The sequence below is a fragment of the Acanthochromis polyacanthus genome, chromosome 2 (assembly GCF_021347895.1).
Source record: "Acanthochromis polyacanthus isolate Apoly-LR-REF ecotype Palm Island chromosome 2, KAUST_Apoly_ChrSc, whole genome shotgun sequence".
Classification (NCBI taxonomy): domain Eukaryota; kingdom Metazoa; phylum Chordata; class Actinopteri; family Pomacentridae; genus Acanthochromis; species Acanthochromis polyacanthus.
The window spans coordinates 30,878,668-31,021,139 of NC_067114.1; the positions used below are offsets into that span (position 1 = coordinate 30,878,668).

The following is a 142,472-nucleotide window of genomic DNA, read 5'->3' on the forward strand; positions in this document are numbered from 1 at the left end:
TTCGACATCGCCTAAACTAGTGGTTCTAGTTGTTGGGTGAATAGTTTTGACCCAGCTGCACCAGAAACTCTAGGCTGCTATGACATTCATGATCTTTACAAGTGTATGGAAACTTTAATTCATGACTGTTTGAATACAGGGCTGCACAGTAGGCTAGTGGTTAGTACTTCCGTCTTGCAGCAAGAAGATCCCCGGTTCAAATCCCGGCCTGGGATCTTTCTGCATGGAGTTTGCATGTTCTCCCTGTGCATGCGTGGGTTTTCTCCGGGTACTCCGGCTTTCTCCCACAGTCCAAAAACATGCTGAGGTTAATTGGTTACTCTAAATTGTCCGTAGGTGTGAATGTGAGTGTGATTGTGTGTCTGTATATGTAGCCCTGTGACAGACTGGTGACCTGTCCAGGGTGTCCCCTGCCTTCACCCGAGTCAGCTGGGAAAGACTCCAGCACCCCCCATGACCCTAGTGAGGATAAAGCGGTGTATAGAGAATGGATGGATGTTTGAATACATCCACAGAGTCACCGAGCCATGACTATGACCAGTACGGTTTTATCAGGCCTGTCTAAAAGTTCTGGTGTTTTTCCTCATGTGTTCCCTCTTACACATGTCTATAGTTTACATGTAATGCAATGAGCATTAAATGTTTCATGAAGTGCTGACTGTACTCCTTTTCCTCCCTTTATTCCTCAGCATGGTGAGACGGAACCTGGGTCCGTCCACTCGCTCCATCTATCTGGGTCTGGCATGTCTGTCCCTCACTCTACATCTCCTCCTGGCAGTCTTCTGCCTCTCAGTCCTCCAGACCACCTGTGTCCTTCCCACCTCCTCCTCTTCCTCCATTCCAAGAACAGATAGTCGTCACAGTGAGTCCGTCTCCCACTCCACCTCTTCATCTACTGCCTCTTTTTCCGATAAGCTGCCAGAGAGAACCCAGAATAAAGAGCACCGCGGTCTGACTGCCAACACGTTACATCACGAAGCTGAAGACTCGCTCAGGGAGGTCACTGAGAAGGCCAAGGAACCGACTGGAGCTAGAAAAGCGATTCAAAAAGTCAAGGGTGAGTCTAAACTGGAGGCGTTGTTTGAGCATCCGCTGTACAACCTGCCGGGCCCAGAGCTGCAGACGGATGATTGGCTGCTGAGGCTAAAGAACGATGAAGATATAAAGAATGCAGAGAGCGAGGAAGAGGAGGGTGAAGACGCCATCACCAGTGACAGTCAGTGGTACGTGAAACTAAGTAGTTAATAAACTACTAACAAAGAAAACTAGTTCAGTTTCTGTTGAAGAAAATGAAGGCTTCTATCACATCAGCATGTCCATATAGTGTCTTTGGAGGACAAATCAGTAGATAAATGAGGAAATTAGCACCATGGATGAACATTTCTACCTGGAAACCACAGTTCACCAGTGACAGAAAGCCCTGCTGCTTATTATTTAGTTTCTGATTCAGACATGTTTTTTTAATTATTCCAGCACCATGTCTTTCCATTATGTAGCGTAGAGTAGTTTTATAGTGTAGCGAGAACTTTAAATAGACTCAAGGTTGATTCGAATTGGTTCCTGAAAGATTAGCTCTTTGAGAGTCTGAGGAGTTTTTAGAGGTTTTCAGCTCCATACTGTACTGGTGTCTAACCACAGCCTTACAGAACCACCAGTGTGGCTGCAGGGTGGTCTCAGAATAGACCCTGGTACTCCATAGCCACACATTTTAATGCCTGTAAATAACTCTGGTATTTCCAGTATTTCTATTATCGCCTAGCCTTGGTGTTGGTGGTGATTAGTTCTACCATATAAATGTAATGAAACAAAGTTAATTTAATGCTGTTCTGATGCTTATGTTGTGTTTTACTGAAAGCTGCCCTATTTCAGTTTTGATTATAACTGGACATATCTTACTATCACTGTATAACTGCCACATCCTCTTCTGAAGGAAGAGTGCCAGCGAGGAGGAAGGCTACGATGAAATGCATTGGACCGGCGACGTGGAGACACACCCTTCCTGGCTGCGCTTCCACCTGGGCATCTCTCGCTGGGAACTGTACAACAGGAAAGACCCCAACCTGGCTCAGCTGACACACGATCTGGCAACGCAGCGCATCCTGGGGGCTGGTGAGCAGATCAGGAGCTAACAGGGAGGAGCTAACAGGGCTAACAGGTGGAGCTAACAGGAAGGAGCTAACATAGCTAACAGGTGGAGCTAACAGGGCTAACAGGTGGAGCTAACAGGAAGGAGCTAACACAGCTAACAGGTGGAGCTAACAGGGCTAACAGGTGGAGCTAACAGGGAAAAGCTAATAGGGCTAACAGGTGGAGCTAACAGGGCTAACAGGTGAAGCTACCAGGGAAAAGCTAATAGGGCTAACAGAGCAGAGCTAACAAGGAGGAGCTAACAGGGCTAACAGGTGGAGCTAACAGGAAGGAGCTAACAGAGCTAACAGGTGGAGCTAACAGGGCTAACAGGTGGAGCTAACAGAAAGGAGCTAACAGAGCTAACAGGTGGAGCTAACAGGGCTAACAGGTGGAGCTAACAGGGAGGAGCTAATAGGGCTAACAGGTGGAGCTAGCAGGGAAAAGCTAATAGGGCTAACAGAACAGAGCTAACAAGGAGGAGCTAACAGAGCTAACAAAGTGGAGCTAACAGGGAGGAGCTAACAGGGCTAACAGGGTGGAGCTAACAAGGAGGAGCTAACAGAGCTAACAGGGTGGAGCTAACAAGGAGAAGCTAACAGGGCTAACAGAGAGGAGCTAACAGGGCTAACAGGGAGGAGCTAACAGGCAGGAGCTAACAGGACTAACAGGACTAACAGGGTGGAGCTAACAAGGAGGAGCTAACATTTAGGAGCTAACAGTGAGGAGCTAACAGTTATGAGCTAACAGGACAGAGGGGAGGGAGAGGGAAAGATACCAGAAACACAGCAGAGATTAGAGGAAAGTGAACAAGATTTAACAGTAATTTCTCTGTTCTCATTTTACTAGTTTTTATCTGGAAACATTCTGTATTGTCTTTCGCTGTAACAAAAGGTCTCCAGCAGTAGGATTCTTTTTACTGCTAAAATCTACATCATTCTGTATTCTGTGTCTCATCCAGGATTACTGAAAAGGTCCTTTAGAGAGCTGCACTGCTGAGACTGAGCTCTGAAACTGACCTGATTGTGACCCCAATCATCCTTGTTGTGCTCAGATTTTAATTACAGACATTCAGATTCCCCCTGGGACGTCCCAACCACATTGTGTTCTCATTTTAACTCCAAAACATTCATACAAACATGTTGGTCTGTGTAGGAGCCAGAGGCAGGACAGGATATTCACTGAAGTTTTCACTCAGTGAAAATAACAAACTGTGCCAGAGCTCATATTTAGAGGAGGGAACTCATCCACACATACAGAACTGAATGATATTAGATTTTTATAGACTCAGACTGATCTATGCAGATCACATTTACCCAGAATGAAAGATCAAATCCAGGAGGATCCAGCAGACTGTTCACAACCACTAACCCTTTTGGTCACAAAGTGCAAAGAAGGTGGAAAGCAAACAATAAGAATTATAAAGTGATTTCTGGGAGCTGACAGACACCAAGGCCTCCAGGTAGCAGTGAGATGTCATTATTATTCTGAACAGCAGGAAAACACGGAGACGCTCAGAAAATAACTTCACATTCAGACACTGGAACATCTCAAAGTTACAGTCTTCTGTAGTAAGGTCATGAATATAATCCTCCCACAAACGGGTAATATCTCACCCTCAGCGCGCACACACACACACACACACACACACACACACACACACACACACACACACACACACACACACACACACACACACACTGGTGTCCACAGCCACCATATGCCAGAAAACAAACTGCTCATCTTGTGTCTGCTTCACGCTGCAGGATGAATAATGGATGAATGATGTGTTGAGGTTTGTGTTCTACGGAGCAGATTAAGCTCTAATCTCAGCTACAGGCTCATTATTTCATGCTTTTTTACATCTTTAACATGCACCACCCATCATTCTGTACATTTTTAAAGGTGTAGATTTGGGTAAAATGTCCTTTTAATTGGAGTTATGAGCAGGAACTATGAATAAATATGAAAGGATTTAGTTCAGACCTCAGAACAGATGCGCTTTGATAAATTTTCGTGAAAGCAGCAAATCAAAGCTGTTTCTTTCAGTCTGGTTTTGAACTTGAAAGTGAACGAGCTTTGATTCTCTTCATTCACATCCCAGCTGTCTGATGACAGGAAAACACAAAACTGCCCATTATACTAACATGACAGGAGGTAAAATTAGTTATAATGATTTATAAAACTCTAATGATATGATCTGTTAATCAGCAGCAGGTGTAAAATCCTTCAGGTAGAATTCATAGATTTACATCAGTTCTGGATAAAAGAAATTATGCAGACAAACATTTAAAACGCTCTCCTTTAAACCCACACAGTGTTTTTCATAAAGTCTTCCATGCAGCTCTTTCTGCAGTCTTGGGGAAAATGGAGGTTTCTGTAGTGATTTAACTACTTACGCCACCATGTGGAGGAACAGGTGTACTGCAGTATGATGAATACATAACTAATGCAGTACTCACAGTCAGAGTACACATCTCTACTGCATTTAAAGGTTATACTAAAGTACAGGACAGAAATATATATAAATAAATATACTCATTTTAAGGTACTTGTGTTTCACTATTTTTAGTGTATGCTACTTTATACTTCTGCTGCATGTCAGAGGGAAATATTGTGTTTTTTTAAATTCAACTTTAGTTACATTTAAGATGAATATTTCACAAATAAAAATGAGAATCTGTTAAAATTAACCACTTACAGATTAAACCTGTGGTGTTACAGCCTTTCTGGCTTCATACAAAAAACAATGTATAGTCAGTTTGATAGTTCCATTAAATATTGATTTTTCTGATTATCCAACGTCTCATTAACAAAAATCAAAGATTAGGGAAAAAATCCTAAAACTGAAGACATATTTGTGTATCAGAACTTTGTTTTTTTCTCCCGTTAATAATGTGATTCTCCCTCAGATTGATGTGTTTTCTCTGAAGATAAAACTGGATGTAAAATAGTTCAAAGCAGCTCCATTTGCTCCACCTACAACCATGACAAGCTGCTGACACACTCATTATTTATTAGTAGTATTAATGATCTATGAGGGCAAATACATGTCAGAGGACCAAACCAGGACTTTCATTTCAAATACTTTCTGCTGCTAATACTTTTATCATTTTACTGAAGCAGGACCTTTACAGTGACGTACTGATATTTTTATTTCAGTAAAGGATCTGAATACTTCTTCCACTAAACGTGTTGTAATGTGTCATATTTCAGTTTATGAAAATCATAAAGAGTGAGTGTGTAACCAGTAAATTTGTCTGCAGTCTCTATATTGACTCTGTTTCTAGTCCAGAAGACGGGGGGAACCCAGCTGAAGCTGCTCATGTCGTTCCCAGACCATGGACAGGCTCTGCTCAAACCCATGAGGTAACTCTGCTCTCCTAACCCTGAAAACATTCAGTCACTGTGCTGACGGTAAACTATAAAAAGCGCTCTCATATTTCATTAACAAGCCAGTTTGTGTGCATGTTTGTGTTGCACAGACAATCCAGAGACACAGAGACGGACGTGAACCTCTTCTACTTCTCAGACTTTGAGAGACACAATGCAGAGATCGCTGCCTTCCACCTGGACAGGTATGGACGGACGGACTGCTTACCAACAGGGGGACTCATATGGGACTAAATAATCTGTAGAAACTGGAGGTGTTCAGGCACACTGACAGAACAGAGGTCAGACTGTGGCTGCAGCTTCCAGTCTAATGGTGCAGATGTCTTCAGCATGAATAAACTTGTTCTTGGTGTTTGTAGCTTTATTTTTGTGTATTTTTGTTTATTTGTTTGCCTGTTTCCGTGGCAGGTTGCTGGGGTTTAACCGGATCCCTCCGGTGGTCGGTCGACTCATCAACGTTAGCGCAGACGTCAGGGAGAAAACCACCGACCACAAGGTGTCCCGGACCTTCTTCACTTCTCCTGGTACGTGTGAGGACTTGTACACTCATCAAGACTAAATCTACCTCTGTTAAAATCTGTCTCTGACCTCCTCCAGCTGGGAATGTGTGTTTCTACGGCCAGTGTGAATACTACTGCTCCACTGAGCATCCAGTCTGCGGTCGGCCTCACCTGCTGGAGGTCTCTCTGGCTGCGATGCTCCCTGACCTCAGCCTGGCTCCTCGCAGGTCCTGGAGGTCTCCGTGGAGGAGGTCCTACAGCCGCACCAAGCTGGCTCAGTGGGTACACCATTTAGATGTAGAACAGCTCAATATGTTCAGTAGAAACTCCCAGTTTTTAAGAGGAATTAATACTAACTTTATGCTATATTATCATCAGTTGAACAGCATTAAGCTTTACAGTCAGATTGGAGGAGATCTAGGAGGGAGTCTGAACCCAGTTTGAACCACTGCTCCATAAAATATTAAAAACAGGGAATAATACAACCTCATTTCCTCCATAAATACTGCCTGGTACAATCAATACTCCAGCAGCCATGGGCAGAATATCAGAAACAAGTCTTTCTTGTTTTATTTTGAAGTATTTGAGCTCTATTGGCTCCGACTGCCTCTGGTGGAGCTTTTAATGGGATGTTTGCAGAATCCTGAGTGTTTACTGACCTCCAGTGGTGTGAAGGAGGAACTGCAGCACAGCATTAAGTGGAGAGAGAAATGATGGAGGTGGAGGAGGGCAGAGGTGGAGCAGGTGTATGAGATAAATCACAGAATAAAGTAAGATAAAATAAAAGACTAAACTCTGGACACAAACTGCAGCCTGTTGGAAGACAATGTGTCTGTTTTTAAGATGATGAGGAGATTTATTTTTGCAGTCAGATTTAGATATGATTATATGAAGCTACAATGAACATTAGCTCAGCCTTCAGGTTTCTCCTGCTTTCCTGTTCTTTTTAAAGATGATTAATTACATTCTGCACAGTTTGTCTAAATCACTGTCCAGTGTGTTGGTCCAGAGATCTACAGAATTACAACTGACAGGATTTCGTGTTTCAAAAATCTCACATTGTGCAGATGTTTTGTGACTTTTTCTGTTTTATTCTGATTCTTATGTATGTGCATGTGGCTCCAGTTTGAGCTCATTTGAACTTCCAGACTGAATCTTTGATTGCACTAAAACAAAAGATGCAGAATTCTCACTCTACTTAATTATAAACTTCAGTCAAACTCCTCCATCTACATAAATTACAGTCAAGTGACAACAAAAGCACAAAAAACTTCAAAAATCTGTGACTAAGAGCAGCACTGTCCACCACAGAGCACGGTAAACGACGTAAAACACAAACGTATGAATAAACGTGGTGCCATTGTTCCAGGTATCAGATCAGACACCCGTAAACAGATAAGGTTCCTGTAAAAACAGGATAAAAAGATGAGACGTGCAACAGTGCTTCTGTCCTGTTCAGCCTCGCTCAGCAGAGTGTTTAATACTCATTATGACAAATAAAATCATTCTTTTCCATTACATTCTACATTCGTTTCGTTGATGTTCAATATTACTTCACTCACAATCACAAATCAAAGATACTGACACACTGACCAGCCTAAACTGCATCAACAGAGATATCAGTACTTCAAATACTGCATTTTTCAGCCATTCAGTTCTCAAACTGAGTCAAAAGTTAGCTTTAGTTTCAATACTAATTAAAATAAAACATTTTTACAAATGTACACAGTTCAGGATCTTAAATTAATCCCTTTTTAACCTCACTGATAAGTGAAACATACACAAAGAAATCATTACGAGTGAGCTAAAATAAAGCATGAGCTGAAGAGCGACAGCCATTATTAATAATTAATGTGTCTTAACTGTAAAGATGCACTTGAACACAAACAAATTACTTTTTCCAATTGTGGTACAAAGTTCAACCATAAATGAGTGCTGGAGCCAAACACTTAACTAACTAGCTTTCTACCTCGAAGTAAAAGACAGGCGCCATTCGGCGATAAAACGAAAGTAAACAAAAGAAATTAAGAATCAATACTCAACCCGTTCATAAGTTCAGGTGATCAAACTACCTTCCCACCATTTTGTACAACATTTTCGGAGTTCAGTGGCATTTCTGTACATATTCAAACCATACTAACCTGTAAAAACAGGATAAAAAGATGAGACGTGCAACAGTTCTGTCCTGGTCAGCCTCGCTCAGCAGAGTGAGGAAGTCCGCAGCAAGAGAGTCTGTAGCGAGAAGCACGTCACACTGCGTCCTGCTGGCCAAACTGAGGTATCCAGCAAAAACTCCACTGAATTAAAACAGTTGTCACATTTATACATTCACAGTCCCAAGAACTAAGATTATTGTTTCTTTTTCCTCACGGGAAATATTTCCACAGTTTCAAAACAACCAAACAAACACAAAACGTGACGACATATTTTGTGTCCGTCACACCATCGTTGCATCAACAGTAAAAACAGCGTTAACAGTGAGGTTCACATCTGTTTCCTACTATTTTATTTGACTGTGAGTCACTGTTCTGTTGTTCCAGGTGGGAAAAGAATCCGGACTACTGTGACTCTGTGAAACAAACGCCTCCTTACAGCCGAGGAACCCGACTGGTGGACCTCATAGACATGGCTGTGCTGGACTTCCTCATGAGTCAGTAATGGTTTAACGTTCAGTCACTGGTTTAACGTTCAGTCACTGGTTTAACGCTCAGTCACTGGTTTAATGCTCAGTCACTGGTTTAACGCTCAGTCACTGGTTTAATGCTCAGTCACTGGTTTAATGCTCAGTCACTGGTTTAATGCTCGGTAACTGGTTTAATGCTCAGTCACTGGTTTAATGCTCGGTAACTGGTTTAATGCTCAGTCACTGGTTTAATGCTCAGTCACTGGTTTAATGCTCGGTCACTGGTTTAATGCTCGGTAACTGGTTTAATGCTCGGTAACTGGTTTAATGCTCAGTCACTGGTTTAATGCTCGGTAACTGGTTTAATGCTCAGTCACTGGTTTAATGCTCGGTAACTGGTTTAATGCTCGGTAACTGGTTTAATGCTCGGTCACTGGTTTAATGCTCGGTAACTGGTTTAATGCTCAGTCACTGGTTTAATGCTCGGTAACTGGTTTAATGCTCAGTCACTGGTTTAATGCTCAGTCACTGGTTTAATGCTCGGTAACTGGTTTAATGCTCGGTAACTGGTTTAATGCTCAGTCACTGGTTTAATGCTCAGTCACTGGTTTAATGTTCGGTAACTGGTTTAATGCTCGGTAACTGGTTTAATGCTCAGTCACTGGTTTAATGCTCAGTCACTGGTTTAATGCTCGGTAACTGGTTTAATGCTCAGTCACTGGTTTAATGCTCAGTCACTGGTTTAATGCTCGGTAACTGGTTTAATGCTCGGTAACTGGTTTAATGCTCAGTCACTGGTTTAATGCTCAGTCACTGGTTTAATGCTCGGTAACTGGTTTAATGCTCAGTCACTGGTTTAATGCTCGGTAACTGGTTTAATGCTCAGTCACTGGTTTAATGCTCGGTAACTGGTTTAATGCTCGGTAACTGGTTTAATGCTCGGTAACTGGTTTAATGCTCAGTCACTGGTTTAATGCTCGGTAACTGGTTTAATGCTCGGTAACTGGTTTAATGCTCAGTCACTGGTTTAATGCTCAGTCACTGGTTTAATGCTCAGTCACTGGTTTAATGCTCGGTAACTGGTTTAATGCTCAGTCACTGGTTTAATGCTCAGTCACTGGTTTAATGCTCGGTAACTGGTTTAATGCTCGGTAACTGGTTTAATGCTCAGTCACTGGTTTAATGCTCAGTCACTGGTTTAATGCTCGGTAACTGGTTTAATGCTCGGTAACTGGTTTAATGCTCAGTCACTGGTTTAATGCTCGGTAACTGGTTTAATGCTCGGTAACTGGTTTAATGCTCAGTCACTGGTTTAATGCTCAGTCACTGGTTTAATGCTCGGTAACTGGTTTAATGCTCAGTCACTGGTTTAATGCTCGGTAACTGGTTTAATGCTCGGTAACTGGTTTAATGCTCAGTCACTGGTTTAATGCTCAGTCACTGGTTTAATGCTCGGTAACTGGTTTAATGCTCAGTCACTGTGTGTCTTCTTTAAGAACAGAGCAGCACCACTTACACATGGTTGTTGTCGTCTTCACTGTTGCACACATTTTATCTCATTTTAAAGCCTTCCCACATGATGATGCTGCCACCGCCATGCTTTATGATGAGGATGTTCAGTCTGACTGGATTAAAACAAAGATACGCAGACACACAACAACATTTCAACAACTTATAATAAAATAATCATCTCCCATTTAGATCAGCTCGTTAGCTAAAATCCATGATTTCCTGTTATAGTTTAATATTTCTGAGTTTGTTTTATTATTCAAAGGCAACATGGACAGACATCACTATGAGACATTTGAGAAGTTTGGTAATGAGACATTTCTGCTGCACCTGGACAACGGACGGGCGTGAGTACCGGACATCTTTCATTTCAGAACTCTGTTGTTACTGTCAGTCATTTGGAGAAGACCTTACTGTTGGGGTTTTGTTGAAAACTAAAGTATTGCTGGTGATATTTTGCAGGTTTGGGCGTCACTCTCAGGATGAGCCGTCTATTCTTGCTCCTTTGCAGCAGTGTTGCAGGTAAAATAAGGAAAACTCAGACTGACTCCTTCATTAGAGTCATTCCAGAGTGAATCAAACAGCACAGTGGAGTAGAAATGATTCATCTACAAATTTAAGTGGATAACAGGAAAGAATCCAGAGAAGATTCTGATATTTAGACACTTTAATCAATGTTGGTGGAATGTTTCTGCTTGTTCCTTATTCTGTTAAACGTCTGCTTCTGTCCTGCTTTGATATTAAAGTTGTTTTTTTTTTTTTTTGCAAATTCTTGTCAAAAAAGCAAAATTATACTGACCATGACTTAATGTATGGAAACAACAAAACGGTGAAACATCCACGGGAGTGAACACTTTTATAGTCACTGTATACCTAAAGAACCCAGACAGAAATGTGGTGTCTCATGTCTTTCTGTTATTATTTTTTTAATTAAACCCGTTGCCTTCCCTCCTGTCCACCGACCTCTACAGGATCCGGCGCTCCACCCTCCTCCGGCTGCGTCTCCTGGCCCTCCCTGACTTCCGTCTGAGCGACGTCATGCGGGAATCGTTGGCTCGGGATCCTCTGGCAGATGCTGCTCCTCTCCTGTCAGAAGCTCACCTGTCTGCTCTGGACCGCCGCCTGGCAGCCGTCCTGCAGGTGGTGCACACCTGTGAGGAAAAACACTCAGATGTCATCTATGACGACTTGCAGAGATACGATCAGGACAGTTTGACTGACTGAAACACAAAACAATAACTTATACACTGTGTAGATATGAAGTACAGGTGTTTTATTTTGCTTTGAGTATTTTTGTAACTTAATCGTAAGTCTGAACATGAAATCCATCCATGACGGTAAACTGGTTCATGTCAAAGTGGAAATGAAGTGAGTTAAGTAAAAGTATAAAATGTAAAGTAAGGATTCAGCCTGTTCTGTAAATTCAGTGTTGAAAATAATAAAAAAGAGAAAGCTTCCAAGTTTAATGGGTACTGGTTAATTTAGGGCATGGATCAGGTTAAATACTGCAAAGGCATGAGCATGATTATAAAAGAAATAATTTCTTTATGACAATAAGACCAAGATAAAAGCAGCTGTAGAGGTTACATAGAGTTTATATATAAACAGCTTTAACAGCAGAAGATCACTTCATGGACTGCTCTGTCATCATTTAAAAGGAAACACGCTGCTTAAAGGGTTGATTAAAGCATCCAATTTTATTTTAGTCCACAGAAGCGATTATCCTCACGTCTCTCCATAATTCTACCTCCTCTGTGTTCTACATGAACCACGTCAGTCCTTTTAACCATCTGAAGTCATTTTAAAGAAGCAGATCAGCTCATTTATGTGAAAAATGCTGTTTTCCACATTAAAAAAGTGACTGGAATGTTGTTAACGCATCAAAATGACTTGATTTCGTTCCTTATTTTCATTGTTGATGACTCTAATGATTACTTTCTGGATCAATTAATTAGCTCCTCGGTTTGTAAAATCTCAGAAAATGGTGAAAAGCTTTGATCAGAACTTCTCAGAGCTCACAACCTAAAGAGATTCAGTTTAATGTCATAAAGAAATAATACAATTTTCTAAATTAAAAAGTTGGAAATAGAGATGTTTTTTTGTCCTAAAATTATTCAAACCAATCAATGGATGATCAAAAAGCTGCTGATTAATTGAACAGCTGATGAACTGATTGATTACTGACTGCATTTCTAGTATAATAATAAAACTGAGCTCTGAGTCTAAGTGCAAACATTTGTTTGGTCTCAGTCCTTCAGCTACAGAAACCTTAAAGCTCCACACACACTCCCTTCAGTTGTGACCACACACTTAAAGTTGTGTGTTCCTGCAGGTTTTCATAGAAGTGTTTCCCTCCATCCAGCAGAGCGAGCTCACCTTCTATCAGAGGATCACTTTCTGCTGCAACAGTCTGTGCGCGCTCCCGTGCCGCTCGTGCATGTGAGAGCCAAAGATGAGTTTCACTTTCCAAACATCACCGGAAGGAGGAACCGAGAGGTTAGTGGGAGTAGAAGAGGAAAAGCTGTGATCAGAGGAGGAAGAACATCCGCATGTTTATGTGACACCCGCTGTGCGCGGATTTTCTCTGCAGAACAGTGCGCTGAGACGCCGCTCTGAGCATCATAGGTCCGATGGAGTTTCCGGGAAACAAAGAGCTTCTGCAGTTTTTCCACCGTCATAAAACCGACTTATCCTGCATGGAGAACCCGCACACCTTCCTGACCAAGATCAGAGACTACGACCTGATCCCGGAGGACAGATACGAGGTAACGACCCGTCTGGTTGCATTTGTTGTCCTCCTTTCCTCATCCGGGGGTCCTGGTGGTCAGAAAGGAGCGCTGGGCTCAGAGCAGGAACTAAAACCTGGCATCACTGATGTCAAGTTTTATGAGGAGTGACTCTGGGCTGGTTTTCTGTAAAGTTGGTTGCTAATCTCATCAGTCAGGTTGCAGGTTGTTGGGCTTGTTTTCTGAAGTGTAGTCACTGATTGGGCTGTTCTGCTGCCTGGATGGAGGAGGATGAACAGGAGAGCTGAACATTCAGTCTCTTGTCACCAAACTGAGACCATACCCCACATTCTGATTGGCTGTCACCTGCTTTCCTTTGTAACAGAGGACTTCTACTCTGTGGCTTTGATGCTTTTACTTAAATATAAGATCAGAGTGCTTTCTCCTCCACCGGTGACCCTCTTACCAACCCTCGGGTTTTTAGAGTCCGAGCACTAATTCCTGTTTGTGAATTACTTCACCATTTTTTGAAACTCAACTTTGAAGGCCTAAAAATACTTGAAAACATTTGAAAATTTGCACACACATTGGCACTGGTGAAAAATCTGACATTTTTAGGTTTGCATAGGTGTGAGTAGGAATAAAGCAACAGCGATGTCTATTTACAGCACAGCACAACATTAGCATCATCTGGAGGTTTATTTCCAGCATCCAAGATGAGTTTTTTTGTCACTATTAATTCCTCATGAGAATATTTGTCCAGATGCAGAACTTTTCACTGTGTTCACCACTAACCCTTCCCAGTGATGTTTGGTTCTGTACAGCTACAACACTCTGATCTCCAGAACAGACCAGAGAACAAAACAATGAGCTGAAAGATGATTAAAGGATCCGGATCACCGTCTGGATCCTGGATTTTTTTGAAGATCTTCAAAAAAATCGTGGATCCAGACGGTGATCCGGATCACCAACAAAATCTAATCGATTGTTTCTTTTGCTCTTCCGGACATCCTGTAAAAATTTGGTGAAAATTCGTCCATGACTTTTTGAGTTATGCTGTTAACAGACAAACGGACACACACACACACACACACACACACACACACAGACAGATGGCATGGCGGAGGTCTGCGCTCTCCGAGTGCTTCTCTAGTTTTTATTGCTTTGGTCTTAAATCTGCAGATTTGCTGTTTTTCATTGTCATGTAAGGTTGTTCATGTAAAGTTAGCTCACAGAAGCACTGTCTGCTTTAAGCCTTATAGTTAGGGTTTTTTTTTTAACAAAATGTCCAATGTTTGTTGGTTTCACAGGTATGGATTTGTTTTTGTTTATTTAAGTATGTAAATATAAATATGTTGTTGACAGAAGAAGCACTTGGCCTCTTTGAAGCTGGAAAAGTGAATTGTTTCTTTTTTTACTTTTGAAGTAAAACATAGATTTGCATATTTATGCATTCTTAATTTGTTTAATTATAGAAAAGGAGATTTTAAGGATGTGTGTACCAATTACACCTTATCTGGAGCAAATCATATCAAACACGGGAGATGAATTCAGATTCACCAGCTGCTAACATTTACGTGCATTTAATTGTCTGTTAGACTCAGCAGTAGTGCTTAGTACCCTCGTAGCTCATCAAATGGCTGTGAACATAATTTACATCAATTCTTGTATTCCGGTGTTGCCGACTCTGCTGTTTGGTTTGGTAAATTAAGTGCGCCCCCCCAAGAGAAGAATTCACCAGCCGCCACTGTTCTCAGCAGAGCGGATGCAAACAGCGGATGCATTGAAAGCAGAGTCAGAGGAAACCTGTGCTAACGTGCTACAAAACCACAAAACCATAAAAGTGCAAAACTCCAAATCTCCAGGCCCACTGTGTCAAAGATCACTCCTAAATCAATAATTAACTCCATAACTGCTCTCCATTAGCACTGAAAATCTGAACTGTATGCATCAGTGTGTCTCCTGTAGAGCAGCATGGAACAGTTTTCAAAGAGAAAAGGGAATTCTGAAGTTCTTTTCTGTTCCTTCTCTTCACTCTAAACTGACTGATGGATAAAATGAGCTAAAGCTGACATTTTGTGTTTGTCACAGCTCCAAGTTTACTGAAAGTGAAACCTTTAATAAATATACTGCCAGATAAAACCACATGTTCAGCTCATTTAACCCTCAGTCCAGTGCAGAAATCCTGAATTTCTCAGTGATAATACTTTTAATGTAGATAAAGGAATGAGAGGTGAGTCAGGTGTAAACATGTACAGCTTCATGTGTCGTCATTAAGCTCATGTTAGCCTTCATCACATCATCCAACACTCATTCTCTCCTCTACTTTTCTTCTTGTGAGCAGAAGTTGCGGCGCATGAAGAGTAAAGAGAGCCTGAGGAGAGGCCTTTATGACACCCTGGACTGGTTGGAGAAGGAGCTGTCAGAGGACATCTCTGTCTTCTGGAGGTGTGTCTTCATGGAGCCCATCCTGCACTTTTATCCAACCCTGCAGCGGCTGCACAAGAGCCTCCTGGACGGTGAGGTGCTTTCTGGTCATCATGGTGTTCAGGATGGGGTTCTGTTTTCCTGTGAAAAGCACTCAGACATAGGGACATGTCGGCGAACGGGGAAGAGGTCGTCTTGGCTTTGGGGCCACGATCCCAGCCTGGAATAAGGCCAGTCCGCCCCAAAGATGCAAGCTGGTGCTTAAAAGAAGCAGACAGGTGACCAAAAACCATCACACAGGCGAAGCAAGGGCAGCAGAGTGTAAAAGTGTCTAAAAGTCATCCACCAATAAATGTGTGCTGATGTTTGCTGTGTCTTTGTTTAACTCCAGGGTCTTTCCATTTTGAATCACGGCTTCCTCAGAGAGTGGAAATGAAAGAGAGAGACGACGGGAAAAGGAAGAAACTTCCAGAAGATGAGCTGAAGCAGACAAACTCTGTGAAGAAGAAGAAGAAGAAACAGAGACGGAGGAGAAGGAGTGATGATGATGATGAAGATGGTGATGATGATGAGGAGCAGCCTGGTCCTTCATCCCAGATGAGTCTGAGGAAAAAAACTAAAAAAATAAGTTTCTGTAAGCCACCTCAAACTTATGTTTAATATGGATCTGTCCATCCTCTAGCTAAGTGGTATTAAATGACAGCATGGACGCAGCAGGTTGTAAATAATGTGGTATTCCCCAGTTTAAGCTAATGAACACAGATCATTTGTGTTTCAGTGTTTCTATTTCCTTAGTTTGAAGTTCAAAACATCCAGTGTCAGGAAAAGTTTGAGGAACAGGTCATGGTCACCTGCAGACTAGAATTAGAAAACGTAGCAGCTGTCCAAAGTTTAACAGGCTGGCTTTGTAATGTTTCTTTGTAAATGCATCACAAATGAAGAAGCAATCTAAAGAGTTTATGTTTTTTCTTATTTTAACTTTCCAGCTTCTCCGCTGAAGAAAGGAGAGAAGGGTGACATCTGGACGTGGCCTCTCTATCAGAGCCAGCTGCCTGTGACCTGTGGAAGCATGGAGGGAACGCTGCAGAGAGACAGACTGGCTCAAGGTGGAACACCCACTGAATGCGTCTGTGCAGTTAGTTTGCTCTGCAATCTGTCTAAATGTGATTGAGTCACTCATTCTCTGGATGTTTCAGGTGAGAAATGTATTTGGATCAAACAGTGGTTTACTCCGACTGAATTTGAGAAGTTTTCAGGGAAGGAGAGCTGTAAGAACTGGAAAGTGAGCATTCGATGTCGTGGCACCACCCTGGGGAAACTGATAGAGGTTTGTTGATCTTGGAAGCATGTCTTCCCATGCCTCAACACTTGCCGTGTTTTTATATCGCTTCACTGACAGTTTGCTGTAAAGATCTCCTCTCCTCACAGGAAGGTCACCTGAAAGCACCAAACTACCAAAGAAGAAGTAAAAAGGTACAAATAAAAACTTTCTCACTCAGCAGTGTTTCTTTTTTCTTCTTATTTATTCTGATCTGAACTATTTCCTTTTTTCCTCCTCCTAGGCCAAGAAATCCCTTTTTCCTTCCAGTTGTTCAAATGATAAAGAAATGGACACAGGTTCTGTGATATTCAGTATTAAATCCATTTATTTCTAATGCAGCAGTGACTGGGTTCTATTTCCTTTTCACAACATGTTCCTGCTGCAGATGAAGATGAAGAGATGGAGGATCAGACTGAGCAGCAGCCAGGAAGCAGCCAGGACAGCAGAAAGGTGTTAAAGGTTACCTGTGGATCTGCAGCTGGGACTTTACACATCAGACGATTTGCATCAGGTAACCATATCTCACAACTTAACAACAATGTGCATCTGTTATAACATTCAGCTTTATTTCTTCTGTTAGAGATGTGAGCTAAATTCAGAGCCTCCTGCTTCCTCCTCCAGGGACTTGTGGGAAGAGCATTCGCACCGAGACGAGCTGGTTGACTCCGATGGAATTCACCAAGGAAGCGTCCTGTCAGACAGACGCCAGCTGGAGGAAAGACATCAAGTGTGAAGGAGAAGCACTCAGTGCTCTCATAGAGGTGACTGCAGACCACTGACTGATCTACAGTCCTCAGCTCTGCATCTTTTCTCTGTTTGTGTGATGCTGTTATCACTACTGGTGATAGTTTTAGTGTTTTTTGTCAGCTGTGGTTACTGAGCTCCTCCAGCAGAAATTCAACACCATCGTTTGCAGTGCAGTCAGACAAAGCCACATTTAATACAGAAGTGGATTGAAGACGATAGATTTTATGCTGAGAGCAGCAGAGGACTGTAAAGCTGGTTAGTTTGTGGAGAGGATGGAGGTGAGCTGCTGGTCTCCTGCAGCTCTTCATCTAACAGCTCACTGTGGCTGCTCCTGTTTTTCAAACTATTTAAAGAATTTAAAATGATCCAAATGCTGAAAGTGTTTGTTGGGACGGTTTTCATGACTCCAGGGCTGCACAATTCGTTCTGTATTATTCTTGGTTTTGGCTTCCTCCAATGAAGTGAACATGAAGGACTGCTGTGCTTATGTTTAAAATGTGTGTTCTGCTCACAGAAAACTCTGCTGCTGCATTTCAAATCACACTAAAACTCACATTCAGACACCAGGGAGCAGTCAGCATGTCTGGGCTTCACTTCTGGAGACACTTTGTGCCACTGCACGTGTACGCCACCAGTCAGGAGTTTGGACACACCTCCTCATTCAATGCTTCTTATTTGTTAGTATTATTTATATAATACTAAGGATTAACACTCTGATCCCACATGTATTCTTTCATAGTTTTGATACCTTCAGTATTATTCTGCAATGTAGAAAATAATTTTAAAACTCAATGAATAAGAATGTGTGTCCAAACGGACTGGTAGTGTACCTCTGGACAGGTAACCTGTGGAAACCTTTCTGGTTCTTCAGGTCCAGAGTTTAAGAGTAAATATATCAGATGAGCAGAAGGAAAAATGAAAATAAACATTTGGAGCAGAAGGTGGAAAGCTGGTCTCTTAAACCGTCAGTTGCTTGATTCAGGTCAAGACATGTTCAGCAAGAGCGTGTCACATCCAACGGGAGACTTGTTTACGCTCCAAAGCAACACGATTAACTTGTTCATCCACCTGAATAAATGCATGAGAGGGAAGAAGAAAGACATGGCTCATGATATCCATAACAGCAGCAGTGTCTGTGGGAGCAGCTCTGTTGATTCATATTTTTGTGAAAACTTTATTTTTGTTTTGCTTCCAGAAGCTGCAGGGTCAATAAGAACTTCTCGTAGTTTGATGCACACACTCCCACATTAGCAGGAATTCAGCTTAGCATGAAGTGAAGGCAGTGCTGTATTTAAACTGTCCATATTATTGCTCATCTGCAGTTCTGTACTTTCATCTTTTGGAGTCTATCAAAATATATTTACATTCTTTAATGTTCCAAAAACACATTATTTTTCTGATTCTGTTCATTGCTACAGCATCTCCTGTCACGCTGTGATTGAAACGCTCTGTTTTAGCCACAGTATGACATCACTAGGTGACAGTATGACATCACTAGGTAACAGAAGAACAGCCTGGACTTTAAACAGGCTGTTTCAGCAGGTAATGAGCAGAGTTTTCTGTGGGAGAGAACACTTCAGGACTTTATAAACTACTCATAGTTATTAACTTTTTGGCAATAGCTGTGCAGCCCTGGAGTTGTCATGGTTACGCCTAACCTCACATTAAATGCATTAGCAGCAACGTAATACAGCAGACCGGTAAACTCTGGCACTAGCAGAATGAATGATTATAAAAAGAGCTAAAGAATGTAATTACATTAAGTGTCTGTTGGAGGCAAAATGTTGGCCGTCATTAGTACTAAAATTCAGATTTGGTTTCCTGAAACTGTCTTAGCTCTAAAATTTATTACAGCTGTACTTCAGTTCCATTCAGGCAAAATTCATTAATTTGAAAAGAGAAAGACGTTGTTAATTTGTTGTTTTTAGGCAGAAATCTTAAGGATCCACTCAGTGCGGTGTAGTTGCAGGCTGTGCAAACCAGACGCTAAGGAGCAGGTAAGTGCTGAAGAAACTTCACTCTTCGTCCTTGTTAGTTTGCTGTACTTTGTTGGTATTCAGCATACGATGGGCTACCAACACAGATGATGAGTCTGTGGAGGTGAACTGACCCAGAACATCTGGAGAGGACACATTTTATAGGGATGGTCAGAGAGTAGGGAGGGGGCCGTATGTAAATAGAAGGGTGAGTAGTGGTTAATGTCTATATGGTTTCCAATCAGTAACAGGTTACTACAACAGCTACTGTGAGCTCTGGTCTGAGTCTAGATCATCCAGCTCTGGTGTAGAAAGATGCAACGTAGAACTGCACGGCATCTAAACAGGAGTATTGTGGTAAATTGTACGTCTTGGCAGGAGAATCAGAGAAATGATGATGAGTGTTGCATCTGTAAGAGTGGAGGAGAAGAAGAAGATGAAGAAGAAGATGACCTGGTGGTGTGTGATCACTGCCCTCGATCCTTCCACCCCAGATGTCACCTTCCTCAGATAGACGACAGCATTTTACGGTGAGCTCTGGCAGAATAGAAGCACACTAACACATGAAAATGGATTATCTTGTTCCTGTTTTTACTCGTTTATCATCAATGAGCCTTTCAGCACCATTAGCTAACACAATGTAGCATTAGAACACAGGAGTGATGGTTGCTGGAAATGTTCCTCTGTACCTCTATGGAGATATTCCATTAAAAATCAGCTGTTTACAGCTACAATAGTCATTTACCACATTAACTGTTTTGAATCCACAAATAAAGCTCAACAGCAGGGTAAGAGACACGACAAACAAGCGTAAGGAAAGACAAAACAATATTTGTTGTACAACAAGAGTAGTACAGAAAATGGACTACAACTAGAAATGTAAGACTACAACAGGAAGTGACACGAAGGTCCCCAACAGAATGAATGGGAAAATGCACTCAGAATACTAAAGCCCCCTAGAGGGCAGGCTGAATAACCATAACTAGGGCAATACAACCAGTCTGTGGAGGTGGACTGGGGACTGGAGAAGATTGGACCTATCAGGAGCAGGGGTGGCCACTGCTGACAGAAGCTGTCAGGCAGGAAAGTCTTTAGGCTAGGGGGTTGATCAACAGACTTCTGCTGAACAGTCACTTGGCCAGAGAGTATGTTCACTGGTTCTAGACAGTCTCTAGGCTGAGGATTTTGTGATCAGACCGTGGTTGAACAGTCTCTAGGCCGGGGAATTGGACAGCTGACTTGGACATGACGGTCTCAGGGCCTGAGGATTTGCCAGCTGACCCAGGCAGAGCAGTCTCTTGGCCAGGCTCCGACAGGTACCAACAGGAGGCAGCATCGACATGGTCGACCCACTCAGGACAGGACACTGATGGGCAGCTACGGAGCAGAAACTACACCTCAGGAAAGGAACTAACCCAAACCTAGAATTACCAGAGCAGGACACTAAACACAAAACACAATACTGGGTTATGCGACTGGGCAGAGAACTTAACTGTTGGGGAAATAGTGTCAGTAGGGAGAGGAGGTGGAGGTGGGTGGAGGTGGTGTGATGAGAGACGAGGCGTCATGCTGTGGATGGAGGGAGTGAGGCGAGTGTGAGGGCTGATATTAGCAATGTCCAGACTATTTCTGATTAGTGTTAGCTATCTTCATTGAAAATAAATGCTTTCCCCCAAACTTTAAAAAAATGTATATATGTATTATTACTACTATTTTTATTTTATTTCTATTACTATGTTTATTGCTACGTAAGCTGCAGTAACAATGTGAATTTCCCCTGGTGTGGGGAGAAATAAAGGACTTGGTTAGAGTTTTTAGTTGAACTTTATGTTTTTAAAGCTCGTCATACATGATGTGTTTCACAAAATGCATGTTATACAGTACTAACGTGTGTTCCTGTAAACAGGGATGACAGTCCATGGATGTGCACGTTCTGTGCTTTTAGAACTAACCAAGAGGTCCTATCCTCTGATCAGCTGGAAACAGAATCAGTCATGTCCCGCCCCATCTCTCCAAACATCCTGGTGAGTTTTCTTCCTCAGTGTCTCCATCTGCAGGTCTGACCATCCAGCTGTCTGTCTCACTGCTGTCTGTCTTTACTTCATCTACAGGAATGCCAGTATCTCCTCCTGTGTCTGTGCAACGCTGATGAGGAGCAAATATTTGCTACAAACCCGACCGTCTATGTAAGTCTGCACCAGTCACTGAAAATAGGATTTAATTTGTAGAAAACAAAGTGTACATAAGAGTCTGGCTGCAGGAGGAATCCCGATGTCAACGGGCCTTTTCTGAGGATGATCTGAAGTGGATGTAAATAAAGCATTTCTGCTTGGTGCCCACAGCTGGAAAACTACTCGGCTTTTATCAGGACTCCCATGTGGCTGGGTTATATAGCAGACAAACTCCAGAGGACACAGTACCACACTGTTGGCCAGTTTGTGTCTGATGTCAGGCTTATTTTCCAAAACTGTGCCGCGTACAACCAGGTAAGAAGCAGTCCATAAAACCATGTTCATAGAGTTCATTCCAGTGTTTTCATCTGCAGCTAAATATTAAGAATACAGATTATTTGTTCAGTAAATTACAGTAAGAAGGACTGCTTTGTTGTTTTCAGAGTAATGCTGAATTCCTCGCCATGGGTGAAGAACTGAATCAGTTATTTGATGAAGAATTCAAAAAGGCCTTCAACATCCAGGACTGATCAACACGTTTTCAGCCTCTTTAGATTTGGGAAAAGTTTCTAAAAACGTCTGTAGATCCTCAGTCATCCAGGTGATGGGAGTCCTGCAAGCTTCAGTAGAAATCAACTGGACTTCTCTTTAGGGTTCTTACTCCCTTGACGCCTAATGTCATTAATTCTCATCATACCACTTTCATTCAGACTGCAGATAACATATCGATGCCCCCAATGCCGGTTTGCTCGTTTCAATACGTACCTCAGAACCTCTTAAAGCACCTATTTATGCGCTATTTATCTGTTATTATTATTATACTTCTATATATTTGTTCTATGTGTAATAAATAACAATCTGCACTTATCAGCTGGAAAGCAAAAACACACAAAAAATGTTTTTTGCTTAATTGCAAATAGATTCAGAGAACACCTAGGCACCTAATCCGACTCCACCTTAGGGGCAGAATAAGTTAGATGGTCCAAAACCCGGCACTTATTTAGCGCTGACAAAATTAAAAAAAAACAACTTGCAAGTTGATGGCAACACCTTTGACCAATCGCACTCGAAGCACTTTTTGCACTTACTACAGGTTTTTCCTTATCTCTGAATTCTTGCTTGTGTTGTACGTCGCTTTGGACAAAAGCGTCTGCTAAATGAAACTGTAGAATTGTAAATTGTAGAATTGTAGATTCAGGCATCAAGGGGTTAAAGACGTTTCACCTCTCAGCCAAGCGGCCTCTTCAGTTCTAACTGACTAATGGGGAGTTTTATTCAGAAACAAGCAAATATAAAAGTTGCAGTAATGTCATTTTAAGAGATTTGTTTATGACTTAACTCTGTCTTTAAAGTGGAGGAAGTTCATTTGTATTCAGTCAGACTAAAGGTGTGACACAAAAACTGTCCAACTTAACTAGCCAGCTCCATCAGAATACCGTTTAACCACCAATCAGGATAACATTCCGACCAGTAGCAGGTGAAGTGAAGAACACTGGTACCTGTTAGTCTGTTGGATGCATCAGGCAGCATGCAGGATCTTTCTGCATGGAGTTTGCATGTTCTCCCTGTGCATGCGTGGGTTTTCTCCGGGTACTCCGGCTTCCTCCCACAGTCCAAAAACATGCTGAGGTTAATTGGTTACTCTAAACTGTCCGTAGGTGTGAATGTGAGTGTGATTGTGTGTCTGTATATGTAGCCCTGTGACAGACTGGTGACCTGTCCAGGGTGTCCCCTGCCTTCAGTCAGCTGGGATAGACTCCAGCACCCCCCATGACCCTGGTGAGGATAAAGAGGTTTATAGAGGATGGATGGATTTCAACATTTTAGATTGTACACTTTTATTTTTTATTTGTTTACAAACCCCACAGTATGATTAATTCCAGTGCAGTATTCTGAAGGGAATCTTCCAGCAGGTGTTCCTTTACCATCCACTGAACATCATTCCAGACCTCCACGGTTCTCTGGCAGCAGACAGGACCTCCTGCTACGTCGTAGAAACTGCTCAGGAATACAACAAACTGTCCAAAGAATATTCCAGAGGCCTTCAACCTTCTGGTCAGCAGCCTAGAGCCTTAACCTCTTTAATATCTGCACAAACACAGCAGGGTTCCATGACTGCTCAGTTCAAATCCTCTTCAGAACTTCAGATTTTCACTGCAGTCAGCAGAAAGATTCAACAATACCGCCTTAAACTAGCGACCAATGGCAGGGTGGCATCCCAACAGAAAGAACCAACAGTCTGATCTCATTTTTCTTTATTTCTGTACAGTAAATGTAGAACTTTTGTGTGAAGAACAACATTATTATTTAAAAGTTGCTGCAGGAATCGAGTCTTCCTGTTTTTTCTGGCGTTAGACAGCATGTTGGAGGACTGGAACTGAACTGTTATTAACTTTGTTTTTCAATAAAATATTAGCTCATGTTTGATGTTTATTAGCATTGCATCCACTTAGACTCTAACCATGATGTGAATGAAATGATGGGATGGAGCACAACTAAACCTGATGTTTGCAAACTCAGATACAGATCAGTTGTATTAAAGACACAGAATGAGATGAATGTTTGCAGTAAATGTTTAGTCCATAAATCTGGATCATCATCTCACTGTTTCCGAATGCAGTAGTCTGTGTCTGCAGATCTGGAGGCTGCACTTCCTGTAAGGTTGCACGTTGAATGTGGATCAGTTTAAATAATGCAAAGACATGAGCATAACTCAAAAGAGATAAATGACATATGACTGTTTGACCAAGACAAAAGCAGCTGCAGAGGTTATAAATACAGCTTTAACAAGCAGCAACCAGCTGCTTAAAGGTTCGATTAAAGCATCCAAATCAAATTTTAACCTTAGTGTTGGTCAGGAAACTGCTACACAACAGGAAACTTATGCTCTTTCATCAAAACAACTCAGGATGTGATGAAGGCAATCTTCTTTTAGTTGGTATGATTGGTACATGTGTGCATTATTTGGCAGTAAGCTCCAATGTCAGCTCTGATAAACAATACACCTCATTTTTAATTACTTACAGACATCACACTGTCTTCTGTTTACCTTAAAAATGTCACTTTCAGATCTAACAGTCAGCAGGTGAGCTCTGCCAAATAATGTGCAGAAGATAAAAGTTCACATGTTTGGCCAAAAAGTGAGCCAAAGACTGGCAAAGGCTGAAATGTTGGTAATGCTTCAAAATGACTCAACTTCATTATTTTTATGGTCAGTAATACTGTCTGTATCTCCTAAACGTGAGCTCTGAGTCTAAGTGCAAACATTTGTTTGGTCTCAGTCCTTCAGCTACAGAAACCTTAAAGCTCCACACACACTCCCTTCAGTTGTGACCACACACTTAAAGTTGTGTGTTCCTGCAGGTTTTCATAGAAGTGTTTCCCTCCATCCAGCAGAGTGAGCTCACCTTCTATCAGAGGATCACTTTCTGCTACAACAGTCTGTGCGCGCTCCCGTGCCGCTCGTGCATGTGAGAGCCAAAGATGAGTTTCACTTTCCAAACATCACCGGGAGGAGGAACCGAGAGGTTAGTGGGAGTAGAAGAGGAAAAGCTGTGATCAGAGGAGGAAGAACATCCGCATGTTTGAGAATCTGTGGATTCCTGCATCTAACTGCATTTTACTGTTTTGAAACTGATCAGCTGATAGAGGAGGAGGAGGGGCTGATGAGGAACCTGGAATAGCTGCAGAATCAAGCAGCAGGAGGGACTTTTCTCTGCAGAGCAGTGCGCTGAGACGCCGCTCTGAGCCTTATGGATCCGATGGACTTTCTGGAAAACGAGGAGCTTCTGCAGTTTTTCCACCGTCATAAAACCGACTTATCCTGCATGGAGAACCCGCACACCTTCCTGACCCAGATCAGAGACTACGACCTGATCCCGGAGGACAGATACGAGGTAACGACCCGTCTGGTTGCATTTGTTGTCCTCCTTTCCTCATCCGGGCACTGGTGGTCAGAGAGCGGGAACTAAAAGTTTGATAAAAAGAAAACAGGCAGCAGAGCTCAGAACAGATCAGAGATGTAGAGAGATCACCAAGGAGGCTGTCACCCCGAGAAAAAACTATTAAAGTGTTTATATAGACTCATCTGGACTGATGGAGACGTGTGGGGGATTTCTTGTCATTTTAAAACATATTTTTATTCACATGTTAATATCCACATGTTAAATAAGCAGACTACAGTCTATGATCAACCCCCAACCTTCTCTGGGACAAAAGGGACCTCATTTATCTCCTCCATGCTCAGTTTGTCTGCAGAGTTAGAGATTAGCAGGAGACGTGGGCAGATAACAGCTGATATTTTAAACTTCCTGTGTGGTTTCTGCTCGTCCTGCTTCATTATTATTAAATAACTGTCAGTTTATTTAGTAAAAATCACTACTATGCTGCACTAATAATGTCTCTGAAATGAATAAATTCCCTCAGACAGGGCTCAATAAAGTTAATGTCATCTTAAACCTGATTGTAAATAAGAACATTTACTCCAGTGGAGTACTCGAGTACAGCTTAGGGATGTTTGTACTTTGAGTATTCTCATTTTCTGTTACGTTATTATTTGACTCCACAGATTTTCTCCTTTTTACTTTAATAATACCAATAAAAACAACAACAATAATATCAATCACAGTTGCAATGAAAAGCATAAAAACGAGTAAAAAGACAACAGCCAGCAAGAAGATTTGAAATGTCTGCTGAAAATTCAGATGAATAACTCTGACTATAATAAAGAAATGGAACATAATGTGTTGTTTTCCTGTGATGCTGCATCCTACAGTCCATGATCACCTTCATCAGCTCCAACAATCAGTTATTATAGTCCAGTAGTGTGATAAACATTATTCTACATAATAAAGGATTTTATTTTGGGTATTTCCAGTATAATTTCTTTTGTTAAAAAAAGTGCGTGCTGGACTTTCCTTTCTTGCAGAGGATTTCTACACTTTGGTGCTTTTACTGAAAGAATGCTTCCTCCTCCACTGGTGATATTTAAACAGATAAAGCACAGATGTCCACCTACAACACAACACAGCATTAGCATCATCTGGAGGTTTACTTCCCGATTCCAAGATCAACTGATTTAACTTCTATCTGAATACAGCGGATGCATTGAAAGCAGAGTCAGAGGAAACCTGTGCTAACCTGCTGCAAAACCATAAAAGTGCAAAACTACAAATCTCCAGGCCCACTGTGTCAAAGATCACTCCTAAATCAATAATTAACTCCATAACTGCTCTCCATTAGCACTGAAAATCTGAACTGTGTGCATCAGTGTGTCTCCTGTAGAGCAGCATGGAACAGTTTTCAAAGAGAAAAGGGAATTCTGAAGTTCTTTTCTGTTCCTTCTCTTCACTCTAAACTGACTGATGGATAAAATGAGCTAAAGCTGACATTTTGTGTTTGTCACAGCTCCAAGTTTACTGAAAGTGAAACCTTTAATAAATATACTGCCAGATAAAACCACATGTTCAGCTCATTTAACCCTCAGTCCAGTGCAGAAATCCTGAATTTCTCAGTGATAATACTTTTAATGTAGATAAAGGAATGAGAGGTGAGTCAGGTGTAAACATGTACAGCTTCATGTGTCGTCATTAAGCTCATGTTAGCCTTCATCACATCATCCAACACTCATTCTCTCCTCTACTTTTCTTCTTGTGAGCAGAAGTTGCGGCGCATGAAGAGTAAAGAGAGCCTGAGGAGAGGCCTTTATGACACCCTGGACTGGTTGGAGAAGGAGCTGTCAGAGGACATCTCTGTCTTCTGGAGGTGTGTCTTCATGGAGCCCATCCTGCACTTTTATCCAACCCTGCAGCGGCTGCACAAGAGCCTCCTGGACGGTGAGGTGCTTTCTGGTCATCATGGTGTTCAGGATGGTTCTGCTTCTCCGTTTATGTGGTCGATAGCAGATTAATGAGATAAAATGATCATGAAAAGTCTCTGAACTGGCTGATGCATCACAGACAGCAGCCTCAGGATGATTACAAGAACAATGAAGTTTCAGTTTATCATGCAGCTTCCCTCAAACAGCAGGAAATAGAATCTAAATTATAATATTATTATTTATGGTGTGTATTTTTATTGTCCAATTGTTTTTAACTGATTCATTTATTCTCTTTTACCCTTTATTTATTGACTTACGTATGTATTTATTTTGCTTCTTTACCACTGTTATTATCATATTTATTTTATTCTTTATGAAGGCCTCAGCTGCTTCCATGTCTCCATAAATCACAAAACATTTCTCTGCTGGTGCTTCTACTGGAGCCCAAGCATCGATTTTATTTCTGAAAGACCTCATGATTCTGATGGTAACTGGAGGAACTGAGAGTTTAAATCTCCTCCTTGTTCTGGACTTTCCTGCTTTAGGCTTCGGTTGCATCTCTTCTTCATTTAATGTCCAGCAGAAGTCATCGTGGTGAGCTCAGGCTTCTGTTGCAGAACTGCTTCTTCTTCTTGTAATGAAGAGAGTTCTGGATGATTTGTGACAAATCTGATGCCTGTCTGATATGTGATGAATAATAATTTAAATCCATGCATGGAGTTTTAATGCCAACGCTGTGACTGTGTGCTGTGATGCCGTCTCATGAACTAAGAGTTAATGGAACAAAATGCATCAATTTAATGTCCACACTTTGCTGAAATAAAGGCAAAACACCATGAAAGCATAAAAAAATAAGCATTTGGCAAGTCAAACAGTTAAACAGATAACTGGTAAACAAAGCAGGACAAAAGATAATAATTAATAACCAAAGCTGTTCAACAAATAATGGAGGATGAACATAATCAATACACATAATTATTTGGTTTTATTGGTGAAAATATCCAACTCTGCTGCATTCCAGAGGCAGCAGAGTGTAAAAGTGTCTAAAAGTCATCCACCAATAAATGTGTGCTGATGTTTGCTGTGTCTTTGTTTAACTCCAGGGTCTTTCCATTTTGAATCACGGCTTCCTCAGAGAGTGGAAATGAAAGAGAGAGACGACGGGAAAAGGAAGAAACTTCCAGAAGATGAGCTGAAGCAGACAAACTCTGTGAAGAAGAAGAAGAAGAAGAAACAGAGACGGAGGAGAAGGAGTGATGATGATGATGAAGATGGTGATGATGATGAGGAGCAGCCTGGTCCTTCATCCCAGATGAGTCTGAGGAAAAAAACTAAAAAAATAAGTTTCTGTAAGCCACCTCAACCTTATGTTTAATATGGATCTGTCCATGATGTTTAATGGAATATCTCCATAGGGGTACAGAGGAACATTTCCAGCAACCATCACTCCTGTGTTCTAATGCTACATTGTGTTAGCTAATGGTGCTGAAAGGCTCATTGATGATTAGAAAACCCTTGTTCAGTTATGGATAAAAGTGGAGAACATGGAATTGTCTTAATGACCCCAAACCTTTGAACGTAGTGTAGATCAACTGACAAATATTCCTGCTCATAAAGAAGACCCTGGAGATAAGTAAACACCTAAACGTTGGGGCAGCAGCTCGCTTCAACGTTCTGGCTATCATCTCAGTTATTTCACACAGATCCCACCCCAGAAGCCCAGCAGAGACCAGCAGCAACAGGGAACACTCACTCAGGTCTCAGTCCAGTTTTATAAAGGCCAGATCTTTGAGTATTTCTGAAAGATTTGAACCAAGCCTTCTCCTAATCCCCAAAACACTCTAGACTGGACTGAGTAGTGCACCATGACTCTGTAAATGAAGCATCTCCTCTGCCGTTTGTTAAGACCAAATGTTTAGCCAGTTTCTATGCAACAGATTTACTGATGTTGCACAAAACAGGAAGGTAGATGTTTGAATCAGACTGTTTTTTTTTTCTATTTTAACTTTCCAGCTTCTCCGCTGAAGAAAGGAGAGAAGGGTGACATCTGGACGTGGCCTCTCTATCAGAGCCAGCTGCCTGTGACCTGTGGAAGCATGGAGGGAACGCTGCAGAGAGACAGACTGGCTAAAGGTGGAACACCCACTGAATGCGTCTGCCTCCATGTTCTTTATCCAGCAGCAGCAGCAGTGTTCTCCACAGGATGACAGATAAATGAGACAGGAAGTTACACAGGAGTATGATACTGATGTGTATTTGAAGAGCTCATTTGCAAAAACTCAGTTTTCAGAAAACTCATTTTTTTATTGTTTACTTGAGATAATAATAACAGTAATAATGTATTTTTTCTCTATTTTGTCATGTATTTTCTACTGAGTCAAATAGATAGATTAAACCTTTATTAATCCCACGGCGGGGAAATTTACAGTGTACAGCAGCAGATAGGACACTTGAAACAAAGAAAGAGTGTAGCACACAATGCACACTGTGTATATATATATATATATATATATATAGAGAGAGAGAGAGATAGATAGATAGATATAAATAGAAATATTCAGAAGAAGAAAAGAAACCAGGATTTACAGTATTTTTTTAAAAAATGTAATTGCACAGCATCATTATTTACATTTTTATTGCAGTTTGTAAATGTGTGAACAGAAACTACTGGGAGCTTGATTGTAAAGTGTGACTGCAGCAGGAAGGAAGGAGCTGCAGTATCTCTCCTTTAGACACCGTGGGTGAAGCAGTCTGTCACTGAAGGAGCTGCCCACTGATCTTACTGTTTCCTGCAGGGGGGGGGAGGTGTCCTCCATGATAGACAACAGCTTTGTCATCATCCTCCTGTCTCCACCACCTCCACAGGATCAAGGGTTCAGCCCAGGACAGAACTGGCTTTCTTTACCAGTTTGTTTAGTCTCCTCCTGTCTGCAGCCGTGATGCTGCTGCTCCAGCAGACCGCTCCATACATGATGGCTGATGCCACCACAGAGTCATAAAAGGTCTTCAGAAGTGCTCCCTGCACCCCGAAGGACCTCAGTTTTCTGAGCAGTGGAGTCTGCTCTGACCTTTCTTGTAAAGTGCGCTGGTGTTAGTAGTCCAGTCCTGTTCCTTGTTTAAGTGAACACCCAGGTACCTGTAGGAGTCCACAATCTCAATGTTCGTTCCCTGGATGTTCACTGGTGTAGGACAAGTGTGTCTGTTCCTGCTAAAGTCCACCACCAGCTCCTTGGTTTTCACCGCATTGATCTGTGATCAACTTCAGTTTGATTGATATTATCTCAAGTAAACAATAAAAAAAAAGTTTTCTGAAAATGTATCAAAACGGAGTTACCTGTTTTTGGAAATGAACTCTTCATTTGCATAACACCACAGGATTAATGGCTGATGTTTCCCATTTTTAGATCTTTCTATCGTATCTTCTGTATTTTGCTGTGTGTAAAAATGGTACTGAGTCACTCATTCTCTGGATGTTTCAGGAGAGAAATGCATTCTGGTGAAGAAACAGTGGTTTACTCCGACTGAATTTGAGAAGTTTTCAGGGAAGGAGCACTGTAAGAACTGGAAAGTGAGCATTCGATGTCATGGCACCGTCCTCGGGAAACTGATAGAGGTTTGTTGATCTTCCTATGTTTTGACAGTTTTATCATTTTACCAACAGTTTGCTGTGAAGATCTTTTCTTCTCCTCACAGGAAGGTCACCTGAAAGCAGCAAATTACAAAAAAAGAAGTAAAAAGGTAAAAATTATAACATTCTGACTCAGCAGTGTTTCTGTTTTCTTATTCTGATCTGAACTATTTCTTCCTTTTTCCTCCTCTTAGGCCAAGAAATCCCTTTTTCCATCCAGTTCTTCTGCTACAGGTTTGTTGTGTTTGTGTAGAACGGTGATTTTAGTGTTTCGTAGGACTTTTACAGCATCACATAAAATATTAAAAGAATATAATCTAATGGCAGTACAAGCTGCCACTGCAGACCATCTCCCTGAGCAGGAATACTGTCTATGGAGCCTCTTTTTATCTCTCTTTCCAATTTATTTCTATAGCTGTATCTATGATATTATATATTTGAGAAGAAACAGGGAGAGTGAGCTTCCTGCTGGTTTTAACTGATAGAATCTGTCTTTTTAGAGACTGAGAGAGAGGAAACTGAAGAGGAAGTGAACCAGGAAGACCAGGCTCCCTCAAATGATAAAGAAATGGACACAGGTTCTGTGATATTCAGTATTAAATCCATTTATTTCTAATGCAGCAGTGACTGGGTTCTATTTCCTTTTCACAACATGTTCCTGCTGCAGATGAAGATGAAGAGATGGAGGATCAGACTGAGCAGCAGCCAGGAAGCAGCCAGGACAGCAGAAAGGTGTTAAAGGTTACCTGTGGATCTGCAGCTGGGACTTTACACATCAGACGATTTGCATCAGGTAACCATATCTCACAACTTAACAACAATGTGCATCTGTTATAACATTCAGCTTTATTTCTTCTGTTAGAGATGTGAGCTAAATTCAGAGCCTCCTGCTTCCTCCTCCAGGGACTTGTGGGAAGAGCATTCGCACCGAGACGAGCTGGTTGACTCCGATGGAATTCACCAAGGAAGCGTCCTGTCAGACAGACGCCAGCTGGAGGAAAGACATCAAGTGTGAAGGAGAAGCACTCAGTGCTCTCATAGAGGTGACTGCAGACCACTGACTGATCTACAGTCCTCAGCTCTGCATCTTTTCTCTGTTTGTGTGATGCTGTTATCACTACTGGTGATAGTTTTAGTGTTTTTTTGTCAGCTGTGGTTACTGAGCTCCTCCAGCAGAAATCAACACCATCGTTTGCAGTGCAGTCAGACAAAGCCACATTTAATACAGAAGTGGATTGAAGACGATAGATTTTATGCTGAGAGCAGCAGAGGACTGTAAAGCTGGTTAGTTTGTGGAGAGGATGGAGGTGAGCTGCTGGTCTCCTGCAGCTCTTCATCTAACAGCTCACTGTGGCTGCTCCTGTTTTTCAAACTAAAAGTCCATTTAAAGAATTTAAAATGATCCAAATGCTGAAAGTGTTTGTTGGGACAGTTTTCATGACTCCAGGGCTGCACAATTCGTTGTCTATTAATCTTTGGCTGATGTTTCTGTGATGCTCCAGAGGCCTTTTGTGTATCGGTCAGACCTTGCCGATCTGAGCGTCTGGCCAAGTACAAGCAGCTTCTCAGGATTGAGGAGGAGCTCGGCGCCAAGGCCCGTTTTGCCGGCCAGAACTTCAGGCACCCCATCTGAGCGGATTCTTCCTCTTTGGGTCTCGGTGTGTTCATTGCTCATAAATGATGGCTCAGTGGGTAGAGTGGCCGTCTTGTAACTGGAAGGTTGCCGGTTCGATCCTCGGCCCGTCGTGCTCATGTCGAGGTGTCTCTGAACAAGACACCGAACCCCTAACTGCTCCTGGTGGGTCGTGGTTAGCGCCTTGCATGGCAGCTTCTTCCATCAGTGTGTGAATGTGGTGTATCATGTAAAGCGTTTTGGATAAAAGCGCTTTATAAATACAACCATTTACTGCTGCATTTGCATCTAAAATGCTGTCAGTAATTTCAGCTGCAGCTTCCAGAATTCTACCGGGAAAGAAGTAGAAAATAATTTTGAAAAGCTGAACTAAAACACCCCCAATCACTGAGATGCAGATTCACACAGGCCTAGCATTATCGCAGGACGTCTGTGTTTAGTGAAATATGGGAGGTAATTTACGGTGAAGTTTTGGTTTTACAAACTACAGACATGGAGCATTCACACAGGATTAGATCACAGACCTCCACTTATTACAGATCACCACTGGTCCTGAGGTAATACTAATCCTGTATGAACAGGGCTTTAAAATAACATTTATTAGAGCTGTACTTCGGTCAGTAATGTGAGAGCCACAGGATTTGTTAAGAGAAAGACATTTTTAATTTGTCGTTTTTAGGCAAAAATCTTGAGGATCCACTCCCTGCTGTGTACCTGCAGACTGTGCCAACCAGACACTAACGACCTGGTAAGTGTTGATCAGTATTAGACGAGCAGCATACCCTCATCACACATTAAATCTGTGTGTTTACGTCATCAGACATTTAAAACGCTGCTTATGAACTCCACTAATCCTGTGTCTCTACAATGAGCTGCAGTGAGCTCTGGTCTGAGTCTAGATCATCCAGCTCCGGTGTAGAAAGATGCAACGTAGAACTGCACCGCATCTAAACGGTATTATTGTTGTAAATTGTACAGGAGAATCAGAGAAATGATGATGAGTGTTGCATCTGTAAAAGTGGAGGAGAAGAAGAAGAAGACCTGGTAGTGTGTGATCACTGCCCTCGATCCTTCCACCCCAGATGTCACCTTCCTCAGATAGACGACAGCGTTTTACGGTGAGCTCTGGCAGAATAGAAGCCCACTAACACATGAAAATGGATTATCTTGTTCCTGTTTTCAATCGTTTATGCTCTGTTTGCCATTTGTGTGTTCTGCTTGAGGCTAACAAAGAATTTTTTTCAAATATGAATCAGTCTTCAGAATGTGTCATTTTTATATTAAACATTGTGATGCCACCGAATAAGCTTTAGCTTAGTGAAAGCAAGCAGCAACATCTGGGGCTGAAAATACAATAAACTGTCAAAAACTGCAGTTCCTTGAATGGCCATTTGAGGCAGGCTTCAAAAGCAAATCAGTCTCTACAGACCACCATGTTAAAACTCAGGAGTCCCCGGCTGATGGCCAATCTGTTGGAGTTCTCCTGGAGAACCAGAGGGTTGCCTCTCTGAGGATAAACTCTGACTGTTGCCTGTTCTGATGAACCAAACTGCAGTTCGGAGTATTCAGTCTTCTTAGAGTCTCTGGGTGGTTCCTGGAAGGGGTACCACCTAGGGACTCCATAGTTCTCCTGGGGGACTTCAACACTCATGAGGGCAACGATGGAGAAACCTGGAGGAGGAACGGCTTGATATGAACCTGAGTGGTGTTCTGTTATTGGACTTCTGTTCTAGTCATAGACTGGTCATAACAAACACCATGTTGGAGCAGAAGGTTCCTCATCAGTGTACCTGGTACCAGAACACCTTAGGACAAAGGTCCATGATCGACTTCATAGTCCTATCATCAGACCTGTGGCCAGATGTTTTGGACACTCGGGTAAAGAGAGGAGCAGAGCTGTCAGCTGATCTCTACCTGGTGGTGAGTTGGTCTGATGGAAGACTGCTGGACAGACCTGGTAAACCCAAACCTGTAGTGAGGGTGACCTGAGAACATCTGGAGGAGGACCCTGTCTGTGGGGTTTTAAACTCCCACCTCCAGAAGAGTTTCTCCTGCATCCCGGGGAAGGTTAAGGACATGAAGTCTGAGTGGTCCATGTTCAAAGCCTCCAGGAGAACTGCTGACCCGTACTGGGGATATTGTCGGGCGGTGGAAAGAGCACTTCAAGGAAATCCTGAACCCGGAAAACACATCCTCTGTAGGGGAGGCAGAGCCAGAAGATCTTTGTCCATATCCATGACAGAGGTCATAGAGGTAGTTCAGAAGCCCCTTGATGGCTCCAGGTGTGGACGAGATTCACCTTGAGATGGGGAAGGTTCTGGACAGTGTTGGACTGTCTTGGCTGGCACGTCTCTACAATGTGGCGTGGACATCAGGTACGGTACCTGTGGAGTGGCAGACCAGGGGGGTGGTTCCCATTTTAAAAAAAGGGGGACTGGAGAGTGTGTTCCAACTACCGGGGTATCACACTTCTCAGCCACCCTGGGAAAGTCTACTCTAGGGTGCTGGAAGAGAGGCTCTGACTGACTGAAGAACTTCAGATTCAGGAGGAACTAGACAAGCCCTCAGTAGAGGGCAGAACCACGCCCTCTGCTGGCGAAAACCCTGTCCTCCCTATACAAATGATGCAATATGTATCAATTTTGTTCATCGTACGTATCTCCCTCCCTACTTGATCTGCTGACCTGTAACTCCACAACTGAGCAGGGAACCTTAGACTGATCTTCAGTGCCAAGTTTGATTATCCTGACTTCAGCACTTGCAGAGATATCGGAACGGACATAGCCACATACCCACATACATACATACTTACCCAGCCAGATACCGCACCGAATTCAGTAACCCCGCTGACGTTCGTCAGGCGTGGTTAACAATGTGGATTCTGTCCTGGTCGTGGAATGGTGGATCAGATCTTTAGTCTTGTGGAGCTGCTGAGGGCGTCATGGGAGTTCTACCTGCCAGTCTACATGTGTTTTGTGGATCTGGAGAAGGTCTACGACTGTGTCCGCTGAGAGTCTCTGAGGGGGTACTGAGGGGGTATGGGATACCAGGATCACTGATACGAGACATTTGGTCCCTGAACAACCAAAGTGAGAGCTGTTCCAGTGGGTGTTGGACTCCTCCAGGGCTGTCCCTTGTCTCCGATCCTGTTGGTGGTCTTCATGGACAGGATCTCAAGTAGCCGGGGTGAGGAGGGTGTCCGGTTTGAGGACTTCAGGATCTCATCTTTGCTTTTTGCAGATGATGTGGTTCAGCATTCTGACCTGGAACAGAAGTCCAACTGACTGCAGTGTGGCCTGATGCATGTTAGGTGTTATACAGTACTAATGTGTGTTTTTGTGTGTTCCTGTAAACAGGGATGACAGTCCATGGATGTGCACGTTCTGTGTTTTCAAAACTAATCAAGAGTTCCTTTACTCTGATCAGCTGGAAACAGAATCAGTCATGTCCCGCCCCATCTCTCCAAACATCCTGGTGAGTTTTCTTCCTCAGTGTCTCCATCTGCAGGTCTGACCATCCAGCTGTCTGTCTCACTGCTGTCTGTCTTTACTTCATCTACAGGAATGCCAGTATCTCCTCCTGTGTCTGTGCAACGCTGATGAGGAGCAAATATTTGCTACAAACCCGACCGTCTATGTAAGTCTGCACCAGTCACTGAAAATAGGATTTAATTTGTAGAAAACAAAGTGTACATAAGAGTCTGGCTGCAGGAGGAATCCCGATGTCAACGGGCCTTTTCTGAGGATGATCTGAAGTGGATGTAAATAAAGCATTTCTGCTTGGTGCCCACAGCTGGAAAACTACTCGGCTTTTATCAGGACTCCCATGTGGCTGGGTTTTATAGCAGACAAACTCCAGAGGACACAGTACCACACTGTTGGCCAGTTTGTGTCTGATGTCAGGCTTATTTTCCAAAACTGTGCCGCGTACAACCAGGTAAGAAGCAGTCCATAAAACCATGTTCATAGAGTTCATTCCAATGTTTTCATCTGCAGCTAAATATTAAGAATACAGATTATTTGTTCAGTAAATTACAGTAAGAAGGACTGCTTTGTTGTTTTCAGAGTAATGCTGAATTCCTCGCCATGGGTGAAGAACTGAATCAGTTATTTGATGAAGAATTCAAAAAGGCCTTCAACATCCAGGACTGATCAACACGTTTTCAGCCTCTTTAGATTTGGGAAAAGTTTCTAAAAACGTCTGTAGATCCTCAGTCATCCAGGTGATGGGAGTCCTGCAAGCTTCAGTAGAAATCAACTGGACTGAAGAAGTTTCACCTCTCAGCCAAGAGCCTTCTTCAGTTCTAACTAAATACTGATGAGCTTCAGTCATAAATAAGCAAATGTATAAAATGCAGAGATCTGTCTGTGACTTTACTCTGTCTTTTAAGTGGAGGAAGTTTATTTGTTTTATGTCAGACTAAATGTGTGACGCAAAAACTGTCCAACTCACTCCACTAGTGTTCCTTTTAACCAGTAAATATACGTCTTAACACATGGAGGACACTCTGTAGAGGTGTTCTACTGTATTCTCAGTGTTCATGCCATTTAGAGATGATCCTCATCAAATTAAAACACGTTTCATTTAAATATAGACCAATCAGACCCAGAATTAAAACTACTGTCAGCTGAAGTGACCTGAAAGAAGCTACAGTATTATTTATTTTGTAAATTTACCAAAATCATTTCAGCGTCACAGCTGAGATTTTACACTTTCTTAATTTTGTAGTTTATTTTTAACAATTTACCAGACCGTTTCACTGATTCAGGTTAATCCCAGTGCAGTATTCTGAAGGGAATCTTCCAGCAGGTGTTCCTTTACCATCCACTGAACATCATTCCAGACCTCCACGGTTCTCTGGCAGCAGACAGGACCTCCTGCTACGTCGTAGAAACTGCTCTGGAATACAACAAACTGTCCAAAGAATATTCCAGAGGCCTTCAACCTTCTGGTCAGCAGCCTAGAGCCTTAACCTCTTTAATATCTGCACAAACACAGCAGGGTTCCATGACTGCTCAGTTCAAATCCTCTTCAGAACTTCAGATTTTCACTGCAGTCAGCAGAAAGATTCAACAATACCGCCTTAAACTAGCGACCAATGGCAGGGTGGCATCCCAACAGAAAGAACCAACAGTCTGATCTCATTTTTCTTTATTTCTGTACAGTAAATGTAGAACTTTTGTGTGAAGAACAACATTATTATTTAAAAGTTGCTGCAGGAATCGAGTCTTCCTGTTTTTTCTGGTGTTAGCATGTTGGAGGACTGGAACTGAACTGTTATTAACTTTGTTTGTCAATAAAATATTAGCTCATGTTTGATGTTTATTAGCATTGCATCCACTTAGACTCTAACCATGATGTGAATGAAATGATGGGATGGAGCACAACTAAACCATGTCCAGATTATGAAATACTGGAACATATTGGCAGTTAAAAGAAGCTTTATGTGAGATATAAAGAGTAAATTATATATTTCTTATCAGGTATATATCTATTTGTCATTTCCGGAATGTTCATCAGAGAAGATGTTAGAAAAAAAACTACAGATTCCTTTTTTCTTGGGGGATAGAAAACAGATCGGTTGTATTAAAGACACAGAATGAGATGAATGTTTGCAGTAAACGATGAGTCCATAAGTCTGGATCATCATCACTGTTTCCTCACATGGGCTGTACATAGACAGCATATGATTATACAGCATAATGATTTATTATACAGTCTACAGTATGAGCTGACGTCAGTGCTGTCAGCAGCAGATCTGAGTTCAGATCTTAGACTACACACTCCATTTCTGAGCTGCGCAGCCGCTCTGCGCATCCGTCAGCTGATCCGAGGTGGACCACGCAGCCATTTCTCTGCCCTCTCTGGAAATAAAACCCACAGAGGATGTGTCGTCTGTCCATCCCAGCTAGAAGAAGCCGTGGGGGAGTCCTGCCTCTCTCTGCATGACTTCTGGCTGGAGTCTGGATCACCGATCTCCAAACTTTCTCCCTCGATCCAACGCCTGCGCAGACAGGAGCAGCTCTCCTCCATTTGGCTGCTGGGTTTGTTTTTTTCTGGCTGCTGTGGAGCCATGGAGGGGAATCTGCAGGGAGGAGGCAGCGGGGACGTGGCGGAGATGCATGTGAAGACGGAGGCGGTGGAGGAGAACCCATCTGCGCTGGATGTGGGCAGCCAGGAGCCGCCTGCGCCCTGCGGAGATACCGCATGCAGAGCAGGAGGAGGAGGAGGAGGAGGAGGGGAGCAGACTGCAGAGGAGCTGGCTGACACCACCACTACTACTCCTGTGATACTGTGTGAGTGCACATTAACCCTGTTATCACTCTGGAGTTCCTCTAAACTCTTCATATTCATCAGAGTTAAAATGTTCCACAGAAATCTGTTGCTGTCTCATCTCATCCTGTGTCTTTTATCTGTTCTGTCTTCAGATCCTGTGAGCACAGACCGCTTCTTCACCACATCAGGAGATGGAAAAACTTACCTGAAGATCGCTCCAGGTGAGAAAGACTTCCATCAGGATAATAAGCAGACGTAGCATCTAACAACGTAGCCAATCTTTCTCTTGATTCCCAAAGGAAGAAAATGCATCCATTCAGAATTCCAGTTAAGGAAATCAGGATGCCATGCCTGGAAGATGGGGATGTTATTCCGAACACTGAGGGGAAGGAGCGGATCAGTTTACTCTGTGGAAAAGGACGCCACCTGTAGGGCAAAAAGGGATTTATTCTGTCAAATAATGAGATTTATTGTTGTGTTAGGATGGTAAACACAGTAACACAATAATAATAACATAGTGCTCTATTACACACACACTAAAGATGTACAGATGTAATTCTGTAGCAGGTTTCTGGCATTTTTTTTTGGGGGGGGGGGGGTTGCTTCAATTTCGTTTTTTATTGGCTGTGTTTTAATTTTTGACTGCGATCTAAATTCCTGCACCTCTCTGGAAACAGCACAACCCTGGATATAAATAAACAAGATGATTTATGCTGTATGCAGCATAACAGTGTCCTGGTGCCATACATTGTTAAAAAAACAACAACAAGAAAATAAATATTTTTCTTTGATTTTTTTAAAATAGAAAAATAATCCCTCGGTGTAAAATCAGTTTCTAAATCCCTCCAGGTGCTGCTCATATTACAGATATCCTCCTAGCTGATTCTGTATTTGTCTCCATGCTTGGATCCTGTATCTGCTGTGTTTAAACATCCTGCAGTTCAGTCCAGATTAGCTGAAAAAGTCTCCTTTTTTTACACCTCTGTTTTCCCCACAGCTGACTATAAATGACTCGATGGTTGTGCTGAGGAGTGCAGAATTTTATTTTATTTTATAGAATGTGGTTCATAGAAACTCTCTATGTTTGCAGATTTTTTTTAATTTTTATTTTTTAGAAAAAGTGATTTAATTCAGTGACATATTCTGATTTTAAGCTGAGATTTGTTTCAGTGTTCCAATGGCTGGAACGTCACAGTTTAAACAATCAATCAATCATCAAATCATTCTTCCTTTTTTCAGTTTCTGGCTGATAAATTGTAGTTATGAAGGTTAGAAATCAGTATTATTTACTATTATTTAACACAAATGTTCTGCTTTTTTGCTACTGCGTCGGTGTGGTTTGATCAGAATTGATTGGTAACATCTGATCAGATTGTGATGTAAATAATGGTTCTGATTGGAGGAAATATGGTGTTCTGTTTAACTCAGTATTAAACAAATATAGAAGTTAATATTCCTATGAAATAAACAGTAGTAGTTATAAAATAAGTTATAAATATATACCTAAATGTAATAAGTCTTATTTCCTAACACCAAAGTCATATTTATTAATTTCATAGGAATATTTATTTAACATTGAATAAAACAATGTTCCATCAGGTTTTTCAAACTAAGAGCACAAAGAAAAACAGAATCACTTCAAAAACTTTGAATTAAAACTGGTAAAACTTTGTGGTAAAATAGTATTTTCAGGACCTTACTTAGTTTTCTCCTTATACATGTAGAGCATCTGATCTCCTTTAAATCCATCTACACATTAAATACCAACATAAATACTAACTAAAGTCGCTTTTTGTGCCCCAGCTGCAGTCGTGCCTCCTGCCCCCTCAGAGAAGACGCTTCCCTCCGGCTCTGATTTCTCCTCCAAAGCCGTTTTGTGTCTGATCGAGGCGGTGGGAAGGCGCTGGGGATTGTACGAGACTCGGGAACGTTCTCAGCTCTTCCAGAGCGTCCAGGAGGAGATGGCCTCCAAGGGACATGTGCTTCCTGTGGAGAAGATCCGCCGCAAGTGGAACAACCTGATCGTCACGTATAAGAGGGTTAAAGACCGCAGCCGGGAGACGGGACACGCCAAAACATCCTGGGAGTTCTTCGATGTGAGTCTAAACCCGGAGTCAGAATAAGTAGTTTATTACTGCAGTCTGTTAAAAACCACCCAGAGCAGATTGAACTAAACATCAGGAACTTCTGGTTGGAGTTAATCTGGAAAGGTAGCTCAGGAACAGAACTAGATCAGACTGTTCTGACCCAGAAACAAAAACAAAGCTTGTGAGTTTCATAAGAAAACTGAATAAACCTCCAGCTGCTCTCTGCTTATTCTGCTCCTCTCTCTGACTTCCTCCTGGTCTGCTGGAGGTTTTTGATTTCAGTTTGTCTTCCTTACATACTGTGTGTTCAGACCTACAGACTGTTTAACCTCTTAAGACCTACCGTCCACATATGTGGACATGTTCTTATCCTTTCATTTTTTTCCCCAAAAGGGCATATTGTTAATATTAATAATAGTACTAATATTACTGCTTCTACTACTACTACAAATAATAATAATAATAGTAATAACAATGTAGATCTAGTAATATATATATATATATATATATATATATAAAATGTAATAAACATAATAATCAGATATTAGATATTATCCAGTTATTATATTTATTGGTTACTCCTTATCCCAGGTAAGTAGAAATAACTAAAATGCAAACCAAAGCAAAGCTTGGCTCTTAAGAGGTTAAATTTACCGCTCTGCAAACATGAATTCTTCTTTGTGGTATTTTTCACCTTAAAGACAAAAGCAACTGAACATAAACTCATTAAGAAGAACTTTCTAATCACAGTTTAGCATTCTGCATTCAGCTTGTATAGTGTTTGGAGGTGTGTAAGAAGAACAATAGATCTCTTTAAGAGACTTCAGGAGGTGGAGTACTTAAGTAAAGTAAAATAAACCACAGCCATGTTGTTGCTCTACTAACTACCTACATTAGCATGCCTGGCTAACTAGCTTCCCATAGCACCCCAGCAGCATTCCCAAAGGGAAGGAGAAAAGGAAGCCTAGTTTTACTTATCAGCCATCCACTGGTTTAAAACTTGGTGTAGAGTTCAGCTAAATCTTACACCAGCATTATAAATGTATATAAAGTACATACTGTATGTGCCGTGGAAGAACATTAACACCGACATGCATGGTGATGGTTTCTAGGAATGGGAACATGTTTAATGGAATCAGTTCAAGGATTTTCTGGGTTAATGCTGGTCTAATGTGTATGGAATTTGGGTTTACAGTAAGATTCTGTGACAAATTCCAGACACTGTCCAGTCAGTGTAGTTTTTGTTCACAATTTTTGTTTAAAAAAAAAGCATTGCTGTAACTTTACTGGTAGATAAAACACAGAATGGTTTGATGCCAGAAGTCTCTATTAGATAAATACAATTAGCAGCAGTTGGATCAGATATCTTCTGCAGAATGCTGTTTGAATAGACTCTCTATCATATGAATACTCCGACATGTTTTAGAATTATAAATATGATCATATTTATATCATTCTCTAAACACTAAAAGCTCTCCCCAGGTGTGATGATAATTAGTCAAATTACAGCCACATAAAGCTGTTTTTGTTCTTACCTGGTTGTTATTTTAATGAGTAGGTGGTGTTCTCTGTGTAGTTCTAGAATATTTCCATGTACACATCAGAAGCTGTGCTGCAGACAGTCTACACACAGAATACATGCACTAACTGTGGCTGTTTAAAGCACTGCTGCTGTCTGATGCTGCAGGTTTTTAATGAGGAAAGACTTCTACAAACACAAAGCTGAACATTAGTTTACATCACGTGGGAGTTTCGTTAATGTCATCTGCTACAACCTCTGTCTTCATTCAGTCTGAAATTATAGAACAAGGTCAATGAAGCAAAACTTGTTGTGCTTTTTGGACATATTTTTGGACATATGTTGGTGTCAGAATGTGGAAAAGCCTTCCCCAAATCACTTCTCATAGCTCCAGAATATGTTGTTTGTTCGTTTGTAGTAGTTAAGGCCAGTTTGTCTGTATAAACCTTCATGTCCCAGACAGTTCAAAGTGCTTTACATCAAACATTCAGAGCTTTACAGTGAAGAGCAGATAGTTAAACATCGTGCAGATTTCATGCATAGACTGAGAAAAGAAATGTTTTTAACCTGGATTTAAAGTGTCTACATCTGGTGAAAGTTTAATCTCCACTGTCAGTTTGTTCCAAACAGCTAAATGCTGCTTCTCCTTGTTTGGTCCAAACTCTGACCTGGACCAGACCTGATCCTGGATCAGGAGTCCTGCTGGGTTTGGATTCTCTGAACAGATCACAGATGGATTCTGGGATGTGGGAGAACATTCACCAGGATGAACCGTTCAGATGCTGTCCGGTTAACAGACAGGAGCGCACGTCGAACAGCGTTTCACCCTCGTGTCGTTCTGAGGGTCAAAATGATCCGTTTTAACGTCTGAAAATGTGGAAAAAACATATTTTCACAGTGAAACTTCTGATGTCTACAATTCAAGATGTTCAGGAAATTTTTCAACATTTTTTTTGGGTGGAATTTACACAAAAATCAACCAAAATCCAACGAATTTCTCTGGATTTTGGTTGATTTGTATGTGAATGTTCTTTAAGAAAATATTAGAAGTTTTACTGATATATATGTAATCACTTTAGATATTTTTAGGATTTTTTTGGAAGGTTTTTACTCAAGTTTTAAAAAATATTTCCAAAAATTTTCCTTTCAAATTTGTTTGTTTATACATATATATATATATATATATATATATATATATATATATATATATATATATATATATATATATATATATATATATATATATAACTTTTAAAGGAAACTTTTAAGGAATTATTGGAATTTGCAAATTTTCCGAAATTTGGGGATTTTTTTGCTGAATTTTTGGATGTTTTTCAGACAAAGAAACAATATTTGTTTGGTGTCTGTAAATGACAACAACAGGAGTGTTAGGTGTTTATTCATGTCTGTTTTTTACGTCTTTATGTCTGTCTGTTCTCTCTGCAGCTGATGGACGCCACGCTCTGCGACACTATCGGCACTCAGATCATCAACAACAAAAGAAGCAAAGGCAGCAACTCAGTTTCTACGATGCCGAGTCCTTTGACAAAGATCGCCGCCAAACCGGCACAGCTTCCTCCGTCCACCACCATCGTCCGGCCCAACGGGGACTTCTCTACGACTGGAGGGGAGTCGGTGGGTCTGGGGTCTGCTACCATCAGCAGCACCACAGCCAGTACCTCAATGAACGCAGCAACCATCAGTCCAACAAACGCTCCAGATCTGAAACCCCTGATTGTCCTGAATGGAGACATGGTGACCACCAGTATCCACCCTGCCTCCATCGTTCCAGCTCCGTCTTTTATCTCCTCACCTTGTTTTACAGAAGCAGCGTCTACATCTCCTTCTCTAGGTTCAACCAGCAGCACAGACCTCAACACCTCTGGCTACACCACCTGTAAAACTCCATCCTTCTCCTCCGGCGTCATCCCGTTTCGCCTCAGTACGACACCGCTCACCCACAGTCAGAACCTCCTGGGTCTCTCCTCCTCATTTCCTCCTTCGTCCTCCTGCCTCTCTTCTTCTGTCTCCACCTCGTTGTCTGCAGGAACCGAAGGCCAGAGCCAGAAAGGAAACAAGGAGCAGAGCAGCGTGACGTTGTTCCAGGAGATCCTGAAGCAGCAGGAGGAGCAGGCCTACCTGGACAGAGTGGCTCGCCGGAGGGTTGAAGCCAGAGAGAAGAGGCGTGAGAGGAGGGAGGTGCGAATGTCGGAGTCTCTGGGACGGATGGCCACGGCTCTGGAGCTGCTGTCCTCCAAACAGGACACCGTCATCGCCCTCCTGCAGAGACTGGCTGACCGGAAGTGAAAAGGCTGGACAGCAGGGTTCTGGAGTTAGATCAACATTTCTGTTTAACTCACAAGTTAGTGATGGTTATTTAGGATGTTTTTACCGTGACGAGTTTCAAATGCATCTCCCTCAGAATCCGACATGTGATGACGGGTCTTTTTGTCAGATGGCAGATTCTGACAGATCTGTCTGAATCTGTTAGACTAGATTAGGGTTAATTCTAGGCGCCGCCCGATGAGCTCTGGAGGATGGGGTCCAGATGTTAGAGGTTAGACCAGGAGAGTCCAGCTCATCTTAGTCCAGGTTCCACATTCAGCCCAGTCTGATCTCCAGTGGATCAGACCGGTAAAACCACAGCATAATAACCTGTAAATAACCACAACTCCTAATGGTTCCTTTACTGCAAAAAAAAGTCCATTCTGAAAATGTTCACATTTAAGGAATTGTCTTTTTACAATACATCATGAACAACCTGAGGTTTATGAAGAAAAATAAGTTTGATTTCAAATCAAAATGTCAAGAGTCAGACAAAAAAGACAAAAAACGAGAAAATATTACAAAAATGAGACACAAAACAAAGCGACGAAAAATGGACAAATGACAAAAACGAGACAAAAAAATTACACAAATGACCCAAATGAGACCAAAAACGACAAAAACATGAGAAACAAAAAGACACAAAAATAGACAAACAACACAAGTGAGACAAAAAGGAAACACAAAACGACAAAAACGTGAAACAATAAAACAAGACAAAAAAAGACACAAAAATGAGACAAAAGAACAAAGAACAATCTAGTATTTTACTTTCTGTTAAAAACACCTTGTCATGGTCTAGAAATGATTTTAAATTTATAGTTTTACTAATTTACAATCTGCAGTTAATGTCTTCCCTGTAATCTTTACACTTTGAGGGATTGGACCCTCTGGAGGACCACTTTTGGACCACGGGCCTCATGTTGGACACCCCTGGTTCAGACCTCCTTGTCCAGCTTCATGGAGTCCTTCACTCGCTGTCTGATCTCTACGGCCTCCTTGACGTTGAGATGCAGTCGAAACCTGTGGCGGTAAAAACATCCTTAGTCCTTACTAATTTGTTGGTTTAAAAGAAGCGCTGGTCTGATATACCAGACAGCAAAGTGATCAGAACCAAGGTTCTGTAAGTTCCCCCATCCTCGGATCATGCTTATAAAACCTGCCATACTGTGAGCCGGGACACAATGCTTCTGAAAAGGGTTTTATGCAACTCAAGAAATGTCAAATATTGTGTTATTGGTACATGCTTTACATTTTACTGCATCCAATAAAAAGATCCCAAATACAGATTTTGGTTCAAATGTTAGGAGAAAAACAAACGAGCGTTTCTATTACACCTTACTTTTTATAAAGGAAAGGCTAAAATGACAGACAGCTGGTGGTGTGCTCATTTTGAACCTACATTCAGTAAAATTAAAGCTTTAACTTCAGCAGGTTGAAGCTAAAATCAGTAAATACTGGAAGAACTGAAGAAGAGAAATGATTCAAGAGCACAAATTTTAAAAATTATTGTTTTATGATGTTTTTTGGGGGCTTTTTTAGGCTTTATTGTATAGTACAGTGGAGAGAGAGACAGGAGGAATGAGCTGCAGTACATAAGCTCCAACCATCAGGACTATAGCTGCTGTAGTCAGAGTGTGAAATGAACACTTGACTGGTACATGGTTCTTGTGCAGATGTGAATCATTTCAACATCGGAGCTGATAGCCAGCACAGAAGAATAAGATGAGATGAACTTTAATGATCCCACAGTGGGGAAAGTTTACTGTTACAGCAGCTCCAAGGAGAAAAAATAGCATAAAGACAGTATCGAATCAATTATTTATTTAACAGGGACGATACATACAACATTGCCACAATGGGAAAATGTGAATGTATATCGGACGTCTAGCTTCAGCTAATTTGCAGTCTTTGTCCCTGGTCAGGATTTACCGTAAAATAAATTATACAGAATACAGATACAACCTTTCAAATAAAATAATACAGTGAATACAATCAATGAGTACCACAAATAAATAAACACAGTTATAGTAAACTAAAACACAAGTTACATTTAACATCAGAGATTAGAAACACAGATGTGTTTTTTTAGAAGACCAAGAGAAGAGATTGAAACAGTTTTATTTGAAATCACTACTCTTTCAAGAAGCAGTGTTTTTTGCAAACTGAGCTGTGATTCAAACTCTTGAACTTCTAAATTTGGAAAAGTATGAAGTGTCCGGCCCCTCCTCATCCCCCATGCTTAGTTTCACTTTCGTGTTTCTCAGTATAAAGCAGGAAGCTTCACCAGTAAACTGCTGACACTACGTTACAGCTGTGGTTTTTGCCGCTTTGGTTTTGGACAACATCTGCTTCTGCTATGAACCCTGACAGTGCAGATGATGGAACACAAGGCAAAGGTCAGTATGGAAGTGAACTCTGACATGTACAAGTTTTAGTTCAGCTCTCTGCTTCAGTAACCCAGTTTCTCTGGACTGCTGTAGCCGTGCACAACGTGCACAACGTTGCTCAGCCCATCACAGGAAATCCTGAATCATGTCTCTCTGTGAAGAAGTCAGAGAAGTCTGAATGATGAATGTTAGTCAGCTGTAGGTCAGACTAAAGAGCAGAGGGACACCGAGAGTGAGTTTAGCAGAGCTCTGTTTGTGTTTGTTGCTTTTATCTAAAGTATAGAATTTCAGAGCTGGAAAAGAAAGTGAAAGTAAAAAGTTTCCCACAGAACTTGTTCTGCCTGAGGAGCTTCATGTCTCATGTTGTAATGTTGTAAAATATGTTTGATCATTTTATTCTTAAACACTAATTTTCTCATTCAGACATTGCAACAAGCTCCAGTAACAAACTATTGTTCCTTTCTGTTCCTCTCAGTGTTTTATATATATATATATGTGTGTGTGTGTGTGTGTGTGTGTGTGTGACCAGTGGAGTAATTAATGGTGTCATCAGCGTAGAGATGTATCCAGGAGGCACCAGTAGTTTTGGCCAGATCATTTATGGAGATGGAAAACAAGGCTGGGCCCAGCATGGAGCCTTGGGGTACACCTTTAGTGATGATCAAAGGTCCTGACATAAAGTTCTGTGACTTTACTCGCTGTATACAATTATTAAGGCAGCTGGCAAACCAGCTAATACAGCTTGAGAACAGATCACTGCTAGAGATCCTTGCAGAAGGATCGTGTGGTCTCCTGAATGGAAGGCCTTGGCCAGGTCCATGAAGGTGGCTATGAAGACCACCTTCATACTAATAAACATAAAATGTTAAACACTTGAAGAAAGGATGAGAAATGAAAATGAAGACAAGAACAGGAACAAAAACTGAACAGCTCAAACAAAACTCCTGTGAGTGATTATGTTTGACTGCAGCTGGTGACTCCTGTGAGGTAATTTAATTAAGTCTCATGTGATACTTTAGACAACCGTTACAGAATAAAGGTCTGAGGAGCTCAGCATAGATCTGAAAAAGCAAATCATTGACTTTAACAAAGGAATTTGCAAAAAAAAAAAAAGCCACTTGGAGCCATTTCAAAGCAGCTACAGGTCCCAGAATTACCGTTTGTTCGTATAGTAGTAGTAGTACATGCAGGGTACAGCTGAATCACTGCCACCATCATCACTCTGCTCATCTGTTCCACAGAGCCTCTCAGGATCATGCTTATTGGAAAGAGTGGAGCAGGAAAGAGCTCCAGTGGGAACACCATCCTCAATAAGAAGGTGTTTAAATCAGACATGAAGCTGAAGAGAGTCACCATCCACTGTGAGAAGGAGGATGGGATGGTGGACGACATGCCGGTCTCTGTCATCGACACGCCGGGGCTTTTTGAGAAAGAACGCAACAAGGATGAAATAGTTCGAGAGATTCTCCAGCGTGTGAAGCTCCAGGAACCAGGACCTCACATCTTTGTGTTCGTGATCAATTTAGGAAGAATGACCCAGGAGGACCAGGACACCAACACCCTGATCGAAGCAATGTTTGGCCCCAGAGTTTGGGACTACACCATCGTGCTGTTCACCCATGGGGACAGGCTGGAGAACAAGTCTATAAACGATGTCATTACAGAGAGCGACGACAACCTCCGCAGCTTCATACGCAAGTGCAGTGGAGGCTTCCATGTCTTCAACAACAAAAAACCCGAGGACCCGTCGCAGGTGACCACCTTGCTGCAGAAGATCCAGACCCTGATGGCCTTGAACGGAGGAAGTTACTACAAGACAAAGTTGTACCCCGAAAAGGAGAGGAGGATCAGAGAGAAACAGGAGAGCATCCTGGCAGAGAGAAACCATGACATCAGCAACAAGGAGAAAGATCTGAAGGAGCATTTCAAGGGGGAAGAGCTGGAGGTGAAGATAAAGGAGATGTGGAGAAAAGAGGAGGAGAGCTCAAGAAAAGCTGCAGAGAAGAGCAGCCAGAGCTCCTACTTCATGAAGGTTCTGATCATGTTGTTGTTATTTATGGGTCTGCTGGTTGGTTGGGTTCTTCAGCTGCCAGCCTGGTCCCTGTTAGTTGTAGGAGTGGTTCTGATTTGGATGCTCTTCAAGATCTATCCAACTATTCCAGGAAAAATATGGCAGCTCCCGAAGAAAACCGAATAGGTGTTCTTTGTGACAACTAGGGATAGATGGATTTTTGGCCTGGCTGATTATTGTGATTTTTCAGGTTACTGATGTGGATATTTTTATGAAGTGATTGCTGATAAATGAAATGATCTACTCCAGGTCTGATGCAGCCTCATCTCTCTGTCTGTTTCACTCTGTGCTCTCAGAAATGTCTACAGCAGAGACACAAAAACTCAACAAGAAACTCAAGCCATTATAAACCAGGAAATTAGCTCCTCTCACAGTGGCTAATGCTACGCTGACGGCTAGCAGCTGAGTTGGAAGACTACAGATTACCCCGAAACAGAGTCTAGAAAACAATAATAAAGCCTGAAGATCTGGACCTTAGTGATCAAAAAAGTGATGAAAATGGAGAAGCACAGCAGGAGACAATCAATCAATGATCAATGATCGATGAAGAGTGTCCTGATTTTATTTTACATATTCAGCTACAGTCACTCTTATTAATTAAAAAAATACAAGGTATGAATGACAGGTTTACATTAAATGCTTTTGCTTCCGGTTCTTGGTCATCAGCCTTTCTCGATCACCAATAATCGGTATCGGCCCTGGAAACCCATATCGGTCGATCCCGAGGAGCATTGTTAGTCATTCATTCTTCATCAGTCAATTCTGTGATGTAAGAAACAGAATCTGTTTTATTTCAGAGAAATTGCTCAGAAAACATATTTTTAGAAGCAGCCGATGGTCAGCTTATATTAAATTTAACTCCAGATTAATCCACCATCAGACAACTGTAAAAATGCTGCTACCTGGTTAAAGAAGGCTTAATCTTGTTTTTAATGAATTAATTCAGAAATAATTTGGTGTATTGTGTAGCATGTGTTTCACAGGAATATCTAACAATGTGTCTGACTAAAATGTTGTTCAGGTTTCATTTTACTACTAATAAAGTCCTCTTTGCTGCTCAGCTGGTTGTGTGTCTGTACCTTTAATTAATACCTGCAGCATCACACAGCAGCACAAACCAACTAAACTTCTCTAAACTGACAGCGCTGTGTGTGTTTATACACCAGAAACAGCAGAAGTAACTCAGAATCTAGGAGCAGATGAAGGTTCTGTGTTCTTCTACACATCTGGCAGCACAGAGTTCAGGTTTATCAGCTGGAATTGTTTATATTAAAGCTTTTTAAAAATAATTCTGCCACTTTAAAGTGTTTTAATTGTGTTATGGTGCTGGAGATACAGAGATGAACTTTATAGCAGCTCTAACAAACCAGGTTCTCCTTTCATCAGGAGCTGCAGGAGCTTCTGTCTGCTGAGCCAAAATATCAAACACATCCCTGATCCATGAAAGCATCTCTCACACACTGAAGTCCAGACATTTCCACATGTGTGTGTGTATGTACTGCATGTGTTTACTGTGCATCATGTCATTTAAAAGCAGCAGACTGCTCGAATTTCTTATTTGCAGTTTTACTTAACTCGACCTGACCGGTTGCAGAAACATCACAGAATACGCCAGTAGAACTCTGCTGCACCGCTGACCTGCTGGAAAACAGCTTTTAATCCGTAAGGAGACACCTGGTCAGATCAGACACTGAATCGACCCAACTGTAGACTCAGAGGTTTTACAAAACTAGAAGTGAGTTTTATGAACGAGTACTGCTGAGTCCCTGTGAGTCTAAGAGATGTGAGGAGAAAGAAAATGAAATGATAAAAAGAGTTATTTATTTGTAATTAAAGGAAAAATGAAGACAGCTTAATGTGAGTTTCTTCTCCAAAGTGAGGACACCGATCTCTATCAGGACCTGGGCTGCTTCTCCAGGTGTGTTACCTGTAGAAAGGAAGGAGAAAAACACACACACACACACACACACACACACACACACACACACACACACACACACACACACACACACACACACACACACACACACACACACACACACACACACACACACACACGGACAGCCATTTGTGACGTTCTACCAAACACAGACCTCCATGATGTTTTAGGAAATACAACAACAAACAAACACAAAACAAAACAAAACAACAAAACACATTTGGAAACAAACACAACAAAACAGAAAATGTACAACGTTTTACAAAAACACAGAAACAAAACAGGAAACACGACATTGTAGAAACCAGAAGAAGAGGAAATGAGGGCAGCATGTAAACCAGAGGTGGTCAGAATCTAACCCTCACCCTCTCTGTCCATTAAAGAGTGTTTAAATTCAGGAATAAATATTTACTGATGACACCAGACTCATCTCATGTCCTGTTAGCTTCATCTGGACAAGAGGAAAAAACAGAGAATCACAGTAAGCTGCATTTATCTTGACCATATATCTATTTAATCTAAATGTATATTTTAAAGGTGATCCATCCAGTAGAGGTTGAGATATTTAATTCTTGTCTGATCAGTCCTGATCTGTGCTGTCTCCAGTCCTAAACTGTTTCAGACATCCACTCCAGATGTTGGTTCAGAGTTGATTAAAGGAATTTTTATTAGCAGCTCAGTGGATTCAGCACTTATAATAAAAACAGAACTATGGATGTATGAAGAGTCCCTTACAGTCAGCTGTTAATGAAGCTGCTAAATCAGGTTTCAGTGATTCACTTTGCATCAGCAGTAAGTCTCTGTTCTGGGTTTCAGAGGATTTCCTCTGAATTTCAGGCAGCGAGGACTAAAACCGTCTGGATCCAGCCTCAGCTTCTCCTACATCTTCACAGACCAACTCCATTCCTGCAGCAGATTTTATGCTCTCCACTGCCGCAGAGAGAAAATAAAAGTTCATCTGGATGAAGAAAGAGGGAGAAGAAGGAAGACAAACATTTCTCAGTTGTTCCTGAACCTCTCCCTTGTTAGCTCATGGTGATAAGCAGGTACTTCTCCTTCAGCTCCATCCACAAACACGTATTCACGACTTCTTTCTATGAACCCACTTCAGACACAGACATGGTGTTAGTGTACAAATACTGCAGAAAGACAGACCCTGCTGTACAGAAAATACACGCCTTATTTACACGTATTACTGGATACGAGGTGTGATGCAGCTTCACAGTAGTGTAATATAAATAATGATTGATAGTGTAGTACCACAGTGTTAACAGTCAGATCTATATGTGTCTGAATGTTTCTGTAGATCTTGATTGAAACTGTTTTTTAAAACTATTTAGAAGCAGTTCCACCTCAATAAGGAGCACCAGTGTTAGTGAGTGTACCTTTCTAAGTGTTTCTGTGAACCCTGCAGAGATCATCCTGTCTGTCCAACAGTTCACTGTTCTCTGGGTGAAGAAAAGACAGTTCAGTGTCACTTTGGACAGGAGTATAGTGGCATGAAATACATTTAACCAAGGTAAGAAAGCAATCTGTCCAGGTTATGGGATATATCAGTGTTATATCTGCTAATCAGGAGGAAGTGAGATCAGAGACTAAACCACAGGAGTCATAGAGCTGATTTACCTCAGTGTGTTCAGCTTTTATTTAATGCTATAGTATAGCACCTCTTTCCAACCTTTCAGATCATCCTGTTTCACATCAGACCATAAAGGCCATTACAGGTGATTCGTTATTATTTTACCTGATCATTACAGTTTACAGATGCTAGTCTGAGCCACCAGTGATGGTGTTGTAGTAATATCTGGCTGAATCTTATAGTTTGAGTGAAATCATCCTATAAAACCATAAATTATGTAAATTGTGCACTTTAGTGATCATCTGTTGTGGTAACTGTCTTTTGAAATGCTCTCAATGTGCAGCCCTAGACTGTAAAATAAATAGTCTTTATTATAATAAATCATCCTAATTATAATAAATAGTCTTTGTTTTACAGTCTATGAGTGCAGCCTCTGGATCTGCAGACACTATTACATTTAATTAATAAATATATATTAATATGAATATAATTATTAATATATATTTAGTAAACTATTGGACAGAACTGCGCCTCCTTGGAGGACTAATAATCAGTGAACCAGAATAAAACCAGAATGCTGCTCTGAGCTCCTTTAATAAACTGTTACTGAGGTTTGTCTTTATCGGACAGTCACAGCCACAGTTTGACATTATAGAGTCCTAACCTGACTGGATGAATGGATGGATGGATGAGTGATCTGGAGCTGTGGTTAGGAGGAGGGGGAGTGTTTTAGTTTAGTTTTATAGAGTCTTGTGGTTTTATCCTGGATGACTGAGTGATCTGGAGCTGTGGTTAGGAGGAGGAGGAGGAGTGTCTTCATGTCTTCACTTTAGTTTCACTTTCATATCCGGAGAAGCGGAGGTAAGTCAGAGACTCGTAGAGCTGTCTGTAGTGATTCTGTGATAAATGAAGTAATAATTTCAGGAGACGACTAGACATGAATGAGATAAACTGAATTAGTGCGCAGGTAAACACGCAGAGCTGCTGTTTGAAGCACTGAGAGGAAATGAAGGCAGTTTAAGTCAGAGTTAAAAACGTGGACGCTGTAATAATACGAGGAGTACACACACACACACACACACATATATATGTATATATGTGTGTGTGTGTGTGTGTGTGGTCTAACGGTTCAGTGCGTGTTTCGATGTGAGTCACGCATGCGCAGTATGGACCACTGTTAGCTCATTGAATGAGCAGGTTTACACTCAGTGAGATAAAACAGGCAGGATTCAGAATCACTGATCATATCTCTGTATTTTATCTGTTATTGCTCTTATACAGTGTTTTATTTTGGAACTTTTTCTACTTCCTGCTTTGAGTGGTCTTTGTAATTCATGAATCTTCAGGCGCTCAACAGCAGAAATCATTCCAGTTGTATTGTAGATATTTAATTTGTCCTTTGAAGGTTTATTCTGTATTTGTGTTGCGTGTTTGACGATAACAGACTACTACATATATCATAGTTCCACTGTGCTGTTTATAAATGCTGGTATTTACTGTGAAGCTCTGACAGTCAGTGTATTCATGCTGTTGTTCTGAACATGCACATTTTGCACTTATTTTAGCTTATTTGTCTTTTGACTAATTTGATGCTGATTTGAATATTTGAGTGAGAATTGAAGCAGAATGTAGCCGAACCATGAGATCACTAATCACCTGTATCGTGTTTTAATCAGTTAATCCGTCATAATTAATGCTAGTGCAGCCTGCAAACAAAGTGATTTATGTGTTTATTAATATTTAATAAAGCAGTGCAATTCATAAAAGCTGCTGTGTTATAATATCTGTGTTCCTGAACATATGAGCTCTAAATAAACACCCTGACCTGTGGATTACACGTGAATCCTGAAAATAACAGCAGGGAAGTTAAAGGGTTAGAAATAATAAACTACATGTTCTCCTGATCCAGTCCTCTGTCTGTGAAGTCTGAAGCAAACGCTGCTACAGATCCGGTTTGTCGATGAACAGAAAACATTTAGAGACCTCTCAGTACAGGAATGTTTAATTCAGTTTTATTTGAATGTCTCAGGATGCTTTCCTGAATGTCCTCTGGCTCTTTTGTTTCAGAGGTTGTTCCAGAAGGTTTGTCCTGGTGAGAAGGACTGTGTGTTTAGTTTAGAGAGAAGACATGAAGAGGAGAAGAACTTGGGCCAGACCCCTACGTGGTGATGATGATGATGATGAAGAGGAGGAAGAAGAAAGTACTTCTGACAGAAGAGATAGTTTAAGGAAACGAACGAAAGTCAATTACTGCACTGCTGTTGATGGAGAGGATGAGGAAGAGAGGGAAGACGAATATAAGGAGGAGGAAGATGAGGATGAGGATGAGGAGGAAGATGAACACAGCCAGAAGACACTAGAAAACAGTGAGTTTTTAGAGTCATAAACTGAACATGCAACATGTTTTTGAATATCTTTCTCTTTACAGCATGTCCCAAACTGAACATTTACAGCAGAATCAATGCAGAGACGTGAAAAACATCAAACTGAAAACCATTTTTAATAGAAAACTGATGGATTTCACTGATTTCTGTCTGCTTATTTTAAACCTAGACCCTTTACTTGTAACCTGTGGAACCAAAAAGGGAATGATGGATGCAGAAAAACTGCACAGAGGTAAGCAGTTAAAGCTCACAGCAAACATCTGATCATCTTTAAAACAGTTTCTGTTAATTATTCCCGCTGAGAAAAGAGACATCTTTTAAAAATTCTGATGAATAAATGAAGGTTGGAGGTGATTGTCTTACAGGCAGCAGACCATCACAGCGGAACAATTTCACCACAACTGACTAAAAATATGACGTTCAAAATAAAATTACTTAAAAACTATTTTTCTTTGTGGTGTTGGTGAAATACTGAACAAATCTCATTTTTATCCAGTTTACTTTTATTGCATGAAGAATTCAGAAAACAGTTTTCTTCTAATTTATTTGTTCTTTTCCATGTTTCCATGCGGTTTGTGTTATATTGTGTTGTTTCTGGTTTAGGTGAACCATGCATTGAGTATGAGGGCGACTTCTTCACTCCACCTGAATTTGAGGACATTGCGGGGAAAAGCAGAGCAAAGAAATGGAAAACAAGTATTCTCTGTAAGAGGAAACCTCTGCAGTATTATTTTGATGTAAGTTTTTATTCTATTTTTAACATTTTTCTGTGGGTTTTGTTTGTTCAACATAAAGAATCGAACTAATTTATCACAGAAAGAGCTGCTGACCACGGTGGGATACCACAGGAGAAGGAGGGAATCAGCGAAGGTAACTGAACTCTGATTCAGACTTTATCAAACAGAATCACATCAGCTTGACAGAAATAATATCTTTATTTTTTGTTGTTCCTGCAGCAAACCACAGCATCAGGTCGTGAGTCTCCGTTCAGTGACGAGGAATCAATTGCGAGCAAAAATGGCAGGTTTCAAAACATTCCAATGAGCTTCATTCACGAGTGGAAACAAAACCCACAGGGAGCAGGCAGCGGTTAACCAGAGTACAGAATCACAGACAACAAATAGAAGAAAGAAAATGAAACAATACAAAAGGTTCAAGAAATAAAAGTAAATAAATGCACATAGCAGAAGAGAGCTCAGCCAGAAAATAAACCCTCTGAAGGTTTCTTTAACCATAACTTAAACCAGAATACGTTTTAAAACAGAGCAGTAGTAACTGAGAAGACGTTAAAGATGAAAACTTTGCTTCCAGACGGTGAGAACATGGTGATGCTGATAGAAGATAGCGAGGATGAAGCTGAAAATGACGGAAAGGCCAGAGACTCAGCTGAGAGTAAAGAAGAGCAAGATGAAGTGAAAACTGGAGAAATGAAAGACGAGGAGGTGACTGAAGTTGCTGATATCCATGTAGACAACGTTGCTACTGACGGTAAGGTTTCCTACAGGAAGCAGCTGGTTACTGGATGTAGTGTTGGTGTGTTCCTGTGTGAATATCACTCTTCTTCTTTTTCAGAAGTAATACAATCGATTGCAGCAGAATTTCATAAACAAATAGCACAGAAGAAACAACTAAAGGTAGCCCTCAAGAGGATTCAGCTGGTAAGATGGAGAGATGATCTTCTCTGATGCATCTCCAGACACCTCTGATGTTGTTACCACGCTAACATTGTAGCTTCAGGGTGGCTGGTCTCATGGTTTGTCTTTTTTCTGCTCCCCATATGGATCTGAACAAGTCTGATGGTCCCCTTATTTCTTTTTTAGATTCAAGATTAAATCTCTGCAGAATTAAAGACAATCAGTGAAACAAAAACCAACCAACTAACCGACTGACTAGCTAACTAACTAAGTAACTAACTAACTAACTGACTGATCGACTGACTGACTGACTAGCTAACTAAGTAACTAACTAAGTAACTGACTAACTAACTAACCAGCCAGCCAGCCAACATCTGTGGCTGTCCTCTACTGCGTTAGGAGCTGTAATAAATGTCAAAGATGGATGTAGCATCTGGATGTGAGGAAGGGATTTAGAGCTGCATTCTTCCTAATGACCAGCAGGGGAAGAAGACAAAGACTGCATTAAAAGTCTATGAGAAAATTATCTGACTTCTTACTTGATTTATTTTCTCAGTATTTATTATCCTAATGAGATTATCGCTAGTTTAAAGTCTCATTTAATACATCACGGTGTTAGTTTATAAAATAGTGTCCCGTTTAGAGGTAGATAACATTAAACAGAATGCTGTAGGGCGTGGCTGCCTTCATTACCTGTTTCAGAAGAACACAGCTGTAATTTATTCCACTCAGGGTGTGTCCTGATGCTGAGCAGCTCCTCAGACTGAGTCATTGTTCAGGCTGTAATGTTGATTTGAGATTTTCCTGCTTTGATAAGAAGTAAAAGTACCTACTATGTAAGAGGTTTAACTTGGACTTTCACATCAGTTTTGCCCTTCATGGACAGATATGCTTCATCTGCTTTCATTTTCTGGAGGTTTTATGTGCAGCTACCACCTCAAACTCTCCAAAACAGCCACACATCTTTTCCCACTTTATTTTTTACCAACCATTCAAAGCAAATGCTGATTATTGGCTCTCTGAAAGATTAAACCAGTAAAATATAGTGAGTCCTACATCTGTGTTGTAAATGTCTTCTATCCCAAATACTAGGTAGTCAGCCCAGCAGAAGAGTCGCACTCCTGTACTCCACCTCAGACCAGAAGTGATGGTCAGACCAGCCCCATGGAGCTTCCAGAAGAAGGTTTGTGAATCTTAATATAGTAACTGTCCTAGCTAAGGAAACCCCCGTTTTACTGTGTGCATAATGTGATTAAACGAGTCCTGTCCTCTAGTGGTAACTTGAGTTTTATTTGTGTTTATTTCTAACAGAGTGTTTGTGTGAGGATGAGGATGCTCACAGTGATAAGGAGGATGAACACAACAGTCCAGCAGCAGCCGCCGACTCTCCAGCTGCTCCTGCTGATTCTTCACAGATATCAGATCCTCTCCTCACTGCAGATGTTCCAGGTAAAGTATTCGCTAGTAATCACATTCAGGGAACGTCTTCTCTCAGTCTGCTAGCTGTATGTTAGATTAAAACAATAAAACCATGATTTGATCACAGCTGCACAGAGGTTCAGTGGTTTCCTGGGATCTTTCTGCATGGAGTCTCCGTGTTCTCCTGTACATGTGTGGCTTTTCTCCAGGTTCTCCAGCTTCCTCCCACAGTCCACAAACATGCTGGTTCTAAGCTGTCTGTAGTGTGTCCTTCCACATTAAAAACTGTTTAGAAATGGTTGGTTAGTGGCTCAGATTCATAAAATCCCAGACCTCAGTCTGATAGGACATCTGTGGTTTGACCTATGAAGGTTCCATCTTACATCTGCTGCTAACATCTTGGTTCCTGATCCTACAGGACACCTCCAGAGCTTCACTGGGTTTGCTAATATGGCAGCAGCATGATGCAGCGTCTCAGAGCTCCTCATAGTTTCATCGTATTGTTTTCTGCAGCTGTACAGTGACTATAAAGGCCTGGAATCGAGGTCTTGTTCAGTTTTTGCCTCGATGGGTCACACCTGTTGTAGCAGCATTAGTGGAACTCATGCAGTGTTAGACTGATGGTTTTAATTCTGTGGCTGATCAGTTCATGTTTCTAACTTTGCAGGCCCTTCAGCATCACCTCTGATTGTGCAGAATGAGGATCCAGGAGAGACGGATGTCCCCAGCTCTGGCCTCGATACAGCACAGTCCCAAGGGATAAAACAAGAGACGAGGTAAGGTCTAAAAGCCACATTATTTAAATCATAAAGGTGCTTAATGTAGTGGCACAGACTTAAAATAGTGTCCCTATAACAGCAGTCCCCAAAAACCCGAAGCCTCAGACTACAGTCCAGTGAAACCATCCCTTCATACCGGACCCTACATTCTGGAGACCTCCACCATTAAGACCTCAGACTACATTCAGGAGGAACCATCCCTTCATACTGGACCCTACATTCTGGAGACCTCCACCATTAAGACCTCAGATGATGTTCAGGAGGCCCCAACCATTAAGACCTGTCAGGAGGAACCATCCCTTAATGCTGGACCCTACATTCAGGAGGAACCAGCCAATCATCTACCATCAGGACCTTCTTTTGATGAAGACACAATAGACGTTGATCAACTGAAGAGAGAAAAACTAAAAATGCAGTTAAAAGTTTTAAAATTACAAGAGGAATATTACACATTGAAAATTATGAAATTAAAAGAATGAAAACGAGTGACAAGAGATTAAGTTCAAGTTCAAGGAATCTTTATTGTCCCCGTGGGGGTGAAAGTTGACAAAGAATGAGAAAAGGCTGCATGACAAACTCAGTGACAATGATGTGGAATGATGACTGGTGTTATAGGTTTACAAAAAGACATGAAAGTATGACTATTAAATGTGGTTTACAGGTACATCTAAGCCTCCTTCATTATTTATGTTTTATCGTAGAACAGTTCCGTGAAGCAACAGTGGTCTGTAAATTCTAGCCTTGAAGTTTTAAGGAAACAGATCTATTTAATTATTCATTAATGAAATACCAAAGGTATTATTTCTTCCCCAAAAAGAAATGCTTTTTGAGGCCCTAAACATTGCTAAAAACTTGAAAATCAGAACTGGTGAAAATTTTGATATTTTAGAGGAATTTCACGTTTGTGGCAAAATAGTTGAACAGCGCCCCCTGCAGTATTAGGAACACCGGGCCCTGCAGCACGTTGCACATAGACCTATGATATTTGTGTTCATGTGTAGGACATCAGGATGCACTAAAACACCTCTTTGACACACACCTGAAACCCAACAGGACGCCATTTGGAGTTAAGTCAAAGTTTCTGTGATTTCATCTCAGTTTTTATCTTTTTTAAGTGAACTCCTCCCAGGAGCTACGTCCAACACTCATCAGATCTGGTCAGTACATAGAACAGGCATTAGTGATCAAAAATGATTAAAGTCTTCCTCAAAGATTACAGAATGTAGCCCTGAATTTTGATGTTTCACCATGAAACAGGAAGTTCTGTCTAACTAGCCTGGACGTGCTCCATGATCGGTCTCCAAGTGTGACACTGTATTAGGTGAGTCCTACAGTTATTAGACTCCATCTGATCTCAGTCTTATCAGAAATATAGTGAAATCTGTGTGTGTATTTCTTTAATCTGTGTCTGCCCAAACTTTACTGTCATTCTGGTGCTGATGTCCTTTTTCCTTGTTCCATTGGTCAGAGTCCTTCCAAATAAATGACGGTAAGAACAAAATGGACGGTTGTTCTTCTGCTGAGTAAAACAGATTTAGTTTTTGAACATGGTCTTTAGCAGTAAGGCTGGTTTCCTGTTTTTTTTAATTTACTGATGGTCAATGTCTAACTCCCTCAGTAAGAAACATCCCAGTCTGTCTCCAGGTGATGAAGAAAACTATGTGAGATGTTGGAGAGTTCAGAGGACGCAGAGGAGCTGAAAGGAAGACGTCTTTATTTCATCTGTTCCTCATGAGGAAGTTATTTTAATTGACCAGTATAAAGTGGAAGACTCTTTTTTTTTACCACAAAGTAACGTGAACCTAAGACCTCTCTTTAATCCCATCAGTGGTTTAGTGTTTGCTGCAGCTGGACTTCTGTTTAGAAGGAATTATTCTTGCTGTCACCTCCACCTTCCCCTCAGGGATTTATCTGACGTTGTGTCTAATCTCACTAGTTAAGTAAAGCTGAAATTCTTCCTCTCAAGTCGATAAACTGAACCTCTGGTTCAATCCTGCCATCTACAAATCAGAAATCATGTCAAAGTGAAGCCAGTGCTCACTATAAACAATTAACCTACGCCCTTATTTTCTCCTTCCTTGGTACTGAAACTCACTATAACGTCCCCTAAATGAAGAACCACCAGCTGATTCAGAACTCATCAACACTCAGAGAACCCCAGTCCATCCCAGCTGGTTCCAGAACTACACAACTTTTAACCCATTTTAACTGAATTTATGAGATTTAACTCAAATCTAAGCATCAATTCTTGTTAAAATTCCAAACTCCCCTCATTATCAGAACATTGGAGTCAAGAACTCACCTTATTCAAGCCGTTCAGACTGAATATTTTAACATTCACTGGCTTTAATGTAACTCCAGTTTTTAAAGCTGCCACAGAAATAACATGTATTATTATTACTATTATTATAATTACCATCATTTGCTCTAAGTGCTGCAAAGTTATGAAATGTAGTCACAGTCACTGGTACGAAGTGCAGAATAAAATGATTTTGTTTCTGAATTTTGAAGAAAATCAACAGTAAAAATTTCAAAAGACCCAAAATAATATTTATTACAATCAGATGTAAAAATAAAAAAGAAACAGAATCCTCCTTCTTCTTTTGTACATTTATATTTACAGTTCAATCAAACAGGAGTTATTAATAGAACACATGCTATTCTGTCATGTTTTCTTCCTCCTCTTCTTCATCGTCTTCATCAAAATATTTATCCTCTGCATCTCTGCTGACGATGTCCAGGTTGTCGTAGTCTGGATTCTCATCCACCTCACTGTGAAAAACACACAAACACAGTTTCTCCTGTTTTCTATTGAACTTTGTAGTCAGTGGGGAAGTAAAGGGGGGCTAACTTCTGAAGGTAACATAGCCTCAACTTAAACATTCAGAATTTACATTCAGCTGCTGTGTTGCTCCTTATCTTACCATAGCATGTTAAATTTACTGTCCTTAACCTCACGTTCTATCATTAAGAAGTGGGTTTTACAACATTAGCAGACCTGCAGACGTCCAGTTTCTCTGTGGTTCAGTTAATCTGTGAACTACTGATGAAGATGGAGAATTACTACTAGACAAACCAGCTATTTAGTTGACCTTATAAGTTCTTAAAACTTTAAGAGAAAAATATGTTTTTTTCCACAACATTTCCAGAAAGCCTCCTCACTCAGATCATTGACAGCCTTAAATATTTGAGGAACCTGACTGACAGTTATTTCATCCACCAGCAGGAGCTTTAGGCTGGTTGCTACCCAGTCATTGTGTGATTAATTAGCCAGCAGCTTTAACTAGTACAGCTGTTAACCAGCAGCTTTAACTAATGCAGCTGTTAACCAGCAGCTTTAACTAGTACAGCTGTTAACCAGCAGCTTTAACTAATACAGCTGTTAACTAGCAGCTTTAACTAGTACAGCTGTTAACCAGCAGCTTTAACTAGTACAGCTGTTAACTAGCAGCTTTAACTAGTACAGCTGTTAACTAGCAGCTTTAACTAATACAGCCGTTAACCAGCAGCTTTAACTAGTACAGCCGTTAACCAGCAGCTTTAACTAGTACAGCTGTTAACCAGCAGCTTTAACTAATGCAGCTGTTAACCAGCAGCTTTAACTAGTACAGCTGTTAACCAGCAGCTTTAACTAATGCAACTGTTAACCAGCAGCTTTAACTAGTACAGCTGTTAACCAGCAGCTTTAACTAATGCAACTGTTAACCAGCAGCTTTAACTAGTACAGCTGTTAACCAGCAGCTTTAACTAGTACAGCTGTTAACCAGCAGCTTTAACTAATGCAGCTGTTAACCAGCAGCTTTAACTAGTACAGCTGTTAACCAGCAGCTTTAACTAGTACAGCTGTTAACTAGCAGCTTTAACTAGTACAGCTGTTAACCAGCAGCTTTAACTAATACAGCTGTTAACCAGCAGCTTTAACTAGTACAGCTGTTAACCAGCAGCTTTAACTAGTACAGCTGTTAACTAGCAGCTTTAACTAGTACAGCTGTTAACCAGCAGCTTTAACTAGTACAGCTGTTAACCAGCAGCTTTAACTAGTACAGCTGTTAACCAGCAGCTTTAACTAATACAGCTGTTAACCAGCAGCTTTAACTAGTACAGCTGTTAACTAGCAGCTTTAACTAGCACAGCTGTTAACCAGCAGCTTTAACTAGTACAGCTGTTAACTAGCAGCTTTAACTAGTACAGCTGTTAACCAGCAGCTTTAACTAGTACAGCTGTTAACTAGCAGCTTTAACTAGCTGTTAACCAGCAGCTTTAACTAGTACAGCTGTTAACTAGCAGCTTTAACTAGCACAGCTGTTAACCAGCAGCTTTAACTAGCACAGCTGTTAACCAGCAGCTTTAACTAGTACAGCTGTTAACCAGCAGCTTTAACTAGCACAGCTGTTAACCAGCAGCTGTTAACTAGCAGCTTTAACTAGTACAGCTGTTAACCAGCAGCTTTAACTAGTACAGCTGTTAACTAGCAGCTTTAACTAGTACAGCTGTTAACCAGCAGCTTTAACTAGCACAGCTGTTAACCAGCAGCTTTAACTAGTACAGCTGTTAACTAGCAGCTTTAACTAGTACAGCTGTTAACCAGCAGCTTTAACTAGTACAGCTGTTAACCAGCAGCTTTAACTAATACAGCTGTTAACCAGCAGCTTTAACTAGTACAGCTGTTAACTAGCAGCTTTAACTAGTACAGCTGTTAACCAGCAGCTTTAACTAGTACAGCTGTTAACTAGCAGCTTTAACTAGCTGTTAACCAGCAGCTTTAACTAGTACAGCTGTTAACTAGCAGCTTTAACTAGCACAGCTGTTAACCAGCAGCTTTAACTAGCACAGCTGTTAACCAGCAGCTTTAACTAGTACAGCTGTTAACCAGCAGCTTTAACTAGCACAGCTGTTAACCAGCAGCTGTTAACTAGCAGCTTTAACTAGTACAGCTGTTAACCAGCAGCTTTAACTAGTACAGCTGTTAACTAGCAGCTTTAACTAGTACAGCTGTTAACCAGCAGCTTTAACTAGTACAGCTGTTAACCAGCAGCTTTAACTAGCACAGCTGTTAACCAGCAGCTTTAACTAATGCAGCTGTTAACCAGCAGCTTTAACTAGTACAGCTGTTAACTAGCAGCTGTGCTTTTATTTAAACTCTAATGTTCCAGGTAGTGTGGTGAGGCTGACCTGTAGTTGAAGTCTTTGTCTTTTCCATCGAGGAAACGTTGGTGCATCTGACTAATGAACTCCTCCCTGAGCAGAGCCTTCTCCTCTGGGTTTGGCTCCCATCCTTTCTGCTGGACTCCATCATCTCCAGGATGAATGAAGAGAGTCAGAGGGAGACAAACAAACACACATCATGTCCTTCTTCGTCTTCAACCTCCCAGAGCTCAGACAACAAACTCATTTTAGAACTTTCCCTCACCATCATCTTCGTCATCCTCGTCCTCCTCCAGCGCTCCCTCCTCCCTCTCCTGCTCCACCTGCAGACGGTTCTGGATGAGGCGCTCCTGGTAGGAGTTGAGGAGGAGGTTGGCCAGTCCTCCCGTTCCTCCGGCTGGAGCCCCTGGTCCTCCCTGAGCACCGTCCAGCATGGCCTCCTGGGAGCGCTCCATCACCTGCAGCATTTATCAGAATATGTGGAAGCGAAAGAGGAAGTAGATCATCTGCTGATCATGTGGTAAAACTCACCTCTTCATCAGTCAGGTACTGGCCGATGTACTGTTCATACAGCAGCGGCTCTCTCATCCGCATCTCCTCCTCACTGAAATACTGACCCTCTGGGAGAAGAAGTACAGGAAAAGAAGACTAGAATTACTAAAAGTAGAGTTACTGTTTGGAAGAAAAAGAGTACAGGAGGTAGATACAGGGTTAGCTGGTGTGATATCTCAGCAGTGGATTTCTAAAACTTCTACAGGATTCTGAGCAGCAAATGGAAGAATGCTACATGCAAATATGATGAGTGTAAACTGATTACTAAAAAGGTCTTTTACTGGAACTGTGTTTCCTTCAGCACCATTTAATACAGTGACTTACATATTCATAGGAGCTAATAAAAGGATCTCCTACCCTTCTGCAGAGCCCTGAGGGCAGCATAGCGCTGGTTTCTGACTCTGGTCCTGTCGGGGCATCCTGCAGCTCGTCTCTGGATCACTTTGCTGTAGTGCTGTGTTCGTGGGTCTGAGCTGACGTGGGCAAACGCTGGAAGGTGCTGAGGCTTCAAGCAGGCCTGAGAATGAGTTAGATAACACAACAAATATGTCAGTATTCAGTTCCTTTGACGAACGGTGGCTGACACATTAATAGGAAGACGGTTAAAATCAAAAACTAATCAGAAAACATTAACTGTCAGTACTTCTCTCGAGATCAGGCTACAGCTTTAGGGGGTTATTAACATTCCTGAAAGAACCAGACTATTTAATAGGTAAGAATTACACCGAGTCCGACATTAAAGAGGCTTTTTGAATCTCAATTATTTTGAACCAAGCCGTGTTTATTCATTTGATACAGAAGATGAAAGATAGAAGGAAAGATAATTAAACACACCCTTAAAGTCTGTCTACAGTCGTTAATTTCAGCCCTAAAAACTCACTTTTGTGTGTAAAAGTTACATATATAAGTGTTTTTCCCCTATGAAATAGTCCATTCCTACTTTGAAATGGTTTAAATGAAACTCTACAGCTGTTTCCTCAGAACGTGGACATCTATGAAGTCCACCTCCATCCACACCCGCTGACTGCTGATTTTGCTCATGATCTACCTTCCAGGATGAGAAAACACCCTGTGGACAAGTTAACAAGGTTAAAAACTCACCTGTTTTACCGCAGTGAGTCTCTCAACATAAATAACATCACTGACTGATAAGTATGAAAGCAACCAAAGATAGACTTCTCAGACCTTTTATTTATTAACTGCTCTCTGAATGCTTTGATGCATCGTTTGGCCATTTAACACCCCCAGAACACACACATGCACGGGTAAATGAACACATATGAAGCAGTAGACATGTACATGGTATCTCTCCAGGAACACCAGGGGTCTGCTCCTGTACTGACGCAGCAGCTCCTCTTTACGCTCATTCAGAGTGAGTTCAGCCTCTCCGATCTGCTGACTCTTCACCAGACTCCCACTCACAGCTAGAGCTTCGATCATCGCATTCACACAGATGGACTCAGCCGGACTTACACCCGGTATAATAACCTGAAACACAGCCAGTCCAGCAGAATAAAGACATTAAATACATGTTTTATATAAACTGATGCGGGGATTCCTGCATAAACACAGTCAGTACAGCAGAATAATGACATTAACTACATGATTTATGCTCATATAATAACCTGGGATTCCTCCGGGGGCTGCTGGGAGTCTGTAGATCTGTTTAAGCCACATTTCCGGGCCTCTGGTTCTTCTGGTAATTTGCTCTTGAATTTATTCTCACTCAGACTGGGTGGTGGTTTAACGGGAGGATCTATTTCCCCCCACATATTAACCGGAGCTACAGCAGATACCGTTACTGAAGATAAGCTAACCAGCTAACTAGCTAACGTTAGCATGTACAGGCTTGTTAAATCTTCAAGTTTCCGTTAATTCACTGCACTAAATATGTCGTCTACGGAAAGATTTAGTGATTTTCCATGACCTAGTGTGAATATTCTCACACAGGGAATAGAGGTAAAGGCTAAATAATAACTACTTTTAGCTTTGCTTTGAAAAATACTTAACCGCCATATTGGTCCGGCAGTATTTTTGACCCCCTGCTTTCCGACCGGAACAAAAGTTCCTACTTCAGTCGTTGATTTTCTGCCATCTGGTGGTAGACTTTGGAGAGGAATACTTTATAAGTAAATAATAGGCCTGTATATGGGTCAATCTATAACTGAGGGACTTCTGAAGTCCATGGGATATATCTGCACACATTTTTCTTAAAAGTAAAATAAATAATATTTTTTTATGTTCATGATGATCATGTCTTCACAAATTCCATAATTGTTTATTATGGAAACAATCACTTAAAAATAAACAAGAATGTGTGGATATCACTAAAGTGTCAACTAAATAACATCTTCTAATTAGTTAACAATAATAAAATGAGTTTATTCAGAAATAGTTTGAATTGTGTTCTTCTTATTAAGTTGACAACCATGACAGATATTTTTGTTTTGGCATTATATCAAATTTTATATGGAAAATGACAAATTAAATCGTTTTCCCCTAAGTTGCTCATTCCAAAAACACCTCTCCAGGAAGTGTGTTAATTCCAGATCACATGACCTGCTCCTCATGATGTCATTTCCTCCTGAAGAAAAGATTGGCCAGACTCCAAGGCTTTCTGACTTATTTAATATAAACTAGTCTACAGGTTTACTGCAATATCTTTAGAAATAACTTTACATTTCAGTTTTACATATAATTGTTACATATATAGTTGTACATATAATATTTAGAAGAATCTTTCTCTAAAATGCCATGTGGTGTTTGGTTACATAGGGTTATATATTTAGCATTCTGTTCCATTAAAATAATCTCTTCCTGCCTTAAAATAGCTTAAATGTAGCTTTATGCTGTTGTTTCCTCTGAATTGTGCAGATCTATGATGTCCTCTGTCTCCACTAATCCCTCCCTGCTGGCTGCAGCTCCAGCACACCAGCTCACAAACACAGTTTTTATCACTGCTCTGTGCTGTCCAGTGGCAGGTAATATTGGAATACTTCAGCCATATATGTTTGAGCCAGAAACAGATTCTGAAGAAGATAGAGAAAGCACTATGTTGAGAGATGACAAGATTGTTTCTTTAGGTTTGATACAAATGAAAAGTCAGACGATGGAATCTGTGTCTCTGTGTGTGTGTGTGTGTTTTAGATTATTTATCATCTGTAGACTGCAGTTTCAAAGTGTAAATACTCAGACATATATGAAAACACCATATGAACACGTGAGCAAGTTAAAAACAAACAAAAAGAAACTTAATAGGCTGGGCTGCAGAACAGCCTCAGAACTTAAAGTGGAAAGTCTAAATTTTAGGGATTTTGTCACCGCTTTATTGACCCTTTGAACCCTCCCCTTGTAACTCCCATTAATATATTCCATCAATTTATTTTGATTTACTATTTATGTGATTTATAGTTTGTTGTTATATATTTACACATTATTAGTTTGTGAAGAAAATGCCCAAAGTTCTCTAATTTAGTGTCTTTCAGTTCTATGTTTGTCCGAATATTTGCTGGAGAAAACAACCAAGAATATTTTCAAAATAAGTGCACCTGTTTCCGAGGACAGGTGAGTCCCATGGACTGGAGCAGCAGGGAGGAGATACCTGCAGGAATAAAGTGACTCTAATGTGAGTTAACTTCATTCTCATCAGTAGGAAGTGTTTTCACTGGAGATCAGGAGTTAATAACTGACCGGTCAGTTGGTCCTTTAAGATGCTGCTTTTCTGCCAGAGACACAAAGAGGTGAAGTGAGCTTCCTTTAGAACAGCTGCATACTTCGCTCTCTAACATTGCCTCATTTGGTCGACAGTCAGAGTTTTATTTTGAAAGTTCTAACAGGAAACTACTCTCACACTAGTTGACTTCACCATTCGTGTCGCGCGACCTCTCAGGACGAAACAAACATTTTAATCAGCTTCAGTGTGTTTTTGTGTGAGATGGACTACATGTTCTCCAACCAGGACCAGAGGAAGTTCTGAGGTAAGTTTTTAGCTCTGGGTTTCTGCTGCTGCATGCTGGGTAGCTTCAGAACGCTGATCATTAGGAAACCTTCTAACCATCTCTAACATTCATCTGCAGCAGTGTGCCTCATGGAGGGGAAGTTTAACCAACTGTTAAAGTGATTCTGCAGTTCACTGTTAATGGGGAACAGATCAGCACTTACACCTTCATTTGTTTTTTTAGTTTAAAAATATCTTTACCTTTTTAAAATTTTACAGTTATTTTTGGATAATATTTGGGATGCACGCTGGAGTCAACATCAGCTGATACTTTAAAATAAAACACCAGCACATCCCAAAATGAACTTTAACAGACTAAAAATCTGCAGTTTGTTTTGAAAATGTGGCATAAAATAAGTAGTCTATGCATCTCATATGAGTGAAAGTATTTATATGTTGCTGAATGTACATTTAATAAATATTACATCTCATATCTGTGTGTTGTGAGACGCTACAGAATAAACAGCAGAATAATACCACATTTCTGCTGCAGGAGGGACTGGATGTTCTCTGCAGTTAGGTGGAAAAATATGTGCACACTTTGGCCAAATCCACAAAATTAGTTGGAAAATATCATTATTTTGGATACTGGAGTAAAATCAATAGAGTGCACCCCTTAAAAGGGTCTATTTTTGTGCTAAACATTGTCAGTGTGGAGCGAATCTTTATCTGTCCACCTGCTTTTAGAGAAGTTCTTCAAACATGTCATGGGTCAAACACAGCTAACTACCAATAGACGTCTTTACCAGGCAGCATGCAGCGCTGCTACACTTTACTCAGCTACAGGCTACTGGGCACACTGGATTTATAATTTCATTGATGTTTTATTTTGACCAGTTGACAGTTTCAGCCCCCCTGAGCTCCATGTTTTTTAGTGTATGGGAGGAAAGCTGTGCAGACTCAGAAACACAAAGCTGGAGTCTCTCCATGACTCTACAGCTCAACAACCTGTTAGGCCAGCTGACAGCAGAGAAATGCTGAGCCGGTGGTGTCACAATCAGTCGTTCTCCTTCTTTCTCTGCTTTAAACCGAGGAGGTGGAGCGTTCTTTCTGCACTGAAAAGAGCTGTACATGTGAAAATGCAGCTTGTTGTTCTTTTACTTGAACATTATGTGAAGATCATTGATCTCTAGAACCAGGAGCTGTTAATATGTTCAACATCAGAGTGGTTTCAGTCTCTTCTTCCTTCTCGTGAAAAGAAAACAAAAAGCTGAAGTCCAGGTTTATGAGGCATCGTTAGAACTGTTGGTGTAAACGGGGTTAGAGTGGATCCAGAGAGATCCACAGAAATGACCGAGCAGAGGTTTATGGGTGTTTATCATGCCTAATGTTTCTGCACCTTCCAGGTCTGAGCCTCAGTCTGACTCCCTGGTAACCATTGTTACCAAGTTATTAGAGAACCCCGTCCCTCCATCCCCAGTCCTCAGGGTGAAGCTGTAGCCAATCAGCTGCCAGGATTTCTCTGCAACATCCCCTGCAGCCAATCAGAGAGAGGCAAAACGGTAAGTGTTCGTTTCTACACGGAAAATAAATTAAAATGTCTAAAAAGTGTCCAGAAAAAAATGAAAACACATGCAGTCAGAGTGTGAAGGTTTTTATTTGAGGAGCTGCTGACTGAGAGAGTTTTCTTCTGGACGTTTCCATTCGTATTACCTCGGTGTGAACAGGAAGTGCTGTTCTCCCAAATACACACTCAAACACTCAAGCACACAAACACACACACACTCATTGTATATCACTTGTTGTTTTTAATAATTGACTTAACCTTGACCTAACACTGAAGCGTGGGTAGATCCGTCTCCTTCTGCTGCATCTCTGAAACAGAAAACATTTTTTCATTTTTAACTTTAGAGTCGATCAGACAGAAGATCATCTAACTCCAGCAAGTTTCTGGGTGTTTATTGCTATTCCTGTTGCATCTTTACTCACTGTGGGCCTAAATTTTCACTGAAGTATAAAGTCCTGCAGCTCTTCTAAAGCTTATTATTTACTTAATTTTATTATTATTATTATTATTATTATTATTATTAGGGTTTGGGCTGTTTTTTATTATTATTATTATTATTATTGTTATTAGGGTTTGGGCTGTTATTATTATTATTATTATTGTTATTATTATTATTGTTATTAGGGTTTGGCTGTTATATTATTATTATTATTATTATTAGGGTTTGGGGCTGTTATATTATTATTATTATTATTATTAGGGTTTGGCTGTTATATTATTATTATTATTATTATTATTGTTATTAGGGTTTGGGCTGTTTATTATCATTATTATTATATTATTATTATTATTGTTATTAGGGTTTGGGCTGTTATTATTATTATTATTATTGTTATTATTATTATGTTATTAGGGTTTGGGCTGTTTATTGTGATTATTATTGTTATTATTATTATTATTGTTATTAGGGTTTGGGCTGTATATATTTATTATTATTATTATTATTATTAGGGTTTGGGCTGTTATATTATTATTATTATTATTATTATTATTATTAGGGTTGGGCTGTTATATTATTATTATTATTATTATTATTGTTATTAGGGTTTGGCTGTTTATTATCATTATTATTATTATTATTATTATTATTATTATTAGGTTTGGGCTGTTTTATTATCATTATTATTATTATTATTATTATTATTAGGGTTGGGCTGTTATATTATTATTATTAATTATTATTGTTATTAGGTTTGGGCTGTTTATTATTATTATTATTATTATTATTAGGGTTTGGGCTGTTATATTATTATTATTATTATTATTATTATTATTATTAGGGTTTGGGCTGTTTATTATTATCATTATTATTATTATTATTATTATTATTATTATTAGGGTTTGGGCTGTTATATTATTATTATTATTATTATTATTATTAGGGTTTGGGCTGTTTTATTATTATTATTATTATTATTATTATTATTATTATTAGGGTTTGGGCTGTTATATTATTATTATTATTATTATTAGGGTTTGGGCTGTTTTATTATTATTATTATTATCATTATTATTATTATTATTATTATTAGGGTTTGGGCTGTTTTATTATTATTATTATTATTATTATTATTATTATTATTATTATTATTATTAGGGTTTGGCTGTTTTATTATTATTATTATTATTATTATTATTATTATTATTATTATTAGGGTTTGGGCTGTTTTTTATTATTATTGTTGTTGTTATTATTATTGGTGAACCAGTCCAGCAGCATACCTGGCCAGGTCCTAGTTTTCACTTGTTCCTTCTTTAGAAACTCCCGTGTGCTTTGGATGATCTCCATGTTGGAATATTCCTGTTCTTCAAGCTTCTGCAGGTTGGAAGTCATCAGACAGTCTGTTGGTTTATCCACAGCTTGTTTATAGTGGTATCCATGTATTCCAGAGACTTTTACGCTCAGCAGACCAGTGCCTTCTCCCTCCTCTGCTTCACTGTAGGGACGATGTGTTCACTGGTCATCCTGGAAAAGTTCTGCAAACATCTGAGCTCCTTCTGACCAGAATAAATGTCTGTAATTGTTGCTTTTTCCACAGACTGCTCTAGCTGGAGGCATTTTACAGTAATTACAAAGACTATTGTGTTTCTATGCACCACTGAGATTTAGACAAAACACAAACATAAAATACACAAGCTATCGTTGTATATGTCAGAAGATATTATGAATATTTGCTTCTGTACCGGTGAGGTTTCAGACATTGATATTTTGATTCAGAAGTAAAAACAATTGGATACTATAAGCTAATAAGATAAAAGTATTGTCTTACTTTCAGTAAAAAGTTTACGCATGAACATTTGGCTAAATAAAGTATCATATGTGAAAGGATCCTGATGAATCTATTAGAAAATATACATTGAATGACACGATTCTTTAAGCCTAAGAGTTTTTCTGCTAAAAGTAGATAGAATTTCCCTGTTTTTTTCTCTCAGAAACAGAAAACTGCAGCATTAGTACATCATCTCCCTCTCAGTAATCTGAGTACATCTACCTCTCAGTAATCTGAGTACATCTACCTCTCAGTAATCTGAGTACATCTACCTCTCAGTAATCTGAAGCTCCAGGTGGATGGAAATCCTGGAACCATTTTAAGGCGCATGTCTCCCCCCTCTGGCCACTACCAGTACTACAACCAGCATTTCTACTGACTGAGCATGAATCCAGAGTGTTTGTTTCAAGAACAGAGTCAAAGTTTCATTTTAAGTCTGCTCCAGGTCTCTTTTTAAAGCCCTGAATAACCTTTCTGTGTGTTCGGTGTGCAACCTTAGCCCTAGAATGGACGGATAAAGAGCTGCTGGATTTAGCGGCGAGGCCAGCTGGTGCTGCTATTTAAACCCGACAGAGAGCAGAAGTTAGCAGGAAACAGAGATGTAATATCAGCTGGAGAGGGAGAGGAACTGCTGTAGGGGCAAGAAAGAGACGGATAATATTAAAGAGCAATATGATAGGTCAAGTACAGTAAAATGAACTTTTAATTGAAATTAATCAGTCAGAACATTTCCTCTTATACACAACACTGAGGTTTGTATGAATATTTAGTTAAAACTGTTGCTCCAATATGCAGCTCTATGCAGCATTAGATGCAATAGGTGAGAATAAAATATATTAAAACATGGAAAACAAACTGAATATTTGGAGGTAAGCTGCTATTTCCTGACCACTAAACTGAATCCATCATTGGAGCTGTCAAACAGGCTCCCATTATTTAAATAGTTTGCGGTAAAACTGAGATGAGGCTACCTCATTCTGTCTTTTTTATTTTTGTTTCACATGACTGGCATGTGAATTAATAACTAATAACTGTATTTGTATTATTTCTGCAGGCCCTGAAGGGAGAAACGGATGCAGATTGATCTGGTAGCCAAAAATGGATATCAGTGAGTCAGCAGCTAATTAAAAAAATAGGAGACAGATAATGGAGTCTTTATGTGGAAAGCAGAAACAGGAAGCTAGATCTAATTATTGTTTAGTGGATCATAATAGCGTGAGCAGCTATAGGAGCTAATCTGAAACCTGTTTACGGCTTTGGTTTGTTTTAGGAGGAGGACAGGTGATGAAACCAGAGAGGAGGCAGATGGACAGGATCTTCTCAACAGTTGTTCCAGTTTAGTTCTGAAGTAATGCTGCACACCAGGACTGCTTTTAACTCTGTACCCATTTAAAAAGTTCAGTGTGACAGTTTTATTTTCCTCTTTTAAACCCTGTTCAATCATTTCCAGCCCGTTAGCTGTCCCTTGGTGTAGCGCAGCCTCACGGCTTTCATTTCCTGTATTTCTGAGCAGAGGGTCGCCCAAGTTCTCCTGAAGCTCTGAGTGAATGTTAGTTTACAGCAGCTGCTTCTGGAGACACCTTCTGACCTCAACACTTAGAGTTTCCTCTCAGCAGTGCAACAGAGAATCCTTTAATAGATCCGTGTCCTCCTCCTGAGAGACCGTGACAGCGAGGCATTAGTGCACGTACCAGGCATGCTGATAGGTCAAGCAAAGGGTTAAATAGGAGCCCCTTCTGAATCTGACGTGTTTGGGCTGGTCCAGGGTCAGATGTCTGAACAGCTACTGGAGGGTTATCATCAGATCTGTGAAGATATACATGGTCTCCAGACGATGAATCCTGAGGACAGAATCCCATAACGATGGATGGATGCATGGATGGATGCATGGATGGATGCATGGATGGATGCATGGATGGATGCTTTATTCATCCCATTGGGGAATGTTTTCCAGTAGCTCACACATGTTGCCTTAGTGAGAAACCATTGTGAGAAAGAAGGTGTGATTAATGTGTAAATCATACTGGTTGAAGAAAAATTGCTGGTGTTTTCAATAAAAAATGAGTATTAAAAAGTCTAAGTACAGTAAAACAAACAAAAAGGACTGGTGCTGTGGGGTTATTGGGTTTTACTGCACAGTTGAAACTTGAGTGTTTCAGCCAACAGTCCAGGTCAGGAGTGGCTGTCCTGACTGAGGTGTTGTGGTGTCTGATGGATGGACAGAGGACCTCCTGTAGCGTTCAGTCCTGCAGCACAGCGACGTGAGCTGTCCGCTGTAGCTGCTCCATGTCCAGCCACGATGTTGTGAAGAAGGTGGTTGGTGTTGTTCAGGATGGATTCTGAATGTGGATAATGTGTTCTTAACAGACATTCATGGTCCTAGATGAGGTGTAGTTCTGACCCTGGTGACCCCTGACAGCTCCTAAACCATTCTTATTGTCCAGATGTCCTACTGCCCTCCTGAAAAAGCCACTGGCATCTGAGGGATCTGTGGGAGGTGATCTTTGGCATCGGTGCTTTGGTGAGATTGGGTGGAGGCAACAGAATTTACAGGATTTCCACCAACTAGACTGTGGTTTGTGTCCTCATCAATCTGCTGCTGTTTCATTTCATTTTGTGACTTAAGTCTTGGAAAAGTTTTGACTGAAAATACATCATTTTCCAATAGTCTTACAAATCAAACTGCTTGTTAACAACACTAGCTGAGAAAGTCTGTTCTGGACTCCTCTATTTCTGACGTTCTTAGATGTTTATAGCTCTATTTCTGAAGTGCGTAGATGTTCATAGGTCTATTTCTGACGTTTTTAGATGTTTGTAGGTCTATTGCTGACATTCGTAGATGTTTCGGTCTATTTCTGATGTTTGTAGATGTTTATAGGTCTATTTCTGACATTCGTAGATGTTCTTGGTCTATTGAACGATCCAACGTGTTGAAGGACGACACTAAATGTCACACCGAGGCTCCTGACAAAGAGACAGTGTCTTCATGAGTTAGATAGGAATTCAGACCTCCTGATATTAAGAGAACAACTTTTTTTTTTTTTTTTAGCTCAGAATGAAATGTTCTGACAGTTGTTGACTGGACAATCTTTTACATTTCTGTGTTTTTTCCTTCAGTTGGCAGCTTATTACCTGAAGTTATCTAAATTACATTTTAATAGAGTCCTGCAGTTAATCTTCCCTCATGAAGGTTTGGAGGACGCAGTTTGTGGTTCTGTTAAATTGTTTTGAGAAATGTTAATGACATCATTTTGTATTATTTTTACCTCTATTGTTTATGCAGCCATCAATAATTTAACTTTGGACAGAATTATAGATGTTTTGCTTGTAAAAACGGAACACTGTTTTTGTTTAGCATTCAGGAACTGCAGACTAATTAGGCTTGTCTCGGTAACCCATTAAACCTGTTGTTTTCTGGTGCACACAGTTTTCTGGCTGAGAAAAGCAGCCATAATTGTTGGACAACATGAAAATAATGTGACGCTGTGAAAAGGATCACATATAGTCATAAACCTACAGAGATTCTGTAGCTCCTCTTGTGCTCACAAAGCTTCTTATTGACCTTCACCTCACTGTTTGTGGTCCACGTCTTCTATTTCCATTCCCTCCCACAACTCTCACAGCATCGGTTTTTAGCAGGCAGCTGTTTCCAGAACAAAACATTTCTAAAACCTGACTGCATATCTGCTCTAAAACCAAACAGCCTGACCGACACAATCAGAGGCTAACCGGTTAATTTAGCTTAGCATTTAGCCACTTAGAGCCAGTTCTTTTCCCTCAGGAGCTGAAGGAAAACAAAAACAGGCCAAAATGTGTATCTTAGATCTACATGCAGCAGGCGGCCAGAAACATGCCTCCAGATGAATAAAAGTGTTGTTATGTAATCACAAGATATGATCATCCTGCTGCCACACGAGTTCAGTTTTTATGCAGAACTGAATTTAACTGGGGGATAAAGGCTCAGTGTAAGGAAGAACTGCTGTAAGTTTGATCTCTGAAGGTCGTTCCTGTAGTTTGTAGCAGCGCTGCAGAGATCTATCCCATAATAGCTCCAGGGGGGCTAATGGGACATGAAGACTATGAGAATTATTGAAGGCTTGTTCTTTGAGTTAGTTTGGATTTTAGTTTCTGTCAAACGTGGCCCAGTTCTAGAAATGTTGAAGGGATTGTAGTGATCTGAGTAGAAATATGGAACATGAGAACAGTGACCTTGAACCTGTAGTTTTACTCTGAAGCTTTTCTCTGAGATCTGAGTCTGTTTAGGCAAACAGCAGGACAGATCTGTGTGGGGAAGAGAGGAAAAGTCCAGTCTGCTGCTTTAATCTCAGCATGTAGACCTGATATGAAAACACTCAGATACAAAGACGTGCACGCTCATTTCTACAGCTTAAGCTTCGCTGCTGCATAAATTATACACATTTATTAGTAATGAACAGAGGGCTCGACAGTCTCACACACCTCCACACGTGCACGCCCACGCTGGCACGCAGCAGGATTATCCTCCACCGTTCTGGTCGGGTCTTATCTGGACGAATGGCGGATCAGAATCCCGATTCGTTTTCCTCTTCTCTTTCAGACCGAGGAGTTCTTTGCCTGAGGACAACACTTCCTGCATATTAACACCCTGTGCAACAGAAGCACACACAGACACACACCCTGCTGCATATTTAACGCTGATAATCAAATCATTTACCACAGCACATGCTTTATCTGCCTCGCTGCTCTTTGTTTCTGAAGCACCGTGGCTGGTACACGCTTTTCTTTCATCAACATAATGTGAAAATGACAGCTGGATCCCTGTAATGCTAGCTGACAGACCAGAGAGGGGAACGCTTGGTTTCTTCACCTTGAAAGGACCCTTTCACACCTTATAATGTCATGTCATATTAAATGATGTCACCCAGGACAGAGCCTTAATAATGGAGATGAATGAAAGTGTCAGCAGGAGGGAACGGGTGTTTTCGACTGACATGAGGGAGGAGGAGATGATAAAGGCAGCTTCAGTTCTCCCAGGCAGGTGGATTTACCTTACTGACATGCTGAAGGAGAACAGAGCAGCTACTGGGCTACATCTGCAGCTATACGTTTAGCAGAGAACATCTGGACTACATCTGCAGCTATACGTTTAGTAGAGAACATCTGGGCTACATCTGCAGCTATACGTTTAGCAGAGAACATCTGGGCTACATCTGCAGCTACATGTTTAGCAGAGAACATCTGGGCTACATCTGCAGCTATACGTTTAGTAGAGAACATCTGGGCTACATCTGCAGCTATACGTTTAGCAGAGAACATCTGGGCTACATCTGCAGCTATACGTTTAGCAGAGAACATCTGGGCTACATCTGCAGCTATACGTTTAGCAGAGAACATCTGGGCTACATCTGCAGCTATACGTTTAGCAGAGAACATCTGGGCTACATCTGCAGCTATACGTTTAGCAGAGAACATCTGGGCTACATCTGCAGCTATACGTTTAGTAGAGAACATCTGGGCTACATCTGCAGCTATACGTTTAGTAGAGAACATCTGGGCTACATCTGCAGCTACATGTTTAGTAAAGCGTTCCATGATTCAGTGTCAGGACAGAGCAGACTGTCTGTCTAAATAATAATAATAAAAATAATAAGTTTTATTTGTAATGCACTGTATAGAACAGATGCACTCTTCTGGTACCAATATCAAAATGTATTCTTCTTTGAACTTTGAAGTTCTATTTTTTTCCCTTGCTAACATGTTTTTTGAAAACTAGAAGGCATTTTATGAATGAAATAAGAGGTCAGCACCGTGAACATTTCCACTCTGAAACTACATTATACTAATGATTCAAAAGCACAGAAAGACTGGCGGCTTCCAAAGTGTAGGTCCTGTTGTTCTTCTAATGACCAGAGAACATAAAGGTGACATATCCCAGAAGAAGAAACACAGGGGTGCTTTTCTGTGCAGTGGAACTCCTGTTTACTTCACTCCTTCCTTATGCAGTATTTTAATACAATTGAATTCCTAATAATGGTGTTCTCATGAACACATTTCTCTATTTCTGTCTGACAACAGAAATAGAGAGAATAAGTATGAAATAGTGACTCAACTGCAGCCCATTCCTTCCAAATTGTTGTCCAGCAAACTGACTGTATTCACTACCACTCAACAGTTTGGGGTCATGAAGATAATTCCATGTTTTCCATAAAACTCCCACTTTTATCCATGTTCTAACATAACTGAACAAGGGTTTTCTAATCATCAATGAGCCTTTCAGCACCATTAGCTAACACAATGTAGCATTAGAACACAGGAGTGATGGTTGCTGGAAATGTTCCTCTGTACCCCTATGGAGATATTCCATTAAAAATCAGCTGTTTACAGCTAGAATAGTCATTTAGCACATTAACTATGTCTACACTGGATTTATCATTCATTTAATGCTGTCTTCACTGAAAAAAAAATGCTTTTCTTTCAAAAATAAGGACATTTCTCAGTGATCCCAGCCTTTTGAACAGGAGTGTAGATATGTTAAATATGATGTTTATACTGTGATATTTTCATCACATTCAAAACTAAAACCAAAGTCCAAGAACAGTGACCGATAAGAAGAAAAGTAATCGGTTTAGATGTTCAGCGTGTGTAAAATATTCACAGGATCATGTTTAAATCACAGCAAATCCTTTTAATTTAAATAGCACATTTAAAACAACCTGAATTTATCAAAGTTCTGGATTTTAACTGTCAGGTACAGAAATAAGCGCAAAAACAATCATTTAAAATATATAAACTTTTTCATTTTGTTAAATGGATTTAATAGAAACTTGGGTTTCTTTTCTTTTTTGTTTATTTTTATCATATTCAGTTTCTACAGTTTTGCATTTTAATACAGTCCTTTGTTTACATGTTATACTGTCCTGTCCTTTATAGACTGACATAATGCCTCCAGGGTAGAAAGGGGGCAAATGTTATCTGACAGGGTTAGCCACAAAAAGCAGGACCTAAAGGTCTGATAGGAGGACAGAAGGACAGAAGGACAGCAGGTGTTTCTGTTTAATGATTTTAGGCCTGAAGGCGGTAGAGAGGTTCTCACACAGGTGGAGGTCACTGACACCACACTGAGCTCAGATCAGAAGTGCTAAGTGAGAGGAGTGTGTGTGTGTGTGTGTGTGTGTGTGTGTGTGTGTGTGTGTGTGTGTGTGTGTGTGTGTGTGTGTGTGTGTGTGTGTGTGTGTGTGTGTGTGTGTGTGTGTGTGTGTGTGTGTGTGTGTGTGTGTGTGTGTGTGTGTGCCTGTTTGTGTCTGTCAGCGGCTGAATGACGGAGTACAGCAGCAGCTGAGACTCCATCAGACTCATGGAGACTCAGAACGTCTCCGTCGGTTCTGCTGCAGCTACAGGATTTCTTCTGGAGCCTCATGGTAGCTGACAGTCTGTTCCTGAGCTTTTTATAAATTATTTTACTGCTGTTGTGATGAAGAGTTTCTTTTCTTACCTAGGAGTTTTTCTGAAGCAGTGGGTGGACTGAGGATTATCTCTTTGATCATCTGATTTCTGAACCTTTTCCGTCTCCTTCTGCTCGGCTCTGTGAGGATTGTTCTCCTCTCATTTGTAGATGTTCAAACCTGTGACAGAAATCCATCTCCTGGGCTGAGCTGGGGCTGACCGGCTGCTTGTTCTGCCTTTTATTCTCCTGTGGATGCCTATTCCGGTGTAGTTTTCAGTCTGATCTGTCGCCATGCTGCAGCACCTGCCGTGTGTTCGCATCGACCCCTTCAAGCCTCAGCCAATCAGCAGCAGCATGGAGGAGAGAGCCATCCGCTTTGAGTTAGAGCGCCAGGCCTGCCAGAGCCTCAGACAAGGTGGGAACCTGCTGATTGTCATGCTTCCAGATACATGTGATTTAGAAATGTCTACTAGTTCATGTAGTGCAAACAGCAATGCGCCAAAATGTATGTCTGCGTATCGAAAGCTGCGCTTAATGTTTAAATCTACAGGCCTTCCTGAAGGTTCTTGCTAAGCTGAGGTATTAAGTGGATCAGATGCTCTCCCAGTGGATGGCTTACAGCTGGTTCTCTTCCAGCTTCACGGCCTTCAGTACATGAACTCAGAAACCCGTTAAAGACACAGACCTCCAACCAAAGCAGCCACAGAAATGAGTTCAGATCCAGTTAGGAAAGTGATTTCCAGAGATCCAATGTGCTCAGATTGAGCTGACTGCGAAAAGACAGATTTAAAAAACTAGCTTCATACCTGAAAACACCATATATGTCATTATGATTAGAGAGAATCATGAAATAAGTTGGTGTAGCCACAACCTAATCATGCTGAGCAGAGATTCTACTACTTTTTTCTGCCTTTTTTCAGCTGACAGTCAACTTTTAACTGTCCTCTCTGCGTGTGTTGGCAGTTTACAGTAATGTGGCTTTCATTTGGTCCAGCTGTCCGGAGGGATTGGGTTCCCAGCGGTTACAGCATGGACACAAATAGAAAGGAGAGCAGGGGAGAAAGGGGAGAATCATGGGTTAGAGGCAGTAAGAAAACAGCTCAGAGTACAGTAAGAAGCACAACAGCATGAAGAAGAGTTCAGAAAACAAACACTGGAAATAAACATAGTAATGAAACAGGATGCTAAGAATGATGATGAATTTATCCCAGTTTTAAAAGAAATGTCATGGACAGACACCAGAGGCAGAGGAGACTGAACTGAGACTAAACTTCATCACCAACATGGTGAGTGCACGTTGGCCAGGAAACACATTATACTCTAAACAAATGCTTGTTTTTAGGAGAGACTGTGAGGAGAGTGTCATTCCCTTCATAGTCCAATAAAAGAGTGATAATTAAAACACCATAAAATAGAGCTGAAGAACTTCTTAATTGATTCTACTCCATGAACAGCTCCTCCACCGAGAAAGTTTCTGTTTAGAGGTTCTGTATATGAGACTCTGAATATAAATATAGCATTCATGGAGGAGCAAATGACTAATTATGATGTAAAGAATCGTCTATAGCAGCACCTCTCCACTGCTGACCCTAAACCATTCAGAAACAGAATCAGAATAACCTAATAATCTGCATTTTAAAAGCTGTCCAGTTCAGTCTGGAGCATTTAGTCAGTGTCCCAAAACCAAAGGATTTAAAAAAACCCTAAGTATTCTACTTGTTGTTATTCATATAAGCTATGTGCCCTCTTTAATTCTAGCTCAGTGAGAGTCTCTGCTGCTGTCTGTTTCACCGTGTGTCCTCTGCTCCGTGTCCTGGTCCAACAGACACATGTGGACTGGAGCTGAGCGGAGAGACAGACTGGAGCATGTCAGGTCAGCTCACAGCTGGAAGGTCCTGGATCCTCCTCACAGCTGGAAGGTCCTGGATCCTCCTCACAGCTAGAAGGTCCTGGATCCTCCTCACAGCTGGAAGGTCCTGGATCCTCCTCACAGCTGGAAGGTCCTGGATCCTCCTCACAGCTGGAAGGTCCTGGATCCTCCTCACAGCTGGAAGGTCCTGGATCCTCCTCACAGCTGGAAGGTCCTGGATCCTCCTCACAGCTAGAAGGTCCTGGATCCTCCTCACAGCTGGAAGGTCCTGGATCCTCCTCACAGCTGGAAGGTCCTGGATCCTCCTCACAGCTAGAAGGTCCTGGATCCTCCTCACAGCTGGAAGGTCCTGGATCCTCCTCACAGCTAGAAGGTCCTGGATCCTCCTCACAGCTGGAAGGTCCTGGATCCTCCTCAAAGTTGTAGAGAAGGTCCTGGATCCTCCTCACAGCTGGAAGGTCCTGGATCCTCCTCACAGCTGGAAGGTCCTGGATCCTCCTCACAGTTGGAAGGTCCTGGATCCTCCTCACAGCTAGAAGGTCCTGGATCCTCCTCACAGCTGGAAGGTCCTGGATCCTCCTCACAGTTGTAGAGAAGGTCCTGGATCCTCCTCACAGCTGGAAGGTCCTGGATCCTCCTCACAGTTGGAAGGTCCTGGATCCTCCTCACAGCTGGAAGGTCCTGGATCCTCCTCACAGCTGGAAGGTCCTGGATCCTCCTCACAGTTGTAGAGAAGGTCCTGGATCCTCCTCACAGTTGTAGAGAAGGTCCTGGGTTTGAGTCTCAGCCTTCATGTGCTTCTGTAGGTTCTCATTGGGTGCTGAGGTTAACTGGTGATTCTAAACTGTCTGTAGGTGTGAATGTGAGTGTGACTGTTTGTCTCTATGTGTAGCCCTGTGACAGACTGTTACCTGTCCAGGTGAACCTTCGCCCTCAGTCAGCTGGGATAGACTCCAGCCCCCATAACTCTAATGAGGATTAAACGGGGTATAGATGATGGGTTGATGGATGCTTTGGATTTCAAATTCCATTCATTTTTATTCGTATGGTGCTGATTCACAACATGTCATCCCAGTGTTCAGCATAGTGAGGTACAGATCTACTGGATTATAAACAGAAAGCAGAAACACAACAACTCAGAGAGGCCTTTGGATTCCCTGTGAGCTTATAAGCCATGATGGTAAGAAAAAAACCCTGGAATAGGGAGGGGAACAGAACCATGCTCAGGGAAGGCAGACGTCCACCTCGACCAGCTGGGTGAGGAGGAGGTGCCATGGTGGAGACGTCATGGAGAGAACAAACACAGGAATCTAGCCTAAGCTTGAATCCAAACCTCTACTTTCTTTTTCTTGAATCTGTTATCTACATTTTTCCATCTTCTGATCCACTTTCCTGATCCCTGTTCCATCTCTTCACAAACATCATCAACCAACTCCACTGTCCTCTTCTCTCTTGGTTTCCTTCAAGTGAAATTAAAACAGACCCTGAAACAGCCCTGGTCACACATAAGCACCTCTTTTACATGTGTTAAACTCTACATTTATGCTGTGTGCATTTAAATTATTTTTAGCATTTCCTCCATTTTCTGCCTCCTAAGTGTGAACTAATGAGAGCACACTCTGCTGCTGTGTTATCGTCTGAACCAGGCCCTGTGTGTCCTACAGCAGACAAAAACATTCGTATTCCTGTTCTCATGTGCAGACAGTAACTCTGTGTGTCCTACAGTATCCTGAGATGAAAACATTCCTGTTCCTGTGATTCTGTGAAGAGGCAGATTCTCCCTCTGACAGCGGAAAAGATGTAACTGCTCCTGCAGGCAAACATGGGCAGACCAACAAAACCAACACTAGCACAGATACTCATTACAAGCACAGTATTTACTTACACACACACACACACACACACACACACACACACACACACACACACACACACACACACACACACACACACACACACACACACACACACACACACACGCGCGCGCAGCAGTGCACGTTGATGTGAGCACACGTTTTAAAGCCTCCTACGGCTGCATGGTGTGAACGTACACACTAACAGGCACTCAGACACTGGTTCTGCAGACCGATGATTTGTGCTGAGATGACAAGAAAGTGATGCAGCGTGCTGATAAACAATCTATTCTGGGAACGTGTGCACACAACACCACAGCGAGGATACCTTTACTCAACACTTTATCAGACTGAGAGGAATCCTACTGAGCTCACAGGCTGATATCTGCAGACCACGTCCAAGAAGGAACTTCACTTCAGAGTACACACTAATAAAACAGAGAGCAGACCTTCCTGGACAGGATGGAGGTCTCTCATAGGCTACAGCTAATTGGTCATCTGGCCATTTTAAGAACAAGCGTCCAACTATTAAGAAGCATCTTTTCCTACTCTGTCCAAAACCAAAAATACAACAACAGCAGGGATTAAACTGTGTTTTTCACCTACAGAAGTAACTGAGCATTACTCCAGAAACAAACACACTGGCATTGTTTGGTGGTGTTAAAGAGCACATATTTACAAAAATAAAACACAAAAACTGTTAATGACCAGCCCATCCATCCACATTTCTGTTCTGGATGCTGTATGTTCATCTGGACTCAGTGCACATGGTCTTCCACCTACAAACCTTTTCTCCTGACAAACAGTTTGAGTCAAAGTGAAACACCAGAACAAACTGCATGAATACAGAACAGTCCTGATTGGTTCAGATGTCATCCACATGAATCATAGCTGCTGGGTTTCTGTCTGACAGGATGTGTACGTCTAGGAAGTTCATATCTGAGATGAAATTTAAGTTTAGGTTTTAAAATGAATCTGCTGGGAACATTAAAAAGTCACTCTGACACAGCTTTTCGATTCACTGTTTAGAAGGTTTGTGAGAGTTTAAAGTGTTAAACCTGCTGCTGTTCTCACCGTAAATGGAAATGTGAGGCCATGTTAAACAGTAAAATACAATTACTTTGTAGGCAGGTGGAGTTGCAAACATTGTTTTTTAAATTGTAGATGCTTCAGAATATTATAATAACTAATTTTAATCGTGGCAGCATGTTTGGCTGTTCTACTACAGAGGTGTTAGCATTTATTTTAGGTGTACTCATTCATTTAATCCCAAACCATCATTTTTAATTAAAGGAGACAGTAAAAGCAGCCTTGATAAAATACATCATTTCTATCTTAGTCTTTTTACACCTCCAGCAGATGCTGTTCATTCAGTTCCATTCATACTACAGAAAACATGTGGATCTCCTGTGGATGTTTCTGAGAGTCTAGTTTGGACTTTTTTGTTTCAGACTGGGCTGTTTTATTGTCAGGGATTCTTCCTGAGCTGAGTCAAGTGAGTTTGTTTCCTTCCCATCGTAAACATGGTGGATGGACATGTAGGACATCTGGAGAACTTCTCACTCTTTAGGTACCATTGATGGACACACAGATCCACCCTGCTTCTGTAACACCTTTATGATCACGTCTTCAGGTTGTCTGTTCCATCCAACCACGTAGTCTCAGGATCACTTTGAGGCGATTTCTTCAAATTTAGGACAAACTGACTAGATATTGGTGGTGACAAATAAAACACATTTTTACCCATAAGTCAAGGAGTCACACACCTGTTATGGACTGATAGGAATGTAAACTTTACTGGTTGGTAGTCTGTATTTTTATATTTACATCTACAACATGTACAACTGTTTACTAAATATTAATGCCATAGTGTGGTGTCTGCCTTTTCTACAGCTAATCTGGCTCCTTTTAGTTGCACTTTCTGTCCAGACGGTGTGATTAATTTGTTCCTTTAGACTCTGTGAACCTTTCTGCTGATCCAGTGACCCCACGTGGCGTCTGAAGCCACGCTGGAGGAACGCTGGAGGAACACTGTGCTCTGCTGGGGAAAGATGAGCTCCAGTCTGAATGTCACTGAGGTGATCGACTTCAGCCCACAGAGCACAGCAGTAAATTATCACTTTATGGATCTGTCCTTTCAGACCTCTGACAATGACCCAGCAGGTTTCACAGTAAAGAGAGAGATTTATCCACTTATTGGTGCGTGTTCAGACAGTTAGGAATAAAGTATTAGAAGGTAAAAAGGTGCATGTTAAATATGTGCATGTGAGACTCAGTTTAAAGTCTCTGTAGCTGAGCTCACCAGGTTCTAAGTGTGGTCTGATTACTGGTCGTAACCCACAGAAACCCTCCAGCAGCTGAAGAAAGAGCTAACATCGTAGCTGCAGACGGTCAGAGTGGAAAAAAACCTCAGAACCCAAAATGTTTGCCTCGTTTTATCTCACTTCATGATGCAGATCCAAATCATTTCCTGCCCGTTCTGATTTTCTTCTCATCATGGAAATTCAGCCCAAAAAAATGTTTCAGATATGAATATGTGGGAGTGTGGTTCAGGACAGGTTCAATAACTTTCAGAGTTTGATAGAATAAGAAACGTACATCAGCTGCTTTCAGAACATCCATTCTGACGTCTCTGTGTCTTTTTTCTCACTCTGTGGTGTTCAGATATCATGAGTGCTGTTATTTAATGCTGAAACAGGAAACTGCTGTGTGTGTGTTCATGTGTGCGGTGTGTGACATAACCAGAGGACCACAGCCTTCATTAGCAGGTACCAGGGTTGATCAAAGCTCTCAGCAGACCGCCTCAGATGCAGCAGAGCTCCATTATTACTGACATTTATGGCTTCCGTCATTTATTCGTAGGTATTCTTTATCTGATGCTTCTTCGACCTGTGCCTCTGAGCTGTGAGTAAAGTCAGCACTGTTGTGGTTTTCTGAGGTGGAGATGACGCGTCGTCTGCTTGATGATGTTCTCGATTCATTCTGCTGCGTCTTCTCTTTCTGTTCTTCTGTCTTCAGTTCTCCAGCTGAAGCTGCAGCAGAGAAGAACCAGAGAAGAGCTGGTCAGCCAAGGAATCATGCCTCGTAAGTACAACATTATGGATTAAATAAAGGGTTTAGCCGATATAATATGATCAGTTTTTAGAGCATGTAAACCAGTAAAACCATTCATTCATTCACTGATCCTGTAGAAATGGACTTCAAGCAGAACTTGGAGTGTTTTCTGACTTTCAGTTAACACTGGAATGGCTCTGACTCACTTTATGCTATTTAATCCATTTATTTAATGAGTTACACATGTTCAGCTTTTTCATTTCAAATGACAGAAGATAAAGAAAAAGTAGATTTTCCAGCCTTTTACTGTACCACAGTGTGATTTAATATACCAGTAGTGATTATTGTTCAGGTTTGATGAAAAACACCATCCCATAGTAAAAATACCCAGAGTTCCAGGTGATGCATTTAGATAGCATGTTCTTGTTTATCAGATAATCAAATACAGTAGAGTTGTGGTGATATGTTTTTAGGTTAAATATTGTTAATAATACACAGATAATAATGTTGTGAATGAGCATGAACCACTAACTATCTGGTGGAACTCTTGAACAACACACAGTACAGCCGTACAACTCTATTATTTATAAAACTTTCTGTAATATATAGATTATTAAGGCCATGATAATCCTGTAGTGAAGATCTGATTTAGGGACAGCTCCGCCATTCAGTGAACAACATTTTAGTGTCCACCAGTAACAAGTAAAAAACTACCTAAAACTGATCCTAAAACAGGTGAGTCTACCATCACAGACTGCAGAGAAACAACTCAGACACTTCAACAGCTTTTATAATAAACACACCAGCAGTAAAGTGTTTCAGTTGTAGTTTGATGAACCTAAAACCAGGCTGTGTGTTCCCTTCATAGACTGACTTCATGTTTCCCGTCTCCACCGTGAGAAGCTTCATGGTTTCTCAGATTTGGAGCCTTTTTTGCACCGCAGTAGTTTCTGTAGTGATTTGGAGTGTGGTTTAGACGCTGCCATCGTCTCCTGACAGTCGGCAGTTTCAGTCTTCAGATGGAGGTGAATCGAGGTCATGTAACATCCGTTAGCTGCTTTTGATCTGATTGAGAGATTTCCTCCTTCACCGTCAGGCTCAGGATGGAGAAGCTTCTAGTTGTAGCTTTTAAGGTGCAGCTTGTGGCTCCAGCTAACAAACGTTGATTCAGTTCTGTTTGATTTTGACCATTAAAGTTCAGTTGTCATATTTCATACATTTCTGTTGAGGGTCAGTGTTATTTTCAGCTCAGAGCAGCTCAGTTAAACACGACTGTAGTCTGTTTTCACAAATATAAAGTTCCTGCTTTGCCTACTCTGACGTGCGATCTCATACTCTAACAGCTCATTCATTTCATTTTAACCACGTTGTCAGACAGGAAGTGCTCTGTGCTGCGTCTCTTATCTACTTCCTCTGCTTACCAGCTCATGTGGTAAATGCTTGAATTAGCAACCGAAGAACTATTCATATGGATGTTTTTAATGCCTTCACCTCTGTTGCAGGTGCTTATTCTGCTGTAATACAACAACCAGATGGCTCTAAAATCACATTTACTGCTGAGGTTTCAGTGTAGAGAGCATGTAGACATCACAGTTAGTGTTATCTCTCTCTCATCTGTGTTGTGTTTTTTGTAGCTGACTGGGACAAAGATCAGAGGGGAAAACATACTGTTTTATGCTGATGACCTTATTTATGGTAATTCTGTGTTAAATAAACTGTTTTAGAGTTTTCAGATTTTTACTGTCATGGTCTGACAGCTTTTCACCTTAAAATTTACAAACATTTTTTACAGTGTGTCCTTTTTTTCCTCCTGTTTTCCTCACCTTCTGTCTAGTTACTGTCACCTCTTTTCTCATCTTCCCTTCATTTTCTGCATCTTTTCATTCTCTTTCTAACTTTGACCTCCTGTGTTCAGTCCTTGCTCTTCTTTCCATCCTCTCTACAGCCGTCCTTCCACCTCATCAACCATCAGAGTTCCTCATTCTCTTCTTGTCTTTCATAAAAACATCAGATCAGACTTCAGAGGAAGAACTCCTCCAGTCTCACAAACGTCCATTTGACCTCAGAGATGCTCCTTCCCTCCGTCCATCTTCCTCCATGTCTCGTTAGAACTCGCAGCCTGTTTCTGTCGCTTTATTCCACATCAAAAACATCTTTCAAGTTCCCGCTTTTTTTGCTCAGTTGTCTCACAGAAACAGGAGTTTCTCTCGGTAATGTGAGCACAGAACTACTCGGACTTTATAGTGACTGTTTAAGTGGCATTTCCTCATCTGCTTCACCTGTTTTGTGTTTTTTCCCCCATAATAACCATTGATAATGAAAACTTGTTTCCCTTCCTATCATGCATTGGTGTAGTCGTCTCTCTGCTCAAGGCTCTGGTGGGTTGTGGGTTAGTTTCACACAGTGTTTAATAAGAACAGGGTTTGATGCTTTTACACCTTTTTTACAGAAACACAGATATAAATAGTTTGCTCACACCCAGCTGCATGTGGTCGGCACGTTATCTATGTTAGAGCTGAAAGAACCTTTTTAAAGACATTAGAAAGAGAAACAGAAAAAGCAGAAAGAGACAGAGCTTCCCGCCTACAGCTGGAATTACCTTGATTAATGGAAATATTTAAAGCATTATTTTATTTATGGGTGGATGATGATATTCTACTGAATATGAGCTCTGCATACATGACAAGATTTACACGTAGAGCCAGATATGATGCTTCTGATGTCTGACGCTCAAAACTTCCTCAGGTAATATTCTAACTACAGAACTTTATACTAACATATTTAATTACATTTACATGCAGTAGTTTTATGTAGTTTATGCTTGAGGTCTCAGAGCCCCAGTCAGTAGTGTTTGTGTGTTAGACAATGACAGGATGAGGGTTAACCAGCCGACCTGTAGGACAGTAATCTCACCATCCATCCATCCATCCATCCATCCATCCATCCATCCATCCATCATCCATCCATCCATCCATCCATCCATCCATCCATCCATCCATCCATCCATCCATCCATCCATCCATCCTTCCATCCATCCTTCCATCCATCCATCCATCCATCCATCCATCCATCCATCCATCCATCCATCCATCCATCCATCCATCCATCCATCCATCCATCCATCCATCCTTCCATCCATCCTTCCATCCATCCATCCATCCATCCATCCATCCATCCATCCATCCATCCACTCACTCGCTCATATCCGCTGACTAACAGACAGGTTCATGCACCGTTAAGGAGGCCACACAGCGCCCTGGTGGGGGGGTGGGGGGTCTGAGAGGGCCGATGTCCTCTGGGTGGGGGGGTGGGGGGTACCAGCAGAGTGACAGTGTTCAGCCACGTGAACTGAGGCTAGAGCAGGTACCAGCAGAGAGGCCCCGGGGCCACTAGTCCACTCAGAGTGTGTGTAAATGATGAGTTAAATGCAGACTGAGCATCTCCTCTGATCTGCTGCCATCTCTGCCAATCATCAGTATCCACTAAGAACTTCGTTTAAATGCAGAAGCTGCAGTTCTGGGGAACTAAAGCTGAGTAATAGTCCATTCAGAGGGCTGTGAATCATACAGAGCTCCCCCAGTTTGGATGTAGAAACACATTAACCCTGTAACTGGTTCACTTTACCTCTAGTGTTCAGGCAGAGAGCCACAGCCATGACTAACGTACCACATTACTGCATCTACAGTAAGAGTTAAAACAAAGCAAGACATGTCTGCACTTCTTCTGAGTAGCTGTCTCTTGGCAAACTTCATCCTCCAACCAGCTTCCTGGAATTTCCCAACAGTCTTGACTAAATTCCCACGTATGCTGTGCAGTCATTGGCTGCTTTTCCTTCTCTCATCCCATCTCAGTTGGGTTTAGGAGTTTTGGCTCATTGTCCTGTCAGTGATGGTCCCACTGAGCTCAGACCAGATGGGACATTGTGACGCTGCAGATCTGTGGTCTCCATGCTGGTTAATAAACAGTCTCATTATCCCAGATCCTCACCTCCAGTTTCCATCTGTTTCCTTCTCTGCTCTCCTCTCTAAAACATTGTGGAATCATAACAACCTGTTGGACTTGGAGATTTCTGCATAATTACAGGCATTTTAAGTAATTTGTGAATCTTACACAGTTTACAGAAACTCCTCACTGAAACCCTCAGACTTTATCTGCTCAGATTTCTCCTTTAACATTGTTTGCAGGTATTTGGGACCACTGCTCAGGCTATCATGCAGTTTATTCTGTCATGGTTCACAGGAAGGGGAGCCTCTCAGTGGAAGCAGACATTTACTGCACTGATCTGAGCAATAATCATCACCATCAGTAAACCTGTTTATCCTGACCTGGAAGAGCCACTCACAGCTTATTTTCAGTCCTCAGCAGCATGAATACTCACACTGCCATGTTAACGCCCTCATTCCTTTTCTCTCCTCTCTGTCTTTATCCACCAGCTCTGAAAAGTTCAGCTTCCTTCCATGAACAGAGGCGGAGTTTGGAACGAGCTCGGGTGAGTGGCGTCCTCTCATCAGCAGTCAAACAGACTTTTGTTCTCTGTCTTTGAGAAGTTTTGTAATGTGTGGCATCATTATATAATAATCATCTCCTACAGAAAAGATGGAAAAGAATTAATGTCATCTGCAAAGATGGACTGTTCGACTGGAAGGTGCAGAATAAAGCTGTCCACTAGGAGAGTCAGAGATTTCTATACGAGTTTGATCTTAATAGATTATGTAATAGTTAAAACTAGAAAAGCACTCAGAGAGTGCAGACCTCTGCCAAGGATAGAGAGGAAAACAGGAAACCCATGCAGTAAAGGATCATGAGCTGGAATTGAACCTGCATCTCTGACACAGTTCTGTTTATGAATCACCTTCTTAACCAGCTGAGCTATCTGGACATCTTACTCCAATTTGTTGGACGACATACTAACCTATGATGTTTTTGTCATATTTTGGACCACATACTAAAACATACTAAAAAATTCAAAGTGATCCAGAATCCAGGATCCTTTCCAGATTGCCACCAAAATCAAATCAGCTCTTCCTCTTACCATAGTCTACATCCCCTCAAAGCCCAGAGCAACCTCCAAAGAAATTAAAGGTGAACTCCAAGGCCAAGGTACATCAGTGTCAGATCGCACCATTCGTCGTTGTTTGAGCCAAAGTGGACTTCATGGGAGACAACCAAGGAGGACACCACTGCTGAAAAAAACTCATAAAAAAGCCAGACTGGAATTTGCAAAAATGCATGTTGACAAGCCACAAAGCTTCTGGGAGAATGTCCTTTGGACAGATGAGACCAAACTGGAGCTTTTTGGTAAGGCACATCAACTCTATGTTCATAGACTCAAAAACCAAGCATACGAAGAAAAGAACACTGTCCCTACGGTGAAACATGGAGGAGGCTCAGTAATGTTTTGGGGCTGCTTTGCTGCATCTGGCACAGGGTGTCTTGAAAGTGTGCAAGGTACGATGAAATCTGAAGACTATCAAGGCATTCTGGAGAGAAATGTGCTGCCTAGTGTCAGAAAGCTTGGTCTCAGTCGCAGGTCATGGGTCTTCCAACAGGACAACGAGCCAAAACACACAGCCAAAAACACCCAAGAATGGCTGAGAGAAAAGCGTTGGACTATTCTAAAGTGGCCTTCTATGAGCCCAGATCTGAATCCCATTGAACATATGTGGAAGGAGCTGAAACATGCCATTTGGAGAAGACACCCATCAAACCTGAGACAACTGGAGCAGTTTGCTCATGAGGAGTGGGCCAAAATACCTGTTGACAGCTGCAGAACGCTCATTGACAAATACAGAAATCGTTTAATTGCAGTGATTGCCTCAAAAGGTTGTGCAACAAAATATTAAGTTATGGGTACCATCATTTTTGTCCAGCCCTATTTCATTAGTTTGTTTTTTTAAATAATTATGTTAATCAACAATTCAAAAGTGATGGCTGATTTTGATTATTTAATTTTCAATAAATTTTTATTTATTGTTACTTTTGTGAGTTTCAAGTGATTTCAGTGAGAATTGTGGGTTTTTCCTTCTTTAACTGAGGGGTACCAACAATTTTGTCCACGTGTGTACATGGATAATGGATGAATTATGAAATTGTCCTAAAAACCTAAAATATTGTCATTTAAAGTCTACAGCGTTATTTATGGTGAAGATTTTACCTCTTTGGGTTTACTGTCCTTCTGAAACTATATAAATGTGACTCTAGCTGACTATGATGCATATTAAAGCTAAACCCCAGTTAAATATGTAGAAAACCTAACTAATGTTATAATAGTTAATATAAATGACAGAACTTAACTAATAAAAATATTGAGATTCAAACCCTACACCATTATTAATTATTGAGATTAACCTGATTGTGTTGTTAGTTTTGTTAAATTTTATGTGGATTGATATGTGTTTTTTGTTTGTATTAAGTGTATAATACTGAATATTATAGAATATGTCGTATATTTAACATACCCATACATTGATAATGGTTTAACGTGTAGTGAAAATGAATTTCTCATTAGTGAATGTTTGATGGATGTTTGATATAAAATGAAAGTTTACTGAAAATGGAAATATCTCCTTCATCATCAGCCCTGTTTGAAAGAGTCCCCCTGACTAAATCTAATAGTTGGAACCTCTGTTTGACCTTGTATGTGTCTCCAGACTGAGGACTACCTGAAGAGGAAGATCAGGAGTCGACCAGAGAGATCTGAGCTGATCAGGATGCACATCCTGGAAGGTAAGAGCCACACAGCGCCCCCTACCTGTCTGGAGCTGAGACCAGTAACAGAACACTGAAAGGATTCTTGTTCTATTATTTAAAATAAAACGTTCCTTATTTGGTTCTACAGAGACGCTAGCAGAACCATCGCTTCAGGCCAAGCAGCTGCAGCTGAAGAGAGCTCGCCTCGCTGATAATCTGAACGATAAGATCGCCCAACGGCCCGGACCCATGGAGCTGATCCACAAGAACATCCTGCCGGTCCACTCCAGCATCAGGCAGGCCATCATAGGTAAGACAGACCATCACAGGTAAGACAGGCCATCACAGGTAAGACAGGCCATCACAGGTAAGACAGGCCATCACAGGTAAGACAGGCCATCACAGGTAAGACAGGCCATCACAGGTAAGACAGGCCATCACAGGTAAGACAGATAAGACAGGTGATCACAGATAAGACAGGTCATCATGTCAACCAGCTCTCTACCTTTTCCTGTCATAGTTCCAACATTCAAAGTCCCTACTCTCAGTCCTAGACTCTTGGTGTTCCTCTTCTCTCTCTTCCTACGAACAAACCTTCCTCCCCTCCTTCTTCGACCTTCATCCAACCTGTAATCAGATAATAATAAATATTGAAACTTCTTGACAGAGCAGTCATAGATCTTCATCTGTTGATTCTGTTTACAGGTTTAAAAAATCAACACACGTATGTCCAAACAGAGGCTAACGTTATATCCTTAGAACACACGCTGACTCCCACCTGAGTGCTGGAGCTTCAAAGGACCTCTGTCTGTGGGCTGAAAGGTTAAAGTAGAAGCAGTAAATCATGCATGAATGTCCTCCCTGCTGACAGAGGGAAGTAAAGACATCGCTCCTATTTCTGCTGTCAGCTTTCAGTAGACACGGCGTCTATAAATAAAGCAGGTGTCTTTAACACCTCGGATCAGTGCTGGTTTAATCAGGGCACATTTAATGACCCCAGCTGCAGACTTCTGTACATTAACACAGATGACTAAACTAATGAATATCTCTGCTTTCTAAATGAGGTTCACATGCTGAACACAAACGGCTTCTTCGAATTATTCCATTGGTGCTGACAGAGAATGAGATCAGAGACGTGAGTCCAGCTATCTGATGGATGTTCAGAGGGAGGAACGCTGAGATTTAATAACACACGCTGTCAGTGCATTATCCATCTCTGTCACCCGCTACACAATAAACTACATTAGAGTTACAGAGTCGACATGCAGAAATATCAATGCACAAAACACACCAGTACGCAGGTCATCACACTTTTAAATCAGCCCCATGTTGTCTCTTCATCAACACCTGCTGATGGTAAACTGATGGCCAGGAGTGAATCCTCTAATTAAATAACAGAGATTTTATTTCAAAGTAAATAATAAAAGGCTCTGCCCTCGTCTAGGGGATCCTCCATGGATCTCTGCTGCTGCCTATAGCTGATCCAGTAATTAAATCACACCCAGCTTCTATAGGAAAATACACAATAAAAGGCTCTGCCCTCATCCAGGGATCCTCCAGCTACCTTTAGTCTTTAAATCCCTGTGAAGACTCCTAAGTCTGCACCATAATGAAGTGATTATATGATATGCCTGAGGGAGAAATTAGCTGGGAATCATGTCTATGGGATGTCTCAGCCTTCTAATGCTGATAATAAGGGAACTATTCTCCTGTGGAGGTTTCCATGCAGCTGCTCTTTACATTCCTCTACCTGGTTCCTCTGTCAGGTTTTATGGGGCTACATTCATTATTTTAGCTGTAGAACATTCTGTAAAGAGGATATTGTTAATAGTGGCGTACACAGGAGGGCCCATCACAAACAGTTAGTGCATTCACTGCATAAATTACACAAATGATCCTCCAAAACCTTCAGCATAACGTCATCTGTAGAGAGAAGCCATCTGTCACATGAAAACGCTGTGAATGAGGCGGCCTGCCTCACTTGGCCGTGCTGCAAATGAACTGAGATGAATGAAAACGGATGGAGCTGGAGTCATCACGGCTCCGTACACAGAAGATCTCATTTCAGACTGGAGCCATGGATGGGATGTGACTGCTGGAGGACCAACATTTAGGTTGGGAGAGATGGCTGACATTTGTAAAGCTGACAGTCTCTGGGGTGGATTTTTTTTTGGAGTACATTCAGCATTAACACATCCATACTGATAGAGGAAGTATTGGTAATCATTTGGCAGACAGGGCACGTTCACAGGGAAAGAGTCTACTGGATCAACACTTCTAAAGGCACGTGATAAAAGCTTTATTTGGCTTGACATGAGACAGTAACCCACATTCAGACAGCAGCTTGTTCTGATGCTTGTGTTATAGTTTAATGGAGCCAGATATCAGGTTATATCTCTCCACCGCTCTCCATCATCCCTCTTCTCTCTTTCCCTAAAGCCTCAAGAGAAAACTCGTCCTGCGATGAGGACAGTAACGACAGTCTGTCCCCAGGACCTCCAGGCAGCCAGGATTGTCTTCCAGGCCTGAGGACGTCTCCAGCAGAGACATTAGCTGGAGGCAGCTTCCCGTCTCCGACACAGGTAGGACCAGAGAGGGTTCCACAGTGGGACTGAAGGGCTGGATGATAAACCTGGAGCTTAAAGGGAATGTCTCACACACTTTTCGTCATTTCTTTCTCACTTTCTCTGAAGCCATAATTGTAAAAAGATGATGTTTTTACCATCTTATCATCAGGTCCCTCCTGCAGCTCCACTTCCTCCCATCTCAGGTTCCTCTGTTCCACTGAAGCTGACCAATGGGACGGCAGCATCATCTGTCCAGAGAGCGGGTACCAACTCCCACATCAAGGTGAGTGACATCTGTTAGTAAATGTTTGTTTGATCTGGGAAATAAAACATGTTTACCGTGCTTGGATGACTGAAAACATCACATTTCCCCAGAATGTTTCTTCATTTCTCAAACACTCACACTCAAACACTCCGAAGATGCTTCATCTCACCATGACTGCATCACTCCTGGTTTTAGCTCTGCTCTTAATGGGCTGTTTTAGTTTCTGTAGCTTTAAATCCAGCTGAGCTGCTGCTGTCCACGCCCCCTTCAGGAAGAAGACTCTCTCTGTGACTTAGATGTGAATGTGTGAGAGCAGGACTTTCTGATGCTTCTAACTTTTCAGAACTTCAGTGAGTATGTCAGATAACACTGGGTTACAGATTCAGTAGTTTAGTGCAGAATGCAGCTTGGAAAGTTTCTCTGAAGTGACTTTATGTAGTCATAATGACTACGTTTCATAATTTCATACTCATTCTGTTGTCTGACAGCAGAAACAGACAGATATGTAAATGAGACCATCTTCATGGGGATTCGGCTGTTGTTTTCTTATTGTTGTGGTGATGTTACGGGTTCTTCAGCTCTGCGGCTGCTGGGAGTGCATGAAGACTCTAGTGTTCTCTCTTATAACCAACAGCAGAACATTTTCTTTGCTTTGCTCATGGATGAGACTTTTAGAGTTTGCAGAAGCAGCTCCTAAGTTTTCTGAAGATCTCACCTGGAAGCAGTGGACAGTGAGGGACACGGTGGTGAAGCTATTATTTCAGATATGTATTTCTCAGTTTCTACCTAGTAACTGATGACAGTTCAATCTGACCTGTAAACCTGAGAAGCCGTCTAGTGGAGACGATCTACAGGAATGGCAGAAGGAAGCAACTGCATATTCTCACAGCATTTAACTTACACCTCCAAGTTCAATAAATATGGATTTTCACTTAAATTTGACCTTCAAACTGCACTTTCATAATGCAGAGATCTCCTTAATCCATTTAATGACAGAAGACAAGAGATGGTAGAAAACAGTTCTAAGGAGAGTAAATACTAAACTAAATGACAGAGCTGGGCAGTGCAGCTGTTTGTTTTAACAGCTTTGTGAGATGGAAACATGACATGCTGAATATGGTGTGTACAAACAGAAAAACAACAAATCAGTACAAGTATAGAGTTCTTTGTTGTTCTGATATCAGATCAATAATCATAGATTTCGTGTATGAAGTGTTCATGGTTACAGTTGTCAGCATTATTTCCTCGTTATGATCACAGCCTAAACCAAAGTCTGACCACTCTGCCCAGAGACACAAGAAAGCCAAAGACAGCAAGCCAAAGGTGAGTTTAAAGCATTAGATGATGGTAGTGATGAAGCAGAACATCTCAGTCCAACAGAAACTGACTGGTTGTCTTGTTGACGTGTTTCCTTCCAGATTAGAAAATTAAAGTACCATCAGTACATCCCACCTGACCAGAAGGGAGATAAAGAGCCTCCTCCTCACCTGGATTCCTCCTACGCTAAAATCCTGCAGCAGCAGCAGCTCTTCCTGCAGCTCCAGATCCTCAGCCAGCAGCAGCAGCACTACCACACCATCCTACCTGCCCCGCCCAGGTGAGTGGAGTACCTGTACTGGAGTCAGACTGGAGATGAGCTGCTCCTACTAGCCACTACCGTTAGCTGCTCCTAAGCATTTTATGGAGGTAAGAGAGTTACACCAGGTGCTGTTTGAACCTGATATCTTCTTCTCTACCCATCAGACCTCAGACAGACCAGCCTCCTCCTCCCTCTTCCTCCTCCAGCTCCTCCTCCTCCCCACCTGGACCTCCTGCTGCTCCTCCAGCCCTCCCTCCTAACCATCGTAACTCTGCTCCTCTAAGTGGGATCAAACCAGCGTCTCTGCCTCCAAACCTGGAGGAACTGAAGGTTGGTGGAATCAGTAGATGTTTCTGCTGCCAGTGGATGGAGAAGCTGGTGGATGTAAAATATCTTCTGTCACCTGGGGGAGGTTTCAGATAGAGACAGTGATGGATCATTCTGTCCTCTTGTCTTCTCTTTGATTGTTTCTTTCATATTTGTCCTCATGTCGCTGCCTTCCTTCCTTCTGAATCCTTTTCTCTGTCAGGTGGCAGAGCTGAAGTCTGAGCTGAAGCTTCGTAGCCTTCCCGTCTCCGGCACCAAGAATGACCTAATTGAGAGGCTGAGGACCTACCAGGACCTGAATGGAGGCGGTGACAGTACCTCCTGTCCACCAGCAGGGGGTGCCACAGCGCCAGGGGCTGAAGGAGCAGGAAGAGCTTCTGAAAATAACAACACATCCCAACAACAACCACAACAGCAGCTTCAGTCCCATCAGACGCCTCTGAACGGTCAGTGAGCTGATCGTAGACTGTTCATCAACAGAAATATGTGTTCATCCAGAGTGTTTTCTCTGCAGACATCATCATTTTCACATTATTAGTATCTGATGAGGGATAAATATGCTCACCTTATTACCATGGACATTGACAGTATAAAATGCTGTCCTGTCTGAACCTTTCTGTACAGCAGATGCAGGAAACACCACTACCCTGAATGCAGCAACACCTCAGCAGCACCTGCTGACCCTCTCACCCGTCTCCCTCACCCCATGTGACCACGCCGTCTCCCCCATCTCCCCTAACTCACCAGAAGACTCCAGCTTTCACAGCGACCCCCTGGGAGAACTGGTCAGACTTTTTTATTATTGGTGCTGTAATCCACTGATCTGAAATAATAATTTTAAAGAAACACGCCTCAAATCTTACACTGTTGTTTATGATTATGGAGTTGCAGATCGTATCAGAACTTGTTCTGTCAAGATCAGCTGAGACTTTAACGTTTTAATGTAAAGAATGTGCAGAATATTTTAATTTTTGTTAATTCTCTGTGCAGTAATGATAACAGTGAGCTTTTCTTACCCACCACTCCTTTATTTAAATTATAACCAAGGTGTAGTTATTCCTTCATTATATTACCAGAGACTGGTTGGACAGCTGGTAATAATGTTTAACATGCAGCAGGTATGTGTTTCACCCAAAGCACTTTTTATTATGTCACATTTTTACTGACTTTATGCCCCAGATCTCTAAGGAATCCACACAGCCAGAAGTAAAATGACTCAGAAATGACTCTGTGCAGAATAACACAGGTAAAATTACATAAATCATAAAAATGAATGAAAAAAGAACAAGAAACATGGCATCAACATGCACAACATCTTTCCAGGTGTTTACAGGTGTTGCTAAGAATCTGTGGTGACTCTACCTACTACAGATATTTAACTGCTTATATTTTTACTTTGCTTCTATCTGTCTCCTCTCTATGTTACACAGCCTGCAGTTCAGCCCAGTTGTCATGTTGGTAACAGATGATTCACAAACAGCTCAGATTGTTTCATTTTTGTTATTTATAGATTTTTTTTTTTGAGTAAATGATTTATTTTGGGCTCGTTTTCAGATGAGGCCATCTATGGAATACAATGATTTTTATAAAATATCACAGTTTTAAGCTTAGAATAGATTATTTTTTCTGACCAAATGTGTAACTAATCATGTTACAGATAATTAGTTCAATGACCAGAGGAAAATTGAACAATTCCTTCTGTTTTTTGCTGTTTTTGGCTCCAACATGTCATGTTATTAACAAACTTGTCGAGATGACCTGCTGTCAAAGCTGCTGGTGTTTCAGAGGTTTTATTTCCTTTAAAACTTTCAACATAATTTCTGAAGTAGAAATTGTTTATTTAGAATTAGACATCTCTGCTCATCCACCAAAATTCAATTAAATGTGAATAAATGACATCATACTGTCAGATATAAAATAGTACCGTAACTGTAAATATTATTATGGTGTAATATAGAAAAAATAAGCAAAATGACAGTTGTACTAAAATGACAGAAGTGAAGTACAGAAATATAATGTAGTATAGAGTAAATGGAATTATAATAATTGTAGGATAATGGTAATACAGTAAATATTGTTGCAGTTCTGCACCATGAAATGTTAATGTAAATAAAGATATCTATTAGCAGTTATAATATTAGTCAGTCGTACATTCATATTTAATAATGTTTGTATTTAAATGTAATTAATCAGAACCAGTGGACTAAAATATGCATATAAACACATATATTCATATTTTATTCACAGCCAAGATACAATCTTTTTTCTCTCTCCAGATGAGTCCACCTCTCGACCAGCTGAGCCTTCAGCCATCTCCAGCTGCTCAGCTCCACACTAGCATTAAAGAGGAGACCTCCTGCTCCTCTTCAGCTCCTTGTCAGTTCTCCTTAAAGTCCTCCTCGCTGCAGAAACTCTGCTCGGTCCCTTCAGGCTCCTCCACCTCTACCACCACAGCTCCAGGAGTCGACAAGGACAGAATGCTGCAGGAGAAGGACAGGCAGATCGAGGAGCTGCTGAGGAAGCTGAGGCAGAAGCAGCGTCTGGTGGATGTGCTGAAGATGCAGCTGGAGCACGGCAGCCGAGAAGGTCATGGTCCAGAGCCGCAGGTTCTTCTGAGAGTCAAAGAAGAACCTCCTGATAAGCCCAGTGTTGCTCTCTCGACTGGCCGTCCTCCGTTTCCCCCTCAGGCATCACATGAGATGGATGTTACCATGGTGACTGTCAAACAGGAAGTCATAGAAGAAGGAGAAGCTGCAGCTGTTCAACCACAACACACTAATGCATTACTCCAGGAGCAGATCCAGCTGCATCCAGAGCAGAAGAGCTCACAGAACAAACCAGTCTGTCTCCAGCAGCTGGCTCAGCATCAGGCCATCCAGAAGCTCCTGCTGCAGCAGCACAACCTTCACAACCACAACCAGATGCTGGAGAACCAGCAAAACATGCAGAAACTTTGCCAGCACAGGAGGAAGAAATCCCCAAAACCGCAGCAGCAGAAGCAAGCAGTGCATTCACCTCAGCATCAACAGCAGAAACACCTGCAGCAGGTGCAGCTGAAGCAACAGATCCTGCTGAAGCAGCAGAAGTCTCTGTTCCAGCAGCAGCTGAAGCAGCAGCAGACCAAACACCTGCAGCAGATCCAGATCCAGACCAAGATCCAGCTGAAGCAGCAGCAGGTTCTGGTCCAGCAGAAACAGCCGCCGCAGCCACAGGTGAGGGATGGTTCAGTCTTAAACCGTCTCTTCATCTCCTCCTAATTTTAGAATAAATTTAATTCCACCAGTACAGTTAGCTAGCACTGTTCTTTACAAGTCATGATGTTCTGCTTGGATGAAGCACAGAAAACTACCAGATCCTCCTCTTAAATGTTCTTTTTGTTTTCTTGCAGGTGCCTCCAGCTCCCCTCCACCAGTCAGGCTCCACCCCATCCTTCTCAATGGATCTCCTGAAGACTGACTCCACCCCAACGCTGGTCACCGATGGCAATGGGAACCACTTCCTGATTGCACTGACCAATCACAAAGCTGGAAACCAAAAACCTGAAACCTGTGAAGGAAAAACATCCAACCACATCACGCTGCAGGTACAGAAACTCAGATTCAGCTGTCCGTCCGTCCGTCCGTGTTTCTGTTCCATATGTTCCATATCCTTGTGTAGATCTGTAAACATGCTCCTGATGATCTCGTATCAGACGGTATTTGTTAAGCTTGTCTGGGTCTAAGTTGTGTTTCTCAGTTACACAATGACCTGTTTGAGACTGAGAGTAAAAGTTGTGTAACACATTTTCTTCAGGAGGTAACGATGGAAACACTGCTGAATACTAACAGACTTTGTTTCCCTTCTTGATCTCCTCTGTATTCAGCTCTTTGCATCTCTGTTTGATTTTCCTCCAGCGACTGCAGTCGACTCCAGCCAGACTTCCAGGACTCCGCCCCGTTCAGCTGACCAGAGCTGATGGTAAAACCAAACAGAGCAGCAATTTGGGACTTCTGAAGCAACAAAACACAAAGGTGAGGCTTGAATTCACCCATGTCTGATGTTGAAGAAGTTGGAACAGCTTTGATGTGTTTAAAACACTCTAAAATGTTAAAATCAATGTTCTGCCACTGGGATTTTGAGTTAGAGAGGATGAAGTTCAGTGCAGTGGTAGAGGATTGTTGTCATTATAAGGACAAGATTTCTAAAAAGACCCATCTAAATGTCATTTTCAGTCCTTTAAAGTAGAATAAACAAACATTCCATGAACAGTAGGAAAAAAATCTCCAAACCTGAACAGATAAAATCAAATAAAACCAAAACATGACGTGTCAGAAAGTGATTTTTTTATTTTCTGGATAAAGTGACTCACTGTCAGCACATGGAACCAGTGAACATTCAAGGTTAAGCACAGGCAGGGAGAAATTTTTAAAGTATTTATAGCATCTCTTTCATACGTTTAATGAACCCGGGACATGCTCTTTATTCTCAGCAGACCGCTGAGCTGCCGTCCATGGTGCAGAAACAGAACAGTCAGAAGAACATCAGAGCTTCTCCAGCGAGTCCAGTCGCAGTGAAAATTAATGATGTGTGTTGTTTGAGACAAAGACAGCAGCCTCTGATGAATGTGTGACACCAGCCTGATGCTGATTATTATTGCTTTGCTAATGACTCCGGTGACGTCCTCCATTACAGTGATGTATCGCTTCACGGACGAGAAACAAAGACTCCATCAGACGTACAGTATCTCTGCAGGTGTGTTCGGGGCAAAGCCTGTCTGGAAAACTGTCAGGATGTAGAGGAGCTGTTTTCTGATCTCATATCTTCATTCCTCTGTTGACAGTTTTACTACAGGATCACAGCAGGGTGGCGTTCATGTTGGTAGGAGAGCTCTTCAATTTAAACTGTACAGAAAATGTTACTGCATGTTTTTCCACTCTTTTATTGAAATGAAGATGCAGAATGGAAGTCTTCAGGTGTCAGTAGAGAAACCTCAGCAGGAAGCAGCTCAGAGTTCAGCAGCTCCCCCCAGTCTGCAGCCGTTCTTCAAGGACCAGGAGAGGAACTCCTCATCGCCTTCTTCTCAGACTGTAAGGAATCAAACAGGAGGAATCTTAGTTTTTTTTACAGCTTTGTCTCTTACTCTTTCCTCCCTCTCCATCCTTCCCTGCTCCAGGAGCTGTGTCCTGGTCTGGATGTCTTCTTCAGTCCTCCAGCTTCCATCCAAACACCAGCCTCGTCTCCTGATGACAAAGTATGATGTCCTGCATGTCTGAGAGTTTCACTGCACAGCAACACGATTTCATTAAGCTGCAAAAATGGAATGTTCATAATCCAATTCCTTTTACTGCTGAATTACTTGTTTTTTTTAGACTTTAATATAGCAACTCATATTAACCCTCTAAACTCCAGAACACACCGTGGGTTTGAAAGGCAGCTGTTGTTTTTTTTAAAAAAATTATAACGATGTATTCTCAACTTTTGACCGTCCTCAAACTGATCATTTCTGAGTACAGTTCATCTGGAAAATTAACCAAGTATAAGGTTAAAAATGATGTTACATCAAAAGATTTTATTCTACATGTCTCTTTATTTTGAAGGCAAAATATTTGCATAAACCAAAATTCATTAAAAAACCCCAAAGTTGTCAGGTCTTGATGACTGATCAGCTGTTAGTTATACAGCTGTGATCAAATTCAGGAAGTTTTGGGTTCAGTTTGGCTGAACTGCAGGCTGTTTACACGAGCAAATAGGAGACAAATATGTCGAAATAATAAAAATCTAAGTAATGGAATGTGTCTATGTACGGCAAACACTTTATAGTATTGGTAACAAGTATGGTCGCAAATATTGTACAATAACTAAAGTTTTTTTTAGTTTTTTATTATTTATGGCTTCGTAGTCTTGTACAAAAGCCATGTTTGAGTTCTCTACTTCTATCCATGGTTCTGCTGTTTCCACAGAGCTGTAAAACTTTAAATTACAATAAAAATGAATCCACAGGGGGTAAATGTGAGATTGGACTTCAGATAGTTGAGCCTGACATGAAGCTCATACGTTAACTATGATCTGAAGATTAACTATGATCTGAAGATTAACTATGATCTGAAGGGTAATTATGACCTGAAGGGTAACGTGTTGTCTTCTGTCACCAGGACTCAGAGCATGAAGATGATTTTATTGACATCATTTTGCAGACAGGAGGTAAGGTCCACTTTTTGTTTCTTCTAGAAGAACGTTTTTCACTCAGCAGCCTTACCCTGATCTTTGCTTTGCTTCCAGACATGTCCTCCACCTTCACCCCTACTCCAGACCCCTTTCTGGACCATCTCAGTCCAGACTTCTCTGCCTTCTCCCCTCCTCCCTCACCTCTCCAGTTGTTGCTGTCTCCCCCCGTCCCCCCCAGCTGTGGAACTCTACAGCCTGCTTCCTCTGAGCTTCTGGCCAACACCATAGAAGAAGAGGAGCATCCCATGGAAGCTGGAAGTGGACGCCTGGAGGACTTCTTGCAGAGCACCATGGGGAAGCCTCTGCTGGGGGTAGAGCCTGGTGGGCTGCTGACTCTGATTGATGACCTCCACAGCCAGATGCTGTGCACTCCCAGCATACTGGACTATCCCCCGTCCCCCATGGACACCTTCAATGTGGCATCAGAGGAGGAGCCAGGCCTGGATGGCATGGATTGGTTGGACTTCACCAGTGGAGGAAAGAAGGATGAGGAGCCTCCCACTCTGGCCCCTCTGGTCCCCCAAACTCCCCCTAGCGTCTTTTCCACAGACTTCCTGGACAGTTACGACCTCCAGATACACCTGGACTCCTGCCTGTAGCCCACCATGGAGCTGCATGAAGATAACCTGATCTCTGAGGTTCCAGTGTTTCATTACAGCACTCTGGATCTTCTCTGGTTTATTGAATCTCTTTGACTTTAGTTTTATTTACACACTGCTGTATTGATTTCCGTGCACGTGTCAGGCAGGTCCTAAATCACTTCTTTCTTCTTCAGCAAACCTTTTGTTGACACACGAGGACTTTAGTGGTTTCATCTGGTGTCTTTCTCTCTTCTTATCCTTATTTTCCTGTACAAACATCAGGTTAGAGCAGAAACTAACAGTGCCTTATCTGACCTTTATCTCATCAGGATGGAAACACGTCCTCAGCGGCCTTTTGGAGTGAAGCTAATCAATATTTACCACAACATGGAAAGGGCAAAGGTAATCAATAAGTAAAGCTAAGGTGAAAGACAATGATTTAATAGTTTATAGAGCAGAGCAGTGATCAGGAAATCATTTTTAAACAGAGTAATCTGAGGTGGTTGATGTTTAACGTGGACATCTACAGTGTTCACATCTCCATGTTTATCAGGAATATGTGGTTATTGCTCAGGTTACAGCTCTAAAAGTGTTCCTACACACAAAATGCTGCTTTTTTAGTATTAATGAAGCATTACATGTATAAAGTATGCAAACTATGCAGCTAATGTGGATCCAGAGCAGTGGAAATGGGCGATACATGGAGCTCATCATGATGTCAAAACACACAAAGTGCTTTAAGTAGAAAATTACAACTTCCTAATTCAAAAGTGAGTTTAAGCCCCAAATATGAATTATTAAGTGAAAATCTTTGCTGACTGTGGTGAAATGATGACAGTTTAAAGGTTGTATGAGTTTTGTGCAGTACGTAACATTACATCATCCTCAGTGAGGTGTAAAAACATCAGAGCATTAAACCTCCTCTGGCTTTAACCTAAAGGAAGGTACGAGCTCTCTGAGAAATTTCTAAATAGTTGCAAGAAATTAATATGGAGCAGCTTTTCCTTTCAGAATAAACTGCACCAGGATGCCTGTGATTAAATATATAAGAGCTTGCCTTTTAGCTCGATAGATTTAGATAAAAAAATGTATTTAAATAAGAACATTTTTGATATAAAAAGCATCTTGGATGATTTCATTCAGAGCCCAAATTCTTCTACAGAACTGTTTAGTAAAAATTCTAAATGCTGTAAACATCCCACCAGTTTCTTAATACTGCTGAAGCTTTATGATCAAAGAATATGACAATTTCAAAGAACATTTTGAAATGTTTTAGGATTTGTGGTAAAATAATGTAAGATTTTGACATTTTGAATACATTGGGGGAAGCCATGGGTTGTTTTTATTTCTAGTCCGTACACTGTGAACAGCTCCTCATTCTGTGTATAAATGTTCTGTGACGGCGGTTTGGTAGGAAGTTTTCTGAAGGTAAACGAATCTGCTGCATATTAAGTTTCCTATCTGTAGCTACGATGCTTGGTGCTTGGATATGTTACAAAATCATTTTTCTGTGGTCATTTTGGACACCGGACTGGAATTTTACTCCATTTCTGTCTGCACCTGCTCTAACTGGTAAATGAATGTGTGATATAAAAAGAGGAAACTCCTGCAGCTTTTTATTTTGTCCCTGAGAGATGATTGGAAGAGATTCCTTCCTGTAGAGGACTTCTGTAAATACTCTGTTATTTTTTGGCTGTCCTGTACTGTATCAGTACTTTTGCCAAGAGATGTTTTATGTAATTGTTTTGCTTCTTTGAGATTTTATAATTAAAGGTTTAGACACAGAAGATACTTTTATTTTTTGCTATATTTGCTTTGAAATACTCCAGTAGTGCAGGTTTATCTGTACTGTGACTTATTCTGACAAAAACATGTCTATGCTGAGGAACCATTGGAGACCTGATGTTGCTGCATCTTTTAAATGAATCTTCATATACATCATGGTGGAAACATACTGCACCATGCTGTTCACTGGAACTATATTTGTTGAATTTAAAGACGTCTGAGTGAGTTCATAGATCAGCTTTCATCAAAATGATCAAAACAATTCATAAGGAACAATTCTAACAAAAACTGTAGGTTTTGGAGCTGCAGTGTGAACTGGTTTAGCTGGCAGCTCTGTTTTCTCAGCCATTTGCAAGCTTTACTGGAACCTCATAATGTGAGAAAGTAATGGGATTTTAAGAGCTACAGCAGCAAACCTGTGCAGTTATTTTACAATTATATGGTTCACTCTGGGGAATAGTGCTTACTGCAGGTTTTATTGTTTGTATAGAAATCTCAGAGACTTTCTGACTTTACTCATCACTCTGGCTGCTCAAAGGAACAGACTGTTATACATATAAATATAACAGTGTAATGAATGTCTTGTCTGTGGGTCCACCCAGCGCAAGAACCACAGCAGGCTGGCAGTACCAAACGGCTTTTATTCACCGGCTGAATCACAAACACAAAATATAACAGTCTCTAACTTATGCCCAGCGCTCCACCGGCCTTCGTCCGGTAAGCTTTCCACCAGCCGTACGTCTTCACCAGTCCCTGTCCTCCCCGTCTGTGTCCTTTTTGTCTTCTCCTCCAGCCTGCTACTGCAGAGAGAATCAGGTCAGTCTAATGGGTAACACCTGCGTCAATTAACCTGATGCCGCTTCCACATGCCCTCCTCCACACCTCTCTCTGCTGCAGCTGAGCTCTCCCACGCCCACCGCCACAAACATATATAACAAATCTATATCTATTCTAAGCTCTCAGCAGGTACGCAGTAGAAGTTTAAACTGAAACCATTACTCCTGTTCTACAGCGTGATAAATCTGGGCTAAATACAGTTAAAATGACATGTTCTGGTGTCATAATGTTTGTTGAGTCGCCTCGTAAATGATTGTAGAAACTTTGAGAAAACTCAAAGGAGGAGTATTTATTAATAAATGGAAGGTAGTCATGTTTTTTTTATTTACTACAGTAGTGATGGAACATGAGCTGCTGCCATCATTTTTATCACCATTAACTTGGGGTGATACCTAAAGTATTGATTCTGTGGTACAGGATGCTGAGAAATATCTCCACATAATGATGATGCCACCACCATGCTTCATGTTAGGGATGGTGTCTTTGTGGTCAAGTGTTTGGTGTCCACCAAACAGAATGTTGAGTCTGATGCTGAAAAGTTGCATTTTGTTCTCATCAAATATAAGAATCTTCCTCCAGTTGACCTTAGAGTCTCCCACAGACCTTCTGGAGAACATCAGTCTGATGTGAACTTTTATCAGCAGCGGCCCTTCTCCTAAAAGCTTTGACTGGTGAAGAACCTGGACTGTTGTTGTCTACATGGTCTCTGCCATCTGAGTTGCTGAAGCTGGAACTCCTTCAGAGAATTCATAGGAGTCTTGGTGGCCTCCATCTCTATGGTCACATTTTTTGAGGACTTCGTGCTGTGGATAAATCTACATATACATACATATAAAGCATTCCAGAAGCTTTGACATAAACTTTCTGTATGTTTATCATAATTATTTCTTTTCTCCCCACAGGAACCTGAGTTCATCCATCCTTTCTTCTCTGCTGTGACCGTGTTCTCAATCCTACTGTAAGTTTACACACAAAAACTCACAAAACAGTTCTAAACTTTTAAAAACTTCCTGTTTTTGTGTCTGTGTGTTTGAGTAATTAACAGTAAAAACTGAGACACACTTCATCACTCAGTGAAAATGTATTGAGAAGTATTTTTAATAATGATACATTGACCTCATAATTCATAACTTGCAGCTCTCCCCTACATAATGCTGCTTTAGCTGCTTTTAATATTAAAAATATCCATCATGGTGTATGGATATTGGTGGCTCTGGCCCTGGAATAACTTAGTTTTAAATTACAAACAGATTTAGTTGTTTTTTTTCCACCCCACTCCAAGTCCTTGAGCTACACACCGGAAACTATCTGTTATGAGTGTTTTGGAGGATGACAGTCAGTTAACCGGCTACGGAGAAATAAGGATGTTTGTAGAAATTCACCCAAAAGACACACAATCATTTATATTCTACATTTTAAGTCAATACACAACCTCAATGCTGTGTAGTTTTTATGATATAACAGCTTTAAAGTCATGTTTAGTTCTTTATATTCTCTGATTAGACACGCTTCTCTACATGTATTTAACATGTTCTATAGTTCGGTATTTATCCCTCAGATAACGGTAGCTTTGCTGTGTGTAGCGTTGCGTTGCTGTGTGTAGCGTAGCGTTGCGTTGCTGTGTGTAGCGTTGCGTTGCTGTGTGTAGCGTAGCGTTGCTGTGTGTAGCGTAGCGTTGCGTTGCTGTGTGTAGCGTTGCGTTGCTGTGTGTAGCGTAGCGTTGCTGTGTGTAGCGTTGCGTTGCTGTGTGTAGCGTAGCGTTGCTGTGTGTAGCGTTGCGTTGCTGTGTGTAGCGTTGTAGCGTTGCGTTGCTGTGTGTAGCGTTGCGTTGCTGTGTGTAGCGTAGCGTTGCTGTGTGTAGCGTAGCGTTGCTGTGTGTAGCGTAGCGTTGCTGTGTGTAGCGTTGTAGCGTTGCGTTGCTGTGTGTAGCGTTGCGTTGCTGTGTGTAGCGTTGCGTTGCTGTGCGTAGCGTAGCGTTGCTGTGTGTAGCGTAGCGTTGCGTTGCTGTGTGTAGCGTTGCGTTGCTGTGTGTAGCGTAGCGTTGCTGTGTGTAGCGTTGCGTTGCTGTGTGTAGCGTTGTAGCGTTGCGTTGCTGTGTGTAGCGTTGTGTTGCTGTGTGTAGCGTTGCGTTGCTGTGTGTAGCGTTGTGTTGCTGTGTGTAGCGTTGTGTTGCTGTGTGTAGCGTTGCGTTGCTGTGTGTAGCGTAGCGTTGCTGTGTGTAGCGTTGTAGCGTTGCGTTGCTGTGTGTAGCGTTGCGTTGCTGTGTGTAGCGTTGCGTTGCTGTGTGTAGCGTTGTGTTGCTGTGTGTAGCGTTGTGTTGCTGTGTGTAGCGTTGCGTTGCTGTGTGTAGCGTAGCGTTGCTGTGTGTAGCGTTGTAGCGTTGCGTTGCTGTGTGTAGCGTTGCGTTGCTGTGTGTAGCGTTGCGTTGCTGTGTGTAGCGTAGCGTTGCTGTGTGTAGCGTAGCGTAGCGTTGCTGTGTGTAGCGTAGCGTTGCGTTGCTGTGTGTAGCGTTGCGTTGCTGTGTGTAGCGTAGCGTTGCTGTGTGTAGCGTTGCGTTGCTGTGTGTAGCGTTGTAGCGTTGCGTTGCTGTGTGTAGCGTTGTGTTGCTGTGTGTAGCGTTGCGTTGCTGTGTGTAGCGTTGTGTTGCTGTGTGTAGCGTAGCGTTGCTGTGTGTAGCGTTGCGTTGCTGTGTGTAGCGTTGTAGCGTTGCGTTGCTGTGTGTAGCGTTGTGTTGCTGTGTGTAGCGTTGCGTTGCTGTGTGTAGCGTTGCGTTGCTGTGTGTAGCGTTGTAGCGTTGCGTTGCTGTGTGTAGCGTTGTGTTGCTGTGTGTAGCGTTGCGTTGCTGTGTGTAGCGTTGCGTTGCTGTGTGTAGCGTTGTAGCGTTGCGTTGCTGTGTGTAGCGTTGCGTTGCTGTGTGTAGCGTTGTGTTGCTGTGTGTAGCGTTGCGTTGCTGTGTGTAGCGTTGTGTTGCTGTGTGTAGTGTTGCGTTGCTGTGTGTAGCGTTGTGTTGCTGTGTGTAGTGTTGCGTTGCTGTGTGTAGCGTTGTGTTGCTGTGTGTAGTGTTGCGTTGCTGTGTGTAGCGTTGTGTTGCTGTGTGTAGCGTTGCGTTGCTGTGTGTAGCGTTGCGTTGCTGTGTGTAGCGTTGCGTTGCTGTGTGTAGCGTTGCGTTGCTGTGTGTAGCGTTGCGTTGCTGTGTGTAGCGTTGTGTTGCTGTGTGTAGCGTTGCGTTGCTGTGTGTAGCGTTGCGTTGCTGTGTGTAGCGTTGCGTTGCTGTGTGTAGCGTTGCGTTGCTGTGTGTAGCGTTGCGTTGCTGTGTGTAGCGTTGCGTTGCTGTGTGTAGCGTTGCGTTGCTGTGTGTAGTGTTGCGTTGCTGTGTGTAGCGTTGTGTTGCTGTGTGTAGCGTTGCGTTGCTGTGTGTAGCGTTGTGTTGCTGTGTGTAGTGTTGTGTTGCTGTGTGTAGCGTTGTGTTGCTGTGTGTAGTGTTGTGTTGCTGTGTGTAGCGTTGTGTTGCTGTGTGTAGCGTAGCAACCCTCAGATGATCCAGAGCTGGTCTGGCAGCAGAAGAACCTTCACTGTGGTACAGAGGAGCTTTTAATGTTGTGGCTGATTGGTGCACATGCTCTGCTTACTCTGGTTAATGGGATCTAGTTCACTCTCATTTTACTCCATGGTTTAATCGTCTGTCTTGACTTCAAGGAGAAGTGATGGAAAGTTGTGGTTCGGGTCTTCATCTCTTCAGTCTGACTTCTTTCAGCAGCTTCTGTGTTTTTCTACCAGACCTGGAAACGTTTCTGAGATGTTCTCGCATCCAAACAAACTGTCCTGTTATCCAGTTTCTCTGATACGCATCGCTTCACCCCGAGCAGTGAGATTAGGGTTACACACAGGTGCATGCACTCACACACACACTGTTCACACACATCCACACACAGATGTAATTCTGTGATGTTGGCTTGAATTTAGGGGGGAGTTTTGCCAACAGACAGCCTCAAGTCATTCTGCAGATGCTTTGATGCCACTCAGCACAACAGGAGGGGGTCTGCTGTGATGTGGAGGCATGTTGGTGTTTCCAAACACACACCCAGAGACACACAAAATGTAGAGTGGTACTCATTCTGTAACACGGGAATGCACAAATACCACACGTTTCTGCTGAACTCCTGAGAGGCAAAATGAGTTAAATGCTAAACAAGTCAAAGCAAAATACTATAGAAACTATTCTATCAGTGGTGCTAAAGGGACAGAATAGAAAAGCTGACATTTATGACAACATGTGACGTTAGAGAGGACTGCATGATTAGTGGCAGAGTTATCAATAGATCAATACTGAAATCACCATTATTCACTGAATTTCAGGTCTTTTTAATTAATTTTACTGCAGTTTGTTTATATGATTGGACTAGTTAATTTTGGTGAAGTCTAATGTACTCTGCATAGGATTTTACTAGTGGAGAACTAACCTGGATGGTGGATGATCATCCATTTACAGACCAGCTCTCCATCTTCTGCCCTCTGCTGTATTTCAACATCCAGGAATCTTTTACTCCAGCTCCCTCTGCAGGGTGCATTTTGATGCCAGTGTCATTTTAGACATCAGTACTACTGTCCAATTCATTTAACTACAGAAAGCCAAAATCATCATCAAGATTAATGTTTGATTAATTGAGTTGCCACACCACAGTATCAGCATGTTCACATATTTAGTGGAATTTTGCCTGTTTGGGGCAGTTTACGGTAGAACCCCATCACAATGTGAAAGTAGAGCCTTCAGGGGGAACTGGAGGTGAAACTACATGTTTTCTGCTACGTCTGTCAGTAAATGACAGCATGGTTTGAGGATTCCAGCTGCAAATATCAAACCTGACAATGACACGCAGCAGCTGGATCTGAAGACTGGAGTCACAAACTATACATGATTTTATCTGCAGACTGTCTGCACCAGCGGACTCACACTGGATCTTTCTCAAATCATTTTCATAACCGGCTCCATGGTCGCCGCTGATTTCAAAGAGCCGCAGTCACAAAGAGAAAAGCCACAGGACCGGATGTGAAGCTGCTGTTGTTCTGGATTAGATGTGACGGTCCTTTGAAAGCTCAGGTTATTTCAGGCCAAACATCAGGATATCTCCATACTGAATGATGGAGGAAAATCAATTCATAGTTAGCAAAGGGGGTTAGCATCTCTGGCTATTGAAGCTGCATCCTTTGAGCTGCATGAAGGGACAAGAAAATTCATCAACAGAGAAAAAGAAAGAGGAGAAGCGAGGATAAAACTGCATTCTTAGTCAGATCCTCAAGGTCAAAGCGGCGTCCCTCCAGATGATAATCTGCTAAATGTGGAACCTGCTGTCATGAAATGTTCATTCTGACACATGAAGACACACTTCGACTGCACGAACACACAACAATCTGCTGACAGGCTGTCAGACAAACGTGAATGGTAAAAACGTGACTGCAGCTCTGAAGTACGTAGAAGATGAGCTGTAACACCCAGCAGGTATTCTGTATTTACTGTGTTATTGTTCAGACTGAGGTTAAGGCTTCTAAAGAGACAGCTCTGTGAGTTATAGAGCTGATTTTTAAATAAATGCCACATTCAAGGGCAGGAACAATCCAGTGCTCATAAACAGGAATGACTGATTCAGTGTGTTTTCATGAATCAGTTCCTGACTCACACGTTTCATCTCATCGATGGAATTATTGGACAGGAAACTTCTTGAATGTGACGCCTCATTTCCATGAATTATCTCAGCATGTAGATCTAATGACCTGTGGAGGTAATAAAACAGAAGTTAGAGCTGAATCACATGTATAATGAGTGGACAGTAATGTGTGTCATTCATATCAGTGGGTTCAGGCTCACCCCTATAATTAGGCTGGTTTTCTTAATTGGCTTATTAGCTCAAACACCACATCTAGCTGCAGGCTTCACTGGGCCGACCATGACTCAGGCGGCAAAGAGACCAGCCGGATGCACAGAAACACTTAGAAAACAATCAGTGGAAAATAACAGAATCATTCCAATTAATTTAATTAGTAACGTCATTAGCAGCCAAACTATCAACAGAACTCCTACTTCAACACTGGATCAGCTGGTTCAGGTGGAACACAGAAGAGAGAATGATGAACCTGAAAACCAATCAGCTGGAAAAGGTTGGTGGAACAACTAGCACTCCGTTTGTTTGGTTTCACCTCAGTAAAAAAATACCTGGTTAACTGTGCTGAATATATTAGACACAGCAGAATAAATAATTCCTCCAAGAGCACAGAATTCAGTAAATACTCATTTACTGCAAATATCTAACATCTGCTGCATCATCCCCAGCAGTAATGCTGGTAATACATTGAACATACTCTGGTGTTTGGTGACATTCACTTGATTTTCCCTTTTCTTTTGTCACAATACACAGTCATCACTGTGATCACATCTATTCACTACTGTTCAACAGTTTAGGTCATCCAGACAATCCCATGTTTTCCATAAAACTCCCTCTTTTATCCATGTGCTAACATAACTGAACAAGGGTTTTCTAACCATCAATGAGCCTTTCAGCACCATTAGCTAACACAATGTAGCATTAGAACACAGGAAATGTTCCTCTGTACCCCTATGGAGATATTCCATTAAAAATCAGCTGTTTACAGCTACAATAGTCATTTACCACATTAACTATGTCTACACTGGATTTATCATTCATTTCATGGTATCTTCATGAAAGAAAACTGTTTTTCTTTCAACAATAAGGACATTTCTCAGTGAGCCCAGACTGTTGAACGGTGGTGTTTGTACTAATGGTGGTTGTCATAAAACCACTGAAACTAACTAAAACTACACATAAACATGATGAAACAACATAAAATAACCCTCTATAACAGAACATACATATTATTACAGCTAACATGTTTACTCTCTGCTGCTACAAACCCAGACGTTCTCAGGGACGCTACAGGACGCTAAACAAGGAAAATGTTCATCTGTTTAATTATTATTACTGATAAATATGACTATTTAAACATTACCTATTCACGACAGGTTAGAAATATTTAAAAAAAAAAATCATCAGACACACTAGCTGCTAGTGATCAGTATCAGTTATTATTACAAAGTAAACCATTGGTGTTGGTAGAATTCTAGTATACATTTCACTGGCTGACTAATAAATAGGGACTTAATGACTTGGATGGTTGCATTCATCCTCCTAAATCCTTCCTACAGTGCTCCATTTCAGCTCTAATCGGCATCCAGGGTCATTTATCCTGTTGTTTAGGTGTTATGGAGCACATTTTTCTGATTAATTCTAATCGCTCTTACTGATGCCAGCTGCTGCTGCTCTGAGTGCAAACGGTTTCTAACATCCATCAAATGTTCCTGTCCAGCAGACATTCGCTGACAGAGCAGCTGGAGAACATCTAAGGAGACACATATTGACCTCCAGAGACTGAAAGCAGCTAGAGAAGGGTGGATATAGGGTTTAGATCAGTGAGGTGAACAGAAACACAGCCCTGGATCAATATCCTGCATCTGAACTGGTCAGAACATGTTTTAGTTTCCCTGCCCACAAGTAGACATAAAAATCTAATTAGCACAGGTTGCATTAACAGATAATGGGTTTTTTTATGACGCTGATTAGAGACTTTCTTTGTTAACTAAGTTCTTTCCATTGCATGGTGACATAAAAGCTTCATTAGATTCAAATGGGCGGATCCCGTCGTCCTACTGCAGTCCGTTTGGTCCGACAGAGAGCCATGAAGAGCGTAAAGATGTGTTCTGTTAAAAAGAACGCTTCGAGAGAATTATTAATGACATTACAGTTCATGCATTTATTCTACCACTCGATGCACTCTGAATGCATCAGAGCTGTTAAACTTCATCCATTTAAACATGATACCCCAGAAGTGCATTGAGGTCCAACTCTGCCCCATAATGGATCCGTGCAAATCGCTTTAGCTTTGGGCCAAATCAAATTAAAATAATGTCATTGACTGAATATTTGCTGTTATAAATACCAACAGACAAATCAATGTTCTGATCTCTGTTCTATCAGACGGAGGAGGACATTCTGCATTTTCAGCATCACCAGCTGATTTCATGCAGGTTCCTCTATCCAGCCCACATAGTTTATTAAAGTGTAGCTGTTCGCTTTCACTCAGTGGCTTTAATAATCTACAGCTCAGCTAATAATTAAATCTCAAACTTAGAACATAACCTTCTCCAGGGCAGGTCAGTGGTGCAGCAGGAGTTTAATACCAGGAGAGTCACTGACAAACCTTCTGGATTTGGCCACAAACCATCTACACAAGTGGACAAAATTGTTGGTACCCCTCAGTTAAAGAAGGAAAAACCCACAATTCTCACTGAAATCGCTTGAAACTCACAAAAGTAACAATAAATAAAAATTTATTGAAATTAAATAATCAAAATCAGCCATTACTTTTGAATTGTTGATTAACATAATTATTTAAAAAAACAAACTAATGAAATAGGGCTGGACAAAAATGATGGTACCCATAACTTAATATTTTGTTGCACAACCTTTTGAGGCAATCACTGCAATTAAACGATTTCTGTATTTGTCAATGAGCGTTCTGCAGCTGTCAACAGGTATTTTGGCCCACTCCTCATGAGCAAACAGCTCCAGTTGTCTCAGGTTTGATGGGTGTCTTCTCCAAATGGCATGTTTCAGCTCCTTCCACATATGTTCAATGGGATTCAGATCTGGGCTCATAGAAGGCCACTTTAGAATAGTCCAACGCTTTTCTCTCAGCCATTCTTGGGTGTTTTTGGCTGTGTGTTTTGGATCGTTGTCCTGTTGGAAGACCCATGACCTGCGACTGAGACCAAGCTTTCTGACACTAGGCAGCACATTTCTCTCCAGAATGCCTCGATAGTCTTCAGATTTCATCGTACCTTGCACACTTTCAAGACACCCTGTGCCAGATGCAGCAAAGCAGCCCCAAAACATTACTGAGCCTCCTCCATGTTTCACCGTAGGGACAGTGTTCTTTTCTTCGTATGCTTGGTTTTTGAGTCTATGAACATAGAGTTGATGTGCCTTACCAAAAAGCTCCAGTTTGGTCTCATCTGTCCAAAGGACATTCTCCCAGAAGCTTTGTGGCTTGTCAACATGCATTTTTGCAAATTCCAGTCTGGCTTTTTTATGAGTTTTTTTTCAGCAGTGGTGTCCTCCTTGGTCGTCTCCCATGAAGTCCACTTTGGCTCAAACAACGACGAATGGTGCGATCTGACACTGATGTACCTTGGCCTTGGAGTTCACCTTTAATTTCTTTGGAGGTTGCTCTGGGCTCTTTGGATACAATTCCAACGATCCGTCTCTTCAATTTGTCATCAATTTTCCTCTTGCGGCCACGTCCAGGGAGGTTGGCTACTGTCCCGTGGGTCTTGAACTTCTGAATAATATGAGCCACTGTTGTCACAGGAACTTCAAGCTGTTTAGAGATGGTCTTATAGCCTTTACCTTTAAGATGTTTGTCTATAATTTTTTTCGGATGTCCTGGGACAATTCTCTCCTTCGCTTTCTGTTGTCCATGTTCAGTGTGGTACACACCTTTTCACCAAACAGCAGGGTGACTACTTGTCTCCCTTTAAATAGGCAGACTGACTGATTATGAGTTTGGAAACACCTGTGATGTCAATTAAATGACACACCTGAGTTAATCATGTCACTCTGGTCAAATAGTTTTCAATCTTTTATAGAGGTACCATCATTTTTGTCCAGGCCTGTTTCATTAGTTTGTTTTTTTAAATAATTATGTTAATCAACAATTCAAAAGTAATGGCTGTTTTTGATTATTTAATTTTCAATAAATTTTTATTTATTGTTACTTTTGTGAGTTTCAAGCGATTTCAGTGAGAATTGTGGGTTTTTCCTTCTTTAACTGAGGCCGGTACCAACAATTTTGTCCACGTGTGTAAATGCTGCAAAGCACACGAGTTACCAACTGAAATAAGTTTTCACCAAAAAAACTGTCACTTTTATCTCTATTCTGGGACTTCCCTTGAGTGAAAATCTTCAATTTTCATGGCGTTTATTGAAAAGAATGAGGAGAAATTTAGCTGTTTGGTGCTTTTTCTGGGCATTATCTCCACAGCATGCTGGATATCTGTAATTATCTAGATGGCTTTCTTCAGCATTTATGGCCTGCAGCACAGAAAACAGCTCATTTTGTGTTTGTCAGTATTAGAGTCACCAACACACAGATGTGAGGGTTTCTGTTTTAACTCTGTGTACCTCAGTGGTCTGTCTGCCTCGTTGTAAAGCTGCAGCAGAAATGAGAGTAAAAAGTAGCGATGCTGCAGCAACGCTGACATCAGTTCAGCTCAAAGAGAACAAAGAAAACGCAGTTTAGAAAAATCTGAGACTGATAAGACACGAGAGGATCCAGGAGGAGGGGAGGGGAGTACGTGTGAGGGAGGAGGTTCATATGTGTAGGAGCTTTAAACGTGAGGGAGGAGGTTCATGATGTGTAGGAGCTTTTAAACGTTGAGGGAGGAGGTTCATATGTGTAGGAGCTTGTAAACATTGTGAGGGAGGAGGTCATATGTGAGGAGCTTTAAACGTGTGAGGGAGGAGGGTCATATGTGTAGGAGCTTTAAACATGTGAGGGAGGGGTTAATATGTGTAGGAGCTTTAAACTGTGAGGAGGAGGTTCATATGTGTAGGAGCTTTAAACGTGTGAGGGAGGAGGTTCATATGTGTAGGAGCTTTAAACATGTGAGGGAGGAGGTTCATATGTGTAGGAGCTTTAAACATGTGAGGGAGGAGGTTCATATGTGTAGGAGCTTTAAACATGTGAGGGAGGAGGTTCATATGTGATAGGAGCTTTAACTGTGAGGGAGGAGGTTCATATGTGTAGGAGCTTTAAAACATGTGAGGGACTGAGGTTCATATGTGTTAGGAGCTTTAAAACGTGTGAGGGAGGAGGTTCATATGTGTAGGAGCTTAAACGTTGAGGGAGGAGGTCATATGTGTAGGAGCTTTAAACATGTGAGGGAGGAGGTACATATGTGTAGGAGCTTTAAACATGTTGAGGGAGGAGGTCATATGTGTAGGAGCTTTAAACATGTGAGGAAGGAGGTCATATGTGTAGGAGCTTTAAACCGTGGAGGGAGGAGGTACATATGTGTAGGAGCTTTAAACGTGTGAGGGAGGAGTTACATATTGTAGGAGCTTTAAAACATGTGAGGGAGGAGGTACATATGTGTAGGAGCTTAAACATGTGAGGGAGGAGGTACATATGTGTAGGAGCTTTAAACTGTGAGGGAGGAGGTACATATGTGTAGGAGCTTTAAACGTGTGAGGGAGGAGGTTCAATATGTGTAGGAGCTTTAAAAGGTGAGGGAGGAGGTACATATGTGTAGGAGCTTTAAACGTGTGAGGGAGGATGGTACATATGTTGTAGGAGCTTTAACGTGTGAGGAGGAGGTTCATATGTGTAGGAGCTTTAAACATGTGAGGGAGGAGGTTCATATGTGTAGGAGCTTTAAACGTGAGGGAGGAGGTTCATATGTGTAGGAGCTTTAAACGTGTGAGGGAGGAGGTACATATGTGTAGGAGCTTTAAACGTGTGAGGGAGGAGGTTCATATGTGTAGGAGCTTTAAACGTGTGAGGGAGGAGGTTCATATGTGTAGGAGCTTTAAACATGTGAGGAGGAGTATACATATGTGTAGGAGCTTTAAACGTGTGAGGGAGGAGGTACATATGTGTAGGAGCTTTAAACGTGTGAGGGAGGAGGTACATATGTGTAGGAGCTTTAAACGTGTGAGGGGAGGAGTTCATATGTGTAGGAGCTTTAAACGTGTGAGGGAGGAGGTCATATGTGTAGGAGCTTTAAAACGTGTGAGGGAGGAGGTACATATGTGTAGGAGCTTTAAACGTGTGAGGGAGGAGGTACATATGTGTAGGAGCTTTAACGTGTTGAGGGAGGAGGTTCATATGTGTAGGAGCTTTAAATGTGAGGCGAGGATGGTTCATATGTGTAGAGCTTAACGTGAGAGGAGGTTCATATGTGTAGGAGCTTTAAACGTGTGAGGGAGGAGGTTCATATGTGTAGGAGCTTTAAACGTGAGGGAGGAGGTACATATGTGTAGGAGCTTTAAACATGTGAGGGAGGAGGTTCATATGTGTAGGAGCTTTAAACGTGTGAGGGAGGAGGTACATATGTGTAGGAGCTTTAAACATGTGAGGGAGGAGGTATATGTGTAGGAGCTTTAAACATGTGAGGGAGGAGGTTCATATGTGTAGGAGCTTTAAACATGTGAGGGAGGAGGTTCATATGTGTAGGAGCTTTAAACGAGTGAGGGAGGAGGTACATATGTGAGGGAGGAGGTCATATGTAGGAGCTTTAACGTTGAGGGAGGAGGTTTCATATGTGTAGGAGCTTTAAACGTGTGAGGGAGGAGGTTCATATGTGTAGGAGCTTTTAAACATGTGAGGGAGGAGTACATATGTGTAGGAGCTTTAAACATGTGAGGGAGGAGGTTCATATGTGTAGGAGCTTTAAAACATGTGAGGGAGGAGGTTCATATGTGTAGGAGCTTTAAACATGTGAGGGAGGAGGTTCATATGTGTAGGAGCTTTAAACGTGGAGGGAGGAGGTTCATATGTGTAGGAGCTTTAAACGTGTGAGGGAGGAGGGTTCATATGTGTAGGAGCTTTAAACATGTGAGGGAGGAGGTTTCATATGTGTTAGGGAGCTTTAAACATGTGAGGGGAGGAGGTTCATATGTGTAGGAGCTTTAAAACGTGAGGGAGGAGGTACATATGTGTAGGAGCTTTAAACGTGGAGGGAGGAGGTCATTGTGTAGGGCTTTAATTACTGTGAGGGAGGAGGTTCATATGTGTAGGAGCTTTAAACGTGTGAGGGAGGAGGTCATATGTGTCGGAGCTTTAAAACGTGTGAGGGAGGAGGTTCATATGTGTAGGAGCTTTAAACGTGTGAGGGAGGAGGTTCATATGTGTAGGAGCTTAAACATGTGAGGGAGGAGGTTCATATGTGTAGGAGCTTTAAACGATTGTGAGGGAGGAGGTTCATATGTGTAGGAGCTTTAAACGTGTGAGGGAGGAGGTACATGTGTAGGAGCTTTAAACGTGTGAGGGAGGAGGTACTATGTGTAGGAGCTTTAAACGTGTGAGGGAGGAGGTATTATGTGTAGGAGCTTTAAACGTGTGAGGGAGGAGGTTCATATGTGTAGGAGCTTTAAACGTGAGGGAGGAGGTACATATGTGTAGGAGCTTTAAACATGTGAGGGAGGAGGTTCATATGTGTAGGAGCTTTAAACGTGTGAGGGAGGAGGTACATATGTGTAGGAGCTTTAAACGTGTGAGGGAGGAGGTTCATATGTGTAGGAGCTTTAAACGTGTGAGGGAGGAGGTACTATGTGTAGGAGCTTTAAACGTGTGAGGGAGGAGGTACATATGTGTAGGAGCTTTAAACGTGTGAGGGAGGAGGTACATATGTGTAGGAGCTTTAAACGTGTAAGGGAGGAGGTTCATATGTGTAGGAGCTTTAAACGTGTGAGGAGGAGGTTACATATGTGTCGGAGCTTTAAACGTGTGAGGGAGGAGGTTCATATGTGTAGGAGCTTTAAACATGTGAGGGAGGAGGTTCATATGTGTAGGAGCTTTAAACATGTGAGGGAGGAGGTTCATATGTGTAGGATTAAACGTGTGAGGGAGGAGTACATATGTGTAGGAGCTTTAAACGTGTGAGGGAGGAGGTTCATATGTGTAGGAGCTTTAAACGTGTGAGGGAGGAGGTACATATGTGTAGGAGCTTTAAACCGTGTGAGGGAGGAGGTACATATGTGTAGGAGCCTTTAAACATGTGAGGGAGGAGGTTCATATGTGTAGGAGCTTTAAACATGTGAGGGAGGAGGTTCATATGTGTAGGAGCTTTAAACGTGTGAGGAGGAGGTTCATATGTGTAGGAGCTTTAAACGTGTGAGGGAGGAGGTTCATATGTGTAGGAGCTTTAAACGTGTGAGGGAGGAGGTTCATATGTGTAGGAGCTTTTAAACGTGTGAGGGAGGAGGTTCATATGTGTAGGAGCTTTAAACATGTGAGGGAGGAGGTACATATGTGTAGGAGCTTTAAACATGTGAGGGAGGAGGTTCATATGTGTAGGAGCTTTAAACGTGAGGGAGGAGGTTCATATGTGTAGGAGCTTTAAACATGTGAGGGAGGAGGTTCATATGTGTAGGAGCTTTAAACGTGAGGGAGGAGGTTCATATGTGTAGGAGCTTTAAACGTGTGAGGGAGGAGGTACATATGTGTAGGAGCTTTAAACATGTGAGGGAGGAGGTACATATGTGTAGGAGCTTTAAACGTGTGAGGGAGGAGGTACATATGTGTAGGAGCTTTAAACATGTGAGGGAGGAGGTTCATATGTGTAGGAGCTTTAAACGTGTGAGGGAGGAGGTTCATATGTGTAGGAGCTTTAAACGTGTGAGGGAGGAGGTTCATATGTGTAGGAGCTTTAAACGTGTGAGGGAGGAGGTACATATGTGTAGGAGCTTTAAACGTGTGAGGGAGGAGGTTCATATGTGTAGGAGCTTTAAACATGTGAGGGAGGAGGTTCATATGTGTAGGAGCTTTAAACGTGTGAGGGAGGAGGTACATATGTGTCGGAGCTTTAAACGTGTGAGGGAGGAGGTTCATATGTGTAGGAGCTTTAAACGTGAGGGAGGAGGTTCATATGTGTAGGAGCTTTAAACGTGTAAGGGAGGAGGTACATATGTGTAGGAGCTTTAAACGTGTGAGGGAGGAGGTTCATATGTGTAGGAGCTTTAAACGTGAGGGAGGAGGTTCATATGTGTAGGAGCTTTAAACGTGTGAGGGAGGAGGTTCATATGTGTAGGAGCTTTAAACGTGTGAGGGAGGAGGTTCATATGTGTAGGAGCTTTAAACGTGTGAGGGAGGAGGTTCATATGTGTAGGAGCTTTAAACGTGTGAGGGAGGAGGTTCATATGTGTAGGAGCTTTAAACGTGTGAGGGAGGAGGTTCATATGTGTAGGAGCTTTAAACGTGTGAGGGAGGAGGTTCATATGTGTAGGAGCTTTAAACGTGTGAGGGAGGAGGTTCATATGTGTAGGAGCTTTAAACGTGTGAGGGAGGAGGTACATATGTGTAGGAGCTTTAAACGTGTGAGGGAGGAGGTACATATGTGTAGGAGCTTTAAACGTGTGAGGGAGGAGGTACATATGTGTAGGAGCTTTAAACGTGTGAGGGAGGAGGTTCATATGTGTAGGAGCTTTAAACGTGTGAGGGAGGAGGTACATATGTGTAGGAGCTTTAAACGTGTGAGGGAGGAGGTACATATGTGTAGGAGCTTTAAACATGTGAGGGAGGAGGTTCATATGTGTAGGAGCTTTAAACATGTGAGGGAGGAGGTTCATATGTGTAGGAGCTTTAAACATGTGAGGGAGGAGGTTCATATGTGTAGGAGCTTTAAACGTGTGAGGGAGGAGGTTCATATGTGTAGGAGCTTTAAACGTGTGAGGGAGGAGGTGCATATGTGTAGGAGCTTTAAACGTGTGAGGGAGGAGGTACATATGTGTAGGAGCTTTAAACGTGTGAGGGAGGAGGTACATATGTGTAGGAGCTTTAAACGTGTGAGGGAGGAGGTTCATATGTGTAGGAGCTTTAAACATGTGAGGGAGGAGGTAAGTAAGTTTTATTTGTATAGTGCCTTTCTCAGACCAGGGTCACAAGGCGCTTTACATACGTACATACGTGTTGGAGCTTTAACCGTGTTCCACCTGGACTTGCAGTGTTTGACAGCGAGGTCAGTCACAGAGAGGAGAACAGAAATAGCTCCAGAACCATTACTACCACCTCTACCTGTCTGCCTGTCGCACCTCTAATTACTGCTGCCACGTCGTTGCAAGTCGCACACAACTAGCCAAGTGTGTACGTGCACGTTTGTCCTTGTGTGCACGTATTTGTGCATAAAGATGTGTTTTTTTTCCCATTTTTGTGCTTTTACATGACAGTCTGCATGTTGAGTCGCTGTGTTTCGCTGCCTGTGATTCTTTTTGTGTTCTTGTCACCGTGTGTGTGTGTGTGTGTGTGTGTGTGTGTGTGTGTGTGTGTGTGTGTGTGTGTGTGTGTGTGTGTGTGTGTGTGTGTGTGTGTGTGTGTGTGTGTGTGTGTGTGTGTGTGTGTGTGGAGATTATACTTCTCCTGTTAACCACCTGGAGAGAGACAGCCTGGTGAGAGCAGCTTAAGGAGAATCTAATCCTTGCCTTAATGTGACAGCAGCATTTCTGTGAAACTACCATCATTACTAAACTGTTGAGCCTTGGTGTGTGTGGGTGTGTGTGTGTTTAAACAGGACACACAAACACACTCTTGAAAGCGGACATTTTGCAGGAAGCTACAGTAAGTGTGACTTCACGTGTCGTCTTAAGCATCCGATGTAGGTCAGGCATATTCAAACTGAGTCTCTGACTGTTCTCTGAATTATGCTCGAAACCAAATGCTATCAGAGGGATTATACAGAGACCGTGTCACCCACACACACACACACACACATATATGTGGACATACAGTGTGCACGCCAACATATGACAGGCCTTGTGCATCTAGGTCTCTGCCACTCAGAATTACAGGTGTGTAGTAGAAACGTGAGGGTTTGTGTGTTGTACATCCACCTTCAGCCTGTGTTTGGGAGGCAGCGTCCTCTGGGACAACAGTTTATATCTCTATGCCATCAATCTTCCAGTGTGGCTCCATGAGTAAACTGCAGAGGCAGCATCATATGGCCCCTGACAGCTTCCATACTTCCTGCCTCTGCTCAGCGAAACTGCTGAACCCGAGCCAGAGACAGAGGACAGGGTTCCATCTGGTCATGGTGATTGGTGCTTTTTCCTGTCAGGTTTTCTGTGTTTGATCCATTGGAGGGAGTTACAGACAGATGACAGACATGGTTTCTGTAAATGAAGCTACATGTTTATGGGACATGTGGTTATGGGATGTATCTGGAGAGCTTCTACTTTAATGCTACATTTTTTTCAAAAGAAAAGCATCTGTTTAAAATACTTTATAAAAAGTGTATCGTGCACCATATGTGATCTAATCTGATTGAAGTCAGTATTTAAGCAACAAACCATGTGATGACAGCCGAGGTTTGCTGCAGTTTGTCAACTGCCAATCGGATTTAAAAGCTCTGTAGTTCCTCTGCTGTTTGTCTTTCTACAAAAAATGTCTCTAAGTTAGAGACTTGTGTTTGATTGTTTCCATTCAAGGTCTCTCAGGTGAGAGTCTGAAATGTCAAAATAAAAGCTACAAATAATGATGTTCTTTTATTTTGTAGATTTTAATTATTGCTGCCACAAATGAGTCACAGCCTTTATATTACAGTACCTTCAGACAGTATTCAGACTCCAGCACTTTATACACATTTATGACATTATTGGTTTAATTTCTAAAACAGTGAAAACATGCTTTTTCAGACCCAGGCTGTGGTTAAGTGCATCCTATTTAATAACCTTGGAGTCCACATGTACCTGTCTGAATGGACTGGACAGAGTTTAGGAAAGACAAACAGCTATATATAAGATCTACAACCCACCCTGCATGTCAGGATAGAAACCCAGCCATGGAGCAGAAGAAACTCTACAATAATACTGTGGAAAGGCACAGAGCAGGGTGAGGGTATAAAACCATTTCTTAAGCTCTGAGTGTTTCCCAGGAGCACAGTGGCCTCAATAACTGTGAAATGGAGGAAGCTCTGGAACATCCAGCCCAACTGAATAATGGAGAACCTTGGGAGCTGACCACCACCAATCACTCTAACAGACCTTCAGACGAGCTCTGCAGAGATGGAGAATCTGTTTAAAAGAGACATCTCAGCAGCTCTCCGTCAGTCGGGCCTTTATGGGAGAAACCTCTGAGTCAAAGACGTGTGACAGCCGGCTCAGGGCTTCAGAAACGGATTCTCTGATCTGATGAAGAAAACTGGACAAATTTCTCCGAGTGTAAAGACCTGAGACCTTTCAGCATCAGAGTGTGCAGCCAGATGACGCTGGAGACGCTTCAGAAAAACTCTCTGGCTGTCCTTGAGTGTCCAAGTCAGAACCCAGACTTCAGATGCTTCCATCCGGTCTGAAGTGGACAGGATCTGCCAGGAAGAACTTTACAAAATACCCAAATCCAGGTCTGCAGAGCCTGTAGAGACTCATCCAAGAATAAAGCTGAGTGAAGACTGAAGGGAAAAAATGCTTTTAGTTTATTATAAAGTGTGCAGAAAGTGAAGGGATCTGATTACTTCCTGAACAGTTAATCAGTCTAAATTATTATTATAAATACCAACACATTCTAACAGTAGATGTCAAACAGACAGAGGAAAACTTGTCAACACTGGTAAAAAAAAAAAAGAAAGAAAAAATAAGCCAATTTCAAATAAAAAAAAACAGCATTTATAAGTGGTTTGGAACTTTTAGTGTTCACAAATACATTTTCTTACCTTCAAGTACCAACCAATTCAAAGAAACACACAAAGACAGACATAAACAATGTGTTTATTATTCGTGAAAGGAGCTTTAAATTGGTGCTTTCTGTTGTTATCCATCAGTCCTGAAACATGTCAGCAGTACTCAAACTATTTTATCTTCTTTATTTAAAGCGGTTCAGACGACGTCAGATTATTCAAACCGTCTGTGTTTTATGTTGTTTTCACTGGAACAGTCCTACATTATAAGAAGGAGAATGGAATAAATAGTGGGAACACTGAATGTAGTGGACAGTGTTGTGATACTTGAGGACAGCAGACTGCTTTTAATGACCTGTGATGGTTACAGAGAAAACACTGAGTTCTACTTTAATTCCTGTGTCCTTCCTCTATAATGAACTGAGACTTGGACTGGGCCTTCAGTTGGCCTGATCATCTATGCTTTATTATTAATAGATGCAGGACAATAATGTGCTTCATTTTTTTCATTTTAATTGTTTCTGGATAACAGTAAGATTCTGCAGAGCTGTTGAGGCTGAAGTTATTCTAAAGGTTGTTGTCAGGATAAATGTTCCATGGAGGGGAGCCGTCTATTAATAAAAAGATAAATTACAGCAGCTTTATCTCTCTGTCCACGTTCAAACAGCAGAAGCTTCATTCGGAGTCTTAAATTAAGACTGAGGCTGAATGTTTGGTGCTTTTACCCTCCGTCTGAGAACCAGGATCAATGAGTCAGATGTTTTCCAGTCCAGCATTAGGAGGTATTTGTGATATTCCCACAGAGTAAAGATCAAGGCAGGGAGCTTTTCCTCCTCCTGTTCAGCAAGCGCTCATTTCCCAAGACAACAGACTGAAGGTTTTTTAATGTGTTCAGATCTTATTATTCTCCCTCTGATCTCCTCTTTCTCCTGAAGTCTGAGGTCCTGTCGACGGTTCGCTTCTGTTCTGCTTCTCTGCTTGTTTGTCTTGTTTTTTAAACAAACAAACAAACAAACAAACAAACTGGGAATGTGTGTTGTTTAAAGACTGTGGTCCATGATTAGTATAGATGACTGTTATCTAATGGTGTATTGTGTAGGTATTTCAGTAGAATATGTGGGTACAAAACACTGAAACACTGAGATTTTACCAGTTCACCCAATCTAAGTCTTTTTATTTTATATATATATATATATATATGCATGCACACTGTAAATACAGTCATGAGCAGAAGTTTACAGACACTTCAAGGCATGTATCATTGCAGACCAGACTCCTTTGATTTTCTATCATGGAATCATTGAAACTCAGGTCTGTTTGACACACAGATACAATCATCCATTTTGGTTCTTTTCATGTTCTAGAAATCAAAAATGGGTCCAAAATATACTCAGAGCAGCTTGAATTACCAGTCGGAGTGACTTAGAAAGCAGTTCTAATCAAACCTTCTCAGTAGCATGGCCTCCTAGCTTCCCCTGAGTGATTAGAGTCCACTACAGCTGGTGACTTCTCTCAGGGAATTTAAATGAGGCCCACTGATAAATTCATAAAACTCACCCAAAAAACACGATGGGAAAGTTTGAGGATCTCAGCAAACACTGGAAACAGCAAATCACTGACTTGAACAGTTTGATAAAGTTACTTGGAGTCATTTCAAAGCAGCTAAAGGTCCCAAAATCATCTTTGTAAACAACAGTTTGTAGCCTGGAACAGACAGAAAGCATCTAGTTGACATAAAAATGTCCAATATGAGCATTTCTATATGTATATTTCTGACAGAGGATTTTCTTGTATTACCAGAAGACTTTTAATGAATCAGTGAAAGAAACAGCATTTTAGTGATTCTTGAATTTCCCTCAGAATTAAAGTATCTATCTATTGATCGTAGAAAAATCAGAGTTATAGGAGTCATTGGAAACCCAAGACTGCCATACATACATGGTCTTTATACATGTACGGGAACTTTCATTCACAGCTGTCCTTATCCTCATGTTTCATACGTACATGTGTGTTCCTGTTTCTGTACTGACTCACTATGTTTCTCCTCTCTGGGAATGGAAAAGGAAAAGGTCAAGCATCAGAGGAATGAGGTCAGCTTCACAGTCGATATGTAGCTGCACACACACACACAATGCATGCACGCACGCACACAATACACGCACGCACGCATTCTGTAGTACTTATGCATTAAAATCCCCACCCAGTCACTGACAAATATCTCCATATCTCCATTTTCTTGCATCTTTCTGCCCTGAAGGTGAACCTCAGACTGTTTTTCTGTCTTCTGTTACTCATCCTCAGACTCGTCATCACTCTCTCTCTGATCCTTCCCTCTTATCCTTCACTTGTTCCTATCGGTTCTCCCTCAGTCCTTTAGCTGCTCAGACATCTCCTAACTTTTCTCTACCTCATCCTCACATTCAAACCTGGTTCCACTCAGAGGCCAGAGAGGATTTTGTTCCAGACGGAGGTGCTGCTAAAGATTACAGACTGGGACTAAAACAACCACAACAACACAACAACAACACGTCACCACTGCTGGTTCTCAGCTCTGATCTTGGCTGCAGAGCTAGAGGTGGGTTTATGTTCAGGGTTATGGTATAACTCGTATCTGGCTGGGGGGATTCACTGGAAACCCAAAGTGGGAGAGATGTGAACCATTGTCCATCATGCACAGAGCAAGTGGAGGTGTTCATTTAGCAGGTCTACAGTTAATCTCCTCTTTGAAAGCATCAGCAGCTGTACCCTAACCCTCTCATACCGCCGTCAGACTCACAACCAAAGAAAAGATGAAAATTTAAGAGGCAAACGGATCCTCTTTTTTATTGAATTCTTCTTCTTCATTGTCAGGACTTCTCACCTGCTCAGTCACCGACGGTTTGGGCTGAGATTCATGTGTTTTAGGCTGGTGGAGGCTGAAGTAGTCTCAGGCCAGACAGATCTGGAAAACTCACCTCCTTCTTCATAACTCCACACCTCCAGATCTTTATCCCCTTCAGAGTTGATGTTTTTCACCATCCCTGGCAGCAGTTTATCAGACTTTGTGCTGCTCCCTCTGGAGCTACGATAGACTTTATTCTGTTTTTAAAGTTCTCCTCTAGGCTTGGAAACAGACTTGAAAGTGGGAAACCAGTGGAGCTCTCAGAACTTCCTCACAGGAAACATGAATACAGGAAGAACCCGCTGAAGTCTGGGCAGGAGTGCTGACAAAGAAGTGGTCAAAGTGGATCTACGTTTAAATATTTAATGCTCTGTTTAATTCATAGCAATCCATAATGTTTTATATATTCATGACAGAGTATAAACATCAGTGTAATATTTCACTGTAAGGAGCTGAACCTGCTGATACAACTGAACCAGAGGATGATCTTATGTATACTGACAGTCAGTAGAAACTTTGAGGTAGAAATGTAGGCAGAATTCTACTTGTAGGGGGGGTGTAATGATTCATGGTGGATTTACTGATGATCTAGTGCCCTGGTAGTGGAGATAATGATGAGTTGTCATTTTGTCATGATTCATTGCACATGGGTTGGTCACTTTGCAAAAGTGAACCAAATACACACCAAGCAATACTCAGTGAGTATCTGCACAATGTGAGAATGGGTTTGAAGGCCTATATAAAGGCCCAAAAAAGGCCACCATTGTTAGTCCAGTGAACAGCATCATGCCGCGTCTATCACATGAACAACGTCTCCGGGCACTGGGTATGGTGGAGGCCGCTTTGAGCTACAGTGATGTATCCAATAATTCACAGGAGTTCAGCTACACATTAAAAACTGTCCTTTCCTGTCAGAAGGAGGATTCACACACAAACCATAAACAGGAGAATGTTTTCTTCACTTTACAGGGCACACAGAGCAGGGAGGAAATGTTTCAGTGATTCTGGAATGTAGGTTTCTCCACCGGTAGCTGAGTCTGATCTGATAAGGAACACATGAAGCCAGACTGCAGCAGGAGCACATCCTCACACACTATAAATATACCTTATAAACGCCAGCTATGAGACGGGGAATAGGACAACTGTCAGAGAGAAACGATACAACGGAAAACAGGTCACATCTAGCTTCTACAGATGGGCAGACCAGGGGTGTCAAATATAAGGGTCACGGACCAAAACCGGCCCACCAGAGGTCCAATCAGACCCACAGGTTTACGTTGCAAAGTGTAAAAATCACAGAGAAGACATTAACTGCAAATTATAAATTTGTAAAACTGTAAATTTTAAACTAACCCTAAACCTAAACCTAGACCATGACAAGTTGACAAGATAAGTTAAATATCAGATGGTTCAGGTCCAGGTGACTAAATGTTGTGTTCCTTTGTAGACACTCTGTGATCTGGAAGTTGTGATGTGGAAATGATAAACTGAGGATGAATGATGATGAAACTGAACTTATTTTTCTGAATAAATTTCAGGATGTTCATGATGTTTTGTAAAAAGATAATTCCTTAAATGCAAACATTTTCAAAATTGTGCTTTTTGCACTAAAACAAATGGAATAATAAGGAGTTGTGGTTATCTATAGGTTATTTTGCTGTGATTTTACTGATCCGACCCATTGGAGATCCAACTGGGCTGAATGTGGAACCTGGAATAAGATGACTGACATCCTTCTGCAGGGATTTGAGGAAAAAGATTCACACTAAGGTGGATGCTGAAAAAATGTTGAAATAAATCTGGTCCATGTGACCTCCGCTATTCCTCTCCCTGCTCAGATTCAGTTGCATGTTCTAGTTTTTCTATAAGCTTTGTCAAATTAAAATGAGTACTAAATGAATAAATCAGTAACCTGCAGCTCCAGTTATGTTGTCTAACTTAATACATGCAAAATGAGACTTCTGCTATGTAGACGACAATTAATGTTCATTCCAGTGTCCTCACTACCAAACTGTACAGTAGCCAGAGAAAGATGTACTAACATGTCAAAGAATACCTGTACGTCTCACCGATACTCTGAAGTATCCCAGCATGCTTTTCTGGCCATCCTGACCCACAATCCTTTGCAGTTACTTTGAGCATGAGTATGGGCAAGCTTGATCTGCCGACAGTATAAAGATAGCTGACAGATGACGGGTCATTTTACACCACAGGAAGATTAAAATGAATTATTCTGATGAAGTAGCATGTTCCAGCTGTACTCATGCTGAATAAAACAGGACGGATCATGAGCTGTACTGAAAGTTAATAAGAAAAGTATGAAGCCAAAGAATGAAGACCTGCAAAAGACCTGCTTTCTGTGATTCTATTTTATTGTGCTTTATCACCAGTAGGTTCCACTTCCTGGGTAACAGCTAACATTTGTATGCATATATCAGTTTATTAGAATATGGTAATGTAGTGGACTCATTTTTCTGGCATCAGGTGTGTCTGCTTAAGCCCTGAACCATCACCTGTAGATTACTCTAGAAATCAGGTGACTCGCCGTGCACGCCTCATTCTGCTCTGAGGGTTAGTGAATAGAAGTCCAACATGCTGAAACATCTCCACTCTGTACACATTTTTCTCTGTAATTTATCAAACAGAAATATTAAAAACCTTTTCCTGTCCTCTTCTGCTCCACAGTAAACTAAACCATTTTGGGAATTAAGTCACTCGCTACTTGAAATTTTCCATTTTTTATCAATTCAAACAACACTCAGTCATTTTCATTTTTTATTCATGTCTGCCAATTACACTTTCCTTGTTTTATAATTAAAGCCTTTATCTTTGCAGGTGCATCACGTTTGCTGGTTTTTAAGTCTCATTTCCCTTCTGTCCTCCTCTCAACACTCTACATCCTTTTATACGTTGCTACGCAGGAAAAAATAATCTTTTTCACACAACTTTTTTTCAGAGCTAACACCTGCAGGTTCCAACAACAGGTGGAGAAGATTATATATAGATGTGGAACGACACGGAAGAGAAGAGAAGGAAGGAAGGAAGAAGCAGGAGAGAGAAACAATAGAAAATGACATTATAGTGCACAACTCCTTTTCTTCTGAGTGTTAATTGGAGATGAAATGTGCAGACACACAGATCAAAGCTGCTTCTTTCAAAGACCAGGAGATGCTGTTAAACAGCTTCCAGACAGGTGAAGCATTTATTCTGATTACAGCTGCTTTTCTTTCATGTGTTCACCACTTCTAAATGTGTCAGGCTACAAATAATTCTTTCCTTTCAACAGATTTGTCTTCTTTTTATTGATGTTTTTAGTGCAGTAACAGAAGATCCTGATGTTAATAGGCAGGACATCAGCAAACTCCATGGAGACTATTTAGGTCCTTCTGTTGGAGATCAGACAGAACTCTGTGAATGCTGGGAGAGAATAGCTGCTGTGAGGAGGACAGAGCTTTAGAGAATCAAACCGAAGGGTCAGTTCATGGACAATCAAACCGAGGGGTCAGTTCATGGAGAATCAAACCGAGGGGTCAGTTCATGGAGAATTAAACCGAGGGGTCAGTTCATGGACAATCAAACCGAGGGGTCAGTTCATGGACAATCAAACCGAGGGGTCAGTTCATGGAGAATTAAACCGAGGGGTCAGTTCATGGACAATCAAACCGAGGGGTCAGTTCATGGACAATCAAACCGAGGGGTCAGTTCATGGACAATCAAACCGAGGGGTCAGTTCATGGACAATCAAACCGAAGGGTCAGTTCATGGACAATCAAACCGAGGGGTCAGTTCATGGACAATCAAACCGAGGGGTCAGTTCATGGAGAATTAAACCGAGGGGTCAGTTCATGGAGAATTAAACCGTGGGGTCAGTTCATGGACAATCAAACCGAGGGGTCAGTTCATGGAGAATCAAACCGAGGGGTCAGTTCATGGACAATCAAACCGAGGGGTCAGTTCATGGACAATCAAACCGAGGGGTCAGTTCATGGAGAATTAAACCGTGGGGTCAGTTCATGGAGAATCAAACCGAGGGGTCAGTTCATGGACAATCAAACCAAGGGGTCAGTTCATGGAGAATCAAACCGTGGGGTCAGTTCATGGACAATCAAACCGAGGGGTCAGTTCATGGACAATCAAACCGAGGGGTCAGTTCATGGAGAATCAAACCGAGGGGTCAGTTCATGGACAATCAAACCGTGGGGTCAGTTCATGGACAATCAAACCGAGGGGTCAGTTCATGGAGAATTAAACCGAGGGGTCAGTTCATGGACAATCAAACCGTGGGGTCAGTTCATGGAGAATTAAACCGAGGGGTCAGTTCATGGAGAATTAAACCGAGGGGTCAGTTCATGGAGAATTAAACCGTGGGGTCAGTTCATGGACAATCAAACCGTGGGGTCAGTTCATGGAGAATTAAACCGAGGGGTCAGTTCATGGAGAATTAAACCGAGGGGTCAGTTCATGGAGAATTAAACCGTGGGGTCAGTTCATGGAGAATTAAACCGTGGGGTCAGTTCATGGACAATCAAACCGTGGGGTCAGTTCATGGAGAATTAAACCGAGGGGTCAGTTCATGGAGAATTAAACCGAGGGGTCAGTTCATGGAGAATTAAACCGTGGGGTCAGTTCATGGAGAATTAAACCGTGGGGTCAGTTCATGGAGAATTAAACCGTGGGGTCAGTTCATGGACAATCAAACCGTGGGGTCAGTTCATGGAGAATTAAACCGTGGGGTCAGTTCATGGACAATCAAACCGTGGGGTCAGTTCATGGAGAATTAAACCGAGGGGTCAGTTCATGGAGAATTAAACCGAGGGGTCAGTTCATGGACAATCAAACCGTGGGGTCAGTTCATGGAGAATTAAACCGAGGGGTCAGTTCATGGAGAATTAAACCGAGGGGTCAGTTCATGGACAATCAAACCGTGGGGTCAGTTCATGGAGAATTAAACCGAGGGGTCAGTTCATGGAGAATTAAACCGAGGGGTCAGTTCATGGAGCTTTAATGAATCAGTTCATGGAGCTTTAATGAATCAGTTCATGAAGCTTTACTGAATCGGTTCATAGAGCTTCTTCGTGTCGGTGAAATCATTTACCAGGAAATAGAACCAAAGACAGCCATCTAATTAGAGTTCTTCTTCAAGGAATAATAAGGTTAGGGAGCTGAATGTATCGTTGTCAGGAACAGCAGGACACTGAGGAGAACTAAAACACAGGAAGACTCAGTGTGAGCTGTTAGATATTTCATTAAATTCACCAGAGAACTGGACAGTGGATCGTCTACAGTGTTCTTATTAGCTGTATGTTTCGACCAGGGCTGGACTGGGAGTCAAATTCGGCCCGGGACTTTTTGGACCAGACCAGCCCACCTGAGTCTTGGTTGGCACTAAAAATTATGACATAACACAACAAACCTTTGAACTTGTACACTGTATTTAATAACCACATCTCAAAAACAATTCCTCTGGCACTTAAGTTGTTGTTGCTGATATGGTGGCAATCAACCATAAATCCATTACTCTAGGTCTAGCATCATAGACAATGGGAGGGAAAAAAAATCCCTTCAATTAGATTTTTCACATAACTGATGTCAAGCTTTAATATGCAAAGTTCTTGCAATATATTGCTTTTAAATTTCTCAAAAATCTTAGCATAAGGCATTAACGTTCATAAAATACTACCCTGAAACCAAGTTTGCCTTCATAGGCTTGCCCAGTCTACTGAAATAATTATCAGCAAATCGAATGACTTTTCCTTTAACAACACAATGCATTACATGATTCTGCAGGTGGCTCACTATAAACGTTTTTGTTTTGTTTTTTTTTACGTTCGTCTCCATCTCCAACTGCCTGGCTGGGCTTTACCGCACACACCACCGCGATATCAACTCTACTCAGCCCAGAGCTGTCACCTGAGGGCGGGGCTGAGCGAGCGTGTGTGTGACGCACGTGGGCCTGCGTGCGTGCACAGGGCTGATGAATGGTTGGACGCTCATCCCATTCGGCCGCATATGGATAAATAAACAAAATTTTATTTTACTTTTTGGCCTTTTTATTGTGATAGTCGCAGTGAAGAGTGACAGGGAATGTGGTGTAGACATGCAAAAGGGCCGCGAGCAGCAATCGAACGCGGGCCGCTGCGTCGGAGAGCAGCCCCTGTACACGGTGGCCTGCTAACCCGCTGAGTATACGGGCGTCACTCGCCTAATAAACAAAATTAATAAATATCAGCGGACCGCCCTTCAGTCAAACGACCGAATGAAATAACGTTCAGTCCGCCCCTGGTTTCGACTCTCTGACCTTCTGAACATGTGCAGAATATTCAGAACCGGTATGACAAAGAAACATGTTTCTGAATGAGACAATGACTTTTTCCTCCACTGTAGCCTCTTTTGACCTTTTAAAAGTGAATAAATCAACTGCAGGAAATGCAGCAGAAAGAGCATAGACTTTTGTTTCTACCTGGCAGAAAGTGCAGAGAGGAAGTGATACACCTGTGAGCTGCTGCTAATGAAGCCAGCATGGAGAACGAAGAAGATGAGTGAAAGCACCTGAGAGGAAACAGGAGACTTCAGGAGGAACTTCCCAGATTCTGGTCAGCTTTGCTCTAAAGTGTGATATATTAAAGTGAGCAGTCTGGAATAAACGGAGTAGATTTAGAATCCAGAAGCAGCTTTTTCCTGGTCCTGAACGACCTGCTGGATATAAACTGATCCCAGGACTGCAGATTCCACCTCTTCAGCTGTTTGGATGTCTGGACCTTCTGTTGGACCCTGGGGGAGGTAAGTTTAATGTTTTTTTTCTGTCCAAATCTCCAGACTTTAGGCTGCAGAATCCTCACATTAGCCTCTCCTGCCCTCCTCAGCTCCTCACCTGTCAGTTCAAGAAAGGATCGTTTTGGTTCATTTCAGGTCAGTTTGAGGGTTTGGGTGAGTTAATGTGAGGAGTGGGAGGGTAAAGGAGTGTAAAAGAGTATAAATGAATATATGAGTGTAAAGTAGTGTAGGATTTGGATTTTTTAAATTTAATTAAGAAGCTTTTGGTGTCACCATCATCATCTTTTCTGTTTCTGAGGACTAAATGGACTTGTGTGTTTGAGATGTTTTGGTGTTTGATGTGTTCTGCTTTGGTTTGAGTCTAACCAGGTGGAGATAATGACATTTACCTGACGGCTATGGTTCTTTCTTGTCTGGTGTGACTCTGTACCAAGAACATGAAGCCATCTATTCCATTTAGGAGTCTATGTAGTTTCTGTCTTGTGATGAACTCAGTTTGAAGATTTTAAATTATCTGTAGAATAGCGGTACTTTTAAACCGACAACTGGGTAAGGAAAAGATGGTTTTTACCTTGCTGACATGTTTCAGCCTCGTCTGTAGTCTTCTTCATCTGATGTGTGATGGTGTGTCGTTTTCATCAGCTGATCGGTCTGACAGATCTGTCAGAATCTATCAGAATCTGTCAGACTGATCCGGTGGTCTCTGGAGGATGGAGTCCAGATGTCAGAGGGTGTAGATCCTCGCCTGCTTCATTTAACTGCTCGCCTGCTTCCTGATCTCTGTGTCCTCCTTAATCCGTCGTTTGTCTTTGTTGGTCTCTGATGTTAAATCCTCCCCCTGTCCCAGTCCATGATGTGGTTGTTTCTCTTACAGTGGCCCCTGATGGATGACTTTAAGTTTTCTTTATCGGCTTTTTCTTTTGGCGTTCTTGTGAGTCGTCCAGTTGTTTCCTTTATTCTGTCTGGTGTTCCTTTCTTCTTCTGTTGAATGATCTGCCTGTTTCTTCAATGTATGATTTACACGGTGTTTCATAAATGATGTTGCATTTATTGTTTGGTTCTGTTTTGTCTTTTGGATGGACTAATAGCTGCTGGAGTTTTCTATGTGGTTTTACTGCTGTGTTGATGTTGTTTTCTCATTATGGGATGTATGGGTTCTGTTATCCATCGGACATATGGAATGGTGATAATGTCTTTATTTTTATTGTCTGGTTTTGCTGTGTGTTTTGTTTTAGTTTTAGTTTTTTTCTTTGTTTTTAGCTTGTTGTTTCCTTTGTTTATGGCCCATGTGAATATTGGCAGTATGTGAGTGTGTTCTAATGTGTTTCCTCCTCCTGTCTGTCTTTATCGTTTGTTATGATGCTGGTCCATTCATAAAGTGTTCTAACTACAATAGATGTGTGCTGTGGGATGTTCTGTTGTCCAGAGAGGTCCTGGTCCGTGTGTGGGTTTCCTGTGTTTTGATGCTGCCGTTTTCTCTGTGGTGAATGTTCATGTCCAGACATAAAATGGTCGGGTTTATTTCCTCTTCGTGTGTGAATTGTATGTTTCCCGTGTTGTTCAGGTGTTCTTGTGTGAGTCCAGACTTTATTTTTTCCAGGATGTCGTGGACGTATCTTGTCCAGAGTGTGAGTCTGCAGTGTTTGGATGGTTTAGTTTCCAGGTCCTCCACGAAAAGTTGCTCCTTATGGCTAAAAGTGGATCTTTTTTTATTATTATTTATTTTACCAGGTAAGATCAGTTGAGAACAGTTTCTCCTTTACAGTGATGACCTGGTCAGATCTCCCACTGCTGAACCTCGTTTCTGACTGTAGATTTTTCCTTTAAACTGAAAATAGGTGGATGTGGCAACGAACCGGAGTAATATGAGGATGTCATCTACTGTGTTGTTTCAGTGTCCTGTCCTTCATGAGTCCTTCCTGTACGATGTGTGATGTGATGTCTACAGGGGTTTAGTGAATAATGAAACTACGTCATGTGAAATGAATATCTGGTCTTTTTCTACTGTGATATTGTGGAGTTCTTGTCCAGTTGTTGTGAGTTCTTGCTGTGATGTACCAAGGAGGGGTTTGATGATTTCTACCAGAGCTTTATAAAGGTTGTAGGTGACTGATCTGATGCTGTCTACTATGGGGCACAGTGGTGTGTCTTTTTATGTATTTCGGTGTTCCATATCCGGGGGGTGACGTTGACTGTGGGTACCATGTGTTATCTGTTTGGTTTCTAGTAGGGGTTTTAACAGTTTTATTGTCCTTTTCTTGTGTTCTGTGGGATCTTTTTTCAGTATTTTGTACATGTTCCTGTCTTCTACATCTTTGTTGTTCATATGTGTCCATGATGATTGTTGTTCTTCCTTTACTGGCCGGTAGGATGGTGATGCTGTTGTCCTGTTTCACTGATTTTATTGCTTTTGCTTCTTGCTTTGTGATGTTGCTGTGTGGAAGTTTTTCTGCTTTTAATATGCCTGCTCTATGCCTGCGTTTCTGATTTGGGTGCCTGGTCCTGTAGTTTCTGACATGTAGGTTCTGCTGCTGGTTCTGCTGCTGGTTCTGACATGTAGGTTCTGCTGCTGGTTCTGCTGCTGGTTCTGCTGCTGGTTCTGCTGCTGGTATTGTTTTAGGTCTGGTGAAATCGAAACCTGTCTAAAACTGTTTGTTGTGGTTCTGTGAGGGTGCGCTGTGATACATTTCATACCCATTTATTATTGAATTGTGTGTGTGTGTGTTTCTGTTTTTTCTTTTAGAATCCAGTTTGTAGGGATGTAATTCTGACTCCAGGAAGCACTGGGACAGACTAAAGCTGCTGGTTTAGTCCTTTTCCAGGGATTTGGTAGAATAAACTATAGAATGTCTGCTGCATTATCCTTTAAGACTAAATGTGTTGTTTGAAGCTGCAAAACTGACAATGTTATTCTTATCCGTTGTGTTCAGATGTTTAGGAAACAATTTTAGGTTTTAGGAGAGTAAAGAAAGAATCAGTATTTTTTCTATTCTGCTGTTTTGTATCATTTTAATAGTTTCATTAAAGGCAATCAAATGAATTCAGTCTAATGTGTACATGACAACACTGCCTGTTCATGTTGGTAGATTTATTACAGCCCTGAGAAGGAAGCAAAAGAACCACAGTCCATCACGTTAGTACAGTCAGAGGAACTGACACCCTTCAGTGTTTCTTTGGTTCCTGGGATGATTCAGGAAACTGAAGAAAAGTTGAAGTAATGAGTGTTTGGTGCAGGGACAGTGCTTCCCTCATCAGCACATGAGGCAAACTAAGGACATTAGAAAGCCCCACTACAGGCTGTCTGTACGTTTGCCTGCACATAATTGATTTCCAATACATGCGTCAGCAGTGAGGGGGTTAGTGCAGCGCTACACATGCCACCAGAGCAGAGAGATGCTGCAGAACAACACTTAGCAGCTTTTATTTTAATGTCTTTGCAGAAGTGTAGCGTTCCTCATCAACACATGCTGTAAACTTTGAAACAGTCTGAATAATGAGAAGAGATGTGAGGTTAATTAACGCCTCGGTTTGTCACAGAACTCGTCTCTGCCGTCAAACCAACACTTTTCTTTCCCACTTTCATGATGCTGTTTGAAGAAGCCGACAGTTTTTCATCAGATGCGTGTTTCTCTCCCTTCCTCTGCTTGTTATCCTGATTATCATCACAGCATCAAAATATTACAGATACTGGCCTGAAAACTGCTGCCGTCATGTTATAAATTAGGAGGTTTGTGCCCACAAGGAGGGAGATAAACCGAATGAATAAACAGGATCTGTCAGCAAACTGCAGTAATACACACACTTCATCCTTTTGATCTTCTATTCTTACCATTATTCATGCCATAATACAGAAAAATGTACGTTTTTCTTCATTTTTTCCTCTTCTTTTTCAAAACAATCGTTCAACCCACAAATTTCCAGTCTCCCGCTGAACAAGATGAGGAAAACACGGAGAAAAACTGAATTATAATCAGATTAATGGAATGAGGACGTGAGCAATTAAAGAACAGAATCACTTATTTAAAGTAGAGGAGATGTTAGAGGATGAGTGTGGATTTGGATTCTTCCAGTTTTAAGTAATAAGAGATTTAATAAAGACAATATCTCTCATTTTCAGCTCACACTAAAATCTAAATGACTGAATTCAGACAATCTTAGGAGCTTCAAACAAGATTCTATAAAAGGTGATCAGAAATCTTTAATACTTTAAAAAAGCTGCTTTTTCATAATGTAATCTGAAGCCTTAGCGCTAACTGTACTGATTTCTCTACAGATTACCGTGAATAAATGATAAAATCTGTTTCTGTGAGTCTTTTCTGCTGTTTCTGTTCAAACAGCATGAATGGACGTTTAGCTGTTTAGCTGTTGACAGATGGTTGAATGTTCTCAGAATATCCTTGTTTCTGTTCTGCTCCGTCGATGTCGTGTTTAAAAATCTGATGACATGAGAGTGGATGACCGTCCTTTGCATTTTAAACAGCACATTTTAAAGGAGCCTGTCAAACAGAATGGAGTTTCTGTTCAGCACTTCTTCTTTGTTGGTCTTGATCAGGAAATTGTTTACTGATGTGTGGTTTCTTTACAGACAGCAGAGGTGGTGTTACAGCACAAAGATCTCTGCTAAGTGCACTAATCAGTGTTGGAGGATGATATTTATCACGTTGAAGTGAGACAGGAACAACTCAGATGTTGGTCTCAGTAAGAGATGGAGATTTAATACTCCAGAGAAAAGTAGATCAGTTCAGTGTGCTCTGATTAAATAGTGCAGTGTTTTTAAAAAGAGTCTGATCTGAAGGTAGAATATATTAATCTATGACTCTGGTGTTTTTACCTGCAGTGTTAAAAACAATGTACTGGAGTAATCACATTACATTTGTCTGCACCACATTATTGTAATCACATTACATTTGTCTGGACCACATTATTGTAATCACATTACATTTGTCTGGACCACATTATTGTAATCACATTACATTTGTCTGGACCACATTATTGTAATCACATTACATTTGTTTGGACCACATTATTGTAATCACATTACATTTGTCTGCACCACATTATTGTAATCACATTACATTTGTCTGGACCACATTATTGTAATCACATTACATTTGTCTGGACCACATTATTGTAATCACATTACATTTGTCTGGACCACATTATTGTAATCACATTACATTTGTCTGGACCACATTATTGTAATCACATTACATTTGTCTGGACCACATTATTGTAATCACATTACATTTGTCTGGACCACATTATTGTAATCACATTACATTTGTCTGGACCACATTATTGTAATCACATTACATTTGTTTGGACCACATTATTGTAATCACATTACATTTGTCTGGACCACATTATTGTAATCACATTACATTTGTCTGGACCACATTATTGTAATCACATTACATTTGTTTGGACCACATTATTGTAATCACATTACATTTGTCTGGACCACATTATTGTAATCACATTACATTTGTCTGGACCACATTATTGTAATCACATTACATTTGTCTGGACCACATTATTGTAATCACATTACATTTGTTTGGACCACATTATTGTAATCACATTACATTTGTCTGGACCACATTATTGTAATCACATTACATTTGTCTGGACCACATTATTGTAATCACATTACATTTGTCTGGACCACATTATTGTAATCACATTACATTTGTCTGGACCACATTATTGTAATCACATTACATTTGTCTGGACCACATTATTGTAATCACATTACATTTGTCTGGACCACATTATTGTAATCACATTACATTTGTCTGGACCACATTATTGTAATCACATTACGTTTGTCTGGACCACATTATTGTAATCACATTACATTTGTCTGGACCACATTATTGTAATCACATTACGTTTGTCTGGACCACATTATTGTAATCACATTACGTTTGTTTGGACCACATTATTGTAATCACATTACATTTGTCTGGACCACATTATTGTAATCACATTACATTTGTCTGGACCACATTATTGTAATCACATTACGTTTGTCTGGACCACATTATTGTAATCACATTACATTTGTCTGGACCACATTATTGTAATCACATTACATTTGTCTGGACCACATTATTGTAATCACATTACATTTGTCTGGACCACATTATTGTAATCACATTACATTTGTCTGGACCACATTATTGTAATCACATTACATTTGTTTGGACCACATTATTGTAATCACATTACATTTGTCTGGACCACATTATTGTAATCACATTACATTTGTCTGGACCACATTATTGTAATCACATTACATTTGTCTGTAATCGCCCAACGTTCAGCCAGAACAAGAGAAAACTGTCAGTCAGGAACTCAGTAAAACTAAAATGCAGATCTATCCCATCATGTGCATCAGCTGAGTGAGAGTGACTGTCCTGTTTCTTTCTTACTGGCTGCTCTTCTTTTCTGCCTCATGTCTTCTAGTCGCTGCTGTGGCCAATAATTAAACACCACGGACACAAAGCAAGACTGCAGACAACACACGGCTGAATCAATGCATTGACAGGCAGAGTAGCACACACACACACACACACACACACACACACACACACACACACACACGCCAATGCGGCACAGTGTTGGAGAAATTGCTGACACAGTGTGGAGGAGGAAGTATGGTAATGGGGCAGCAACAAGAAAACGTGCATTAAAGCTTGGTTTGCCACCCGTTAAAATATGGAATCGCCCTTTATTTGACAATTAATTGTATTGAATCAATACGGGACGCTAATTGTTCCATATTTTCATAAATGTTCCATACACGTCTGTCACACACGCATCAAAACGGCATAATAAGCAAAATAAAGCACATGAA

The 142,472-nt window shown here is 41.5% G+C and overlaps 7 protein-coding genes and 1 long non-coding RNA gene across 15 annotated transcripts; 6 read left to right on the forward strand and 2 right to left on the reverse strand.

Moving 5' to 3' along the window:
* The first annotated feature begins 690 nt into the window (after positions 1-690).
* Positions 691-12,024, forward strand: LOC110952424 (extracellular serine/threonine protein kinase FAM20C-like). Its single transcript, XM_051942164.1, has 10 exons — positions 691-1,223; positions 1,931-2,109; positions 5,418-5,496; positions 5,613-5,705; positions 5,929-6,044; positions 6,118-6,298; positions 8,561-8,670; positions 10,418-10,499; positions 10,615-10,674; positions 11,124-12,024. The coding sequence occupies exons 1-10, from the start codon at positions 691-693 to the stop codon at positions 11,374-11,376; spliced, it is 1,686 nt and encodes a 561-aa protein (XP_051798124.1). The 3' UTR covers positions 11,377-12,024.
* LOC127532114 (uncharacterized) lies at positions 10,879-12,642 on the reverse strand. The gene is made up of 2 exons (XR_007939373.1): positions 12,529-12,642; positions 10,879-11,303 (listed from the first exon to the last, which is right to left on the reverse strand). It is a non-coding gene; the product is annotated as an uncharacterized LOC127532114 (long non-coding RNA).
* Positions 12,626-37,913, forward strand: sp100.1 (SP110 nuclear antigen, tandem duplicate 1). Of its 4 annotated transcripts, none has more exons than XM_051942131.1 (16): positions 12,628-12,917; positions 27,180-27,354; positions 28,442-28,687; positions 29,352-29,471; positions 30,818-30,951; positions 31,032-31,076; positions 31,161-31,200; positions 31,467-31,544; positions 31,634-31,759; positions 31,870-32,009; positions 33,279-33,347; positions 33,578-33,717; positions 35,956-36,073; positions 36,161-36,235; positions 36,392-36,535; positions 36,664-37,913. In XM_051942131.1, exons 1-16 carry the CDS (start codon positions 12,783-12,785, stop codon positions 36,748-36,750), a joined length of 1,872 nt encoding a protein of 623 aa, XP_051798091.1. In that variant the 5' UTR covers positions 12,628-12,782; the 3' UTR covers positions 36,751-37,913. The 4 variants fall into 4 exon arrangements, with proteins under 4 accessions (XP_051798099.1, XP_051798091.1, XP_051798105.1 ...); XM_051942122.1 differs by lacking the exon at positions 12,628-12,917 and adding an exon at positions 24,980-25,416; XM_051942139.1 differs by lacking the exons at positions 27,180-27,354; positions 28,442-28,687; positions 29,352-29,471; ... (10 more) ...; positions 36,392-36,535; positions 36,664-37,913 and adding exons at positions 15,223-15,397; positions 15,697-15,939; positions 16,292-16,411; ... (9 more) ...; positions 21,692-21,835; positions 21,964-23,942 and having other exon boundaries at positions 12,626-12,917.
* A 404-nt stretch (positions 37,914-38,317) lies between these two features.
* Positions 38,318-46,093, forward strand: LOC110952425 (uncharacterized). Its single transcript, XM_022195961.2, has 4 exons — positions 38,318-38,895; positions 39,028-39,096; positions 40,679-40,971; positions 43,928-46,093. Exons 1-4 carry the CDS (start codon positions 38,673-38,675, stop codon positions 44,786-44,788), a joined length of 1,446 nt encoding a protein of 481 aa, XP_022051653.1. The 5' UTR covers positions 38,318-38,672; the 3' UTR covers positions 44,789-46,093.
* Positions 46,094-46,211: 118 nt separating this feature from the next.
* On the forward strand, positions 46,212-50,327 carry LOC110952435 (GTPase IMAP family member 7-like). Its single transcript, XM_051942675.1, has 2 exons — positions 46,212-47,205; positions 48,438-50,327. The coding sequence occupies exons 1-2, from the start codon at positions 47,166-47,168 to the stop codon at positions 49,391-49,393; spliced, it is 996 nt and encodes a 331-aa protein (XP_051798635.1). The 5' UTR covers positions 46,212-47,165; the 3' UTR covers positions 49,394-50,327.
* A 4,529-nt stretch (positions 50,328-54,856) lies between these two features.
* LOC110952426 (uncharacterized) lies at positions 54,857-59,992 on the forward strand. The gene is made up of 10 exons (XM_022195962.2): positions 54,857-55,151; positions 55,339-55,401; positions 55,773-55,906; positions 55,986-56,039; positions 56,126-56,657; positions 56,742-56,827; positions 57,896-57,986; positions 58,115-58,252; positions 58,890-58,998; positions 59,081-59,992. The coding sequence occupies exons 5-10, from the start codon at positions 56,462-56,464 to the stop codon at positions 59,478-59,480; spliced, it is 1,020 nt and encodes a 339-aa protein (XP_022051654.1). The 5' UTR covers positions 54,857-55,151; positions 55,339-55,401; positions 55,773-55,906; positions 55,986-56,039; positions 56,126-56,461; the 3' UTR covers positions 59,481-59,992.
* Positions 59,993-61,529: 1,537 nt separating this feature from the next.
* ccdc97 (coiled-coil domain containing 97) lies at positions 61,530-66,747 on the reverse strand. Of its 2 annotated transcripts, XM_022195963.2 has the most exons (7): positions 66,324-66,747; positions 65,998-66,186; positions 65,056-65,215; positions 64,678-64,766; positions 64,412-64,604; positions 64,174-64,297; positions 61,530-61,773 (listed from the first exon to the last, which is right to left on the reverse strand). In XM_022195963.2, the coding sequence occupies exons 1-7, from the start codon at positions 66,468-66,470 to the stop codon at positions 61,659-61,661; spliced, it is 1,017 nt and encodes a 338-aa protein (XP_022051655.1). In that variant the 5' UTR covers positions 66,471-66,747; the 3' UTR covers positions 61,530-61,658. The 2 variants fall into 2 exon arrangements, with proteins under 2 accessions (XP_022051655.1, XP_022051657.1); XM_022195965.2 differs by lacking the exon at positions 65,998-66,186.
* A 1,790-nt stretch (positions 66,748-68,537) lies between these two features.
* On the forward strand, positions 68,538-106,672 carry LOC110952428 (myocardin-related transcription factor A-like). 4 transcript variants are annotated; one of them, XM_051941853.1, is made up of 21 exons: positions 68,538-68,675; positions 70,042-70,197; positions 80,064-80,310; positions 86,637-86,702; positions 91,106-91,161; positions 93,323-93,398; positions 93,511-93,672; positions 95,802-95,944; positions 96,099-96,212; positions 97,455-97,517; positions 97,613-97,791; positions 97,938-98,103; positions 98,303-98,546; positions 98,725-98,885; positions 100,377-101,312; positions 101,489-101,683; positions 101,994-102,110; positions 103,032-103,166; positions 103,253-103,330; positions 104,232-104,280; positions 104,359-106,672. In XM_051941853.1, exons 3-21 carry the CDS (start codon positions 80,187-80,189, stop codon positions 104,901-104,903), a joined length of 3,609 nt encoding a protein of 1,202 aa, XP_051797813.1. In that variant the 5' UTR covers positions 68,538-68,675; positions 70,042-70,197; positions 80,064-80,186; the 3' UTR covers positions 104,904-106,672. The 4 variants fall into 4 exon arrangements, with proteins under 4 accessions (XP_051797813.1, XP_022051658.2, XP_051797821.1 ...); XM_022195966.2 differs by having other exon boundaries at positions 98,728-98,885; XM_051941861.1 differs by lacking the exon at positions 97,455-97,517.
* The last annotated feature ends 35,800 nt before the right edge of the window (positions 106,673-142,472 follow it).

Coding starts and splice junctions, on each gene's coding strand:
- LOC110952424 (XM_051942164.1), top strand. CDS start 691: ATGGTGAGACGGAACCTGGGTCCGTCCACTCGCTCCATCTATCTGGGT. Junction 5,497..5,612: donor GCTCTGCTCAAACCCATGAG/GTAACTCTGCTC, acceptor TGTGTTGCACAG/ACAATCCAGAGACACAGAGA. Junction 8,671..10,417: donor TGTGCTGGACTTCCTCATGA/GTCAGTAATGGT, acceptor TATTATTCAAAG/GCAACATGGACAGACATCAC.
- sp100.1 (XM_051942122.1), top strand. CDS start 25,273: ATGGATCCGATGGACTTTCTGGAAAACGAGGAGCTTCTGCAGTTTTTC. Junction 32,010..33,278: donor CACTCAGTGCTCTCATAGAG/GTGACTGCAGAC, acceptor TGTCGTTTTTAG/GCAAAAATCTTGAGGATCCA. Junction 36,074..36,160: donor CCATCTCTCCAAACATCCTG/GTGAGTTTTCTT, acceptor CTTCATCTACAG/GAATGCCAGTATCTCCTCCT.
- LOC110952425 (XM_022195961.2), top strand. CDS start 38,673: ATGGAGGGGAATCTGCAGGGAGGAGGCAGCGGGGACGTGGCGGAGATG. Junction 38,896..39,027: donor TACTACTCCTGTGATACTGT/GTGAGTGCACAT, acceptor TTCTGTCTTCAG/ATCCTGTGAGCACAGACCGC. Junction 40,972..43,927: donor CATCCTGGGAGTTCTTCGAT/GTGAGTCTAAAC, acceptor TTCTCTCTGCAG/CTGATGGACGCCACGCTCTG.
- LOC110952435 (XM_051942675.1), top strand. CDS start 47,166: ATGAACCCTGACAGTGCAGATGATGGAACACAAGGCAAAG. Junction 47,206..48,437: donor TGATGGAACACAAGGCAAAG/GTCAGTATGGAA, acceptor TCTGTTCCACAG/AGCCTCTCAGGATCATGCTT.
- LOC110952426 (XM_022195962.2), top strand. CDS start 56,462: ATGAAAACTTTGCTTCCAGACGGTGAGAACATGGTGATGCTGATAGAA. Junction 56,828..57,895: donor CCCTCAAGAGGATTCAGCTG/GTAAGATGGAGA, acceptor CCCAAATACTAG/GTAGTCAGCCCAGCAGAAGA. Junction 57,987..58,114: donor CATGGAGCTTCCAGAAGAAG/GTTTGTGAATCT, acceptor TATTTCTAACAG/AGTGTTTGTGTGAGGATGAG.
- ccdc97 (XM_022195963.2), bottom strand. CDS start 66,470: ATGTGGGGGGAAATAGATCCTCCCGTTAAACCACCACCCAGTCTGAGT. Junction 65,216..65,997: donor TGTTCCTGGAGAGATACCAT/GTACATGTCTAC, acceptor ACTCATTCTCAG/GCCTGCTTGAAGCCTCAGCA. Junction 64,298..64,411: donor CGAGGATGACGAAGATGATG/GTGAGGGAAAGT, acceptor TTCATCCTGGAG/ATGATGGAGTCCAGCAGAAA.
- LOC110952428 (XM_051941853.1), top strand. CDS start 80,187: ATGCTGCAGCACCTGCCGTGTGTTCGCATCGACCCCTTCAAGCCTCAG. Junction 80,311..86,636: donor CTGCCAGAGCCTCAGACAAG/GTGGGAACCTGC, acceptor TTCTGTCTTCAG/TTCTCCAGCTGAAGCTGCAG. Junction 103,331..104,231: donor CCTCGTCTCCTGATGACAAA/GTATGATGTCCT, acceptor TTCTGTCACCAG/GACTCAGAGCATGAAGATGA.